This window comes from Podarcis gaigeae, assembly GCF_964106915.1.
Source record: "Podarcis gaigeae genome assembly, chromosome: W".
Lineage (NCBI taxonomy): Eukaryota > Metazoa > Chordata > Lepidosauria > Squamata > Lacertidae > Podarcis > Podarcis gaigeae.
The window spans coordinates 16,682,336-16,826,514 of NC_139695.1; the positions used below are offsets into that span (position 1 = coordinate 16,682,336).

Below are 144,179 nucleotides of genomic sequence, written 5' to 3' on the forward strand. Positions count from 1 at the left end.
ATAGAGGGGAGAAGATTTAACTGGCTGCCTTCTGCTGAAATGGGAGGTTGGGTACTACGTGAGAATGATGAGGAGGGTGTTTATCGGTAAGTAGTGCAAGCAAATGTGTGTCTACTCACAAGCAAGCCACACTGAATTCAATGGGGCTTACTTCCAGGAAAGTCTAAGTACATTTAGTTGAACTCAGTGGGGCTTATGCATGCACAGATTCCACTTAGACCTCTGAGTGGGGAAGCAGATGCAACTTGACTAGTAAATCACTTGATCTATTCTTAAATTAGTTGATAATATATTAAATATATTATATGGAAATTTATTTAATATTTTAATTAAATCTACTACTTCCTTACATTTTAAAGCCCTCCACCACCACGGGAAGGCGCAGCAAAGACTGCCGTCACCCCTGGGAAGCACAGTGCACCCTCCACCACTGTGACAAGGCCCTCCCCCACCGTGGGAATGCCTGGCAAGACCCTCCATTGCCAGGGATAGGCGAGGTGAGGCCCTCCACCACTACAGGAAGGCATGGTGGGACCTTCTGTCACCACGGGGAGGAACAGTGGGGCCTTCTTCCTCCACAGAGATTCCCGGTGATGCCCTCCACTGTCGCAGATTGGTGCACAAGGCCCTCTGCCACCGCAGGGATGCTCCGTGAGGCCCTCTTCTGCCATGGAGATGCCTGGCAAGACACTCTGCTGCTGCAAGGAAGTGTGATGGGGCACTCAGCTGCCACGGATATATATTGTGATATATCAAGATATTGTGATGTTTAGCTGGTGATATATTGTGATCTTGAAAAGCAGATATTGCCCAGCCCTACTGCAGACAGGGAGCCACCACTGAAAAGGTCCCATTATCCTGCTTGTAAAAGTAAAATAATTATAATAATTTTAATTATCCCTGAGCAGAGTGCCCAGTTCAAACAAACAGGAGCGCCTGAGCACCTCTGCTCCTTTAGTCTTTAAGAGAGGGGAGACACAGGATGTGATGGGAACCCAGAGAATTATCTAGTACAATCTCCTGCAATGCAGGAACCACAGCAAAATAATCGCTGAGTTCACAGCGAAAGTGCATCACCTTCTGAAGGAGACTGCTCCACTGTCAATTGGCTCTTACCCATACAAAATTCTTCTGAAAGTTTAGTTTGAATCACCTTTCTTGCCATTTAAATAAATTGAAACACAGACTCATAGAATTGTTAGCTTTCCATACTGCGCTCTGTAGATTTTCTTCATGAACGGATTTTCTCTTTTTTCTGTGCATGCAGAAGAAGCACCAATACTAAGTTCATAGTTATGTCTTATGTGTCTTTGAATCGTAGAATTGTAGAGTTGAAAGGGAGCATGAAGCCCAACCCCCTGCAATGCAAAAAATCACAGCTAAAGAACCTCTAACAGGTGGCTGTCCAACGTCTGTTAAAAACCTCCAAGGAAGGAGAGTTTACCACCTTCCGAGGGAGAACGTTCCACTCGAAAGACGGCGACCGTAGAGAGGCGTCCAGGCAAGGCAGCAGTAGCAGCGCGACACCTCCTTGGCCGAGGGCTGCCCGGAGCTGTCCTTTCAGCACCACTGCGGGTACCTCCGTAAGCAGAGCTCATGCACCAGTCGCCGCCCCGGCTCAATTCCGCAAGGTATTCTCAGAAGAAGGTGAGCAACGGGGACAGTGGCAGACCTTGTGACCTCAAATTTTAGCGGCGCAAATTCGGCAGCTATCCCCACCTCCAATTCTACATAATATTTGTACAATTGACCGGTGCACCAAACCGGTCGCGTTCCCCTAAATCCGCCTCTGGCGGAGTGTGGGGAGAGTGAGCGAACGAGCAATGAGCAAGCTGCGCCCCACCCTGCGCCAGGCTCCCGCGCCGCTGCGCGGCTGGCCGGGAAAGAAGCCAGCGAAGGCGGAGTGGTCGATTGGGAGCGAGTTGGCCGGCCAGTCCCCGCATAGGCTTAGCGGAGATGGGGAGGTGGTGGAGGAGGAGAGCCGAGCGGTGACAGACGAAGATGAAGAAGAGGACTGCTGCCAGGTGGCTGGCTAGGGGATGCCGACGCCCCGGTGCCGGCCATGGTGAAGGGTTTCCCGGCGCTGGCAACACAGCATCATGCACTGCTCGGTGGGAGCCCATAGCAGCAGCAGCCCAGCGGCAGCAGCAGCAGGGAGAGGCTGGGGGCACCATCGGGGCGGGGATCGGCGGTGGACAGGGGGCGCCGCTGCCGCGCGTCTCCTTGTGCCCGAAGATGCTTCTGCCGCCGCCGCCCGTCGTCGCCGAGCCACCATGCTGCTGCGGAGGAGGAGGCCGGTGACATTGCCGGGAGGGGGCGCGAAGAGGAGTCAGGAGGAGGAGGAGCCCCTCCCTCGCCCCCCCTTCCAAAAATATGACCGGCGGCACCGCCTTCCAGAGCCGTCGCCCCCGTGCCTCCTCCAGCCCGCCCGACAAGCCTTGCGCCGACTCTGAGCGGGCCCAGAAATGGCGCCTGTTGCTGGCCTTGTTCCTTTTTTTCACCGTCCTTCTTTCTGACAGCCTCTGGCTCTGCGCCGTCGCCGCTGGGGCCCAGCTCGGAGCCCAATATAGGAGCGTCTCCTGGCCAGAAGTCGCGGTAATGGGCAGCGACGATGGTCAGGCCCGGACGGCTCGGCCCTGTCTGGACTTGAGTTCGGCCTGCAGCCCACGGCACCTCCTGCAAGGACCGCCCGGGGTCGCCTTCCCGGCAGCGCGTGTGGAGGCCTCACCGTCGCAGCTGGCCTTTCTGGAGAGGCACTTCCGGGTCCTGCGGCTCCAGTTCTGCGAGGCCTACACCGTCTGGGACCTGCTTCTGGGCATGGACGACCCGGAGAGCCTGGACTGCAGTCTCCGGAGCCTGCTGGCTGACGTGGCGGCGGGCGGCACGCGGCGCGGGGAGGCCTGCAGCGGCTGCCTCGAGGCCTACCAGAGGCTGGACCAACACGCTCAGGAAAAATACTATGAGTTCGAAGAGCTGCTGGAGAAGTACCTGCAGGCTAAGGACTACTCTGTGTGCTCCTGCCTAAGGGACTGTAAGGTATGGTTATTATCACTATCACTACTATTAATTGCCATTATATCCCACCTTTCTTCCAAGGAGCTCAATGTGGTGTACATACTTCTCATTTAATTCTTACAACAGTCCTCTTAGGTAGGCTAGGCTGAGAGGGTGTAATGACTGACCATCCAAGGTTACAAGCAGTGAGCTTCATGGCCAAGTGGGGATTCAAATCCAGGTCTCCTTAGTCTGCCACTCTTAACCATTACACTACACAAGTGACTTGTTTTCCCTCGTGTTTGCTTGCTCACACCTGCACACCTTGCTCATTTAGAGTACCACGTGGTACTCATTTGGAGTAAACTGCTCTGTAACATAGCTGAAATCTAGGTATAGAATCATAGAACTGTAAAGTTGCAAGTGTCACCTAGTCCAGTCCTCTGCAATGCAGGTGGAAGCACAGCAGGAAAATTGGTTTTATAAAAGGAGGGAAAGCAGAGGACAGCCTCATATCTCCCCACCCTGAACAGGCAATGAATTGTTGGGCAGGGTGGGTGGGGAGTTGCCATGGAGCCTATGATGGAGAAAGGCTACTAGCCACGATGGCTATGCTCTGCCTCCACAGTTGGATGAAGTGATGCTTCTGCATACTAGTTGCTGGAAACTAGCTCTCAAAGTTCACTTGTCCTCTGGAGCACATTGTTACACTGTGGAACTTACTCCCACAGGAGGCAATGATGGCCACCAACTTGGATGGCTTTAAAAAGCAGATTAGACAAATTCATGGAAGAGAGGGCTATGGACCATTGGCCTGATTCTGCAACCTGTTGGATGAGGTGTGTGACTCATAATCAGAATAGCCCTGCTGGATCACTCCTCTTTTAAATTTCCTATTATAGGTTTCAAAATTCTGTTACTTACAAAAACTGATGCCTGTTGCACTCATATCATGTAGCTTGGTGGGAATTTGTCTACTTCATGAGGTCTAGGAACCTGCTAAATTTCAAACCAACCTGATAAAAACTGAGATAAGTACAGCAAGTTGGAAAGTGCTCCCCTTTGTCTTTGTTGGAAGATTCAAACAGTGTTAGAAACTCAGATATTTATTTATTTATTTCCATTTTTTAAAAATTCATTTTATAACACAAATAAACAAAACAAACAGGAAAACAAACAATACAAACAATACAGATTCTTGTCTTATCCTTATTTTTTCTAAACATCATAATTTCTAACCATTTTTTTATCACACTTGCTTTAACCATAAAAATCTTCACATTTTATCACTTGCAAATAATACTATTTTAAAATACACTATCTTCTACTTCTAACCCTACAGCTTAAATCCACTTCCAAAGCTATTCTGAGATTTAAATATTAACATGTTTTTTCAAATATTCCTTAAACCTCTTCCAATCTGCTTCCACTGTCTCTTCTCTCTGGTCTCGGAGTCTCCCAGTCAGTTTGGCAAGTTCCATATAGTCCATCATCTTCATCTGCCATTCTTCTATAGTTGGTAAGTCTTGTTTCTTCCAATTCTTCGCTAGCAATATTCTCGCAGCTGTTGTGGCATACAGAAAAAAGTAACATCCTTTTTTTTATTTTCAATGCAGAATCATAACAAAAATTACAAACATTGAATCCAAAATAGTACTATACAGACAAAAATCCCCGGCACATATAAAAAAAACAAAGAAAACAAAAAAAAAAAAAGAAAAGAAAAAAGGGGGGGCAAAGGAAACAAAACTAAACTAGACAAAAATGAAAAAACACACTTCTACAGAGCAAAACCATATCATTACATACATAAACACAAATTGACTTCCTTCCTTTGTTCTAAGACCTCCAAAAAATTTACTCTTACTGTATTGTTGTGTCTAATTAGATTACTTCCATCTTTGTGCTTTTTTACATCATTTTTCTTGTTCTTTAACCCTGTAAAGCATCATTCATTACATACCAATATACTAACTCCAGAACAATGTTTTTTCATATACTCTTTAGCACAACCCCATTCTTTTAATAATTTCTGGTCCGATTGTCCCCTTATGTAAGCTGTGAGTCTTGCCAGATTTATGTATTCACAAAATTTAATTTGCCAATCAATTCAATTCGATTTTATTGCATTAGCCATGTGGCCATAGCATAATATACATAGAAATAACAACATAAAATGGGGGTGGGGAGATAAAAGTGGATGTCGTCCTGGGCGAATACTTTGAAAAAATGGGGATAACAAAAGTAACGGGATTTAAAACATCGAGTGACAGAGAATACAAAAACAGGTTCGATTGTGCGATGTATCGACTACATCTGTGGTATTAAAGAAGTTGGTGCCGCTTTCCTCTTCATCACACTAAGCAGGAAGTTAGCTGTCATCTCGGTAATCCAACAGTCAGAATCCTGCAGAAGAAGGGACACTATCCAAGGCTGGATTGGGAGATGAAGCTTGTTCACGAGAGGAGTTAGAAACCGAGATCTTTCATCTGTCCAGTTGGGACAGAAGAGCATTACATGTTCCATAGTCTCCAGAGCCGTGTCATTGCAGGTGCATGTTCTATTTGCGATGGAAACTCTGGAGTAACGACCCGACAGAACTGCTGTAGGAAAACAGTTGAGACGGGCACGGGTAAAGGCCCTTCGCTTAGCCTCCGAAGGAATTGTGAGGCAGTATAGAGGGATCCTTTCAGGGGGTGGAATAGCTAGGGCTAAGCCTGAACACGGCCCTCTTGCATGGGAAGCTGTGTTAGAGAAGTCAAGTTGCTGTAGCTTCTTTTTGATTGGAGGTAGGGCCGCCGGGCTAATACACTCTAAGTTAAAAACAGTTTTGCGGTTCAAATTGAGAAGAGAGCGGAATTTGAGATTAATTGTAGTTTTCCAAGGAGAATTATGAATATCTCTTAGGATCAGATTGGAGAAACCACCTCTAATTCGAGCATCCAATGCTAGTAAGTGGGAGCTATAGGAAATGGCTCGACTCCATGCTCGTTTTACAATTGAGGGCTGGGCGAACTCAAGTCGTAGGGCTGCACCTGAGACACATCTCGGGACGCCGGAAAGAGATCTCAGAAACATGTGAAGTGGGCGATCCAAGTTACCTGATATTGCTGTAGTCCATACTTCGCAGCCATATAATAGTTTAGGGACAACTTTGGCATTAAATATTTGAATTGCTGCTGGAAGGTGTTTGCCGCCCTTCTGGTGATAAAATCGGACAATGGCATTAGAGGTCGTGGTTGCAGCAAGAGAGGCAGATTGTAGATGGGTGGTCCAGGAGAGATTATAAGTAAATATTAAGCCTAGATATTTAAAGGCTTTTACCTTTTCTAAGTAGCCACCTGTGATCTTAAGCGGCTCCAGCTTGAGTTTGCGGGAACGAGTGAAGTGGAGGACTTTCGATTTTTTATAATTAATATTAAGAGCTTCCGCCTTACAATAGGCGATAAATGCATTAACTGCATTTGCTAGGTCCGCAGCTGTTCTGGATAAGATGACGGCATCATCTGCATAGAAAACGGAAGCAACGGGGTGGCCTGCTAGGTGAGGAGGATACTTAGTTGCTAGCTTCAAAGGGGAAAGAACATCATGAAGATAAAGATTAAACAGTAAAGGGGCCAAGAGACAACCTTGTCGGACGCCCCTGGCCGTTGGAAATGGGGTGGTAAGGGAGCCATTGGGACCAATTCGGACGCGAGCTGTGGTGTTTGAATAAAGGGAAATAATTAGGGAGAGGAGGTGCGGATCAATTCCCAGATGGGCAAGTTTGGACCATAATCTCTGCCTAGGAATGGAATCAAAGGCGGCCTCCAGGTCCATGAAAGCGGCAAACAGGTGGCCTTGCCTTGGTGCAGTGTATTTACTGGCAAGGTGATAGAGAGTTAGACAGTAGTCCATGGTTGATGCTGACTTCCGGAAGCCAATCTGTTCTGGCGGTAGAATGTTTCTCTCATGGACCCATGAAAGAAGTTCCTCCAGTAAAACAGCGGCAAATATTTTCCCTGGAATAGATAGTAAACTGATGGGGCGATAGTTCCTAGGGATGTTTGGCTGGCCGCCTTTGAAAATCGGAACTATTGTAGCTTCTCTCCAGGAGTCGGGGATGTCTAGGGCGGAGGAGATAGCGGTGAATACAGGAGTCAACTGTTCATTCCACCAAAGAGGATCAGTCAGGAAAAGGTCCAACGGGACCATGTCTGGGCCGGGGGCCTTATTCCTTCGCATGGACATTATGATGTTGAAGATGCGGGTTGAGGTAAAATTTACTGAGGAGGTGGTACTATGAGAACAGGAACAGAGGTCCAACGGGGATTGAAGGTGATCTGTAAGATGATTTGGAGACGAAGGTAGCAGCCTAGTTAACCTCGTCTGCTTTCAGATTAAGTTCTAAGTAGTTTTAAGTTTTAAGTTCTAAGTAGTTTTAAGTAGTTTTTCAAACCCCTTGGGGCTTTATCTCTTAATTCTAATGATTTAGTGGCTGCATTATCTCCTCAACACTGCCTTCGCTTTCCTTAGCGTTTTATTGTTTTATTGTTTTATTGTTTTATCACCGGACTCGAGCTTCAGCCTTGCTGCCTTGCCGCACCCCCCGCCGTGCATTTGGTGCTGCGGAGCTGAGTAATCTCCCGAAACGAGTGAAAGGGGAAGGAAAGAGGCCTGGCCTGACTCCCCTGTCGTGAAGGGACCCCCGTCACTGGGAAAGGAAAAACTCAAGGTGGGTGACCGGAAACACCGAAAAAATGGGGTTGAAGCAAGTCCCCTTCGAGTCCCGCCGGTGTGAGTAAGAGCATCTTCAGCAAAGCAGGCTGATAAGAGGCGCAGCTTGGAAAAACCCCCAGCTTCTATCAGCAAAAGGACACTGGGAGCCGACGGAAGAACTCTCAAACCTTCCTCCTTTCCTCCCTTTTCCAGCTCCACCAAAGCTGCCTTAATAGCTCACGGATAGCATACCCTCTTGGGGCTGATAGTTCCTCTCCCTCGAAGCTCCGGAGCAACACGCGCAAATGACCTGCGTGAAGGTGGCTGCTGGACACTGGAACAGATCCTGAGACCCAAGCACCTTATTGCAACCTATACCCTACAACAGAAGAGCCATTTCTTTCCCCTCTTTTTCTTCTTTGTTCAGCAAGGCAGCTCTTAATTTAGCACTTTTACTGCACTAGCGCTTTAGCGTTTTCATTGCTTTTTACCTTCTGGTACCTTTTTACCTTCTGGTACCTATATTTAAGCAGAGAAACATATTGAGACTCAGTGCTCGCTGACGAGCTAAGCAGGAGAAAGCTGCAGATACACCCCTACTCATCCATCGGCCCTGTAAATTAGGAAGAAACACTTGGGGACAACTGGCTTTCTAATTGGAAGACAACTACCCAACTACCCAACATGGTCCTCACCAGAAAGATATGTAAGGAGTTGGGTATCTTGCCAGATTCGCCACTCAACCCCCCGGGACCTGGAAAGAGACAAAGTAAAATTATAAATTATTTCCCTAAGAGGGAGGAGTGCATGAGTGAACAAATTGAACTAATTACTGATGAAGTCACTCCTCCCCCCCTTACTCATCTTGACTGGTCACATTACTCCAAAGAGCTTCAACAAAACTCTGGAAATACAAACTCTCCAAGAAGCTTGGCGCAAGAACTAGCTCTAGCGGAGAAACCTGAGGAAAATATTTCTGTCATCAATAATCAGCGGCCTCTGGCAGAATTAACAACATTCCATCAAGACCAGACACCCACTTCTAAGTATACTCAAACTGAACTGAGTGATGGCCTCTTTCAGGCCCACCTCCAAGACATAAATATAGACCTTTCCAACATAAAAAACTATTTGACAATAACAAATGGGTTATTGCTGACCCTTGTGGAAAACCTTATTCCCCAACCAAAAGAGACAACAGCAACCGATGCACCCCAAGTGCATAAACCAGATGAACCTGTGAAGATGAGACAAGCAGTAACAACCAAGAAATTGCAAAAAAATAGATCAAAAGCCAGAGAAAAGAAAACCAAGAACATTAAAACAACAAGGAAAATAAAGATAAGTCGACATAAACAATGGCAGAAATTATTTAAACTACTTCCATCGGACTCAAACAAATCTGCTGCACGAGATAAAAAAGAGAAAGGTAGGAAGGGGAAAAAGAAGTCATCGCCACAGCTAATGGCTAAGGAGATATCTCCGAACCGGAGCTTAGAACTAAATGGGAGGATGGAAGCAACGTCCCAGAGCCCTGGTAATAGGTCACTCAGTGAACTTGATACTGGGGGAGAAGCGGTCCCTAACAATGAAGGCAGCAAACCGCTTAGCAAATTGAGAAATGGGGACAATGCAATGCCCAATCGCGATGACAACATTATACAAGATGGGCAAGCCTTTACTCAGGCAAGATGTTGGAACCTGATCTTAAATCCCCCAAAATTGGTATTTACAAACTTCCCAAAATCAAAGGGTTTTCTTACAGGGAAAGATCGAAGAATGAGCTCCTTGAACATTCTGAATGATATATTGCCAGAAGCAGTAAAACCAAATGATATTACTTCTGTAGATTATTTGCATCATGATGACTGTTCTATGAGAGCAATGATCACATTTAGAGACCAGAACCTGGCCAAGTTTATTTACAGATCAAGATATATATTCTTAAAGGCCCAGATAAAAATTCTCAGATTTTTTGAAAACAAGGCACCACTGAATCCCCTTCTGGAAGCTAAGCACGCAAACCCTAGTAAGGAGAAAGAACCTCCCAAAACCCGGCCTGGTCTCCAGGAACAAGTGCCTCAAAAACTAAAAAGGAAAGATGCTCACCTGCAAGACCCGCAATTTCAAGCGAACGAAGATGAGGACCTCTTCTCCGTGGAAGAAAATACCTTAATCAGGCAATTTTGCCAATTTCCATCTCTAATACAATCTGAAATATTAGAAAGATTAGATATGCTAAGAATTAAGCTGGCTGGGAGAGACATAAATAAGGAAATCAATGTGGACGCCCATAAAAAGGACCAGACTTCCTTTAATTTGAACCTTATACAAGAACAAAACCCGGCGGCCTGTCGGCCACGTTACCTTCAGACAATGGCTGAGATTAATCTACCTTCAATCAAGGAAGCCCAGCACACCGAAGAGAACACTACACCACCTCCAATAAGGAGAACCATCCCCAAGGTGAACTCACCAGGCTCTTGGGACAAGCTGAGGTACCTAGACGAGGCAGAATTAGGCCACAATCAGGTACCGGAAGAACACCTACGGAAAGAGATAACACACTTCAAAGGCCCGGTGACCACTAATGTCAGTACTCAACATTTACCAGCCGAAACTATAGAACATTTGACCAGTTTGCCATGCATGGAGAACAATGGGCCGGCTCATAAAAGAGTAATCCCTAAAAGTTCCTTGGGAAATAATTGACAAAGATCAGACCTGAGGCAAACACCAGCCGGCTCCCTATCTCCACGGAAATTCGACACCATTAGAAATAAACAGGCTCAATCCTTACCCACAAATCAAGCAAAAGTAGTTCTTTCCCTGAAAGGCGCATCCAACCCACCCCAGAGCCTTAAAATTGTCTCCTGGAATGTTAACAGCTGGGCGACAAAGCAAATGGATCCTGAGGCAATAAACTTCATCTCTTCTTTTGACATTGTGTGCCTCCAAGAGACCTGGTCCCAACAAAGTATCGCTCTCCCAAATTATTGTTCCTTTAGCTCCTGTGCTCGCAAACTAGCTAACAGGGGTCGCCCTCAAGTTGGCCTCGCCTGTCTTATTTCAACCAGCTTATCCCTCACTATCTGCGAGGAACTTAAATCTTCCCCTTACTTTCTCACTATAAAGATCCACCTTCCAAAGACCAAAAGCCCATGGTTGATAACTACAGTATATCTGCCCCCAGCAATTAATTATTCCGACCGTAATGAAAGGTGGTCTGAACTTTCGTCTTGGCTCCATGATCTTCAAACAACTAACCCAGGACTTCCTCAAATCCTCTTAGGCGACTTTAACGCAAGAATAGGTCCCAACGACGATGCTATATTATCTCCCGCAGCACTCCTGGACAATCCCCTGCAGCCCCCCTGGGGAAACAGATGCTCTCTTGATCCCATAACAAATGCGTCGGGGAGGCTGATGGCCCAATTGGCCATCGAAAACTATCTTTGCATTGCAAATGGCAACGTTACCCCCTTGTCCTCGCAGCAGTTAACGTGCATCTCTTCCCGGGGAACCAGTGTTGTTGACTACATTCTATTGACGCCGGAGCTATTCTCAATCTCTACAAAAATGGAAGTGGCTGAATATTTTGGTGGTGACCACCTTCCATTGACTCTATTGTTAAACCTAATAGAGCCATTCTCAGTCCCCTCAAACTATAGTTCCACGGCACAAAGCTACCCTGTATACAAAACAAAGAAATGGACAAGCCTCAGCTCCTCTCTTGCCCTGGACATACAAAAATCATTTGATATGCCTGCAGTTCTTTCTGACTCAATTCTGCCCGCTGACCAATACCGGAAATTAATTTGCCAATCTTTCACTGATGGAATTTTTCTGCCTTTCCAGTTTTTAGCTATAAGCATCCTGGCAGCTGTTGTTGCATAAAGGAATACTTTCCTTTGATTTTCGGGGATATCATTTGTAATTAAACCTAAAAGGAATGCCTCCAGTTTTTTACTAAAAGATATTTTAAACATCTTTTTGAGTTCTTCATAGATTTCATTCCAGAATTGTTTAATAGGTCGGCATTCCCACCACATGTGGAACATTGTTCCTATTTCTTTTTTACATCTCCAACAGGTATTCGATTTTAATTTGTAAATTTTAGCCAATTTTACTGGAGTTAAGTACCATTGGTACACCATTTTCATAAAATTTTCTCTTATTGTATAACATGCCGTGAATTTGATGTCATATTTCCATAATTTCTCCCATTGGTCCAGCCGAATTACATATCCTATATCACATGCCCATTTGATCATAGCTTCTTTTACTTCTTCATCCTTTAATTCCCATTCTAATAATAAATTATACATTCTGGATATATATTTTTTTGAGTTTTGTAATAATACTTGTTGTAATTTTGATTCTTCTTTTTCAAATCCTATTAACATCCTTTTTTGGGATTTCACCCCCCACTATACCAAGTAAAAAGTCTTCTGGTTTTTTAATAAATGTGTTTTTCAACATTTTCTTCAGTTCATTATAAATCCTTTCCCAGAAGTCTTTTACCTTGGGGCGCGTCCACCACATGTGGTAAAAGGTTCCTTCTTTTTCTTTACATTTCCAGCATTTATTATGATGAGTATGATACATTTTTGCTAACTTCACTGGTGTTTTTTTTTATAATAATATTTTATTAGGTTTTCACAATAAAAGAAATTCCAAGCCAGCGAACAGAAAAAAGAAAAAACACAAGAAAAATATATGAACATAAAAGCACAAAAGTACAAAATTACAAAATACAAAAATACAAACATTAAACATAAAAAGGAAAAAGAAAAAAGCACATAAAAAAGAACAAAAATCCCTCTTTTTTGATTTCTCATCTTTAGTTAACTTATTTTCCTGACTTCCTCACGCCTCCCTTTTTTGTATCCCTTTTAATAATTGGTTCAGCAAATTCATATCCTATTAATTTATCTATTATCAATCCAATCTTACATTTTACCTTGTTGCTAGAACCCCTTCAATTCATTTCAATGTCATCAACTTTCAGATATTTTACAATGTTTCTGTAAATAAGTTTTAAACTTCCTCCAGTCTTCTTCCACCGACTCTTCTCCCTGGTCACTGGTGTTAAATACCATCTATACATCATTTTCATCAAATTTTCTCTTAATACATTACAAGCTGTAAATTTAATTCCTCTTTTCCACAAATTCACCAAATCCACCTTCATGATATTGTGCCCCACATCCCTGGCCCATTCAATCATTACAGATTTCACTTGTTCATCTTTCATATGCCATCCCAGCAATAAATTGTACATCTTAGATAGGTTTTTTGTTTTTATATCTAATAATTCCATTTCCAGTTTGGATTTCTCTGTTTGAAAACCAATTTACTTATCCATTTTAAAGACTTCACTTATCTTGATGTATTGGAACCGATCATCTAATTTATCTTTTCAATCTTTCATAGGATTTTAATCTAAATTGGTCCCCTACTTCCATCAGAATATCATTATACTTCAACCACATATCTTTCATATTCAACCTTTTATGGGTCTTAGCTTTCAATTGTGATATCCACCTGGGTGTTTTCCTTTTTAGCAAATCCCTATATTTTATCCAAACATTGTACAAAGATTTTCTAATTATATGATTTTTAAATCCTTTGTGAGCTTTTATCTTCTCATACCATAAATATGCATGCCAACCAAATACATTATCAAAACCTGCCAAGTCCAAAATGTCTGTATCTTCCAGTAAAAACCATTATTTCAGTCAGCAAAAGGCTGCAGCTTCAAAGTAAATCCTTAAATCTGGCAGGGAGAAACCCCCTCTCTCTTTCACATCTGTTAATAATTTAAACTTGATTCTGGGTTCCCCCCCCCCTGCCAGATAAATTTAGATAATACCTTTTGACATTTCTTAAAACAATTCAACTTATAAATGATAGGAAGTACTTAGAACAAAAATAACAACTTAGGCAATACATTCATCTTTATTGCAGAAATTAGGCCCAACAAAGATAATTTAAACCTTGTCCATATATCCAAATCTCTTTTGATATCTTTCCATAACTTTTCGTAGTTGTCTTTGTAGAAATTCAGTTTTTTTGCAGTCATACTTACACCCAGATATTTCACCTTTTTCACAAACTTCAGCCCTGTGGTTTCCTCTAAATTAAGTTTTTCATGTATTGTCAATTTTTTTCTAAAACTTTGGTTTTATTCTTATTCAATTTGAAACCTGCAACTTGTCCGAACTCTTGAATCATCTTCAGCGCTTTAATTGCACTGATCTCGGGGTCCTGTAAAGTCAATACCAAATCATCAGCAAAGGCTTTTAACTTACATTGTTTAGTTCCAACTACAGTGGTGCCTCGCAAGACAAAATTAATTCGTTCCGCAAGTCTTTTCGTCTTGCGAGTTTTTCGTCTTGCGAAGCACGGTTTCCCATAGGAATGCATTAAAAATCAATTAATGCGTTCCTATGGAAACCGCCTTCAGACCAGGTCCGGGGACAGTCTGTCCCCCGACCTCTTCTGAAGGCCGGTGGGGGGCGAAAGTCTTTGCTCCCCCCCCCCCGCCTGCCTTCCCGGGACAGCGGAGACTTCTCCGCTGTCCCGGGGCGGTCTTAAAATGCTGGCGGGCGGCAGCGAAGCCTTCGCTGCCGTCCCCCAGCATTTTAAAAGCCCCTGGGACAGCGGAGACTTCTCCGCTCCTGGGGCGATTTTAAAATGCTGGCGGGCGGCAGCGCTGCTGCCCGCGAAGCCTTCACTGCCGCCCACCAGCATTTTAAAAACCCCGGGACAGCGGAGGACTTCTCCGCTGTCTGGGGTGATCTTAAAATGCTGGCGGGCGGCAGCGCTGCTGCCCGCCAGCATTTTAAAATCGCCCCGGGACAGTGGAGGAATTATCCGCTGTCCCAGGGCGATTTAAAAGCCCCCGGGAAGGCAGGCAGGGGGGACAAAGACTTTCGCCCCCCACCGGCCTTCAGAAGAGGTCCTGGACCTCTTCTGAAGGCGGGGGGCAAAAGTCTTTGTCCCCCCTGCCTGCCTTCCCGGGAGAGCGGAGAAACGCGTTTCTCCGCTCTCCCGGAAGGCAGGCAGGGGGGAGCAAAGACTTTTGCCCCCCGCCCGCCTTCAGAAGAGGTCCAGGACCTCTTCTGAAGGCCGGTGGGGGGCGAAAGTCTTTGCTCCCCCCCCCGCCGCCTGCCTTCAAAAGCCATCCGGGATAGCGGGAAGCGCTTCCCTTCTATCCCGGACTGCTTTTAAAATGCTGGCGGTGGGGAGCAAAGCCTTTCGGCCCCCGCCGGCCTTCCTGGACCTCTTCTGAAGGCCGGAGGGGGGGGAAAGGCTTTGCTCCCCACCGCTAGCATTTAAAAGAGGTCCCCGGAGATTTCCCTATGGGCTTTCTTCTTGCGAAGCAAGCCCATAGGGAAATTCGTTTTGCGAAGCGCCTCCAAAACGGAAAACCCTTTCGTCTAGCGGGTTTTTCGTCTTGCGAGGCCTTCGTCTTGCGGGGCACCACTGTACTATACCTTTAACTTCCTCATCTTTCCTTATCATATTCAGCAGCACCTCTAGGGCAGAAATAAAAAGCAGTGGGGAGAGTGGGCACCCTTGCCTGGTTCCCTTCTCAGAAACTCAGATATTTAAGCTACTCGCCAAATGACTCCTTAATCCTGAGTTATTGGTACAACAACGGAATGTCTAGTCTCTGTTTTTATTTTATTTTTTGCAAGATTTGTTGTTGTTTAGTCGTTTAGTCGTGTCGGACTCTTCGTGACCCCATGGACCAGAGCACGCCAGGCACGCCTGTCTTCCACTGCCTCCCGCAGTTTGGTCAAACTCATGTTTGTAGCTTCAAGAACACTGTCCAACCATCTCGTCCTCTGTCGTCCCCTTCTCCTTGTGCCCTCCACCTTTCCCAACATCAGGGTCTTTTCCAGGGAGTCTTCTCTTCTCATGAGGTGGCCAAAGTATTGGAGCCTCAGCCTCACGATCTGTCCTTCCAGTGAGCACTCAGGGCTGATTTCCTTCAGAATGGATAGGTTTGATCTTCTTGCAGTCCATGGGACTCTCCTCCAGCACCATAATTCAAAAGCATCAATTCTTCAGCGATCAGCCTTCTTTATGGTCCAGCTCTCACTTCCATACATCACTACTGGATTAAACCATAGCTTTAACTATACGGACCTTTGTTGGCAAGGTGATGTCTCTGCTTTTTAAGATTCTGTCTAGGTTTGTCATTGCTTTTCTCCCAAGAAGCAGGCGTCTTTTAATTTGTGACTGCTGTCACCATCTGCAGTGATCACGGAGCCCAAGAAAGTAAAATCTCTCACTGCCTCCATTTCTTCCCCTTCTATTTGCCAGGAGGTGATGGGCCCAGTGGCCATGATCTTTGTTTTATTGATGTTGAGCTTCAGACCATATTTTGTGCTCTCCTCTTTCATCCTCATTAAAAGGTTCTTTAATTCCTCCTCACTTTCTGCCATCAAGGTTGTGTCATCTGCATATCTGAGGTTGTTGATATTTCTTCCAGCGATCTTAATTCCGGCTTGGGATTCATCCAGCCCAGCCTTTCGCGTGATGAATTCTGCATATAAGTTAAATAAGCAGGGAGACAATATACAGCCTTGTTGTACTCCTTTCCCAATTTTGAACCAATCTGTTGTTCCATATCCAGTTCTAACTGTAGCTTCTTGTCCCAAATAGAGATTTCTCAGGAGACAGATGAGGTGATCAGGCATTCCCATTTCTTTAAGAACCTGCCATAGTTTGCTGTGGTAAACAGTGTCAAAGGCTTTTGCATATTCAATGAAGCAGAAGTAGATCTCTTTCTGGAACTCTCTAGCTTTCTCCATAATCCAGCGCATGTTTGCAATTTGGTCTCTGGTTCCTCTGCCCCTTCGAAATCCAGCTTGCACTTCTGGGAGTTCTCAGTCCACATACTGCTTAAGGCTTCCTTGTAGAATTTTAAGCATAACCTTGCTAGCATGTGAAATGGGTGCAATTGTGCAGTAGTTGGAGCATTCTTTGGCACTGCCCTTCTTTGGGATTGGGATGTAGACTGATCTTCTCCAATCCTCTGGCCACTGCTGAGTTTTCAAATTTGCTGGCATATTGAGTGTAGCACCTTAACAGCATCATCTTTTAAAATTTTAAATAGTTCAGCTGGAATATCATCACTTCCACTGGCCTTGTTATTAGCAGTGCTTTCTAAGGCCCATTTGACTTCACTCTCCAGGATGTCTGGCTCAAGGTCAGAAACCACACTACCTGGGGTGTATGAGACATCTGTATGTTTCTGGTATAATTCCTCTGTGTATTCTTGCCACCTCTTCTTGATGTCTTCTGCTTCTGTTAGGTCCTTTCCACTTTTGTTCTTTATTATGGTAATCTTTGTATGAAATGTTCCTTTCATATCTCCAATTTTCTTGAACAGATCTCTGGTTTTCCCAATTCTATTGTTTTCCTCTATTTCTTTGCATTGCTCGTTTAAGAAGGCCCTCTTGTCTCTCCTTGCTATTTTTTGGAAATCTGCATTCAGTTTCCTGTATCTTTCACTATCTCCCTCGCATTTTGCTTGCCTTCTCTCCCCCGCTATTTGTAAGGCCTCGTTGGACAGCCACTTTGCTTTCTTGCATTTCCTTTTCATTGGGATGGTTTTTGTTGCTGCCTTCTGTATAATGTTACGAGCCTCCATCCATAGTTCTTCAGGCACTCTGTCCACCAAATCTAAATCCTTAAACCTGTTCCTCACTTCCACTGTGTATTCATAAGGGATTTGACTTAGATTGTATCTTACCGGCCCAGTAGTTTTTCCTACTTTCTTCAGTTTAAGCTTGAATTTTGCTATAAGAAGCTGATGATCTGAGCCACAGTCAGCTCCGGGTCTTCTTTTTGCTGACTGTATAGAGCTTCTCCATCTTTGGCTGCAGAGAATATAATCAATCTGGTGATGTCCATGCGTAGAGTCATCTTTCGTGTTGTTGGAAAAGCGTGTTTGTGATGACCAGCTTGTTCTCTTGGCAGAACTCTATTAGCCTTTGCCCTGCTTTGTTTTGAACACCAAGGCCAAACTTGCCAGTTGTTCCTTTTATCTCTTGATTCCCTACTTTAGCATTCCAATCCCCTATAATGAGAAGAACATCCTTCTTTGGTGTCATTTCTAGAAGGTGCTGTAAGTCTTCATAGAATTGGTCAATTTCAGTTTCTTCAGCACCACTAGTTGGTGCATAAACTTGGATTACTGTGATGTTAAAAGGTCTGCCTTGGATTCGTATCAAGATCATTCTATCATTTTTGAGATTGCATCCCAGTACACCTTTCGCCACTCTTTTGTTGACTATGAGGGCCACTCCATTTCTTTTACGGGATTCTTGCTCACAGTAGTAGATATGATGGTCATCTGAACTGAATTCGCCCATTCCCATCCATTTTAGTTCACTTCACTGATGCCCAGGATGTCAATATTTAATCTTGCCATCTCATTTTTGACCACATCCAACTTACCAAGGTTCATGGTTCTTACATTCCAGGTTCCTATGCAATATTTTTCTTTACAGCATTGGACTTTCCTTTCACTTCCAGGCATACCCGCAACTGAGCGACCTTTCGGCTTTGGCCCAGCCGCTTCATCAGCTCTGAATCTACTTGTACTTGTCCTCCGCTCTTCCTCAGTAGCATGTTGGACACCTTCCGACCTGAGGGGCTCATCTTCCAACGTCATAAGTTTTATGTGCCTGTTGTCTTTGTCCGTGGAGTTTTCTTGGGAGGGATACTGGAATGGCTTGCCGGTTCCTGCTCCAGGTGGATCACGTTTGGTCAAAACTCTCCACTATGACCTGTCCATCTTGGGTGGCCCTGCACGGCATAACTCATAGCTTCTCTGAGTTATTCAAGCCCCTTCGCCACGGCAAGGCAGTGATCCATGAAGGGGTTTGCAAGATTACAAAGCCAAAAGAAGTGTATATTGTCACAATTTACAATTCAGTCACACATTTTACCAATCACAGTAACCTTTTTAAAAAAATGAACTAATACACAATTCACATCAGTGACACATTTTTAATATCACATTTTAAATAGCAATTGTTAATTGGACACCAAAAACATAAATGGGGCTCAGCCTTAGCAATAGCGGCCATCATAAGCATTGTTATAGACTAGGGGGACCCCCTAAACCTTAGAAATTAATAAATGCTAGAATTTTGATTATTTGGGATGTGAAGGGAGAAATATAAGCTGCAGAGGAATTCCTGGGCTAGCTTATGCAAAAAGACCTGACTAAGCTAGGGCCATGAATGAACAATAAAGGGTCATTGAGGGACATTAGCAGTGTAAAAGAACTATCCTTCCTCCTTGCCCTGAGGTGTGAACAGAGACTGGGTTTGGAAGGTTGCTGGGTAACTGGGTGTGAGGTGACAGGAAAACAGAGGTTTGCCTTTCTCTTTCTTTTTTTTAATGGCTGTTTTGCTGAATTAGGAAGCCTCTCATTACCGCTTTACTCGCGTCCCACACAGTATCCAAACTAGTTTCTTTATGTAAGTTCCAGTCAAAATATTCCTTTACTGTCTCTCTCGCTTTCTCTACTATTTTTGGGTTATCAAGCAATGTATCATTCATCCTGCATCTAAAAGAGGATTGATCTTTACCTTTTAATTCCAAATAGATTGGAATCTATTTGGAAAACAGAGGTTTGAACAAGGGTTGCTGGAAGGAGGAAGGTCTGGGATTCATCTTTGGACAGGCTGACTACAGAGCTGGCTTGGAGATATGCTTTTGACTCTAGGGCTGCACTGCTGTGGGGAACAAGCCCTTCTTGAAATGACCATGCTGTAAAATCTCGCTACTCTTCCAAACATATGATCATCATCATTTCTTCATACTGCCACATCATTTCTTATTTAGAGTCCAGTTGACATCCTTCACTTGCTGTTAAACCATTCTTCCAGCTGGCCTCTTTTTCCATCTTACAAACAGCACCTCTGTTACATCTTATAAATAAGTAATCCATTTCACGTTTGTAGTCCTTCATATACATTGTTGTTCTGGTCCTGGTGTGCTGGGAGAGTTCATTACTATCTTCCATTGTTCAGTTTTTTGAAGTGTTTATTTGGATGGTACAAGGTCACATTCCATTCCTCCCGCTGTTTACCAACTAGCGTACGAGCTGCGGCCATAAACAACTCACAGAATGCATATCCAATCTCCACCATTAAAATTCTGCTTTGGAGTTCTTCCTCAGCACACAGTTAAAAACAATATATTTTCTCAAATTCAGCCTTTTTGCCAGATCTGTTCAGCAGCAGTTAATTCTTTTTTCATTGCACCAACAGCACTCCTAGTCCAGTCCAGGAATAATTTTAAATAAAGTCCATTCAGCCTCGGTCAAGGAGGGAGGGCATAGTAAAACTTTGTTAAATTCCTTGTTGAGCATAAATCAAAACCCTCCTCCCTCTTCTGAAGTAACAAACAGAATAACGTAGCAGCGGCCACACACGTCTCTTACATTTTGCAGGGGATGACAAGAAGAATGGAGATCATTTGAAAACCATATGAAAGCACAAAGCACCATGTCCTCCCCCTTCCTTTCCCGGCTGTTGTAAGGATTTTCTCTTTTTTATGTAATATTTTTAATTGGTTTTTACATATATTTCCATACATATCATAGTATACGAAAGTAAATAAAACATTTGGCTCCCCAAGCCTGTGACTCCCCCCCTTCCTGATTGATAGCTTTCAAACCTATTCTCTGGATACTGCATTTTCCTATATTTCTTATTACTATTAAATCATAATCTTGTGTAAATACTAAATTAACTATAATGAATAGTAACTGATAGTTTTAACCTTACAAAACTTCTTGTAACCCTACTAGCGATGTTCATTGTTTACAATTGTCTTTCAAGTATAACAAAAAATTGTTCCAGTCTTTCAGAAAAGTCTGATCCTGCTGGTTCTGGATTTTTCCCGTCAGTTTTCCCAATTTGGCATAGTCCAATAATTTCATCTGCCACTCTTCTTTCGTTGGTAAATCTTCTTGTGATGGCCTGGGAATCTGATTCAGAGGCTGAACCCGAGGAATCCCAGTCTGCACAGGAGTCCCCGCCCCCAGGGCCGGCTGAACTGGGGCAGGGCCTTGGATCTGAAGCGCCTGCACCTGTGCCGGATCCTCAGGAGCAGGCACCAGGTGATTCCACTCTAGCTCCAGAGGTGATTAAGGACACAGTGCCTACAGGTGCGCCTCTCCCGGCCCTGCCAGAGGAAGGTGAGTCTCCCCCTGAGTCCAGTAACTCCCCAGCCTATCCTGAACTGCAGAGGCTTAGGGCATAGAGGTGGAGGGAACTGGTTTCTCCCAGGAGGAGTGCTCGCCTTAAGGCCAAGAGAGGCGGGTCTCCTGGGGGCCGGGACCGCCCCTGGCCTCAGAGAAGATAAAGGCCAGTCAGCCCGGTCCCAGGTTGTGGGAGCAACGTCGTTGAGTATCTGCTCCTGCCCTGACCCAGACCTGACCCTCCAGTGTTCCTGTCCCCGCCCGGCTTCCTGCTTCGGACATCGCCCCGCTCCTTGTGAACTGTTTCCAGGCTAGTGACCCAGGACCGGAGTTTGACTACGCCAACGGTAACCTTCCCCCCGGGACCAGCACACTTCTTGTTTCCATCTTTGGACTAGTAACATTCTCACTGCAGTTGTTGGATATAGAAACAAAGTTTTATCCTGTTTATGTATTTCTCTACCTACTATACCTAGCAGGAAGGCTTCTGTTTTTTTGTAAACGTATATTTCAACATTTTAAAAAGTTCATTATATATCATTTCCCTGAAGACCTTCACTTCATTACAAACTCACCGCATACTGTATGGTAAGTGGTACCTTCTTTTTCTTTACATTTCCAAAATCTATTTGTTCAATACATTTTTGCTAATTTCACTGGTGTTAAATACCATCTATAAATCATTTTCATTATACAGTGATACCTCAGGTTAAGTACTTAATTCATTCCGGAGGTCCGTACTTAACCTGAAATTGTTCTTAACCTGAAGCACCACTTTTGCTAATGGGGCCTCCTGCTGCCGCTGCGCCGGCGGAGTACGATTTCTGTTCTCATCCTGAAACAAAGTTCTTAACCTGAAGCACTATTTCTGGGTTAGCGGAGTCTGTTACCTGAAGCGTATGTAACCTGAGGTACCACTGTATTTTCTTTAAGCGAACTGCATGTGGTAAAGTTTATTCCATCTTTCCACATTCTTACCCAATCTTCTAACTGTATATTATAACCAATTTCCTTTGCCCAATGTATCATTATAGATTTTACTACTTCAATTTTCGTATGCCATTCCAAAAGTAACTTATACATTTTTGACAATATTTTAACCTTGTTGCTTAATAGATTTATTTCAAACCTGGATCTTATAAATTCAAATCCATTTTTCTTTTTATCTTATTTAAATACTTCATTTATTTGACGGTAATGTAACCAATCATTTACCAACTCTTTTATTTCCTTTCTTTTTTTCACAATAATTTTTATTAGTTTTCAATTACAATAATCCAATGGTAGCCTCATTAACAATGTCAAATTATAATAAAATTACTAATCCCAATCATTCAAATGCCAAATTATATAATTTAGGCGGCCTCCTGTATGCTAGAATTGATGCTTTGATGCGTTACTTTGTTTCTGCGTTTCAAAATTTTATTCATCTCAAGTACATTCCAGTCAAAATAGTTATCCCTTATACAACTGCAATATTAATGACAACCATTTATCTTGACACATTAAATGATTTATAAACACAAAGGTGAAGCATTCCTTATTCTTCCTGTGTGTGACAATTATTCTGTCTGTGGTGTTCCTTCCTGTCCTTGTAAAATGTTATGTCTGTCTATTCCCAGCCGTTGCTGCTCTCCATCATGACTTGGGTGGAGCTAATATCCCATTATTGTTTCAGAAGTTCTTCATTGCTCCGTCCCATTCATTGTTTTACAACTTCAACAGCAATTGCAAAAATCACACTGTTCCAATAGATATCCTGTTTTCACCATTGTTTTTTCTCAGCTTGGGAAGGAGAGTGATTAAACACACTTCAAATAAGCTCAGTAATAAACCTTCCTTGGCAAGCATGCAGATTCCTTTCATCCCTCCGTTCAGCCGATATATTTCCAATTAAGTTAAATTCCAAGTCATTTTAGCATTATTCAATTCAGTCCACTAATGATAGAGAATAGAGAAGAGTCAGCTCTAAGTTTCCCTCTTGCAAAATAGAGCTTTCCTCCCTCTTTCCTCCCCCCACAATTTTTACACACACAGTTCCATTTGGTGTTATTTTCCATAGCTACTATCCAGCTTCACCTATACATAATTTAAACTAACATTTCAAGGAGAGTTACCAAATTATAACTCTAGAGAAATATATATATATATCAAAAAGCTGTAGGCTCCCCCCCCCCATATTTAACACCGAATGAAGTCTTTCAAGTTGAAACCTTAACAGCCTTTCAGTTGATTAAGTTCCACAGTTTATGATCTCATCTCTTCTAGCGCATGCCTGTAAATTAGTCCAAATTAAACTCTAATTAACAGGAGAACCTCTGCTTCTTAATGGTGGTGTAGGAGGGTTATCAGCAGGCAAAGTGCTTTTGCATTCAGTGCCTCCCAGCCTCCCGCATTCCATGCCAGAGTGAGAGCCAGGTACCTACAGTAGATGAACTGCTTCAGCCTATTCCCCCCCCCCCCTCCTTGGGGGAAACTTGTAAGGATAATTACCCTCAATCATCCTTGTTTATCCTTCACTAACAATCTCCTGCTGTCATGGGAGCTGCATCCATTAAGGCAGACTAGAACTGGAAGCCTGTTGTAAGGATTCTCAAGCTTCAAAGAAAACATTCAGATACCCTCAAAGAGACAAGCCCAGTCCTTTCGGCAGCTGATTGATTGCAGCCCATTTATTGCAGTCTATTAGCATATGTCGGTCCAGGAGCACCTCTTGATTAATGCCAATTGTCCAAATTATGGAGGAACTAACCACAAATCATGCTGGAGACAGAGACTAGTCCATGGCAAGGACACGCTCCCAGGTCGCACCCACTCTGTCTTTCAAGTTGGCAGACACGGACTTGAGTGGCACAGCGGAATGCAGTGAGCTCCTCAGAACCCACTGGGGAACATTGCCAGGATTTTTGCCTCATAAATCCTAGCTTTCCCCTGTCTGAACCTTGGGCAGTGAGGAACAACCATCATTGACTTGTGACGTAGCCAGAAACCCACCTTGCATAAATTATTGAGGGGGCACAACATAATGTACATGACCTCACGCTGCATCAGGCAGCTCAGTTTGGAGCGAGGGGAAGGGAGACGCAGGCAGGTCTCCACCACAAAATGGCTGTCCGTGGTGGTGGCAACTCCATCTGCTGCAAACCACACACTTCACACAAAGCACACATGCAAAGCCAGTTCGTTGCCCCATGTACTGCGGCACTGGAGCCCCTTTCTGCTTCTCGGTGGGCAGGGCAGGCAGCAGACGCTTTTATTCTGGAGGCTTGTTCTCCCTCCAGCTCTTCACAAATACAATTGTAGCTGCAGCTGCAGCTCCTCCTCTCCTTTCCTTTCCTCCTTTTCTTTTTTTTTTCTTCAGTTTGTCCTGTCCTGTTTGTGGCTGGAGCAATCAAGCAGCTGCCACTTCCTGCCCTTGGGTCATATCTTTACAGTCAGAGAAAAGGAGCAAATTGGTTAGTTTACTCTCTCCCCCTTTAAGGAAAGGTCCCCCCTTTAAAAATTTCACCTCACTTTACCCTAACCCTATACTGGTCCTTAGTATTGTGATAGGAATTTTATGGTCTTAGATATATGGCAACGTTCATAACCACACGTACATAGATCAGCACAGGAAAGCCAACCTGGAACCATTTTGATTACTAAACTGAGCAAATGTTTCTCTGCATGGTCAAAATGGAAAAGTCTCCCCATTGTCTCTTTCCTCACAAATCCTGTCTTAAGGACACATTTAAGATACAAGGTGTGAGCCTGTAACCTGGCTCAGGAAATAAGTATTTTACCACTACAAAAGAATGGCCAGGCTCCCCAGGAAATCCAATCAAGTAACCTGCCAGACAGGAGATAAACAAGGACAAGAGAAAAACAACATTTAAATTTCTGTGATGTAGGTGGGATGTATCTGAGGGGTGGTCTTAGGTTACACCCCTTCTGTGATGTATGCATAATGTTTCTGGGGTTGGTCTTGATCTACATGGTGGCAATTTCAATAGTCTTTATAAGGCCTTGCAGGCCATTGTTCTGGGTCCTCTTCCTCTCCTGCGTGTGAGGGGAGCACCCTGTTGCAACAGATCAATAAAGATCAAGCTTACTAGCTGCTTTGCTTCTCAATATTCTCTGGTTGGCCTCTGTTATTTTCTCCTACCAATAGGGAACCTATGTAAGGACTCTATATGGGCTCTTGGATACCCCATAAGGGAAAAGGGCATATTTTTATTTACAACAGATGGCGACCACGAAGGGACTTTTGGTTACCCGGATTCTGGAAGCGAGGAAGGACTGGTTATCCAGCGCGCACCAGGCAGTTTGCCAGGAGGAATAACCAGTCTTCCATCGATCCCAGGGTCTGGAAATAACTGGAGGTTCAGCGGGGCTAACCAGAGGAAGCAACGCTTGATCAGGCCGGCCTTAAACAACCAGTCAAGAGAACGTGGGATCACCAGGAACAGCGCATGCGGAAGTGAGTATTAAGTAGGAAACACGGGTAGTGGGTTGGGTTCTCTAAACCACAGCAACCAAAATTCTTTAATTTTTCCTTTTTCCTTCAAATCTAAAATTTCTACTTTTTTCCTCATCTAAAAATTGCCTTCTCCTCCTTTCTGTCCCTTTTGATCTCAACACCAGCCCTAGCCCTTCGGAGTATGCCCAGGCAAAAGTTGTGTGTGACTTCTTTCATTTCCCTTCTACAGTCTATATGCTGACCTATTCCTTCGGAGTTTTGCCCAGAAAAAAGGTCGTGCTTTTTCTTCTGTACTGAAAACTATAACTCCCAGGTGCAGCCGCACCTCTGCCATGGCGATCTTTGTTAGAGATGACCTGTGAGCAGAGAAAGCAAGGGCACCTGATTCCTTTCATTCTTTGTCATTTCTGAGTCCCAATCTGGCATTGCGCTACGCAAGCGTCCAGTAGGAAACTCTCAGGTTAGATTGTAAGAGGCAGGAGGTTGCTGTGGGCTCCCTGGCTGAGTAATGACCAAAGGGGGGGTTTGAGATTGCTGACCGCACTGTTAGCTTAGTAGCCAGGAAAGGCCAACAGCTGTACCAGCCTAGTAAGTCAGGCCAGACGAACGGCGGTGTGTCACAGTACTAATTCTCGGAGTTGTCCAAATTGAGTCTACTGTGGGTTATTTATTGTGTTTCCTGAAAAGTGGGGATAAAACCCCGGCTGCAGTATAAAAGTAAAAGCTAGCGCTATTAAAATTCTTAAAATGGGTGCACCTCAATCAAAAGAAATGAACCTGCAGACTCCTGATGGGAAAGAAGCCCAGTTGGTGCTTATTTCTGGCCTGGACTCTGACAGTCCCCTTCAATTTGTGTTTAAGAAAAGTTTTTCCTGTGTTTAAATTGTACTTAGGTAATGCAAGCTTGCTTCAAAAATTTTAAATCTAAGGAAGCCATGTTGGGCCTTATCAATCTTAAACAGGACAAAAAAATTGAGAATGAAGTGTGCAAATGTTTATTTGAGAGAGGCTCCAAGGAGTCTTCCTCCAAGTAGCTTGAGTGAGGAGTATGATTTTAAGTTGATGGTAGATGTTATGTTGCAACGTTTGAGTTTGAGTTTATATCCGTGTTCCAGTATTTTTTTTCCAGTATTTTGAAATGTGCTGTGAAGAAACTAATGTTTCTGCTGCAAAAGCCTAGTAGAGCCAACTGCTCTCTCAAGCTAAAATGCAGTGTATGTATTTCATTAAGCGTCCGCCTATGAAAATGTGTTCTTTCTAAGAAAAATTGGTATTAAAATTGGTATTAAATGTAGAGGCTTCCATAGCCAGCAAAATTGTCTATCTGAGTCCAGTCCTGATATCAGTCTTCCTGGCCTCTTTTCTTAAAAAATGCCCCTTTGTTTCATTCTGTCTCTTTCAGGTTTTTTTTTCTTCTTACTTATGTGCCAGGTAAATTTACTCCCGAGTAAGCTTCCTTTAAAGGAAACTGCAGAAGGGGGGGGGGGCATAGATTAGGTTTACTATTCCTCTGCAAATTCAGGAAAAATTGTTCACTTGTGTATTCCTTTTAAAATCAAATCTATGGCTGTTTTAACTATGCTTTATAAGAGATCCTCTCCCTATCTTAGGAAAAAATGTTCACTTCAATCTTTAAAGATCATTTGTCAAGGAACTTGCACGTCTAAGGAAGTAAACTCAAACTAATCTCAAGATCTGCTAAAAGGGTGCTGTATAAAGTTGGGTACTTTTATTTTCCTCTTCCTTAGTACATGATAGGCGCATGGCTTGTGGTCTCTTCCCCAGTTGTGTCTGTGTACATAAGTATGTGTGTGTTTCTGGTAGTACAAATCTTGCTATGAACCCTGTATTTTAGGGTTGGACTAGATGACCCCAGGTCCCTTTCAACTTTCCCAATTTGTGGCTGATGAGTTGAAATTCAGCCCAGATTTGCTCTTTGTTTTTTAAAGGTGAGAGGTGAAAGCGTGATGTTTTAAGGGCGTGGCAGATTGTTCCGCGAATGGCCAGAGGAATATTAGCCCTTTCCTGTACATAAAGGAAGGAGTCCCTTTGTTTGGGCTGCAATTGCTAGCTTTGGTGAATACTTGAATTGCTGAGTTTCTCTTTTTTGTTTTAAAAATCTAACCCTATTTTTAAAATCTACTCCATACCCTTCCCTTCCCTTATTCAAATGGTAATTTAGCCAAAGGATTCAACATTTTCAATAGTATATAAGGTTTGCTGAGACATGAACTCTGCACATGCACAGAGGCTAGATCAGCAGAGAGAGAGAGAGAGAGAGAGAGAGAGAGGAAGGAGGGGGGAAAGAAGGGGGGAGAGGAGGTTTGCAGAGCTTGTGCTTGCAGGGAGAAACCTATCCAAATTTCCTTATGTAAAACTTGGAACCATTGAGGGAAATCACCCTTAATGTGTCTTTTGCTCCAAGGGCTACTTAATCAAGAGGTTGTCAAGTTTCAAATCTAACATGCCAAATTCTTTTCACAGGTAAATATCAAAGCACTCCCACTGTGAGTTCATCTCTTGAGTAGTTTGCCACCCCAATGGGATTTAAATATTATAACAGTTTTCGTTGTTTTTTTTGGTATGTGTGTGTATGCTTATACATTTTAGGAACAGCATTTCCTGACAGACCTCTCACATGAAATAATTTCCCCTTTTAACAGAGTGTCCTTTCTTTTCTTCCACAGCACGAATGATAATGAGGGGATGCAAACAGTGATTTAAATACTCTATAAAAAGTAATTGCATTTGTATTTCTTTTTGTCTTTCTTCCCTTAAAGCCAAACAGTCACTCTCTTTCTGTTCAGCAAAACAAGTCTGAATCCCTGCTATATTAGTTGATTTCCCTCTATCTCTTTGTGGCTTTGACATTTTTTTAGGTTACAAATAATCTGTTTTTCATTTATTAATCAGTTTTTCATTGGGTTGTTAGAATGCCAAAAACAGATTACAGTACTTCAGGTTACTTCAGGTTTCTTTAAAAATTGTGTGTCTTAGCATTTATTTATTTTTGGTTCCTCATAGGTCATTTCGTGTGTGTGTGTGTGTGTGTGTGTGTGTGTGTGTTTTACTTTGGGAACATGTCCATCACATGTTGAAAGTCATTTTCATCAAGTTCTACTTATCAGATAGCACATGCTGAATTTTAAGCCTTTTTCCATTATTTTCCCATTTTTTTAGTTCAGTAGTAATCTGTGTGGTTTTGATAATATCTTTGTATTATTTAATAATAATTATTTTCTGAATCTGATGTCTTTGTGTCAAGTCTGTTTTCATCTGAATGGTAATCTAATTTTTTGCTTTCTTTTTTATTTTTTAACCTTTGTTGTATTTTTTACAGTTCTCTTTCTTCTATGTGGAGTAATTTTTATTTAATAACATGAAAAAAAACAACAACAAAAACTAAGTGAAGGAAAACAAACAAACTTAGCAGATAATAACAGTAATTATATGAAAATGTGATAATAATATTAAATTGAGTAAAATGCTTAACATGCTAAGATTTTATTATTTGCAGCTAATAACTCAAGGAGATTTACTTGGGGAGGGGGCTTTTGATCCTTCCTTTTGTCTTTTAAGTCCCCCCAAAACCCTGCCCCTTACAGGATATCACTTCTACAGATGTGCAATGATGAAAAAGCAGCAACAACCCCTCAACTCAGTTCTTCACCATCACAAGACCTGCAACAACAGACACCAGTTTTCAAAATGCCCACAGCTATCTCTTTCAAAGGATATAGACTGACGGGGGAGTGGGGCTGACAAAGGGGGGAGGAGTTGAATTGCAAGGACATCTTCTCACTTTTGAACCCCAAGACTGCTTCAGGATTCAAAAGATACATACATAAAATATCACAATTGACTCAAGATATGCAACTGATATTTAGTTGTTTTGTATTATGTGTTGTTACGTAGGAATGTCGAAATGTGTCTGACAGTGTGTTATTTCCACAAAAGGGGGGGGGCTATTTTTGTGTGTAATTGTTTTTATGTTTAATGTCTTATTCCTTACACCCCAAGTTTTTTCATGGAGGATTCTCATATATTACATGCTTTTCGATAGATCAGGCTATATTTAGATTAAGTCAACTGATCACATTTGCTTGTCTGATTTGTTTTTTTTTTTTTTATACACGAAGTTCTCAGAAAGAAATTGTGTTTTTACTCTTTTTTTCCTTTCTTTGCAGTCACTTTCTTAATATTCCAGAAAACTATTTTGAATCCCTTCTATGACTTCTCTGTATCCCTTGCAGATTCAGTACTGTCTTTAAGTAGCAAATTGTTCTGTATTTATTTATTAATCTTGGATTTCCCGTATAGCTGTGAAATTAATCTAACCACAACCAAGTATTATTCTTGGAACCATATTTTATCAGGTAGTTTTGAAGCAACACTCTTTATTATTATTTAGGATGTTTTGATTGGAATGCCAAATGGAAATGGGTGTAGATCATGTCTCAAATTTTATTTATTTGAGGACACGTCCACCATACGTGGAATTAGGTTCCTTCACTTTGTTTATATCTCCAACACATTATTTATTTTATTTTATTTTGCTAACATCTGCATATCATTTTCATATAGTTTTTCCCCCAGATTGCACACAGTGAATCTTAAGGTTTTTTCCCCATAATTGCTCTCATTTTTTTCATCTCAATTGGACAACCAAATTGTGTGCTTACTCTTCTCTACCAAATTTTTATTTTACCAAGGAGAAGCTTCTAAGATACATGAATGTGGATATGCTTTGGTTTAGCAGGAATGATCCCTTATAGAGTTAAATTGACTTACTTGGACAAGTGCCCTTTTAAGAATGGTTTTCTTTTAACAGATTGGTTTGAAAAGTTGAGAACCATGGAGCAAGATAAATTCAAATTGGACTCAGTTTGAATTGGGCAAGTGTATCCAGGCTGCAAGTAGCTTTTTGGTCCTTAAAGTGCAAGTGAGCAACTTCCCATGACTGCAAGACCATAGCCAGTAATAATAAAATCCCATAGAATGGCCAGGCAAGGACATTTCTCTCCTGACGTGCCCAAACCTGTGCCAGCTGGGGTGAGTGCCAGGCAACATGGTTAATATGAAAGCCCTAAGTGGATTCACCAGGGATTGCTACTACTGTTACACCAGGCCGGTGTGAGACCACAGAAGAACTACTTTGACACCTGAGAACACAAAAATGGTGGGGGGCAAGGCAAACTGCATTTTTCAGTCATTAGTGGACCTTCCTGCTAAATGTAAAGCATAGCCACTATTGAGAAAATGTTTCTCCCAAGAGCTAGAATGCCACAAGTAATTTAGTAACAAAATGCAACATATGTTATTTTTATATGATATATTTATACAAAGGCATCCATTTACAACATACGATGTTATTATTTGTGGGGCAAAAATTTTTAAGAAAAATTCTAGCCCCAAAGGGGGGATAATGTGATAGGAATTTTATGGTCTTAGATATATGGCAACGTTCATAACCACACGTACATAGATCAGCACAGGAAAGCCAACCTGGAACCATTTTGATTACTAAACTGAGCAAATGTTTCTCTGCATGGTCAAAATGGAAAAGTCTCCCCATTGTCTCTTTCCTCACAAATCCTGTCTTAAGGACACATTTAAGATACAAGGTGTGAGCCTGTAACCTGGCTCAGGAAATAAGTATTTTACCACTACAAAAGAATGGCCAGGCTCCCCAGGAAATCCAATCAAGTAACCTGCCAGACAGGAGATAAACAAGGACAAGAGAAAAACAACATTTAAATTTCTGTGATGTAGGTGGGATGTATCTGAGGGGTGGTCTTAGGTTACACCCCTTCTGTGATGTATGCATAATGTTTCTGGGGTTGGTCTTGATCTACATGGTGGCAATTTCAATAGTCTTTATAAGGCCTTGCAGGCCATTGTTCTGGGTCCTCTTCCTCTCCTGCGTGTGAGGGGAGCACCCTGTTGCAACAGATCAATAAAGATCAAGCTTACTAGCTGCTTTGCTTCTCAATATTCTCTGGTTGGCCTCTGTTATTTTCTCCTACCAATAGGGAACCTATGTAAGGACTCTATATGGGCTCTTGGATACCCCATAAGGGAAAAGGGCATATTTTTATTTACAACAGTATCTGCATTTCTGTAAAAAAAGCCAAACCTGGCTAGGCGAGGTAAAAAAAAAAGGAGAAATGCTGGTGAAGTTTACTGTTTTAGGATTAATTCAGTGGCAGTAAAATAGCAAGACTGAGGTGACCATTCTAATACCATTTCCCTAGGAATGGGCCTTCCAGCCTTTGCCTTCTCAAAACCAGACAGGCTCCCAAAGCCATCCCTCCTTCGGAAAGCAGTGCCAGGGCTCCCTTAGCATCCAGGAGCTGTAGCACCGGCTTGCTTCCTCAAAACCAGACAGGCTTTGGGAAGGTGGCAAAGGTGTTTGCACAGAAGGGGCCCAGAGCAAGGCTTGGATGGCTTAAGGTGGTTCTGGGGATTGTGCAACAACCCATATGTATCTCTTTCCTTATCTAGGCATGCTAACTCATGAAAGAGCGAGAGAGTGAGTTACCCCATTGCATCATATGTTAGACTTGGGGTAGCGCAGGAGGTGGTTATCTTTCTTTGTACAGATCAGCACTTTATTTAAGTATTAACTGTAGATTACAATTTTTTTAAAGCTAATGAGTTTGGCAGAACTGCCATACTATTTACATTTATTTTTTATTTGTTTAGTTGTACTGTATTTATATTGTAAATAACAACCCCTATTTGCATAAAATAGAAAATATACATTTAAATTATCATTAAGAAGCCAGAAGGTAAAATCAAATAGAACTAAAAGTATCAAAATATTAATAATCAGCTGTTAAAACATACATATTTAAGAAACACATATTAAATACATTGAGGCCTGCATAGCAAGGGGTTGGACTAGATGGCCCTTAGGGTCTCTTCCAACCAAAATGCAAAACTGCACATGCTCCATGTATTTGAAGAGAGAGGAGAGCTTTATGGCAGAGTTCTGCCTTGCATGCAGAAGGTTCCAGGTAGGTTTGATTCATGGCACCATATTGGTCTCCTTTTTGTGCTATTTTAAAGTTTGTGACAAACACTGGAGCATTGCAACTTCCTATGCTCCTGTGTTCACATCCATTAAACATCTATACTGGAACCACCATCTCATTCATAAAATTGATGTTCTATATCTTGCTTGAACTCCAAAGAGCTCAGGGTGGCCTCTGTAGTTTCCCTCTGTCCTGTTATCCTCCCAACAACCCTGTGAAGTAGGTTCGTCTGAGAGTGAGTGAGTGAGTGGCCCAAGATCTCTTTGGAAGCTCTATGGTTGAGTGAGGATTTGGTTTCTGGTTTCCCTGATTGCTGCAGAACTGCAGTTCTTTGTGCATTTCAGGGGGCTGAACTAGATGACCGCTAGAGCCCCTTCCAACTGTACAGTTCTATGATTCTACATTTTCTGGGTCTCTAAAAGACTGGCCTTTGATGGGGATGTTACAATGTGGAAAGAGGGGTGTTCTTTTTTAAAAGCAAAAATCTTGAAAGGAGGTATGCAGAGCCACCCAACCAAGACATCAGAGGGATGAAAGATATTAAGATGTGTAGTCTTCTCACTCTATTGAATAATAGAAGATAGTCATGTTTCTTTTGAAATGTATTGTACATATCATTGATGAGAAAACATTGCAGGGAATTGTTTCCATCATGTGAAAACATACAGCAGTTTCTCCACCTGTGTTTGCTTATTACAGATAGCTATCATGGTGGTTGTGTAATGGTTAGATAGTGTGTTGGACTAGGACCTGGGAAAGCAGGGTTCAAATCCCCACTCAGACATGAAGCTCACTGGGTGACCTTGGGGCCAGTCACCATCTCTTAGCCTAACCTACCTCACAGGGTTGTTGTGAGGATGAAATGGGGAGGAAGACATGGGTGTGGCCGGGGGGGGGGGGGAGCCGGGGAGCAGCTGCCCCAAAATCAAGAAAAATCAATAAAAATACTTAACTGAGGTTTTGCCCTCCCCCCCACAACATACCGTATTTTTTGCTCCATAGGACGCACTTTTTCCCTCCTAAAAAGTAAGGGAAAATGTCTGTGCATCTTATGGAGCGAATGTGTGGTCCCTGGAGCCAACTCGCTGTTGCCCTGCGCTCCTGGGGTGCTCTTTGGGGGTGGGGGGAGGAGCCACGGTGCTCTGCCGGCAGCCTCTGCTTTCCCCTGAAGCCCCGACAAGGTTTGCAAGCAGCGGGAAGGCTGTGCACCTTTGCCCCGCGCTGGGTGGGGAGCAGCAAATTGCTGTCTCTCTGTTATGTACTGAATTGAATAGGATCCAAAAGGCAGCAGTCTGATTGGTCCTAGAACAATGCAGCAATATGATTGGTTGGCAGGAACCACCCAATCATGCTCCAGATAGAAGTGAATCCACAACCTGATTGGCTTACAGTAGAATTCCGGAATTAGCCAATCATGTGCAGCCCATTGTGTAAATAATGTATATAAAGCAGATTCTTTGAGGGGACTTTCATTCATTCCTCCTCACCACTATGAGCTGAATAAAGAGCATGAAATCACTTTGCGACTCTGAGTATATTTCACTGGCGACGAAGGTGGGATCCCGCTGAGCTGACTGCCACACACAGCACCGCAGCACCGCCACCTGCCGCACCGCTGCCTCGCACCGTGTATCCAGGCTTCAGCTCCGGGACCCAAGGAACTCAGAATGGCAACCGACAGCAGCTTCTCGCCGTTCAACCCACCATCTGGAGACTGGGAAGCGTACGCCTCCCGTTTCACCTTCCTCCTAGAAGCCAAAGGGATCACCGATGAAGAAGACGCCAAGAAGAGGGCAATATTCTTCAGCGTCTGCGGAGAGGAGACGTTTGAAATCGCCCGGGCTCTCCTTGCACCTGAAGACGTCGCTACTGTCCCATACAAAACAATAATGGAACAGCTGAAGGGGCACTTTTCGCCACAGCCCTCAGTGGTGGCTCGTCGAAATGCCTTCTACGCAAAGCGGCAAGCCCCTGGGGAAACCATAACTGGGTTTGTGACCTCTCTCCACCAAGCTGCCCGGTTCTGCAACTTCTCAGAGCTGGAGAACATGCTTCGTGACCGCCTCGTCGGTGGCCTGAAGGATGAGAAGCTGCAACGACGCCTCTACGCTAAGAAGAATCTAACGTTCCAGGTCGCTCTGGAGGAGGCCCTGGCAACGGAAGCGGCCGAGAGGTCGACGCAAGAGGCACGGCCGAGCCAGCCGTCCCAACCGAGGGTCCACCACGAAGGCCTCACCAACGACTCAGGATCCGACAGGGAGGAGGTGCACCGAGTACAGCAGCGCACTCAAGCAGCCCACATACCACAGCTGCCTCGACGAGAAGGAGGGAACTGCGCAAGCTGTGGAGAAAGTCACGAGAGGAGGACCTGCCGTTTCCGCAACGCAGAGTGCAGGCAGTGCAGAAAATTGGGACACATCGCCCGGGTGTGTCGGGCTCGGCCCACCCGACACCAGGCATCAGATGACCAATTCAAGAGCCCCAGGTCCCGGGGCCCAACGCACCAAGGCAACTCAACGGAGCTCACGGACTTCCAGGTATACCAGTTGCCCCACCCCAACGTAGAGAAAATTTATGTAGAGGTACGGATAGAGGGGGCCCCATGCCGCATGGAGCTTGACACGGGTTCAACTCTATCCATAATCTCGGCAAGGACCTTAAGGAAACTGTGCCCTACTGGGGGTCCCAAACTCAGGCCGGCCCCATTCACCCTCCGGGACTTCCAGAAACGTAAGGTCCCCACAATGGGGGTGGGGACCTTCAGGGTGCAATACAGAGGGCGGACGCGGCACCTGGACTTGCTTGTGGTCAAGGGCCCCTACATTAGCTTACTGGGATTGGCATGGTTTGGACCACTGGGGCTAGCCATCACCAGGGTGAACCACATGAGCTTACAAGTGGACGTGGACGCCATATGCAAGGAATTTCCGGGGGTTTTCGATGGGAAATTGGGACAGTATACGGCCCCCCCCATTGCTCTACAGCTTGACCCTGCAGTACGACCGGTCAGGCTCAAGGCCCGCCGGGTCCCGTTCGCCCTGAAACCTTGTATAGATGAGGAATTGGACCGACTCGTGGAGCAAAGAGTGCTGGAGCCGGTGCCTAATGCCCCCTGGGAAACCCCAATCGTCACACCCGTCAAGCCTAATGGTTCAGTCCGCATCTGCGCAGACTACAAATGTACCATAAACAAGGCCCTCACTGCCCATGCATACCCAGTGCCAGTGGTCAGCCATGTCCTTGCCACCCTGGCTGGGTCGAAAATTTTTGGCAAGCTGGACTTGGCCCAAGCATATCAACAGCTGCCAGTAGATGAGGCGACAGCAGAGGCACAGACGATTGTGACGCACAGAGGAGCGTTCAGGGTAAAGCGGCTGCAATTCGGGGTCAGCGTGGCACCAGGCATATTCCAGAATCTAATGGACTCTCTCCTTAAAGGGATTCCTGGTGTCACCCCCTTCTTCGATGATGTGTTGATTGCCGGGCCCACACCCGAGGAGTTTGAGGACCGCCTCTGCACCGTTCTGCACCGTTTCCAGACAGCGTGTCTCAAGGTGAAGCGGGAAAAATGTCTACTAGGAGTGCCTCAGGTGGACTTTCTGGGATTTATGGTGGATGCAGAAGGGGTCCACCCAACTGGGGACAAGGTACGGGCCATTTGTGATGTCCCAGCGCCCAAGAACAAGACTGAACTTCAGGCCTTCTTGGGACTATTGAACTTTTACCATTCCTTCCTTCCCCACAAGGCGGCGGTAGTGGAGCCCCTACACAGACTCCTGGACAAGCGGGCTCCTTGGGTGTGGGGCCAGCGTCAGGAGGCCGCATTCCAGGCAGTCAAGGACTTGCTTGTCTCAAACTCGGTCTTGGCACACTTTGACGAGAGGCTGCCAGTTGTGCTAGCATGTGACGCCTTACCCTATGGCATTGGCGCTGTCCTGGGACACCAACTCCCGGATGGAAGAGAGGTACCGGTGGCATACTTTTCCCAGACACTCAACGAAACCGAGCGGAACTACTCGCAAATCGACAAGGAGGGTCTGGCAATCGTGAAGGGAGTAAAAAAATTCCATGATTTCTTGTACGGGCGGCCCTTCACTGTGGTGACTGACCACAAGCCGTTGCTGGGCTTGTTTGCCCCCAAAAAGCAGACCCCCCAAGTGCTGTCTCCTCGCGTTCTCAGGTGGTCAATTTTCCTTGCCAGCTACCAGTATGCACTGATTCACCGCCCTGGGAAGGCGATGGGCCATGCGGACGCCCTCAGCAGGCTACCACTACCGGAAACAGGCCCCGACCCAGCACCTGCACAAGAGGTTATGAGCCTGGAGCTGCTTCCCGACCGCCCCATTCAGGCACAAGAAGTTGCACACCATTCCAAGAAAGATAGGGTCATCTCCCGGGTCCTGGACTGGGTGTGGAGGGGATGGCCCAGCAGCAGCCCCGGGCCAGAATTCGCCGGCTACACAACCCGCAAACATGAACTGTCAGCCCACAAGGGGTGCCTGTTATGGGGAAGCAGGGTCGTTGTTCCCCAGCCCCTCCACAAAAGGGTCCTCACAGCCCTACATGAGGCACACCCAGGGGTAGTAAGAATGAAAGCCCTTGCCAGGAGTTATGTGTGGTGGCCGGGGATCGACCGAGAGATAGAGGCCTGGGTCAAACACTGCCAGGCCTGCCAAGAATCCCGCCCAGATCCCCCAAGGGCCCCAGTCCAGTCCTGGGAGTCCGCCCGAGCACCATGGTCACGCCTGCATGTGGACTTCGCTGGCCCCTTTCAGGGGAAAACATTCTTCATAGTGGTGGACTCCTACACTAAATGGCTGGAAGTCGCACTGGTACCGTCCACTTCTACGTCCGCAGCCATCCGGGTACTACGCAGGCTGTTTGCAACCCACGGGCTCCCTGACACTCTCGTCTCAGACAACGGGACTGCATTTACGTCAGGAGAATTCCAAACCTTCACAGCGCAGAACGCCATCCGCCACATCCGTTCGGCGCCATTCCACCCAGCCACCAATGGCCAAGCAGAACGCATGGTGCGGACCACCAAGGACACCCTTCGCCGCATGACGCAAGGGGATTGGGAGTACCACCTTGCCACATTCCTTCTAGCACAGCACAGCACCCCCAGCTCAACGACTGGCCGGAGCCCCGCTGAACTACTAATGGGTCGGCACCTTGCAATCAGATTGGACCGCCTTCACCCCGATAGAGCTCAGGATGAGGTAGGGGTGGGGGAAGGCAGGAACCCCTGGACCTTCGAGGCCCAGGACCCAGTGTACGCAAAGAATTTTGGGGCAGGCCCTGCATGGGTACCCGCCACAGTCACCAGGGTCACTGGCCCCGTGTCGTACCAGGTGCTAACAGATGGGGGGTAATGCTGGCGCCGCCACTGCGACCAGATACGGCGACGATTCCCGGGAGAAAACCAGGAGGAGGAGGACAGGTCAGAGGAGTCCCAAGGGAACAGTGGGGCAGTGAGGCCCGTAGAGCAGCAGGGGCAAGCAGGAGAGGCAGAATCAGTAAATACAGAGAGGACCCGTGAGGCCGAAAGGACACCAGAACCAGAACTACGACTGAGCGAGCAGGTTGCACCAGACCAAACAGCCCCATCACAGCCAGCATCCTTGGAACACGAGCCAGAACCTGAACCCCGGACCAGGGAACACCACAGGCCGCAACGCACACGTAGGCCGCCGGCGTACCTTGAGGACTATGAATGCGACCTCCCGGGCAGGACTGGAACTTAGAGGGGAGGGGTGTTATGTACTGAGTTGAATAGGATCCAAACTGCAACAGTCTGATTGGTCCTAGAACAATAGGATTCAGAATGCAGCAGTCTGATTGGTCCTAGAACAATGCAGCAATATGATTGGTTGGCAGGAACGACCCAATCATGCTCCAGATAGAAGTGAATCCACAACCTGATTGGCTTACAGTAGAATTCCGGAATTAGCCAATCATGTGCAGCCCATTGTGTAAATAATGTATATAAAGCAGATTCTTTGAGGGGACTTTCATTCATTCCTCCTCACCGCTATGAGCTGAATAAAGAGCATGAAATCACTTTGCGACTCTGAGTATATTTCACTCTCAGTGCCTCCTAATTCAACTGCAAAGGCTTGATTGCCTAACTGGATTCTGATCTCCATTTGAAGTATAAAAATATTAAGTTTGGGGATTTCTTCAAGTAGCAGTTTTGCGGAAATAGTCATAAATACATGCAAAGCATCTCCGCAAACCAGTAACAGTGAGCTCAGCTAAAATGGAGCAGTCATCTGGCTCAGGGATAGTTTAAACTGCACAACTATAACCAGACATCCTGTATGTTTGTGTGTGGACCATGTTCCTAGCAGCTAATCTTTATTGCTGAAAAGAGGCACTGATATTCCACTCCAAATCTATAATTCATTATACAAATTCTTACAAGTTCAGTCCACCTATACCAAACCAAAAACATTGTGTTCTCTTGTTATTGAATGGAAGCTATTTATCTGCCCTCTTTTCCTCCTCTGTTCTTTGCTCAGTCACTCCATTTTGAATTTTCCTTTCAAAACAACCATGCCTGTTTTGAGAAAACTTCACAGATTTAGGAACTGGAGCACAATCATTTGATCTCTTTGCTGTTCCTCCATACTCCAAGCACTTCTCATTTGCACAGCCCTGGTTTCTCTCCCTGACTATTAATATTCTTGATTAATAACAGTAAAATGCTCAAATTTTAGTTTTTGTGACTGCTGCCAATACTGACTTCCCAGTGATAATGAAAACAGCTACATTATAATGGAATGTCTGTCCTTTTCCCATTCTCTTCATTATATACCGTGGCTCGCTTTAAAGCAGCAAAGTGGACAGGAGCCACCCACTTTGCTGTTTTAAATAGTTTAGTACAACATTTGAGTCAGAATTCCCCCCCCCCCCTTGTTTTCCTGCTCTAATAACTTGATGTTTCTTTTGGTCAGGTGCGTCCTATGAAGCGAAAAATACGGTAAATCATTGCTATTCCCATTGAGGAGGAGAACCTTTAAGCAGATGTTGGATGGCTAGCTGCCATGGATGCTTTAGTTGAGATTCCTGCATTGCAGAGGGTTGGAGTAGATGACCCTTGGGGGTCCTCTCCAATGCTATGATTCTATGTATACAACCTTGAGATTCCTGGAAGATAAAAGTGATATATAAATGTAATAAAAAAATAATGGCCCCAACTTGGTGGAACGCTCTGTCACAAGAGACTAGGGCCCTGCGGGACTTGATATCTTTCCGCAGGGCCTGCAAGACAGAGCTGTTCCGCCTGGCCTTTGGTTTGGACTCAGTCTGACCCTTATGTTTCCCTCCCCTTATGGTCTTGATCTATCGGCTACTTTTAAAATGAGGCTGCATTTAAAATTGCATTTTAGCCTGTATTTTAAATTGGTCCCCCCCCCAATTATGTTTTTACTGTGATTTTATTGGTGTTAGCCGCCCTGAGCCCGGCTCTGGCCGGGGAGGGCAGTGTATAAATAATTTATTATTATTATTATTAATAATAATAATAATAATAATAATAATAATAATAATAATAATAATAATAATAATAATAATATTACAGAGGGACTAAAGTGCTTGGGGAAGGGAAATTTCATCTTTTGAACCACAAATCATTTGGAAGGATACAGTCAGACAGCCTACCTGGGTGGGGTGGGTCAGAGCCTGAAGGAGGGGAGCTGCTGAGGACCATATGGGCATGTTTACAACAGCCACATGTGACAGAGCCTGTCAGCCAGTGTGCATAGCACCCTCAGCCTCAGCCCTTCCCCAGTTGCCTCCCAAGCCTATGGTAGCCTACTTAGCAGACATTTTCATGTACTTGAACACTCTCAACACAAGCCTTCAAGGTAGTGATTTTACACTGAAGATAAGACTCAGGCAGTGATTTAAAAATTATGCTTCTGGCAAGCTGAGTAGAAGGTGGTAGCCTCACTAACATCTCAACACTGGAGACATTTCTGGAGGCCATTGACAAAGCTTTGATACCAGAAGTAAAACATTACATCACTGAGCACCTGTGTGATTTAACAACTAGCTTCAGAGATTACATCCCTGCAACAAATCCTGAAAACTCATGTATAAGGAATCCTTTTGAATGTGGTGATTTACAACTAACAACTATCTGCGGAAGAGCAAGATGCGCTTGTTGACGTGACTTGTGATGGTTCATTGAAATCATTTTTCAAAGAATGTAGACTGTACCAATTCTGGTTGAAGGTTTTTGCTGATTATAAGTTAGGTGAAAAAGCTTTGAAACATGTAGTTCCTTTGTTTTCCACATATATTTGTGAACAAATGTTTTCAACATCTTGTTATATCAACATCTTGCCCAGAGTGGTTGGGAAAACCCAGCCAGACAGGTGGGGTGTGTATGTATATATACATGTTGCTGCTGCTGCTGCTGTTGTTAGTAGTATTACTAATGAGGTTTAGTAGCTGCTAGACACGTCATAATTTGCTCACTTGTAGTATACATTAATTTAATTAAATTTTTGTCCACTGCAACTAAATCTTTATTTTTGCATGTTAATATCACAAAATTTATGGTCTGCTTTTTTTAGTACGTATACGTAAAATCCTTTGCTTATTAGTGTTGGCTATTTGCAGTTTAGTAGTGCTGCAGAGAGCGTACTGGGGAGACCATGCATTAAGAAGGGACTCAAAAGTAACTTAAACAAGGTTTTAATAACAAAAACAAAAACTCCTTATACACTAAATACACCAACAACAAACCAGACCCAACCACCAACCCATCCCCCAGGGTAATGGGAGAGCTAGGTGCTGCTCCTTATATACTTACTATACCCAATTGCTGACACAACTTGATTAACACAACTCAGCAGCACCTGCTATGTTTCACAGCTGTAAGACTGGGTCTGGTTATTTGCCCTGGCCCTGGCCCTTAAAGATATACACAACTTGTGAAGCAATAATGAACCTTCACATTTTAAAGTGACCATTCAACATTTAGGGGCTACCCCACATTTTCTTCAAAAAAATGTTTTGTACAGCTAACTGCCATAGAATTATCAAAATTTTTGAAAGTAGGGGGTGGCTTGGCTTTTGAAAAATAGTGGTTGTCCTCCTAGCAAGTAGTTGTCTTGGCTAGTAGCAACCACTAGGCAAGGGGAAAGACTTTGCTTATTAGGGATGCAGCACATAGTGGATCTCAGTGGATGGAAGACTGACAACCTATTGAGTGAAGTGTTAAGGAAAATTCTGTGTGCGAGGATGCTCTGCAGCCCAGCTCATCAGGGTGCAAGCCCCCGTGGGTCTATGTGGTCAGCAAAGAAGGAAGTACCAGCCAAGAAATGGAGCAAATCAGCAGTCAGTAGACCTCAATCTTTATTGTTGCGCAGGTTCCCCCCCACACAGGGTAAGAACCTTCCTTCCCTTCCCATAATACCTTTCCAGAAGCATCATCGATACATCATTGATAAATCACCAACATGTCACAGGGAGGGAGGGGATATTGTTGTGGGATGTGAAACACAAGAGCAGTCAAGTACAACATCCTAGAGTGGACATAAAAGGGGGTGTCTGGACCAGCCAGCCAGAACTCCCTGTTTCTCCTAGGCTGGGACAGACTTCCTCTGCATATGACTAGAGGTGGGCATGACCTCACCTGCCCAGGTAACAAAAGAGCAGGACTGCTCAGCCATCTCTCTCTCTCTGACCACATTTGTCAAAGAAGCAACATCTGCTTACCCTAAGATGCTCTCTTGGCTTGTAGCCAAGAGAGGACAAAGAAGCTGTCTCCTTATGGGATAGATTCCAGGTGTATATTACTTTTGTAACTTAAGTCTGTTAGGGTGTGAAACCTAAGACGCTGGCAAGTTAGCAATGTCATGTGACTTTAAGTAGTCAAGCTCGTTAAGTTGCTCAGTATATAAAGAGTGTTTGTTTTCTCTGCCTGCGGGGCGTGAAGCAAAAATGTCTGAAAGCTCCGGAGGTGTTTCTGTTATCTTTCTGCAATAAACCTGTCTTTGGAAAGACAGGCTTCCCTGTGTCGTTATTTCTTTGCTGCTGAGACTCTGAAGCTTGTACTGCAACAAGAATCTCTGCACTGGACTTAATTAATGCTCTGCAAAGAGAACTGTTTCTGGTTGCACAGCGGAAGCGTTTACTGGACCAGTATACAGACTCTCTTAGGTTATGGATCCTTCTACGTTTCTACAGCTGTATTGTGTGCAGAGAAAGTGAAAGCAGCTTTCGGATGAGAGAAGACCGGCTTGGTCGTAAATCCAGCTCTTAAAGGAACTGAGAGGCTGCAGAAAGTTGAGAGAGCTGCGTAAGTGAAGATTTACAGCTTCATTAGCTGCAAAAGGCTAGCTTGACCTCCCGTTGTGTTTTTGTTTTGTTAATAAAAACAGAGGACGGTGGTAGGTTGCTAGTGAAGAGACGGAGGGAAAAAAGTTTAAAAGGCTTCAGAGGAGGCTGGAGGCGTCTGAAAAGTGAGTAAAACAAATCCCAAGGGGAAAGAGAAGCAAGGGCACACAGAGGGAGTAGCAGCAGACCCCAAGAATGGCAGTGGAAAATTTCCAGGTTCCCTTTACAAAGTTGAACTCTGCTAATTACGTGCAGTGGTCTAAGAGGGCTCAAGTCTGGTTGGAAGCCAAAGAAGTGTGGGCTGACTATGTCCAGAGGCGAAAGCCGTTTGTGGCTGTTGCAGCAGATGCCACAGCAGAGCAACAGGCTGTTGCACACGCTCAGAACAGGGAACATGATAAAATGGACACTAAAGCTAGATGCATGTTGATGGTATCGATAGACGATTCCCAATTACCTCATGTGGAAAATTTAAGGTCTGCATTTGAAATTTGGGAAGCTCTTAGGCGAATTCACCATAGAGCCACGCCCGGAGAGAAGGTGAACATTATATGTGCTTTGTATGAGTTGAAACTGAAGCCAGGGGATAGTGTGGTTGAACACACGTCACTGATGACTGAGTATTTCAACCGACTGTCATCTCTAGGTGTGAATTTTCCTGAAAATATTAAAGTTTATACTCTGCTTAGCAGCCTGCATGCAGGGTTTGAAAACTTAGTACTAACTTTACAAGTTTTGCCAGAGGACCAGCTGAATATGAATTATGTGACTGGTAGATTGTGTGAGCAAGAATATCAACATCATCAAAAACGGATTGATAATTCAAATACCCCAAGGGTTGGATGTTCAGATAATTCCCAGCATGGGGGAACTAGCAGGCAGAGCTGTAAGGAAGCCTCACAAGTGTCTGCTATGGCCAGCAAGTCATGTTTTCGATGTGGCAGCAGGTTTCATTTGATAGCAAAGTGTCCAGAAAAGCAACAGGAATTTCAACAGTCCAAGGCCAGTTTCCGGAGCTACAGGGGAAGACGACGTGAGAACTACAAGAATCAACGATCCAGAGGGGGAGCAGGTGCTGATAAGGGACTATCTGCAATGGCAGCACAACAGAGTCCTAAAAGGAGCCAACAAACCTTGAAGTGGATAATTGACAGTGGAGCAAGTCACAGTTTAGTTCCAGCGACATCTAGTGGCAGCTTGATGAACTGCAAGACATTGCCAGTTGCAAAAACTGTGACTATAGCAGACAATAGTAAACGAGAAATGAAGCTTAAAGGCACAATTTATGTTAATTGTTTGCAAACTAACTTTCCTGTTTTCGTTCTTCCAGGAATGAAGAATGGACTTTTGAGTGTGTCATGCCTGGTAAAAAGTGGTTTTAAGGTTGAGTTTGAAAATGATGTGTGCACCATTTCGAAACAGGGGAAGGAGCTAGTTAAAATTCCCTGTGAGGATGGGCTTTTTGTTTTGGATGAAGAGCAGTTAGCAGCAGGTAGATGTTCAACAGGTGAAGCGCAAGCTAAGTGTGTAAATAAGGCTCCTCATACAGGTTGTGCACATCTACTACACAGAAGGTTAGCTCATATATACTTTAAGTATGTAAGCAAGATGCCAGATTTAGCTGAGGAGTGTAACATTAAACCCTGTCCAAATTTTCTGGATTGTTGTGCTTCTAAACATGCTAAGGTTAAGACATGTAACTATCCTAGATCTGATAGAGTAAGCAAGAAACCCTTTGAACTTGTGCACACAGACGTGTGTGGCCCTATGCCAGTCAAATCGCTTGGAGGTGCGAGATTTATGCAAATTTTGGTGGATGATTTTTCAAGGGCTAGTTGGGTTTTCTTTCTGAAAGAAAAATCACAAGCAGCTTCCATCCTGATGGATTGGATTGAAGAAGTCGAATGTAAATTTGACACCAGGGTGTGTAAAATACAATCAGATCATGGTGGGGAATATGTGAACCACACGCTGGAGACGTGGTTAAAAAGGAAAGGTATAGTTCATAGACTTACCAATCCCTATTCACCACAGGAGAATGCAGTTGCCGAAAGAAAATTTCGAACATTACAGGAAGCCATCGCTGCTTTGCTGTTTGATTCTGGACTTCCACAGCGTTTTTGGGCTGAAGCTGCACTGTATGCGAATTATACTTTTAACAGAGTGTACAATAGCACAGTAGGCAACACTCCTTACTTTATGCTATTTGGGAAAAAACCAGAAATTGATCATCTAAGAGTTTTTGGATGTCGTGCTTATGTGCTGGTGCCTAGGGCACAACGTAGGAAAGGCGATCCTAGATCTAAAGAAATGTTTTTCTGTGGTTATCAAGCAAACACAAAAGGTTGGAGATTTGTGAATGTAGAAGGCAATCAAACAAAAATCACAATCAGCAGAAGTGCGGAATTTTGTGAACAGGATGGTTGGAATAAAATTCATGGAAATCCTGACATACTATTTGATGTGGTGAACAGTAACAATGAAACTCAGGCCCCAGGGCAGGTATTAGTTCCAGAACAGGCTGAGGAATTTGAGTCTGAGGACGAGGGTCAGAAATCGTTTAGTTCACCCAAGTCTGTAAAGTCAGAATCTTCTAGCTCTAAAAGTTCACCTGTACAGCAAGAGAGACGTGTAAAGTCAGAATCAGAAAGTTCTTCAACTACTAGTGACAAACAGGTGACGACTAGTGATTCTGGGTCAGAGGGGGAAACTGAAGGAACATCACAGGAACTGTTAAGGCGTTCCAAGCGTACCAACAAAGGTAAACCTCCTGAAAGGTACCAAGCTATTAGTGTTTGGGCTGGTTTGGCAAATTGCGAACCTGAAGGTTTTGAGGAGGTTGAGCAATTACCCCAGGAGGAGGCCAGTAGGTGGCGTGAGGCCATGCAAAAAGAGTTGAATTCTATGAAAGAACTGGGTGTGTTTTCCATCACCAAACTGCCAGAAGGTACCAAGGCAGTAAGTTGTAGGTGGGTGTACAGGATAAAGACAACAGCGATGGGGAAACCAGAGTACAAAGCAAGGCTTGTAGCTCGAGGTTTTACGCAAAGAAAGGGGTTACATTATTCCGAAGTCTATGCACCCACTTCAAGGAGTGAAACCCTACGGGCACTATTAGCAGTTGCTGCTCAGAAAGGGTTCAAAGTGAATCAATTTGATGTCTCTACAGCTTATATTCATTCAGACTTGGCTGAAGAGCTCTATATGGAGCTACCGCCAGGATTGAAAGTTGGTAAATCAAATCAGGTATGGAAACTACATAAATCTATTTATGAACTCAAGCAATCTGCTCATAATTGGAATGAGTGTTTGAATGACGTTTTGGCAGGCATTGGTTTTAGCAGGAGCAAGGCTGACAATTGCTTATATTTCAGAGGTTCAGGAGATGCTCAAGAATCTTTGCTTGTTTATGTAGATGACCTGATTTATACTTCAAAGACACAAGAACAAGTAAAAAAAAACTAGCCAAAGAGTTAAATAAACACTTCAAAGTTAAGAATCTTGGTGATGTGAAGGTCTATCTTGGTGTTCAGATAGATAGGACCAAAAATGGCAGTTTTCTACTGAATCAAAAAGGCAAGATATTGCAAATGTTGAAAAAGTTTGGCATGACGGAGTGTGCAGGTGTTAAAACACCAATGGAAATGGGTTTTGTAAAAGACAATGAGTTCAAGGATAGTGCTGAATTCAAGCGTGCTGAAATCTTTCAGTCAGCACTGGGAAGCTTACTTCATCTTTCGCAATGGAGTAGACCAGACATTGCTTACGCTGTTAACTTACTCAGCAGAGAAGCTTCAAAACCTAGTGTAAATGCATGGAAAGGAATTCAAAGAGTGTTAAGATATTTACAATACACCAAAGATTTTTGCCTTGAATTATCTTCTGAAGGACAAGCACAGATTACTTGTGGGATGTGATTGTTGTGGGATGTGAAACACAAGAGCAGTCAAGTACAACATCCTAGAGTGGACATAAAAGGGGGTGTCTGGACCAGCCAGCCAGAACTTCCTGTTTCTCCTAGGCTGCGACAGACTTCCTCTGCATGTGACTAGAGGTGGGCATGACCTCACCTGCCCAGGTAACAAAAGAGCAGGACTGGTCAGCCATCTCTCTCTCTCTCTCTGACCACATTTGTCGAAGAAGCAACATCTGCTTACCCTAAGATGCTCTCTTGGCTTGTAGCCAAGAGAGGACAAAGAAGCTGTCTCCTTATGGGATAGATTCCAGGTGTATATTACTTTTGTAACTTAAGTCTGCCTTCTGGGATCCATTTGTGAACAGAATGTATGAGTAAACTCTTTTTATACTTTTATAGAAGATTGTGTCGTGTCTATCTTTTTATGAGGGACTAAAGGGGAAATTACCAACAAAACTTTAGCGAGCCTGAGCAAATGCATCCGCTGTGCAAGCTTTTAAAAAAGGGAATGTTACTCTGCTAAATTGTAGAACTTGTTAACACAAGTTGGAAAGGATATAATCAAACAATATATCCTCTCCTGCATCCCTAAACATTCCCACAATTGTGAGGTTGCATGAGTTCCTCAACTTGCCTGTTATCAGATTCAGTTCCAGACACCTCTTAAGTACCCATCACCCATAGAACAATAAAGCTATCTATACATATCCTTGCCCTTCGGGGCTTCTCGAGAATGGGCCTTGTGAACATCTTGTTGTCCATTGTTACTCTCTTTCCACCTCCCTGGGGAGGGTGTTGTATATGTGCCTCGGGGATTATGGTGGGAGGGGGCATCCAGGTTGTGTTCGTGACCTCGCGCTTGGAGGATTATAGAGGAAAGTGATGTCCAAGTCCGCCATTCTCGTAGGAGTAAAATGCTGTTGGAATGGGGAGAATCGGTTATGCCATTGATTTTATATAGTTTTCCAAAGGTTAGCACTCTTCCAGTCAGCGCTGTCAAGTCCAAAAGGATACATTTTTGACACTTCTTGTTACAATGTAACACTTTAAGGCAATTGAAACTAGGATGGATACATTTGATAGACTTGCCCCATTATCTGCACAGCAGGAGGGTGTTCAGTCAACCCTGCAAAGACTGAGCGGAGGGTTTTGCAGCAATTCCCTGCTGGTTACCTACTTTGCACAATTGAGGTCACTGTTTGATAATACCCGATTGGCTAGCTGTCAAATTTTAAAGCTCCCTATTGATTGATATTTAGGTGATTCACAAATACAGAGTTCATTCATAAAACAGTAATATTGTCTCTTCATTTATACACATGGAGTTTGTATTTCAACGGTTGATTCTTGTAAACATACAATTTTATTGCTATGGTGTAGTGTAGTGCTTCAATCAATCAATCAAAACTTTATTAGCAAAGCCAACAGGCCACAGCTATACAAGAATTAAAAATAGAAATAAGGATAAAAGGGAGAAAAGAACAAGCAAAAGGAGGTCCGTCAGATGAACAAGTCTGTCATTCAGATGGTGGCCCTCAATTTCATAGCTCTTTCGATGTACCTCGCGACCTTCTCTGTTATCTGACTATCCGTATCAGATAAGAGGAAATACAGTGTGATGTCTGGTGAACGGCCGGGGTTGGAGAGAATGAGTGGAGTAATAATCTCATTCCTTAGGTCTTTGTAAAGGGGGCAGGATAGGAAGACGTGGGACACTGTTTCCGTGTTACCATCTCCACATGGGCAGAGTCGTTTTTCAAATGGGGTCTTTTGGTAGCGACCTTCGAGTACGGCCGAAGGGAGAACATCCCATCTAGCCAATGTAAAGGCACGTCTGTATTTTGGGATGGTTAATTTAAACAAATATGAAGCTGGAGAGTCAAAATGAGAAGGGGGAAAGTAGGTATACCATGGGCACAGTTTCTTTAAGATAGTCAGGTTGTTTTGCCGTTCAATGTCTTTCAGGCGCTGGCCTATTAGACTCTTTGCTTTAATGAGGCCCATTGATAGTAGGAGTGTAGTGCTTATGCGACTGTGAGCGAAGGTAGTTGGGCTTATCCCTGGTTTTGAGGAGGAAGGGGAAAACTGTTTCCGTGTAGTGGCCCCCACCTTCATTTCCGTAACAGAAGAAAGCCTTTATTTTTTTGCTCTATAGGACGTATTTTTCGCTCTATAGGACGCACCCGGCCATAGGACGCACCTTGTTTTAGAGGGGGAGAACAAGAAAAAAAAAAATCCCCCCTCTCTGCTCAGCGCCCCTTCAGCGAAGCAGCAGGAGAAACAGAGCCCCTTCCATTTCTCCTCCCGCTTCGCTGAAGGGGCGCTGCACAGCTCTCCCTCTCTGCTGAAGCCAGGAGAGTCTTGCTCTCCCAGCTTCAGCAAAAGGAAACCGAAGCCTCCAGAGCACAGCAGGACCTCCCGCTGTGCTCCGGAGGCTTCAGGTGGCTATCCCTTGTATAAATTGTATAGATGGTATAAATGGTATAAATGGTTTGCTGTGTTGTGATGTTAACATAGGGAATGGTGGAAAGGTTGGAGAGACATGTGATGCTATGTCTGATAACCATTTTTTCATGCAGGGTGTATACATGGATCTTCCAGATTGCTGATGTCTGACATGAAGATGATCAGGTGTACCAAAGATGTTTAGGACAAAGCAAAAGGGGAAGGCAATATGGGTATCTTACAGAAGCACCCTATTGGTGATGATGAATCTGAAACAGATTCAGTATCAGATGAAGGTTCTGATAGGGACAGTGCCAAGGAACCAACGGATGGGTCTGACATGTGGGTGGAGACGTCACAAGACAGGAAGCATAGATTCTTCCTGGGGTATGGAAAAGGCTTGTACAGATGTCTGATACCAAGGTGAGTTCCACTGACACAGCTGGTACAGATTTGGCTGTAGCTAGTAGCTCGACGCAGGTCTTGGAACCCGAAGTCTTGAAAGGGGTACAAGGTTTGTCCTCAAAGGACGGGAAACCATGTCCAGAGGCTGTAAGGGTAGACGCTGTTTCCTCAGAGAGGAACAGAGCTAGAGCTCTAGTCCCATGGAAGGAGGGTAACCAAATGTTCTAGATGTTAAGGCCCAAGGCTAGTCCAGTTGCAGGTAGTTCCAAGGGTGGAACGGGTGATACAGGGGTATACTATGTGTATGACATCTGTATGTTTGTTGCAGTTACACTGATGACTACAACACGGTACACAAATCGGGGGAGGATGTTAGGATTCATTCCCTGTCTTGCAGTCATGGGATTGTTTTTATCACATGACAGTGTATGTTTTCATTCCACATTGTGGGAAGTGATGGAGACAGAATGTTTTTATTACTGTGTTTCCGTGATGTAGGATTTTTGTCCTTTTGTTCTTTCTCTTTGCTGTCTGATGCTGAAGAGGCAGGAGCTGAGTCAAGTGTGTATATGTAAATAAACGTAGTATAGCCAAAAGCTGCACTGCTGAGTCTGTCACACTAACTGCTAACACTTTTGAATCTCCCAAACAGCAGACCAGGAGGGAGAGAACATGCCAGTCGGGCATGTGTCTCTGTCGGACCCCTACTCATGTGTAGGACCTCCTGACAGCGGTCACTTTTTGGCTCCCCTAGCCACAGGTGAGACGATAGTGCAGTTCTCCTTGATCCACTTCAGAACAGCTGGCTCGGCATACAGGTTATAATAATAACAATAATTTATTATTTATATCCCGCCCATATGGCTGGGTTTCCCCAGCCACTCTGGGCAGCTCCCAATCGAATATTAAAAACACAATACAGCATTGAACATTAAAAACTTCCCTATACAGGGCTGCCTTCAGATGTCTTTTAAAAGTAGGATAGTTGCTTATTTCCTAGACATCTGATGGGAAGGCATTCCACAGGAAGGAAGGCGTGGCGTAGCTAATTGGTTTACGACCCCAATTAGCAGCAGCTTTAAGTGATCTCAGCAGTTTCCTTATAGCTGTGCCTTCTGCTGTTCCGATCCCTCCTTCGCCACGAAGTGCAGAGTAAACACAGCGAAGCTGTTGCCTCCCGGTGTATAATATCCAAACACACCCAGGCTTTAGTGTGTTTATTTAACAGTGTTTATTCAGGCAGTAAAACAATAAAATAACACTTCAGACTTTCCCTGGACTTCTAGCGCTCATGGCTGCTACCGTCGCCTTCGGAAACAGAGACAGACAGAGAGACAGTGAGGAACAACTCCTCCCTCCTTCTAAGTCACGCGTCCAGAATGGACAGACGTCATCCAGAACTCCTTAACCCTGTGAGTTCTGAAACCACTAACATTCCCCAGCCACTCTGGGCAGCTCCCAATCGAATATTAAAAACACAATACAGCATTGAACATTAAAAACTTCCCTATACAGGGCTGCCTTCAGATGTCTTTTAAAAGTAGGATAGTTGCTTATTTCCTAGACATCTGATGGGAAGGCATTCCACAGGGCAGGTGCCACTACCGAGAAGGCCCTCTGTCTGGTTCCCTGTAGCTTTGCTTCTCGCAGTGAGGAAACCGCCAGAAGGCCCTTGGCGTTGGATCTCAGTGTTCGGGCTGAACAGTGGGGGTAGAGACGCTCCTTCAGGTATACTGGGCCAAGGCCGTTTAGGGCTATAAAGGTCAGCACCAACACTTTGAATTGTGCTTGGTTGGAAATGTACTGGGAGCCAATGCAGGTCTCTCAGGACCTGTGTTAAATGGTCCCGGTGGCCACTCCCAGTCACCAGTCTAGCTGCTGCATTCTGGATTAATTGCAGTTTCCAAGTCACCTTCAAAGGTGACCATGTAGAGCACATTGCAGTAGTCCAAACGGGAGATAACTAGAGCATGCACCACTCTGGCGATACAGTCAGCAGGCAGGTAGGGTCTCAGCCTGCATACCAGATGGAGCTGGTAGACAGCTGCCCTGGACACAGAATTGACTTGCACCTCCATGGACAGCTGTGAGTCCAAAATCATTCCCATCCTGCACACCTGGTCCTTCAGGGGCACAGTTACCCCATTCAGGACCAGGGAGTCCTCCACAAGAGCCCACCCTCCTGTCCCCCAAGAACAGTACTTCTGTCTTGAGGATTCAACCTCAATCCCTTAGCCGCCATCCATCCTCCAACCACCTCCAGACACTCACACAGGACCTTCACTGCCCTTACTGGTTCTGATTTAAGAACAAGGTAGATCTGAGTACCATCCACATATTGATGAACACCCAGCCCAAACCCTCTGATGATATCTCCCAGTGGCTTCTTGTAGAAGCATGGGGAGAGGACGGAACCTTGAGTTACCCCACAAGTGAGAGCCCAGGGGTCTAAATCCTCATCCCCGAACACCACTTTCTGGACACGGCCCAGGAGAAAGGAGTGGAAGCACTGTATAACAGTGCCCCCAGCTCCCAGCCCCTCTAGGCGGTCCAGAAGGATCTTATGGTCAGTGGTATCAAAGGCCGCTGAGAGATCCAGCAGAACTAGGAAACAGGTCTCACCTTTGTCCGTAGCCCGCCGGAGATCATCGACCAGAGGGACACATTCACCACCCCGCAGAGCCCATCGCCCAGCCCTTTCCGGCTTGCTTTTATTAGCCAGGATAATGTCAAGGAGACAGGTGGTTGGTTTCACTCGTCCAAGCAGCCTGTCCACATTCTTGGAGGTAACAGGACTCCCGCACTCTCCCGCCCCAGCTCTGCTCCCATGGTGGAGTCTCCCTCCTTCTGAATCTGAACGACTTTATCTGCAAAAAACTTTGCAAAAGCATTGCAGGAGAACTTGGGGTCCCTACCATGCCCCGGTGATGAAGGTGGTTCCAGTAGATTGCAAACCACCTGAAAGAGTCTCCTGCTGCTGTTTTCTGCAGATTCAATAGAGGCGGTGAAGAAGGTCCTCTTCGCCATCGCCACTTGGTAGGCTCGACATTGAGCCCCTACCCATGTCCAGTCTGATTCAGAATGAGTTTTCCGGCACCGGTGCTCTAGCCATCTCAACAATTGTTTCATTGCCAACAGCTCCAGGGAAAACCACGGGGCTGTCCGGGCTCCATGCAATCAGAGAGGGCACTTCGGAGCCAGACAGTCAATAGCCCTGGTTAACCCCACATTCCAACGCGACACCAGAGAATCAGCTGAAAGGCCACCAACATGGGATAAAACATCCCCTACCACTCTCTGGAAACCATCTGAATTGGTCCCACCTCCCTGCAGAGGGGAAGGGTCGCAGAGAAGTCCAGTTGCACCAGGAAGTGATCTGACCACGGCACTTCTTTTGTTTCACTTTTACTTAGTGTCAGATCACCAGCATCCATAGAGGTGAACACCAGGTCTAAGGCATGTCCGCGATTATGAGTTGGGCCAAACTTATTCAGGGACAGCCCCATGGAGGCCATGCTTTCCACAAAGTCCCAAGCAGCCCCTTGTAAGGTCGTGTCGGCATGGATGTTAAAAACCCCCCAGGACAACCAAACTAGGTGTCTCCAGGAGCATATCCGCCACAACCTGAAGCAGCTCGGGCAGGGAATCCTTGGTGCAGCGGGGAGGTCGGTTATCAAGAATCCAGCCTCCAGCTCGACCACACAGGGAGCGTAGTTCAGTAGAAAGGATGATTTATTGACCAAGTACACAGATAACGCAGGACGGCATTAACACAGCTGCCACCCTCATGAATTATGATGACTCTTCTGCCGAGTCCCTCCCCTTCCCCCAATTTAAATGGAACTTCTGACCCTTACGTTTCTGCTTCCGCATCCTATCACACACACTCCCCCAGCGGTGACTCTGGGGGCTCATTGGATCCCCTCCAATTTCTTCCTGAGAAGACAGGCTGTCAATCTTCTCTTACTCACCTTTCTCTTCCTGCCTACTTCCCTCTCTGAAAGGTGGCTAGGCTGGCTCATTCATGACATTGGTACACCAAAAGGAATCCTGTGCTACCCTTATTGCCCAACTTCCAGAACATTCACTCAGAAAACTGGGTCTTCCCAACGGGACACCTGGTGCAAACTAATGACTTCCTAGAAATCACTGCAACCCTCCTCCCCGCCCACATGACCTGGGTTGCTGTATGTAAGAGAAACCTGGTGGACAAGCAGCAGCAAGGACAGGCCCATCTGCTTCATCCAACCAGGTCTCTGTCACACATGCCAGGTCAAAGCTTCCATCCACAATCAGGTCGTGGATGGCCGTGGTTTTATTCATCATTGACCTGGCATTGCACAGCAACACTTTCAGGTCATGTGGGTTTCCCTTGCTGATTCTAGTATCCATCCGGTCAGGACCAGACCTGGAGGCAGGGATAGTCCTCAAACAACGACTAAGCCTGCCTCCTCGGTAATGACATGGTCTGATCTTAGCGTAGCTCCTCCTCCTGCCCGTGATCACTGAGATTGGGTGTCCTGGTGTTTCTGCCCCTGTGGAACCTGCCCCAGCCATTCTGTTGGCTGAGACCCACTCCCAGGCAGCCCTGATCCCGCCCCTTAAAAAGCAAAATACAAACTATACAATAACCTAACAAAGCAAGTAAAAGTAAAAACAAAGCAAGAAACAATTATGCTAAAATTAAACTAATCCCCACCCCAACTAAACATTTGTCCCACCCCAAACAGAAAGAAAATAATAAAATAAAATAAATAATAAAAAGCCGCCATTTGAGGCGCAACAAATTAACGCTTTTAAAACACTTAAAAACATTTTCGCCACTTGCTGCAGAGAGCTGCTCAGCGTACGTGTGGGCCCTGCCCCCTAGGCCCGATGGAATTGGCTTGCAGGAGGGAGACGTCTTCCTAAACACTCAAAGCAGTCGAAGCAGCAGCAGTTGTTGACGGGGATGTCAAAGAAGCCCTGGGCCAGGAATAATAATAATAATCATAATAATAATTAATTTATTATGGGGGTTTCCCCAGCCACTTTGGGCAGTTCCCTATTATTATTATTATTATTATTATTATTATTATTATTATTAGGCATCTGATAAAAGCAGTTGAAAAACGTCAAAAAAAGCAGACCAACAGACAGCCCCATAATAACATAGTCAACGTAATAATACCATATTGACCCAAATACAAGCCTCACTTTTTCCCCAAATTCCGATCGTGGAAAGTTAAAGTGCAGCTTATTTTCAGGCCAATACGGTAGTATATCTGAAGAAGTGTGCATGCACACGAAGGCTCAATCAATAACAAACTTGATTGATTGATTGATCTTTAGAAAGATTTTTCCTCCAAAAGCATTTATTTTTAATTTTTTTAAAAAGCCCTATTTAAATCAAAAGAGAAAAAAAAAACCACACACATATAAATAATTGATTTTTATCCACCCTGGTATGATGGGATTTGTAATCGTATCAGCTGGCAATGATGGGAGTTAGAGTTCTGGCAGCTAGACATGAGGCAAGTTGGAGTCCGACCAGCTGGGCATGATAGGAGTTGTAGTCCTGCCAGTTTGGCATGATGGGGTTTGTGATCGTATCAGCTAGGTATGAGAGGTGGTATAGTCTGGCTGCCTAGGCATGATGGAAGTTGGAGTCCTTCTGGATAGACATGCTTGGATTTGAGATCCTATCAGCACAGAATGATGGGAAGTGTAGTGCGGGCAGAGAGTCCTGATGGGAGTTGCAGTCCTTCCTACTCAGAATGATGGGAGTTGGAGTCCTGCTGGCTATGCAGGATGGGAGTTCTGCTTTCGGCTAGGCACGCTGGGAGTTGTAGCATGGCGTCTGATTCAACGGCCCCCTTTCCATTGCAGATTTTGCTCTGGGTGCTGTCTGATTTCATATCAGACTGGAGAAATCTAAGCCAACTTCTGCACTGTTTGCATTCTTGGTCGAACCAAGTTTGATTCTTCCAGGTTAGAATCGCACGGGGAGGTTTCGTGAGTGAAGGAAGGAAGCAAGTAGGCTAGAATTTGCTGGAAAGTTGAGAAATGATTCACATTCATTGTTAACAGCTGAGCTTTCAAGGCTAGGATCTCAGGGGAATTTAGGAGGACTTTTATGTCTTGCTCCAGGTAGGTATCCCACTTCTTACGTCCGGGGGCTAAGATCAGAGGGTCCTGGAGGTGGAGTGAGCTGGGAAGCCCCAGCTGTGTGTGGAGGAAGGAGATGGCGATTGGAAGGTGGTCACTTTCGGTTCTGTTGAACACATTGAAACAATATGCCTTATCATTAAGTGCCGAGGAGGACCAGATGTAGTCTATAACGCTTGCCCCTCTCGATCCTAGAAACGTATAGAATCCCCCGGACCAGTCTTTGGGTGTGCCATGCAAGCTGTGCAGCCCGCAGTTTATGGTAAACTCCATTAGTATGATGCCAGCCCTATTGATGGTCTTATCATATGAATTCCACGTAGGAAACCACTCCTCTTCTATGAATAATTGCGACTTATGGGTGAAAGAGCTTAAATCTGCTCCGATTCTGGCATTAAAGTCCCCCATTATAAGGATCTCTGACTTTGGAAATTCAGCCACAGATTTATCGAGGATAAATCTTAAATCCTCCCAAAGCTGATTTGAATGAGAAGGGGAGGAGGTAGATGGATTATACAAGTTTACACATATGAAGTCCCCAACCGGGCTGTTAGTGATGTGTAAAGTTTGAATGGAATTACTCTCTAACCAAAAGAGAGGAGAGATATTAAGTTGAAGCTCCTGCGAAACAAATGTTACCAGGCCACCACTAGGGCGCCCATACAAATGTGTTTTGGTCGCAGGAATCACGAAGGCGTCATAGCCCAGTAGGGATGGGGGGGGGGTGACGATTCTAGGCACCAGGTCTCTTGTATACCCATAATCTGGAATTTCGCTAAAAACTCTTTCATATCCCCGCCATCCTGTTTGGACGTCCATCCCGCCACATTCCAGGATAGGACATTAAAGCAGTTTGAAGAGCGACTATGTCCTAGTCAGTTACTCTGGTTGCTGGTGGGAGAGGCATTGCCAAGGGTCTGAGACAGCGCCAGGCGTGATATTGCCGAAGGTATCGAAGGGGTGGTAATTTGATTGATGTGGCCAGCAGGGTCCTCAATAAGACCTGAGCTGTCTCTTTGCACAGTGGGTTCCTTAACGTTTATGTATTGGCTTGAAGAGGTTGCGGGTAAATAAGGTTCTACCAAAAGAGGTTGACTGGCAGAGGACGAGGATGTACAGTCATCTGACTGGGCCGCACTGATTGAAGACTCCAGGTCAGGCATAGAAGAATAGGACAATGACAGATTTCCAAGATGAGGGGCGTTTGGCGCATTGCTCTTTAAGACGGAGGGCGAGGTAGTTGATTGCAGATCTATTAGGAGAGGTGAAGGGGGACTGCATTGCGATGGTGTATGAGGAGCTTCCGCCAGGCAGACTGCCATATCATCCGTTATTGGAGTCCCAGTATTTGGGAGGGATTTCTGGGGTGTTAGCCCCTTCATGACTGCGTTACTTTGATTTAGTAGGTTACTATGACCAGATTTTGAAGAATTTTTTTCTTGAAGTACATGTGTAAGTTGCTGCTTGAGTATATCGATGGTTTACAAGCTATAAGGAACACCATTTCAGATAAAACCACAGCGGACTTTGCCACCAAACTCTGCCAATTTGTCCTTACCCACAACAACTTCAAATTCGGTGATGACCTGTTCCTTCAGATCAGCGGCACAGCAATGGGCACCCGCATGGCCCCACAATATGCCAACATCTTCATGGCAGATTTAGAACAACGTTTCCTAAACTTCTACCCACTCAAACCTCTCTTGTACCTGTGATACAATGACAATATTTTTATCATCTGGACACATGGTCAACAGACCCTGGACACCTTCCACCAGAAATTCAATGATTTTCACCCCACAATCAACCTAACAATGAATCAATCTATGCAAGAAATACATTTTTTGGACACTACTATAAAAATACAGGATGGGCGCATAGACACCACCTTATACTGTAAACCAACTGACCGACAAACATATCTACATGCCTCTAGCTACCATCCCAAACATACCAAACAGTCCATTGTATATAGCCAGGCACTACGTTACAGCCGCATCTGTTCCAATTCTACAGACAGAGACTCTCACCTAAGAGATCTACAGCAAACCTTTTTAGAACTAAAATACCCAGCAGATGAAGTTAGACAACAGATCAACAGAGCCAGACTGATACCCAGAGAGAACTTGCTGCAAGACAGACCCAAAAAAGAAAATAACAGAACACCTCTAGTCATCACATACAGCTCCCAAGTTAAAACAGTACAACGCATCATCAGAGATCTACAACCTCTCCTGGACAATGACAGTTCTCTTTCTCAAGCTCTGGGAGGAAGACCTTTCATTGCCTACAGACAGCCACCCAATCTTAAACAACTCCTAACCCACAATAATACTACAACCAGACCTAACACGGACACTGGCACCAGAGCCTGCAATAAACCCAGATGCCAACTTTGCTGCCACATACACCCGGACAACACCATTACTGGCCCCAACAACATCACACATACCATCTCAGGACTATTTAATTGCTCATCATCTAACATTGTGTATGCCATCAAATGCCAACAGTGTCCTTCAGCTCTCTATATTGGACAAACAGGCCAGACCTTACGCCAAAGAATAAACAGACATAAATCGGACATCAGGAATCACAAGACAGAGAAACCAGTAGGAGAACACTTCAATCTCCCAGGACATTCTATACAAGATCTCAAAGTAGCTGTTTTACTACAAAGGAATTTCAGAAATAGACTGGAAAGAGAAGCTGCTGAATTGCAACTTATCACCAAACTTAAAAGCATGGAGAGACCTGGTCTGAACAAAGACATTGGATTCTTATCTCATTATACATGACAAAGCCATTTTTCACCTTCTCACCCCTTGCTTTTTCCTGTAAGACCCATTGCAGTCGTTAAGAGTCGTCAACAGGCTCATCACAGCTATCTGCCAATCACCCATTCCCACCACCCTTCTGAGTAATACCCCTCCCCACCTTCTCACTATATAGAAGGGTCTGGAAACTTCTGTTTCAGTGTATCTGAAGAAGTGTGCATGCACACGAAAGCTCATACCAAGAACTAACTTAGTTGGTCTTTAAGGTGCTACTGGAAGGAATTTTTTTTGTTTTGACTATGGCAGACCAACACGGCTACCTATCTGTAAAAGGAAAGGGAGTTCATGATGGCTGGGAGTTTGTTAAGAGGGAGATAGTAAAAGCACAACTTCAGGCAATACCAATGAGACGGAAACATGGAAGGTGCCTAAAGAAGCCAGGGTGGCTATCTAAAGAACTTTTAACTGAGTTAAGATTAAAAAAGGATGTGTACAAAAAATGGAAAAGGGGGGAAACCACCAAAGAGGAATTCAAACAAATAGCCAGCACGTGTAGACACAAAGTCAGAAAAGCTAAAGCACAGAATGAACTCAGGCTTGCTAGAGAGGTTAAAAGCAACAAAAAAGGCTTTTATGGGTATGTTTGTAGCAAAAGGAAGAACAAAGAAACAGTGGGGTCACTCAGAGGAGAAGATGGTGAAATGCAAACAGGGGACACAGAAAGGGCTGAACTCCTCAATGCCTTCTTTGCCTCAGTCTTCTCCGATAAAGAAAACAATGCCCGACCTGAAGAATTTGGAGCAAATGATTCAGCAGAGGAAACACAGCCCAGAATAATTAAGGAGATAGTACAAGAATACTTGGCTAGTCTAGATGTATTCAAGTCTCCAGGGCCAGATGAACTGCATCCAAGAGTATTAAAAGAACTGGCAGATGTGATCTCAGAACCACTGGCAGTCATCTTTGAGAATTCCTGGAGAACAGGCGAAAGTCCTGGCAGACTGGAGGAGGGCAAATGTTGTCCCTATTTTCAAAAAGGGGAAAAGAGAGGACCCAAATAATTACCGCCCAGTCAGTCTGACATCAATACCAGGGAAGATTCTGGAGCAGATCATTAAGCAAACAGTCTGTGAGCACCTAGAAAGGAATGCTGTGATCACCAATAGTCAGCATGGATTTCTGAAAAATAAGTCATGTCAGACTAACCTGATCTCGTTTTTTGACAGAATTACAAGCCTGGTAGATGAAGGGAACACAGTGGATGTAGCCTACCTTGATTTCAGCAAGGCATTTGACAAGGTGCCCCATGATATTCTTGTAAAGAAGCTGGTAAAATGCGGTCTTGACTATGCTACCACTCAGTGGATTTGTAACTGGCTGACTGACCGAACCCAAAGGGTGCTCATCAATGGTTCCTCTTCATCCTGGAGAAGAGTGACTAGTGGGGTGTCTTGGGCCCAACGACTTGGATGATGGACTCAAGGGCATCCTGATCAAATTTGCAGATGACACCAAACTGGGAGGGGTGGCTAACACCCCAGAGGACAGGATCACACTTCAAAACGACCTTGACAGATTAGAGAACTGGGCCAAAACAAACAAGATGAATTTTAACAGGGAGAAATGTAAAGTATTGCACTTGGGCAAAAAAAATGAGAGGCACAAATACAAGATGGGTGACACCTGGCTTGAGAGCAGTACACGTGAAAAGGATCTAGGAGTCTTGGTTGACCACAAACTTGACATGAGCCAACAGTGTGACGTGGCAGCTAAAACAGCCAATGCAATTCTGGGCTGCATCAATAGGAGTATAGCATCTAGATCAAGGGAAGTAATAGTGCCACTGTATTCTGCTCTGGTCAGACCCTCACCTGGAGTACTGTGTCCAGTTCTGGGCACCACAGTTCAAGAAGGACACTGACAAACTGGAACGTGTCCAGAGGAGGGCAACCAAAATGGTCAAAGATTGCCGCATTGTGAAACGCGCTGCTTATGGACAATGTAATTTTTGACAGCTAACTCTGCAAGAGAGATACATTGTTTTTGTCTGGTTTCTCCTGATTTTAAGGTAACTGAAACTAACTGAAATTGAAACTGTTGCTTATTTTGTTAAATGGGGGACTAGAAAGAGTTATTTTAATGCAACAAGTATTGACTGTTACTGTGTCCCCCTAGAGGAAGTTTGAAATTGTTACAACTGGCCAGGGGAATTTTCCACTTCAAAACAAACTCTGGCCGTGGGATTGACCTTGGGCTCCAGTTAAAGTGTTATGGCAGATGGAAAAGAAAAAATAGACTTGCTTCAAGAAAAAACAACAAGGTCTGGTAAATCGTGGCAGCAGCGAAGAGCATCAGCATCTGGCCCTTCTGCACCACCAGGGGCAGCATCTGTTCAACTTAAGTCAAAAGGAATGGTATCTGAAGATGTTTTAGCTCTGGCATTAGGCAAAATCAATGAATCTTTGGAAAAATTAAGTAAACAAGTAGCTGAAGCATCAACTAAAATTGATCAAAACACTACAAGCATTAATAATTTGGGACAGAAGGTGAATACTAATACAGAAACTATTGAGAAATTGCTACAGGAATCTACTTTGACCCGAAAGACAGCTGAAGAAGCAAAGGAAAAAGCAGAAGATACCACCGATATGTAGGCAACTCGAGGACCATAGGTCAATGTTGTCTATGATTGAATTGAAGGAAAAACAAACAAACTTGAGGATCAGGGCCGTACCTGAACTTGAGAAAGACAACCTAAGTGACTTTCTTATGCAGGAATTTGCAGACTTTTGGAACCTAGATTCAGAGAATCAAGACTTTTAGATAGTAAGTGCTTTTAGGCTTGGAAGGGGGGGGGAGAACAGGGTGAGAGACTGTTTGATCACCCTCCGAACAAAAGAGGAGAGAGATAAAATCTTGAGTCTGCATTTTCAGAAGACCTTGGAAATACATCAATCAAGAGTGGAGATATTTAAAGACATCCCGAAATACCTTCTGGATCTTAGGTCCAACTACGGAGATCTGGTTGCCCTGCTGAGAAGTAATAGAATTGTCTTCAGGTGGGAATTTCCCCAAGGCCTATCCTTTAGCTTTAAAGGAAGAAAGATAAAAATAAGATCAGTGGACGATAAAGAAAGATTTTTGAAAGATCACGGAGAAGACCTGCAGAAAGAATCTGGAGAAGAGCCAAGAGCACTAAAAACAGGAATACTAGACATAGCAACACTACCTTTTGGATTGGACAACTCAGAGAAAGTGATACCACCGACAGAACAAGAACAAACACTGGGTGCAGTTGGAGGAAAAGCAAAGTAACTACATCATGGCTCTGCAACTATTAAGTTGGAACATTAATGGTTTTAACTCCCCACAGAAAAGGAAAAAAAGTCTTTCATTTATTAAAAAAGGAACAATTGGACTTGATTTGTTTACAGGAAACACATGTGATAAGGCTACACAGAAAAGTATTGATTAATAAAAGATTGGGTCAAGAGTTTATCTCATCGGACAAAGTTAAAAAAAGAGTAGTGATTTATGCAAAAGAGAGCCTATCACCGAAATTTATCTTCAAAGATGATCAAGGAAGATTTGTGGCAATTGAAATTCAAACACAAGGAGAGAAATTTTTGATAGTAGGAGTTTATGCACCAAATGAGGGGAAATCTGAATTCTTTAAAAAGTTGCATGAGACCTTGTTGGACTATCTGGACTATAATATCATCATGATGGGAGATATGAATGGAGTGGTATCTACAAATATGGACAAGGCACAGAGACAGGTAGTTACCAAGGACGGCAGACTACCAAAAACCGTTTTTGAGATGACTGACAATATGGACTTAGTTGACATTTGGAGAACAAAGAACCCCTTGGGTAGAGAGGGAACTTTCTTCTCTGAAGCCAAAATGACATGGACAAGAATTGACCAAATTTGGATAACTAGAGGACTGGCTCCAAAGACTAGAAAAGTGGAAATTTGTTAATTTCTTGCCACACCTTGTTATAATTGTCTTCCACTAAATTTATATTTTTCGGGGATATCCAAATTCCCAGGTATTTTACCTTATTCACGACCTTAATACCTATTTTTTGCTCCAGCTGAATTTTAACATGCTCATCCAGGTTCTTTATTAAAATTTTAGTTTTTTTCCTATTTAGTTTAAATCCTGACAGTTTACCAAATTCCTCTAGAAGTTCTATTACACTACTGGCACTATCCACTGGGTTCTCTAAAGATAAGACCAAATCATCAGCATAAGCCTTTAATTTATACTCTTTTTCTCCGATTCTTATCCTCCTTACATTTGATGTTTCCCTTATTTTATTTGCTATTACTTCCAAAACCATGATAAATAACAGGGGTGACAATGGACATCCCTGTCTTGTACCTTTCATAATCATAAAGGACTTGGAGAGATTGTTATTAATAATCAACCTGGCCCGTTGCCCTGAGTATATTGCCTTTATGCCTTCCATATAAGGACCTTCTATTCCTACCGTTTTCATACATTGTAGTAGAAATTTCCAAGAAACATTATCGAAGGCCTTTTCGGCATCAATAAAAATCAAGGCTGCCGGGATGTCTGTCCTCATGTCTAAATATTCAATAATGTCTAAAATGTGCCGGACGTTATCTTTCTGTTGCCTATTAGGGAGGAATCCCGCTTGGTCTTTATGGATATAGTTCTTTAAATACTTCTTAAGTCTATTTGCCAAAATATCTGCAAAGATCTTATAATCGCTATTAAGTAGAGAGATTGGCCTATAGTTTCTTATATCTGTTTTTTCAATTTCCGTTTTTGGTATTAAGGTGATATATGCCTCTTTCCAAGAATCAGGGGTCCTCCCTCCTTGGAAGATATTGTTAATAACTTCCGTGAGCACCGGAGCTAGGTATTCCCCTAACGTTTTATAATATTTAGAGGACAGACCGTCCGGTCCGGGGGCCTTTCCGGGCTTCATCCTCTTAATAGCCTCCTTGATCTCATCTACTGTAATCTTCTTATTTAATTGTGCACTATCCTCTTCTGTTAGGTATTTCCCTCCACATTGATCCAGGTAATTTCCTATTTCTACACTGTCTTCTTCTCCTTTTTCGTACAGCTTCTCAAAGAATTGGATAAACCTTTTTTCTATTTCATCTGGGTCTTCTATAGTCTTATCCTCCATTATTAATTTATTAATCACATTTTGTTTATTCCTTTTTCTTAACTGCCATGCAAGTAGCTTCCCCGTTTTATTTGCTGACTCAAAGTATTTCTGCTTCATAAATTTAATTCTCCATTCTACCTCTTGGTTTAATAAGGCTGAATATTGTGACTGCAGCATTTTAGAGGTTTGGTTAATCCTTTCGTCTCCCGGGTTTATAGTCAGTTTCCTCTCACAATCTTTTAACTGGGAAAGGATGTCCTCTTTCTTTTGTTCCGTTAGTTTCCTTCTATGACTATTTTGTTGTATTAAAAAGCCCCTTAGGACTGCCTTGCCGGCGTCCCATACTATATCTATGGGGGTATCCCTATTCAGATTTAAATCAAAGTAATTTTTCAGAATACTTTTGGCCTTTTCAGTCACCTCTTCGATTTCGAATAGGTGTTCATTCATCCTCCACCTATATTGTCCCTTTGCTTCATTTTTTATTTCCAAAACTAAAGGGCAGTGATCAGAGAGGATCCTGGGTAACTAGAGGACTTTGGATAACTAGAGGACTGGCTCCAAAGACTAGAAAAGTGGAAATTTGTCCTAAAACGTGCTCCGACCATAATGCTGTGAAAATGGAGATGAAACTAACACCAACTGGCTCCTTCAGATGGAGGATGAATGACACCTTGTTTAGAGACGAAGAGGTTACCAAGAAGGCCCAAAAAACTTCGAGAGGTTATTTTGAGATAAATATGAATACTACCGTTGAAAAAAGAGTAATCTGGGACGCAAGTAAAGAGGTTATGAGGGGGTTTCTTATTCAACAGAATGCAATAAAGAGGAGAACTCAAAATGAGAAAAAAGATAAAATTTTGGAGAAAATAAAAGGTGAGAAGAAACTGAGAGCGAAACCAAAATCACAAGAGATTCTGAGAGAAATAAAGCTACATCAAGTTCAATATATGAAAATGATGAATCAGGAAATAGAGTGGAAAATTAAACAGATGAGACAAAAGACATTTGAATCGGCTAATAAATGAGGGAAATTGTTAGCCTGGCAAATGAAAAATAGACAAAAACTTAATACCATTACAAATTTGGAAGTGGAAGGAAAGAATATACAGAATCCAGTGGAGATTAGAAAATGTTTCCAGAGATACTTTAAACAATTATATACACAAGGGCCACAGAAAGAGATTGATATAGATCAATTTTTAAAAACAAATGGACTACAAAAAATCTCTCAAGAAAATAAGTTAATGTTGAACTAGAAAATAATGGAACAGGAGGTAGAAGGTGCTATCCAGAATATGCAACTGGGTAAATCTCCATGGCCGGACGGTTTAACTTCAAGATATTATAGATCTTTGAAAGAGTGGATAATTCAACCACTAAAGGAAGTTTGTAATGGAATTTTGGAGGGGGAAAAAGCACCAGAGTCGTGGAAGAAAGCTTACATTACACTTATATCGAAAATTGAGTCTGAGAAGACACAACTTAAGAACTACCGCCCCATATCTCTGCTTAATGTGGATTACATCCTACGTCGGTCCTGTCCGAGGAGAGCCAGAGAGGCCGGGCAGGATGTCTCCAAGGTCACTTCCCATGGCAGTCAGCCAAGTCCTCGTGGCAGCCAGGCAGGTTTCCATGGCAGCCAGTCTAGGAGAGGAGGCCAGTGTGGGAATGCGAAGGGAGGACGTGACAGAGGAAGTGAGAAGGACGGTTCTTCTTATCACCTAGCTGCCTCTATGGCAACGCTAAGGGACAACTCCAGTGAGGGCAGCATGCTGCGTTGGGTCATCGACTCAGGAGCCAGCCATCACCTGATGCCTTCGCCACCTAGTGGTGAAATGTGGAACTGCAGGGCTGTTTCAATTGGGAAAACAGTCACTCTTCCTGATGGCTCACAGAGACAATTAACCACTGCTGGCAATGTGTTTGTTTCTTTTTTACAGGCAGAGATGGAGGTCTACGTTGTGCCAGAAATGCATTGTTGTCTTTTATCTGTATCTGCTCTTGTAAAGGAGGGTTATAAGGTTTGCTTTGCAAATGATGTCTGTTCTATTTCCAGGGGTGGGAAACAACTGGTCAAAGTTGCATGTCAGAACAACCTCTTTGTTCTGGAGACACCTCTGGAGGGTAAGGGGGATGCTGAGACAGCACAGGCGAAGTGTGCTAACGTTCCCACACATGATTCGTGTGCTCACTTGTGGCACAGGAGAATGTCGCATAGCTGTTGGAAATATATCCAGAAGTTGCCCGAATGCACTGAAGGTTGCAAAATGAAAGCATGTGATAAATTCCTGGATTGTAGGGCATGCAAAAGAGCAAAGGTAAAAAGGTGCAGTTATCCCAGATCGGAAAGGGTAACCACAAGGCCTTTTGAGGTTGTGCATACAGACCTTTGTGGTCCCATGCCAGTGCCGAGTCTGGGCGAGGCCAGGTTTGTGCTTACGCTGACAGATGATTTTTCTAGGACCGGCTGGGTTTTCTCGCTGAAACGGAAAAGCGAGGCGGCACAACTGATCAAAGACTGGGTTGCGGAGGTGGAACTACAGTTTTCCACCAAGGTGCAGAGTTTTCAGAGTGACCGAGGCGGAGAGTTCACCGGGTCTGCTCTGCAGAATTTCTTCCGCCAGAAGGGAATACGTCACAGGTTGACGGTTGCTTCTTCTCCTCAGGAGAATGGTGTAGCAGAGCGCAGGAACAGAACGCTAGCTGAGGCAGCTGACGCTCTACTGTTTGACTCTGGTTTGCCTCAGAGCTTTTGGGCTGAAGCTTGGAAGGTGGCCAACTTCACTTTGAACAGGTCCTATAGCTCTGTTGTAGGAGACACACCCTATTTTCTACTGCACCGGAAGAAGCCTAAGGTGCATTTCTTCTGTGTGTTTGGTTGCGAAGCTTGGGTGCTTGTGCCAAAGGCTCAATGAAAGAAAGGTGACCCGAGGTCCCGGAAAATGTTCTTTTGTGGGTACGAGCCTGCGACAAAAGGGTGGAGGTTTGCCTATCCAGAAGGTGATCAGTCCAGGATTCTAGTCAGCAGAAGTGCTGAGTTCTATGAACAGAGTGGTTGGTCAAGGATCCATCCGAATCCTGACGTTCTCTCAGAGTGTCTGTTTGACTCTGATGAGGAGGGAGAGTTAGAAGCTGAACCTGTTGATGAGGACCAGGTCTCTGACCAGGGTCAAGAACAGGGAGGGGCATCTCCACAGGTTGTTAAAAGAGAGCCCAAGAGTGAGCCTTCGTCTCCCATTAGAAAAGTGCAAAAGGCCCGAAGACGCAGTAAGTCAGAGGGGGAGTCTTTTGAGGTCAAGGACACACTTGCTGGCCCCAGTGGGTCAGAGGGAGCACCTGAGACAGTGCTCAGACATTCCGCACACACCACAAAGGGGGTACCACCTGAGAGATTTGAGGTCACCAGTGTGTGGGTTGGTTTATCGCAGTGCGAACCTGAGAGTTTTGAGGAGGTTCAACAGTTGCCTGAAGCAGATGCCAGGAAGTGGCAAGATGCAATGGGAAAGGAATTGAACTCAATGAGGTCTGTAGATGTGTGCTCGACCACGAAGCTGCCAGAGGGCAAGCAGGCCGGTGCACAGACAGATAGACAGGTGCAAGGTTTTGCCAAAGAGCTTGGTAAGAAGTTTAAGCTCAAAAACCTTGGTCCCGTTCAGGTTAATCTAGGCGGTAGGATAGACAGGTCTGAGAACGGAAGTTTCTTGCTCCGTCAGAAAGGCAAGATTGAGCAGTTGCTTGAGAAGTTCTGGATGTCTGACTGTGCAGGGGTCAGAACGCCCATGGAGACCAACTTCGTGAAGGACAGTCAGCTTGGGGAGCGTTCTGAGTTCCAAAACCCTGGGGTGTTTCAGTCAGCGCTAGGGAGTCTGTTGTATCTCTCTCAGTGGAGCAGACCAGACATAGCGTTTGCTGTGAATCTGCTCAGCAGGGAGGCTACAAAGCCCAGTGTGAATGCCTGGCAAGGCATCAAGAGAGTGTTGAGGTATTTGCAGGATACCAAAGAGTTTTGCCTCACGTTGTCAGCTGAAGGTGACGCACGGCTTACGTGCTGGAGTGACAGCGATTCGGCATCTCTTGGAGACAGGAAGTCTGTGTCTGGGCTGGTGGTAAAGTTCGGGGAATCCCTGGTTGGGTGGAAGTCCCGGAAGCAAAGTCTTATTGCACTTTCTTCCACTGAGGCTGAGTTCAGTGCGTTGTCAGATTTGTGCAGAGAGTTGGAGTTCTACCGGTGATTGATCCAAGAGATATGTGGGGATTGTTACTTGCCCATAACTATTTGGGGTGAGTTGTACTCACAGTTCCCCTCAGGATGCGAGACGAGAGGGGGTGTGAGGAGAATCAGAACTTACAGGGTTAAACAGTTCTGTGTGACGTCTCACATTCTGAGGCGTGGTTATGTTCACATACGGGAATCTTCCTTTGTGTGAGTTTCCCTTTCGTTTTTGGCTGAGAGACGAAAAGGATGTCTGCTCTCTCGCCGGGCTGATTTATGATGTTTTTCTTCTCATTAAAAGACTGTTGGAGATTAGCAAGAAGCTGTGTCCAGTCTGATTTATTATCCACACACAAAGGCAACAGTTTCTCCTGCTGCAAACTCTGCTAAACGACTTTGCAAAGAGAGCTGAGGGGAGCTCAAGTTTTTCTATCGGTACAGACGTCCGATCGGCGCAGCAGAAGCGTGCCGGACGCCATCTTATCTTCACAGATTTGCCCTGCCAGACCTTAAACTTTATTATGAATCAGCAGCATTTTGCTGGCTGAAAGAATGGCTGCTTCTTGAGAACACAGACATTTTGGATTTAGAAGGTTTCAATAATGTATTTGGGTGGCATGCATATTTGTGGTATGACAAGGTCAAAGCACATAAAGCATTTAAAAACCATATTGTCAGGAAAGCATTGTTCAATGTCTGGATAAGATATAAAGACTTACTTGAAAATAAAACCCCAAGGTGGCTATCACCGATGGAAGCGAAGGCTCAGAAAAAGCTCAATATGGAGGCCAAATGGCCGAAATATTGGGAGATTTTGGAACAAGAAGGAGATAAATTGAAATTGCAGAGCTTTGAGAAACTAAAAGATAAAGTGCGAGATTGGCTTCATTATTATCAAATAAGGGAGGCTTATAATCTAGACAAGAAAATTGGCTTCCAGGTGGAAAAATCAAAATTGGAAACAGAACTAGATCCCAAAACTAAGCTATTATCAAGAATGTATAACTTGCTGTTGAAATGGAATACTCAGGATGAAACGGTTAAATCTGCTATGATAAAATGGGCACAAGATGTTGGACATAACATTATGTTGGCTGACTGGGAACAGTTATGGACCACAGGTATGAAATTTACGGCATGTAATGCCTTAAGAGAGAATATTATGAAAATGACCTCTTCTGAAAGCCGGCGGGGGGCAAAAGTCTTTGTCCCCCCTGCCTGCCTTCCCGAGAGAGCGGAGAAACGGGAGAGCGGAGAAAAAAGGACCTCTTCTGAAAGCGGACGGGGGGCAAAAGTCTTTGCTCCCCCCCCGCCTGCCTTCAAAAGCCGTCCGGGAGCATTTTAAAATCGCCCCGGGACAGCGGAGGAATTCTCCGCTGTCCCGGGGTGATTTAAAAGCCCCCGGGAAGGCAGGCAGGGGGGACAAAGACTTTTGCCCCCCGCCCGCCTTCAGAAGAGGTCCTGGAGAATTCCTCCGCTGTCCCGGGGCGATTTTAAAATGCTCCCGGACGGCTTTTGAAGGCAGGCGGGGGGGGGAGCAAAGGCTTTTGCCCCCCGCCCGCCTTCAGAAGAGGTCCAGTCTTTGCTCCCCCCCGCCTGCCTTCAAAAGCCATCCGGGATAGCGGGAAGCGCTTCCCTGCTATCCCGGACTGCTTTTAAAATGCTGGCGGTGGGGAGCAAAGCCTTTCGGCCCCCGCCGGCCTTCCTGGACCTCTTCTGAAGGCCGGAGGGGGGGAAAAGGCTTTGCTCCGCACCGCTAGCATTTAAAAGAGGTCCCCGGAGATTTCCCTATGGGCTTTCTTCTTGCGAAGCAAGCCCATAGGGAAATTCATTTTGCGAAGCGCCTCCAAAACGGAAAACCCTTTCGTCTAGCGGGTTTTTCGTCTTGCGAGGCGTTCGTCTTGCGGGGCACCACTGTAACATCTTTGGCAACACGCTCATCTTTACCGTGGATATTCTTCCCCAAAATGATAATTTCATTCTGCCCCACACCTCCAGGTCCTTTTTTATTCCCTTCCAAACCGGAATAGAATTATTTTGATACAAATCAATATTCTTGGATGATAACCAAATTCCCAAGTATTTTACCTTTTTCACCACCTCTATCTCCGTTTGTTGCTGCATTGTTTCAAACTTAGTTTGTTCCATATTTTTCACAATCATTTTGGTCTTTCTCTTATTCAGTCTAAATCCAGCTACCTTTCCAAATTGTTCCATCTCCTCCAATACCTCTTTTACACTTTCTATTGGTTCTTCCATAGTCATTACCAAATCATCGGCAAAAGCTTTAACTTTATACTCATTTTGACCAACTGTCACCCCTTTTATTTGTTTGTTTTGTCTAATTGCATTTAAAAAGACTTCCAGAACCGTTATAAATTTATAACAATGGCGAAAGTGGGCAACCTTGTCTTGTTCCTTTAGATATTTTTATATCTTCGGTAATAACATTGTTAACTATCAATTTAGCTCTCTGTTCTGTGTAGATTGCCTTTATACCATTGAAAAACTCTTTCCCCACCTCCATATATTCTAAATTTTTCAACATAAACTCCCATATAATATTGTCAAAGGCCTTTTCAGCGTCCACAAACATTAAAATTGCTTGTTTATCATTCCTAGCAGTCAGATATTCTAAGACATTAATTATATTTCTTATATTATCTTTCATTTGTCTGCCTGGTAGGAAACCTGCTTGATCCTTATGTATAAGTCTTGTTAGTATCCTTTTCAATCTCTTCTCTAAAATTCTCGCAAATATCTTGTAGTCCGTATTCAATAGTGAAATAGGCCTATAGTTTTTAATTTGAGTTAAATCCGAATCCTGTTTGGGGATCAGTGTAATATATGCTTCTTTCCACGTATCTGAAATGTCTCTTTCTTTTAAAATGTTATTCATGACTTCCATCAAAGGGATCATCAACACGTCTTTCATTTCTTTATAATAACTTGATGTAAATCCATCAGGTCCCGGAGCTTTCCCTCTCTTCAACTCTTTTATCACCTCTTTTATTTCCTCTTTTTCTATTGGGGCATTCAGCTGGTCTTTTTGGTCTGTCGGGATCTTCTGCACCATTTTGTCTCTTAAATATCTTTCTATTTTCTTCATATTATTCCTTTCTTTATTTCTATATAGTTGCCTATAAAAGTCCTAGAATTCTTTCCTAATTTCTTTCAGATTAGCTGTCTCTTCACCATTTATCCTAATTTTATTGATTGTGCTCTGCTCCTTTCTCTTTTTAAGTTGCCACGCAAGCCATTTTCCTGATTTGTTTGCGAACTCAAAGTTTTTCTGCCTTAACCTTTTAATATTCCATTCGACTTCTTTATTTATTATCATTGCAAATTGAGTTTGGAGAATCTTGATTTCCTGCTTGATCTTCAAATTGTTTGGCTTCTTAATCAGTTTTTGCTCATTGTCCATAATCTGCCTTAGAATTTATTTTTTCCTTTTTTCCTTGTTTTTATTCTTCAATGAGTTCTGCTGGATAAAAATCTGAGATTACTTTGGCTTGTATTTCGATTTGTTGGATTCTTGGAGTCAATTCGTTCGATACCCATTCTTGACATTGACTGATTTGGTTCTGAATAGTACGTAAATTGTTTCTCCAATGGGTGTCTAAGTCTCCAAATATCAATCAGATTACAATTCTTTGTCATCGTGAAAAATGTCTTAGGCAGTTTCCCTTCTTTATTCTTTACGTCCCTTAGTCTGTCCATTTCCAATGATACCACGCCATTCATGTCTCCCATTATTATAATTTTCTGATCCATATGTTCAAATAGTTTTTCCTCCAATACTTTATAAAAATCAGTCTTATTTCCATTTGGTGCATAGATCCCGACAATTATTAATTTTTCGCCTTGCCATTTGATTTGAACTGCTATGATTCTTCCTTCCTCCTCTTTAAATATTTGGTGAGATTCAATTTTGTTTTTGATATATAAGACAACTCCCCTTTTTTTTCTCTTTATCCGAAGATATAAATTCATTCCCAAGTCTTTTGTTGATCAGAATTTTCCTGTGTCTTTTTGCCACATGAGTTTCTTGCAAACATATAATGTCCAGATTTTCCTTTTTTTAAAAAAGTTCAATTTTATTCCGTTTCCTCTTATCATTCATTCCATTAATATTCCAATTCCATAATTTTAACGCCATGATACCTTCCAATTAAATAAATTTAGTTTATTTCCTTATAATCTGTCTACCTCTTCTTCCTCGTCCTCTACTTCTTCTTCCGATTTCTTTCCATTCTGTTCATCTTCCTCTCCTGATTCAGACTCCTCCTTGGATCCTGCTCCTCCCTCTGCTCCCTTGGTCTCTTCTTCTCCCACCTGTAATTCCTTGTATCTTCTCGTAAATTTCCCTATTTCCTCTGGGCTTGTCAATCTTCTTTTCTTGCCTTTATAGAAGAACGAGACTCCCTCCGGAAATTCCCATCTGAAGTCAATCTTATTTTTCTTGAGGATCTGCACCAATGGTTTATATGGGTCTCTTCGTTTCAACAGCCTTATTGGTATATCTTTAAAGATGATTATGTAATTCCCGTCTATATATAACCTTTTCTCTCTATTTCTCTGTAAAATCAAATTTCTCATCTCTCTGTCCTTGAAAGTAATCAAACAGTCTCCAGGAAATTTCTTTGCTTTACTTGTCCTTACTTTCATTCTGAATGCATTCTGTACTGTTTTGGCTCTTCTTCCTCTGGCATCTCCAACCACTGTGCAATTTCCGTTGTCAGTCTCTCTCCTATATTCTCATTCTGTGCTTCCGGCACTGATCTCAGCCTCAAGTTCACTTCCCTCTGTCTCAGTTCATTCATAGCAATCAAGTCTTTTATTTCTTCCTGTGTTTTGTTTATTTCCACCATCTCACTCTTCATCCTTTCTTCCTCCTGTTTCATCTCTCTCATTTCTGATTTTGTCCTCTTCAACCCCTCATCCACTCTTTTAGATACCTCTTTTATCTGCCCTTTCAGTTCATTAACTGTCTCATCAATTTTTCTGTCCAATTTTGTCTCCAGATTTTTCTCACTTTGTTTTATCTCTGCAAACATTTTCAATATTTCCGTTCTAAATTCCGTTTCTTGCTTTGAAGTTCTCCTATCTGTTGACGTCCCCCCCTCTGCCCCTTTTTTCGGCAGGTGTGACATTTCTTTCCCAAAATATCCCAATATATCCAATCAAAACAATAACAAACAAATTTCTCCTATTAATTATTTGGTTCAAAGTTAACAAATATTGCTTAAACAATTTCACAATATAACATCCTAAAAAGACAAAATACAGTTTCTTAATGTTGATCCAAAGTTTTTAGGGCAATGTGGAGGGATTAATAAAAGTAATGATTTTTGTAAAAGAAAATACTTCCACAGCTGAACGTTGTAGAATAACCAATGTTCTGTGCCAAAGTTTAATTAGCTCCTAGACTTCTTGCCCCCACTCGGGCTAATCCTCAAATAAGACAAGAAAAAGGAGAACCAAAAATAGCTTGCATAGAGAACTTGAATTGTAATCCAAATTGTAATCCAGATAATTGAGTTGTAATCCAAATTGTAATCCAGATTGTAATCCAAATTGTAATCCAAGAAACTCAAATTATAATCCGACTGTACTTTCCAACCATGGTTATTTCCTGAAAGAGGCAGAAAAAATAATTTAAAAAAAATAAAAATAAAAAAATACCAAAATGGCAAGAGTATTTAAACTGTATAAATTCTATTTAATAATCCAAGAGGTTTTATAGAGGAATATAATTGTCAGAGAGGATGAGGTGTTATGATTTATAATTCCGAACAGGACATTCCATAGGAAATAATGCGAAAGAAACAATTCAGGGAGAAGGAGGCCCAGCAGGAAGCAGATATTCCTCCAGTCCAAAATTATACCAATAACAAAGGGAAATTCTGAAAAACAAGTTGTAATGTCTCATTCCATCCACTAGGAAACTCCAATCCACTTTAATAACTTTTTAATAAGGAATTGCCAAATAACCAAAGTTAATTTAAAATTAGCTTTTCCAATATAAAAAACCAAAAAAAGAAAAAAAAGAATATGACCAAAATCCACACACAAAAAAAGATGTGGGGAAATAGATTAGTTCTTCTTTCTCTGCCACTATACCCTTTTCGTTGAGTTAAAATGGAGTCGGAAGCTCTTCTTCTGGCGTAACAGTTTAATCTTGAAAGTACAAGTGGGAAGACAGTTCAGTCCTTGTATATCCTCAGTTACATCTAAGACCTCTATTTTGTCTCAATAGTTACCTTCTGTTCCCCCTTGACGTTTCACCTCTTCTCAAAAGTAGTTACGTTTAAACTTTTAACTTAGTTTCAAACAGTCTCTAATAGTTAGGGAGAAACGGAAACAATAGCCGCTAGCGGCACTCACTTTCGTTTTCTGGCTCTGCTTACGGTGCTGCGTCTGTGCTGATTTCAGATGACAGCTGAACTCGAAATCTTCTCCTTTTTTAATTCGGAACTTCCCTTAATACTTTTCAATCCAATTTTAGAGGTTTCAAGTCCGAATTTCTTAGTTTCAAGAGCGGAGCGCTGTTCCTTTCAAGCTCAGGGCTTCGCTATTCAGCCGTAGCAATGGCTTCCCGATAGCCTGCTATCCCGTTCCGCCGCACTCTTCACCTCTTTTTCAGAGGCTACCTGACGGCCGGATGGGCAGCTTTTAGGCACTGCCAGGAACCTGAACCTCTGGATACCCACCAGAGGCTTAACAGGGGGGGGGGGTTCGCCCTAAAACCCCCCTTTTGCGGCCGAAATAGCCAGGGTTTCTCTCCCAGAGAGATCCCTCACTTGTATCGGGCTCGCGCTCCACCGGATGTCCCCCTTACTGTCCATTCCATCTAGTCCATCAACCTGGTAATCTTATGTCCGAGGCTCTTAAGTCTTTTCCATGTCCCTTCTGCAGATCTTCTTGTTTGTACTTGCACTTTACCTTGTCTTTTGTTGATCTCTTTCTTAATTTATTTCCTTTCTCATTGAGGAGTAGGTCTCGGGGATGTTCCAACTCGAAAATATCTCCATCTCTCCTCAGCAGATCGGCCCATTCCCCACAGTCCCATTCCCCACAGTCAACAGTGTAATCCAGAAGATATTTAAAGGCATGTTTCAAAGCCCCTCCAAACTTAAGGGCCCCCACAACCCCAGACCCCCCCTGGCCCACTCCAAATTCAGCCTTCAACAACAACGGCTTATGCTCCTGTAGGGCCTCGGGCCTCTCCATTTCTGTTACTTGAAGTTCAACAGCAGCCTCCTCCATTATCATCTGCGTTTGCACTTGCTCTGTCAAAACAGGTTCCTGGGTTGGCTCCTGGATGGTTTCTGTATAAATATTCGCTGTTTGTCCAAAGTTTTTGACTGCAACAGTAATCAAATCCAACTTCTCATGCATCTGCTCCAACAAAGCGCTTGTCTTGCAAAAAGCAAGCACCAAAACTTCTTCCAAACACATTTTTATTCAAGGTCACAGTCTGGTCCCACGATCCTAATCTCCACAGCTGTAAAGTCCCCAGATCGACTCCAGCAACAATTTAACAAGCTCCCTCTAGAGCAGTGTTTCCCAACCTTGTGCCTCCAGATGTTTTTGGCCTACAACTCCCATCATCCCTAGCTAGCAAGACCAGTGGTCAGGGATGATGGGAGTTGTAGGCCAAAAACATCTGGAGGCACAAGGTTGGGAAACACTGCTCTAGAGGAGACAATTTCTATTTGTATCCATCTTTTGAAAACAGGTCCAACAAAAGAAAATTACTTTCATTTTTCAGATTTTTTGTTTCTTTTAAATGCAAAAGGCAACATTGGAATCAATTTGTTTCTCTTCTTTAACTATCTGTCAAAAGATGTTCCATTCACGGTCAGTGAACTTCACCAAAAATCTCTGTCTCTGACACCCCGTTCCCAGGTTTGAGACAGTGGAAATTTATCTTTCTTTACTCTCTCTCCTGCAGGCTTGAACAGTCAAAATTCCCCCTCTTTACTCCTGCTTCCAAGAGGGGTTTAGATGGTTAAAACAGGAGGAATTTTAAACCTTTATGTACAACTTTCCAGACTTTAGCTTGCACAATTTTTGCTTCAGACTATTTACAAAAGCGGAAGGCGGACTTCCTGTTTAGGACCTTCCCGCTTGAGTGCCAAATTAAAATGTTTCTTAGCCCAATTTTCCGTTCTACTCACAGGTACTTGTTTAGAGTCCAATTGTCCACAGGAAAAAGTCAGCGCTCTCCGGCAACGGCTGTGCGGCTTCACTCCGTAAAAATAGCGGTCGATTCAAAACACCGCGCCGCTCACCCCGCGTCGCTTCGGATCCCCGAAAAAGGGGTTTCCTTGCGTGTAGGGGGGCGCTCCTGGTGTCAGCCGAATCCCACGTTCCCAGACTTCCTCCGCCTGGGATTTTTAAAGGGTCTCCGCCTTTGCCGCGGCAGCAAGACCCGATTTTCGCGGAGCGGGTTCCTCTGGATCAGAGGAATTCCGCCATTGCCGATGGCGCAGACCCGGAAGTCCTGGAATGGAGTTTTTCCAAGCCTCTGAAGCTGCTGAGTGCCCAAAGTTAAATCGGCAAAATTATGAGACTTGGGCAAGTTGCTGTGAGAGCTTGCTGCGACAGTTTGGAGTGTGGCATACTGTGCGTGAAGCCCCTCCAGTTCCTCTGACAGATAGATGGAGGGCCCAACATTCAAGGGCCATAGACCTAATAGTCTTATCTGTCTCTCTGGAGGATATTGCCACGCTGGCTGGCAACAAGACAGCACGTCAGATGTGGAATGCTTTGAAAGTTGCCCATCTGCCGGTCATCCCAGCCCAGAGTTTGACTGCATCAGAGGTCCTGGCTGTTTCCCAGAATGAGAGTGTTTGCAGGGATGCTGAGGGCACCGGTTGCAAGCTGCAGGGGGAGCTGACTGTGATGTCATCGCAGGCAGCATTCCAGCCTCCAGGGGGAGCCAAGGAGTCGGCAGCTGAGAGCTCTGTTTCTCATGGGAGCCAAGGTCATCCTCACAGATACCGGAAGGCCAGAGGTAAACAGAGACAGATGCCTGCAGATGGCCCAAAGCAGGGGGGGGGGTGGAAAGCCCAAGCCAGTGAAAAACAAGGCTTTGAGATTTCCTTCAAGAGGAGCGTCTGTGTCATCAGGAAAGGCAAAGAGGACATTTTGCATGCAAAGTTTATAGATGGTTTATTCTATAACTTATGATGACAATGCTATTATGTCTAATGTTGATTCTTGTTGTGTTGCACAAACTAACAAAGTTCTTCATGCAGGGTGCATTCATGAAGCACATCGAAGATTTTGTCACATGTCTTGGCAGGCGCTGGCCAAGATGCCTGAGTTGGTTGAGTGTTTGAACATCAAACCCTGTAAGTTTCACATGAAATGTGTATCTTGTGCAGAGAACAAGGTGAAGGTTGCTCCAAAAGGCAAGGAGTCTAGCAGGCAGGCTTCCAAACCCTACCAGCTAGTCCATGCAGACCTGGTTGGTCCACTTGTGCCCTCTTTGGATGGAGCAAGGTACTTCATGGTTTTAATTGATTCTTTTTCCAGGTACATTCATGTGTTTATGCTCGAGCAGAAATCGCAAGCGTTTCCTAGGTTCAAGGCATTCTGTGCTTGGTTGGAGAATGTTCACGGTAAACGTATCGGCCGTCTCTTTACTGATCGGGGCAGGGAATTCACTTCTCAGCAGTTTGAAGCTTTCCTGACTGAGAAGGGAATCCAGCATGACTTGTCAACGCCTAGATCGCCATGGATGAATGGACTTGCTGAGAAAGCAAACCAAACTTTGCTTCAAGGCCTAAAAACCTTGTTGCATGATGCCAATCTCCCTGAGAAGTTTTGGGGGGAGGCTCTGTCAACATTTGTTTATACCTTTAATCGCAGACTGTCATCACCTATTGGTTGTACTCCCTATGAGAAGATGTTTGGTAAGAAACCTAACGTCAATCACATGAGAATCTTTGGTTCTGACATGTGGGTACACACCCCACAGAGCAACAAGCTTGGGAAGCGTGGGGCACATGGTTTGTTCATGGGGTACGAAAAAGGTGCATACAGGGTATGGATGACTGACTCTAAGTCCATTAAGTTCACAAAGAGTGTTGAGTACAATCCTAAGTGGGGGGGGGGGGGATATGGGAATTTTCCAGAGTTACCCAGAGGAGGATGAAGGTGATGTGAAAAAGGCAGATGGTGTTGAGGCAAAAGAGGAAGCTGAGGATGAGGATGATGATGATGATCAGAGTTCAGATTCCAGTTGAGTGGGCGGCGCTGCTGCTGGTGTCAGCGACAGTGATGACACAGCAGACTACAAGAGCGCAAAGACCTCAGTCAGACCATCTGATGCGTCTGACAATGAACTGGAAGAACCACTGTTCACCATTGGTCACTTTTCTCCTAAGAAGGAGGAGATGAGTCCAGAAGACTTGCGTCTAGTACGCAGATCTGAAAGGGCGACGAAAGGCAGACCTCCAAAGAGATTTGCTGATGAGTTTGTTAAGACGGCAACTGCTGTTCTTAGTAGCTCAGAGAAGGTGTGGGAACCTTCAAGCTTCAAAGAGGTTCAGGAGTTAACCTCTAAAGATGCTGAGCCTTGGCTTAATGCCATGAAGGCTGAAGTTGATTCCTTGAACAGGAACAAATCTTGGGAGCTGGTACCGGTAGTCCCAGGAATGAGACTGGTTGGCAGCAAATGGGTCTTCAAGGCCAAGACAGACCAGAATGGCAAGGTTGTCAGACACAAAGCCAGATTGGTTGCCAGAGGGTTTTCACAGGTACCAGGACAGGATTACCACGAGACCTACTCTCCCACCATCAAGTATGAGAGCATTTGGCTGATGCTCAAGATTGCTGCAGAGGAGAAACTGCATGTTTCCCATCATGACATTAATACAGCTTTTTTGTATGGGGTTTTGGGGGAGGAGCTGTTTATGCTTCCACCTGACAGGATGCAGATACAGAAGGGAATGGTCTGTAAACTGCGGAAATCCTTATATGAGCTCAAGCAGAGTGTCAGGTGTTGGAACACAAAACTCACTGAGACATTGCTTTCTCTAGGTTTTCACCAGCGCAAAGCTGATCCATGTGTGTTTGTCAAGGAGGAGGGGCAAAACAAACTGTATTGTTTATGTTTTGTTGTTGATCTTCTGATGTTTTGGAAGAATCAGGCTTTTTACCAAAGCACCCTAGCTCAACTGACGGAGCACTATGACATGAAGGATCTTGGTGAGGTATCCAACTATCTTTCTCTGCAGGTGGAGAGGGACCAAGCAGGTAATTTTCTGGTACACCAAACACAGAAAACTGCTGACGTATTAACCAGGTTGAATTTGGTTGATGCAAACCCAGCAGACACACCGATGGTGACAGGTTACCAGGTAGATAGTACTGCTGAAGCGTTTTCTGACACTACGCTGTACAGATGCATTCTAGGCAAGCTGAATTTCATTGCTAGATGCTCAAGACCTGACATAGCTGTAATCACTAACCTGCTTAGCAGACATGCTAACAATCCTACTGTTCAGGATTGGAAAGCTCTGAAGCGCATAGCCCGCTATTTGAAAGGGACTATGCACTACAGGCTGAGGTTCACCAGTCAGAAGGCTGGAGGTCTTGAAATCTTTGCAGATGCTAGTTTTGGAAGTGACACCGCGGATGGTACAAGCACTTCTGGAGTATGCTACATGTACAACCACTGTCTGTTTGACTGGCTGTGCAAGAAGCAGACGACAGTAAACCTAAGTTCCTGTGAAGCAGAACTCAATGCTCTGTCATTTTCACTCATGGATTGTGAATGGTTGATGCAACTGTTTAAGGACATCGGGGTTTCTGTGAAATGTCCTATACAAGTGTATCAAGACAATAGATCCTGTTTGGCTTTGCTGAACTCAGAGAGTTGCAAGCAAAGAACCAAGTACTTGCAGATTAAGCTACATCATGCAAGAGAGTGTATTCAGAAAGGACTCATTCAGGTGTCCTATATGGCAGGAAGTGAAATCCCTGCTGACCTGTTGTCTAAGGTTGTTAACGGAGAACAACTTAAGGCTTACGTACAGAAGTTGCAATTGGGTTGAACCACAGGTACTACAGGTTACACGGAAAGGGGGAGGATGTTAGGATATTTCCGTTCCACCTTAAAAGGGAGCAGGCTTTGTGAGTCACAGAGTCTGCGTATTTCCTGTTCACAGGAAGTTTATGTTTTCTATTGCTTTCGTTTTTCTCTCTCTGTGCCTGAACACGCAAGCAGACAGTCATGTTCTTTCCTTTGTTCTGACCAACGCTGAATAAACTTCTAAATAATGCTCTCCTGCGTGCATCTTTCGCTGTACGAATTCTGCTGATAGAGTGTGCATCAGCTCTGGAATGTTACAAGCTATTTTCTGGAGCTCGTGTCGCTAATTGCTGATACTGTATCTACGGGAGATCGATGGATCGTCTGGAGGCGACATGGGGGCCATGATGGCTGATATCTCCCTGGCAGTATTCCAACACTTACAACAAAAAACAACAGTGGGAATACAGTCTCAGGAATGCTGAAAAAACAAAATTATAGCTGCATCCCCCAATTTAGTCTTTGCAAAGCTGTAGGGAACTAAGGAGGGGAGCCCAGGTGGTTCAACAGGCAAGGAAAAGCAGCCCCAGAGTTGACAGCTGGTTCCCAGGCACCCTAGTGCCAGAGAGACCTTGAGGAAAACAGGGAAGGGCCCCTGTTAGTGTGGATGGCCAGGGAGAGCTAAGTGAGGAAACAAGTGCAAAAAAGAAATAGCAGGGGCGGTGGAGGAGGGTGTCTGCAATGTGGCAGAGGAAAGGGGGCATTGGTTCAATAGGCAGATGCAACAGGACTGGTGCTTCCAGGGCACCATTGAAAAAGACAAAAAGCTTGATGTTGCATAATGGCTCTTCAGGGGGGAGTCATGTGGGTTAGTGGCGGGTTCATGGCTGCTGTGGCTTCTACTGCCTGCTGGTAGAAGGGAGGGAGGAGAAGGAAGTGAAGGGAAAGGAGAGGGAGCAGGCAGCGGCACACTTATTGTTGAGAAACAGGCACCACTCACACCACCTGCCTGCCAGCTTGCTTACTCTTCTGAGCTGCTCGCTGGGCAAGCAGGAGAGAGGAGGGGAGGCCAGGGCTGCCCGCGGCTCTCCTGACAATCCTTCAAGACTCTCCAAGGAGCCACTGCTCACCAGTTGAAAATCACTGTTGTACAGCATTTCTCTCTATTCCTACCTTGACAGCATGCAAGTCTGTTCCCTGTTGAGTTCACATGGATCCCTGTTACCTGACACCCTCTCCTTCCTCCTCCCTTCTTGCAGGCTGTCTACAAGGCTTGGCTGTGCTCTGAGTACTTCAATGTGACCCAACTGCAGTGCCAGCACCGGATCCCATGCAAGCAATACTGCCTGGAGGTACAAACAAAGTGTCCCTTCGTCTTGCCTGACAACGACGAACTGATCTATGGAGGACTGCCTGGCTTCATCTGCACAGGTAAGGCTTAGAATTGTAGAGTTGGAAGAGACACCCAAGGGTCATCTAGTCCAACCCACTGCAGGAATCTCAACTAAAGCATCCATCCAAAGTCTGTTTAAAAACCTCCAATGATGGAGAGTCTACCACCTTCTGAGGTGGTATGTACCCCAAAAGCAGAGGCGTAGGAAGGTCAGGTGGTACACGGTGCGGAAAATTTCTTGTCACCCCCCCCCATTTTTATTTTTTTTTGCCTGCAAAAATGGTTTTACATTATTTCATATTTTCTTACAAAGGAATGTGGATTCTGGGCCTCAGATAATAAGTAGGCAACTATGGGCAGATACTTAAATCTACAGGATGGATTGTGTTTTGGCTTGTGTTATTTAATTTATATTTATTGTTTATTTATTTAATAAAATCTATTTTAAAAAACCTGCAAAGTGGTTTACCAAAACAAAAAACAAAAAAAACCACAGCAGTAAAATCAAGAAAAATTGGCTGCATGCAGGGGGCGAGGCAAAGGTAAGGCAAGGCCTAATCTACTGGGCCTAGTCTCATTTTCTTCACATAGGCTGACTTTCCATGACCCGGGAAGCCCAGCGGAGGGTAGGGCAGTAGGGTGGTTCATAAAAACCTTTTTTTTAAAAAAAAAAATCTGCTTCAAAGGTCTTATTTTACTAAACTAGGGATTATATAGCTATATCTGAAATTTCATGCATATCAGTTAATATCTTGACCCTGCTCCACTGAATTGAAATTTCAGGCTTCACGACATAGGAAAACGTCAAGTAAACAGCTCTTTTCATGGAGGAGGGTCAAGATATTAACTGATATGCATGAAATTTTATAAATTAGCTATATAATCCCCCCCACGCCCCTGCCCAAGAGACAACCCAAAATGTTTTATTAACATAATTAACAACCCAAAAGTGCTATAGCAGGGTATTAAATTGTCTCATATCCAGAGGAATCAAACAATAAATACTGTAAATTGTAAGAGGAAGAAATGGTGAGACACAGCAATATAAGTCAAGACATCCGGGAAAGGTCATAGAACAAATACTTCAGCAGTTGGTCTGTGAGCACTTAGGAAAGGAAGCTCTGATTTCTAAGACCCGGCTGTTTGACAGTGGAACAGTCTCCCTCGAGAGGTTGTGGACTCTCCTTCCTTGGAGGTTTTTAAGCAGAGGTTGGATGGCCATCTGTCATGAATGCTTTAGCTGAGTTTCCTGCATTGCAGGGGGTTGGACTAGATGACCCTTGGATCCCTTCCAACTCTATGATTCTATGATACAGCCAAATGCAGATTTTTAAAGGTTTCCATTGCTGGGCTCTTGAAATCCTAGCAGTGTAAGGAGTCAGACTAGATGACCCTTGGAGTCCCTTAGAATTTTACAGTTCTCTGTTTCTATTATTCTAGCTGCAGCTAACAACAGTGTCAAAAGCTCTGGAGTGACAGGTTTTCGTGTTGTTCATCCACATATTCAATAATTATAGTTGTGGGGAAGCCTGAACAGGTGATTTACTTATTTTAGGTATTCCTTGATATACTTGGGATCAGAATTAATGAAATGCGAGGACATTTCCACCAAAGATGGAGGAATGTCCCTTGAAACCCACAGTCCCACCAGCAGTCATGTGCTGACTGATGTAATATGGGACATCTTCATAGGTGTGTTATGCCATCTATGCAGATCTTTGAGGGAATGTTCTCTCACATAAGATGGAATCAATTTATATGGCTTATATGACCACAGTGATTTCCTTTCAGATTTCTCTATTTGAACATTTATCTCCTTCTCCCAATAACATTTAAGGCCCACAAATAGACCAGTGGCAAACTCCAAAAACTGTGTAAATAATGGAGACCAGTTATTTGCCTCGGTGTCCATGATTCAGTTCAGTAGGTTCAACTAGGCCTGCCTAGTTGAAGGTCCTCTGCCCCATAACAGCATGCCCTTAGAAGGGGTGGGGAAGCTATTTGTGTGTATCCAGCACCTCCTAGTGTTCTGGTACATGCCAACCCTTTTCTGGTCTGTCTCTTGATTTTCAGAATATGAGGAAACCACGTCAGCCAACCCTGGGTTTTGCTGCTGCTGCTGCTGGTAGCTAGTGCCAGGTTGGTCCAAAATAAGTCATCTGTTCTCTGTGATTTGATCACAGAGGTGGACTCTCGTTCCTTGGAGGTTTTTCAACAGAAGTTGAATGACCACCTTTCAGGGATTTCTTAGCTGTGATTTGTGCATTGTAGGGGGTTTGACTAAATGATCCAGAGGACCTTCCAACTCTACAATTTTGATTAAGAGTGCAAGTTCATCTTGTTGATTTCCCATGTTCTGTGCATTAGTATAGAAACAACAGAAGCCACCAATCATTCCCTCTGGTTGCTTCCTTCTTCCTTTTCCCTGCCCATTAGCGAATTCCTCTAATTCTACCCTGGTTTCATGTACATCAGTGAACTCTCCTGAAGGTAGCACTTAGCAGATCTGACACCACTTCTCCCCCCCCCCACCTCCTCCTTTCTTGTTGTCCTTTTGCCAGGGTTGCTGGAGAGCAATCTGCCTGAACAGGAAGCCAAGTGCTGCGACATGCTGTGGGACTCATGCAACCACCACCCAGACGACAGCTGCAATACATCAGCCAAATCCATCGAGTCAGAGTCATTCCATGACCAACTCCGTGACATCCCCCATCACCACCACCACGTTCACCAGCAGCGGCAGCAGCACTACAACCTCTACTACCACCACACCCAGTACCAGCACCAGCACCATCCATCCCTGCTGCCTGTGTCTGCGGGCTCCCACCTCAGCAGCGGCAAGATCCGGTTTTGCGTCCTGGTTCTAATGATCCTCCACACCATGGTGTCCTTCTCAAGCGTGCCCAGCAGCACGGGGCTGAGCCTGGGGGCCCTCCCTGCCATGGACGAGACCCTCACAAGGGACGGGGGACCCTCATTTGCAATGCAGGGAAAAAGCAACTGCCAGCTCTTTTTCACCAGTGGGGGGAAAGGGGCTGGGTGCATAAATGCTCTTCCTCCAGTGGCAGGAGGTGACACAGGATTGGGGGTGATGCACACAGACCCACCCCCATGCAGACCCCCCTCCCACCCCCCAGAGCACCTCATCACAGGGACTGCCCTGCTATGAGAGAGTCTCTGAAGCATGTGAGGCTGTGGGAACAGCTTCTGGGGAAGGAATATTTCAACAGCATGCTTCAGGCTGGGTCTCTGAAGAAAAAGTTTAAATCAGCATCAGGCTTCAGTTAAAAATGGTTCAGTCACCAGCAGGCCTCAGGCTCTAAGGCTCTGGTGAAGGCTTCAGTTGGCAGCAGGCCTCTGGCCGGGCCTCTTGAGAAAATGGTTCGGTTAGCAGCAGGCCTCAGCCTGATGGCCTTTGGCCTCAAAACAGCTCAGAGGCAGAGGGAAAGCCCACAGGAGCAGCTCTAAGAGAAGTGTCTTCTGAGGAAAGGCAAACACAAACACCCCAGCTCCATTGAGGGCTGCTTCTTCCCCCCCCCCATGTGCCTTGTTTATAGGGCCACAGGGGTCTCTTCTCCATACCAGGTTACGTACACTAGAGGCAACAGAAATAGCTTGATAGAGATCTGTTACGGATTCCCCGCCCCCCTATCATCTTCTCAGCCCAGCCCAAAACTATAATCATGATGGTGTGATGACCTCCTTCCGCCGCCCACCCACCCAAGTTCAAGGCTCCTCCATCAGTCACTAACTCCTGAGCAGCCTTTGTGTGCTCTTGGTTGAACATCTGTCATTGGTTGGTCCTTCAGCATTGCAGAGTGTTGGGCTACATGACCCTTTGGGTCCTTTCCAACTCTACAATTTATGATTTTGCAAGTTGTATTCTCTTGCTCCTTGAAGGGCTTAAGCTGAGAACACACCTGCATCATCCTTGTCCTCTGGCACATGCCACAAACAGCAGGTCCACTCCTGCTCCTCCCTCTTCCCTGCCCCACCCCGAGGTCCTGTCCCTGGTTAACACTCCAATATTTTGAATTGCTTTGGCCATAATTGGGAATTTCCTCATAATTCAGCTTCAAAAGAAGAGTTTCATTGGCAGAGCTGCAGCTGGGGGGGGGGGGGGGGGCGGACCATTAGTGTCTGGTCTTGTTCAGTCCAGAAAGAGACGTACTTACCTTTCTGAACCTGGAGTTTCTCCTTGTTATTTGAATTTCCCCATTTTTAAAATATATATTTATTAGCACTGGTCCCCTAAACCAGAGGTTTTCAACCTCTCTGAGTTCACGACTCCCTTGACCAACTGCATACTTTCTGTGGCACCCCTGTGGGGCTCAGGAGCCCATCTATGTCACCCCTTGCCTGCAGAACTGGCAGCCTCTCACCCTTTTTGAAACACCCTCCCCTGGGGGATGTTACCTCAGCCTCCTCTCCTCCCCCGTCTCCTTGGGAGTCCTCCAGGCTGCTGCTGCCACTGCCCTGGTCTCTGAGCTGCCCCCTCTGCCCCAAAGAGAGATTCCTACTCACACTGCTGTAATGGTTATAGGGGTTGCGTAAGTTGCCGCCTCTCCTGGCTAGGTGGCCTGGTTAAACCTTTTCTGTCTGGACAGCCCTTCACTTCGTGGCTGTTTCAGTCGCTAGCAGAATCCGTCAGTGGGCGTTTCTTGAATCTCTTCCAGCAAAGAAGTTCTTTGACACCAAGTCTCCGCCTACTCTCCCTGCGCGGAAGTCTTCTGCACAGGGTGGGTGTGGGCAGCGGAGGACCCGTGCTCTCCCCGCTGGTCTCCGGCGAGGAGTCCTGGAGCCCCTCGCTGATTCCCCCATCTGCCCCCCTTTATCCCTGGTGTTACGCTGATTTCCTTCCCCAGCCGATGAGCTGCCTCTCTTCCTGCTGGGCCCTTCTCCAGCATCGCTTGGGAGCCTTGCCTCCGCCTCTGGCTCCGATGGCAGTTCCCTGACATCCACCTCCCCCCCAGGACCCCCTCCACCCCCGGCCCGACCTTTTGATCCAACTTCGTCCCTTTCCTCGGCCGACGATGCGGGGAATCCCCGGAAGGAGCTGTCACCATCCTCTGAGGATTCAAAACCCGCTTCCCACCCGCTCCGATCTCTTCCCGCGGGGTGGGCCTCCCAGTCTGATTCTTCTCCCTCTGACCCCTCTCCTCCCTCCTCTTCGGAGGCAGGAAAACCCATAAAATCCTCTTCATCGTCTGTGGTTCCAAATTGCTCCTCCCAGAATCTCGCTAGTGGTTTTGGTTTATCTGGGAACAGGCTGTGGAACTCCTCCACAAGATACCCGTCATTGATTGCCTCCGCGGGAACCCACGTGTTTTCTGACCTGGGTTCTCCCTCCCAAGCTACCAAGTACTCCACCTGGCGCCCTCACCACCTGGAATCGAGTATTTCCGTGGCTTGGTTGTGGTGTTCCCTCTCCTCTACCTGCGGGTGTGTGATGACTTCTCCCTCCCGCCCCGGGAATTCCCGCCCCTCCCTGTACGGTGAGAGTAGGGACCTATGGAACACCGGGTGTATCTTCATGCTGTCAGGCAACTTGAGTTTGAATGCCACGGGGTTCACCTGCTGTGTTACATCAAAAGGTCCCAGCCGCCTTGGCTGCAACTTCTTGCACCCTCCCTTAAAGGGTAACCCTTGGGTTGACAACCACACCCGGTCTCCCACCCGTATGGTCTCCCCTTCCCGACGGTGCTTGTTTGCCTGCCTCTTGTAAATTTCCTTGGCCCGTTCCAAGTTCATCTTAAGTTGCTGGTGCAAGGCCTCCATTTCTTCCACAAACTGCTCTGCCGCAGGTACGCCCCACTCTTCCTCCCCACTCCCCAGGAAGGCCCTGGGGTGACACCCATAATTGGCCAAGAACGGGCTCATTCCCGTGGACACATGTTCAGCGTTATTGTACGCAAATTCAGCCAGCGCTAGTTTCTCTACCCAATCGTTCTGTCTCCTGCTGACGTAGCAGCGTAGGTATTGCTGGAGTATACTGTTCGCTCTTTCTGCTTGCCCGTTGGTTTCCGGGTGTCTCACCGTCGAGAAGCCCACCTTGACCTGCAGCAAGCTCATGAGCTTCCTCCAGAACCGGGAAGTAAATTGTTTCCCGTGATCTGAGATGACCCTTGAGGGAGCCCCATGCAGCCTGAAAATGTGATCCACAAACAACCTGGCTGTTTCCTCTGCCGTCACCGCATGTGAGCAAGCTATGAAATGGCACATTTTTGTCAGTAGATCGACTACTACCATGTCTGCTGTCTTCCCCCTTGACTTGGGCAAATCTGTCATAAAATCGATGGACACCACCTCCCAGGGTCTTCCCGGCGTGGGTAAGGGTTCCAGTAACCCTACGGGGGCAGCCCTCTCCCCCTTTGCCCTCTGGCAGCGGTCGCACCCCCGTACATCTTCCCTTACCCTTGGCCACCAGAACTGCCTGGTGACAAGCAACATGGTTTTGTGTTGACCAAAGTGCCCCGCTGTTGGGTTGTCGTGGAGTTGTTTGAGTACCCTTCCCCTCAAGGTCTCCCCTGGTACGTACAGCGCCCCCTTATAGTACAGTAGCCCTTCCTTTTCCTCAAACCCTCCATGGTTTCCCCTTCCGTCCCGGAGTTCCCTGATTTTAGTTTGAGCGAATTTGTCGTTTCTAGTAAGCCCGGCCAGTTCTCGTTTCCCAACCAACACTCCCCCACACACCCATCGGTTCTCAGGGAACACATGTCTGACTTCCGGCGGTCCCTCTCCTTCCATGTACTTCCGGGAGAGAGCATCTGCTCTTACGTTTTCCTCTCCCGGCACGTACCAGATCTTGAAGGAAAACTTGGAGAACTCCTGTGCCCATCGAATCTGTCTCTGGTTGAGTACTCGCGCAGTCCTCCAGTATTCCAAGTTCTTGTGATCCGTACACACCTGGATCTTGTGCTGCGCCCCTATTAGCAGATATCTCCATTGTTGAAATGCTGCATAAATTGCAAGCAGTTCGCGGTCATACACCGTGTAGTTTTGCTCCGACTTGCTCAGCTTCCTCGAGAAAAAGGCGCACGGCCACCAGCTCTGCTGGGCCCCTGGCTGCAACAGTACCGCTCCGATGGCTCGGTCTGATGCGTCGGTCTCCAGCCTCATGGGCTTCTGCAGATCCACGTGCAGGAGCTGCTCTTCCGAAGCGAACGCCTTCTTCAGTCTTTCAAAGGATTGCTGGGCCCTTTCTGTCCAGACGAACTTCTTTTTGCTACTGAGACAATCTGTGATAGGCGCTGTCAAGTGGGCGAAGTTCTTGATGAACTTCCTGTAGAAGTTGCTGAACCCTAGGAACCTCTGCACGACCTTCCGGGTTTTGGGGGCCTTCCATTCCAGCACTGCCTGCACATTGCTGGGGTCCATAGCTAGGCCCTTCTCTGACAACTTGTACCCCAGAAACTCAACCTCTCTTGCGTGAAATTGGCATTTTTCCAGCTTGACCCACAACTGGTGCTTCTGCAGTCTCTTTAGCACTTCCCTGACGTCTCTGACATGTTGCTTCTCATTGTCAGAATAGATTAAGACGTCATCCAAAAAGGCTACGCAGTTCTTGTACAGCAAGGACCCCAACATGTGGTGCATGAATGCTTGAAAGCAGGTGGAGCCCGACTGTAATCCAAATGGCATAACTAAGTACTCAAAGGGCCCCAGGGGGGTGAACATGGTGGTTTTCCATTCGTCCCCCTCCCTCATCCTAATCAAATTGTACACCCCCGGAGGTCCAGCTTAGTAAAGATTTTCCCCTGCCTTACTCGTGTTAAAATGTCGTCAATCCTGGGCATTGGGAAGGTCATGGGTTCTGATACAAGGTTCAAGGCCCTGAAATCTACGACTAATCTAGGCTGATTAGTATCCGTTTTGTCCACAAAGAACACCGGACTGCCCCCACCGCCTTTGATTCTCTTATGAAACCTCTTTTCAGGTTCTTGTCAATAAATTCCCGCAACTCCTGCATTTCCCGGTCAGACATGGCATACAGCTTACCCACCGGCAGCTGAGCCCCTGGGAGTAAGTTGATTTGGCAGTCAAAGGGCCTATGGGGGGGTAGTCTATCCGCCTCCTTCTCGCTGAAGACCTCCTGCAGGTCAGCATATTGTGGTGGCACCTCCCCTTTTGGCTCCACAGCCATCCCAGCCACCCTGGCCACGGTCATTCTTGGGTCGTCCCCCCCCCCCCCAGACAGTGTTCCAAGCAGTAAGCTGACCCAAAGGTGACCGACCGCTGATGCCATGCCACTACTGGATCATGTAGTGCCAGCCAGCTCATCCCTAATATTATTGGGGGTCCTGCCAGTGTGGCTACGTGAAAGGCAATGGTCTCCTTGTGCCTGGAAACCCTCATTCTCATTGGTGGGGTCTGGTGCGTCACTCCCCTCCCAGAAGTTCCCTGCCATCGATGGTGGTCACTTGCAAGGGGAAATCTAGGGGCAGCAGGTGGAGTTGGTGCTCTAGAGCAAAGTCCTTGCTGAAGAAATTGCAGGAGCTGCCTGAATCCAGCAGCCCCTCCACCTTGACTGGGTGCCCATTCGGGAGTTCTAGCACCACTTCTATGGCTATAGCTGCCTTGGGAGTGTCTGGCTGGGGCACTTCTATTGGTTGCTGGCTTGGCTGCTGTCCCCGCTAATTGGCAGCCAAGTGTTGGCGTTTCCCTGTGCCTGCCCCTTTCCCCCCTCCTCCTCACAGCTAGCAGCTCCCACCATCCCTTGCCATGCCTTTCTTTGAGGGCAGACCCTGGCAAAATGTCCTGGCCGTTGGCAGAGGAAACACTTCTTGGTGGTTTTCCAATCCTTTCCCTCCCTCTTGCAACCTTCACTGGAGTTTGAAACCTCGTGCGCGCCATCTATTTCCATTGGCTCAGCCGTCTGGGAAGGCTGCCTCGGTATTTCAGGAATGCGGTAGTCATGGCAACGTTCCCCTCTCCCTTCGCGCTTCTCCTGAGCCCGCGCTTCCTGGCGTACTCCTATCGCAAGCACAGCCTTGGTCAGCTGATCCATCGACTGCGGGCGGGGCGCGCGGGAAAGCTCATCCTTCACCGTTGGGGACAACCCCTCCTCAAACAACATTTGAATGGTTACAGATAGGTAGCCGTGTTGGTCTGCCATGGTCAAAACAAAAAAAATTCCTTCCAGTAGCACCTTAGAGACCAACTAAGTTAGTTCTTGGTATGAGGTTTCGTGTGCATGCACACTTCTTTAGAAGAAGTGTGCATGCACACGAAAGCTCATACCAAGAACTAACTTAGTTGGTCTCTAAGGTGCTACTGGAAGGAATTTTTTTTGTTTTGAACATTTGAATGGGTTCAGAGTCCGGATCCCACCCGAGCTGGTGGATCAACATCGCAAAGCGCGACCAGTAGTCTCTAACTGATTGGCTCCCCTGCTTGCACCCCATCAATTCCCGTCGAGTCACATTTTGCTCCACTTTACTGGAATACATTGCATCCATCGCCTGATAGAATTTCCTAAGGTCCTTCAAGGCAGCATTTTGCGTCGCCATTAGGGGCCTGATCCATTCCCGGGCCCCATCCTGTAGATGCCCGACAATTTAGGCCACCCTTTCCCCATCATCAGCAAAGTCATTATGCTGCAGTTCCAAAGCGTACTCTATTTCCGTTCGGAACGTGTTAAGTCCTGGGGCTTCCCCCCAAACTTGTGTACCAGTCCCGGTACCTTCCTTGCGACGGGGGTGGGTCTGACCTGTGCATCCTGAGCCCGTCTTTCGTCCAGCCGCGCCGTCAGGCGAGCCACATGCTGTTCCAAATCTCGGTTCCTCTCCACCAGATTTTGCACTCCAGCTGCTTGCTCCGTTCCTCCGGCTTATCCGGTTTGGCTCATTATGCCGCCTGCCTGTCGCTGCGCACAAGCAACGTCAGTGACTGATGGATTGCTGTAATGGTTATAGGGGTTGCTCGTGCGTAAGTTGCCGCCGCTCCTGGCTAGGTTACCTGGTTAAACCCTTTCTGTCTGGACAGCCCTTCACTTCGTGGCTGTTTCAGTCACTGGCAGAATCCGTCAGTGGGCGTTTCTTGAACCTCTTCCAGCAAAGAAGTTCTTTGACGCCAAGTCTCCGCCTACTCTCCCTGCGCGGAAGTCTTCTGCGCAGGGTGGGTGTGGGCAGCGGAGGACCCGTGCTCTCCCCGCTGGTCTCCGGCGAGGAGTCCTGGAGCCCCCTCGCTGATTCCCCCATCTGCCCCCCCTTTATCCCTGTTGTTACGCTGATTTCCTTCCCCAGCCGATGAGCTGCCTCTCTTCCTGCTGGGCCCTTCTCCAGCATCGCTTGGGAGCCTTGCCACCGCCTCTGGCTCCGATGGCAGTTCCCTGACAACTGCCTCACAGGGGCCTGGGAAGAGGATGCCCCCAGTCTTAGTGGCCTAGTGGAGACTGGCAAAAGTGAATGTGAGACAAGCACCTTACCTTGGGAGGCAGCAGTGACAGCAGTGGGCACTGCCAGGCCTGCATGGTGAAAAGGCTCCCCTTCAGCACTGGACACTAAGCTCCCAGGCAGATCTTGCACACATCAAGCACAAGGAAGGCCAGTGCAGCACCTGCCTGCCTGGCCTCCCACTTGTCTGTTCATTCACAACAACAAGTGCTGGCAAACTGGCTGGCTGGGCTTCCTCACCTGCTTGCTTGCTTACTCTGAGGCCACCTCAGCTCCTGGTACCCAGCACCCCCTGGCCAGCCCCAGAGGCACCATTTGCCTGCGGAGCTTGTAGCCAGAGCTGTTGCAGCAAATAGCTGCGAAAGACTTTGGGAGGCAGAGATGCGAGAGGGCATCAGAGAAGGGAAGGAAGGAAAGAGAGATGGAGGCCAGTGTTGCCCACAGCCCCCCTGACCATCATTCAAGGCACCCCATAGTGCCATGGCACACTGGTTGAAAACCACTGCCCTAAACAGTTTCCTTTCCTTGCCCATGTCAGTTTATAAGATTGCATAGCCGTCCTAATTTTCTCCCTAGCCCACTGGGGATATTCCAAAGGCCCTCTTTTATGTATATCACCTGAGTGTTGCTGGAAGACACAGATGAATCTTAGAAATCATAGAACTGTAGAGTTGGAAGTGACTCCCAAGGTCTGACCCCCTGCAATGCAGGAATCACAGCTAAATAATCATTGACAGACAACTGTTTGGTCTCTTTTTAAAAACCTGCAATAAATGAGAGTCCAACACCTTCCAAGGGAGTCCATTCCACTGCTGAACAGCTCTTACTATGCGAAACCTTTTCCTAATATCTCCTTTCTTGCAATTTGAATCCATTGAGGCGGGTCCTCTCCTCTGGAGCAGCAGAAGACAAGCTTGCTCAAACTTCCATAGGACACCCCTTCAGATATTTGAAGATGGCTACGATATCACCTCTCAGCCTCCTCTTCTCCATTCTAAACATCCCAAACTCCCTCAACTGTTCCTCATAAGGCTTGGTTTCCAGACCCCTCATCATCTTGGTCTCTCTCCTCGGCACACGTTCCAGCTTGTCAGTAGCCTTAAATTATGACACCCAGAACTGGACACAGTACTCTAGGTGTGGTCTCACCAAGACAGAATAGTGCAGGACTATTCTGAACACTAGACATCTGTTGATGCAGCCTAGGATTGCATTAGGCTTTTTTGCTGCTGCATCACACTGTTGCCTCACGTTAACTTTGCAGTCTACTAAGACACCTGGATCCTTTCCACATGTACACAGTTCATGTTTCTTTTAAGGAACTCGTCTGACTCACAGATAATCCCTCAGCCCCAGGAGGAGGAAGGTGATCATTGTGGTCTTGTAGAGACACGATGAGCCTCTTTGTCCATCCAGCCCAGAATTGACCATGCTGATGGGCAGAAACTTTCCAGGGACCCAAGAGAAAGAAAGCTTTCCCCAGCCCTGATTATTATTTGTTTGTTGGTTTATTTATCTATACCTCACCTTTTTCTCAGGTTGGGACTCAAGGTGTCTTACACAGATCAAAATCACACAGATAAAATTAAGCTAAAAACATATAAAAGATAATTGTTAAAAAGTAGTTCAACTTGAATAAAATTAAAACAATATGTTAAACGCCACAAATCTATTAAAATACAGATAAAAACAGCACAGTAGTATTGAAAGCCCTTTCCTTTAAAAAAAACAAAAAAACTAGTCCGTCCCCAAATGCCTGTTGGAATATATCAGTCTTTACCTGCTGACAGAAGGACAGTAAAGAGGGGAGCCAATCTGGTTTCTTTGGGAAGGGAGTTCTAATGTTGCCTGGGAGCAGCCACCACCCTGTCCCATGTCCCCACCAAGCAAGACTTTGAGGATGCTGGAGTAGAGGGAACAGCCTCCCCAGAAGATCTCAGATAGGGTTGTCATATGTCCGGAATTTCCTGGACATATCCGGAATACCACAGTCAGAAGCACTTTCCAGGCAGAAATCGGCCATCCCCAGTGGTTCACCTCTCGCAGGGCATCCTGTCAACAGCCCGGCCCTTCATGCTTAGCAGCCGAGAAGGCCCAAGAGGCAGAGGTTTGGTTCCAGGCTGAATGGTGGCAGCCTTAAGTAGACAGGAGGGATTTCAGACTAGGGTTGCCATACATCCCAAAAAACAGCTCCACAACTTACGTGTCCAGATTTTCACCTTCTGAAATATGGCAACCTAATCTCAGAGCCCGGGCAGGCTCATATGGGAGGATAGAGTCCTTCAGATAGCTTGGTCCTATGTCTGATCTGAGATGCTGAGGTTAGACCCCTGGGGCTCTCTGGATGCAAAAGTAGGTTTTTCATTACCGCTCCCCTAAAGGGGCATCAGTAAGCAATAGAAGGAAGATTGTGGACTTTAAGAAGTGATGGTGCCTACAGGAGTCCCACAACACTTTAGGCCAGTTTGCCACAGGCTTCCCCAAAAGAAGATCCAAGAACTGAAGTTCTGTGAGATGAGAGGGAATCCTCTGTGGTAGCTCCCAGAGTTTGAGGTCCTCCTGGGGAGGATATCAAGCACCTCCACCCACATGTGCCTGCCTCATAGTCTCATGAAGATGGCAGGGATATCATATCCCAAGGCTCAGGCACAGTGCAAAAAAAAGATTTCTCCCCATAAATATTTTGGAGATATTTTTTGTCTTTTACACCAAGCTGTGAGGTTAGGGGTGCAATTGGCCATCTTTTGGCTGCTTTAACTATGATTCCTGCATTGCATTTGTGGAATGCTCTCCCCAGGGAGGTTCTCCTGGTGCCTTCATTACATATCTTTAGGTGCCAAGTGAAAACATTCCTTCCAGGCCTTTGGCTAATTAAAACAATCCATGGCCTTTTAACTGGAGTGATTTATTGTTTTGTTTGTTATGACTTATGTCTTTTTCTGTTTTTATACTGTAAACTGCCCTGTGATTTTCCGATGGAGGACAGTATATATATTTTTTAAAAAAATCCACAGGTTTAGATTAGATGGCCCTTGGAGTCCCTTTCAACTCTATAATTCTATGAAACCCAACTTTCTATTAAACCTGCTTATTCAATACCAAAACACCTTTAAACCCCCATCTGTTTTGGCCTCCAGAAGTTGTGCCTGTTCATTTGATGGTTGGAAACACAAAGCCAGAATGATTTTGCCTTCCAAGAAGGATGAGGCCATGCCCCCAAGTCCAGGCTGGCTTTACTCCAGTACCCTTCAATCCAAAAACACCGCACTACCACCCCAACAGCGCTGGCAGTACTCTACAGTGGTGCCTCGCAAGACGAAATTAATTCGTTCCGCAAGTCTTTTCGTCTTGCGAGTTTTTCGTCTTGCGAAGCACGGTTTCCCATAGGAATGCATTGAAAATCAATCAATGCGTTCCTATGGAAACCGCCTTCAGACCAGGTCCGGGGACAGTCTGTCCCCCGACCTCTTCTGAAGGCCGGCGGGGGGGCGAAAGTCTTTGCTTCCCCCCGCCTGCCTTCCCAGGACAGCGGAGACTTCTCCGCTGTCCCGGGGCGATCTTAAAATGCTGGCAGGCGGCAGCGAAGGCTCCGCTGTCCCGGGGCGATTTAAAAGCCCCCGGGAAGGCAGGTCCTGGACCTCTTCTGAAGGCCGGCGGGGGGCAAAAGTCTTTGTCCCCCCGCCTGCCTTCCCGGGGGCTTTTAAATCGCCCTGGGACAGCGGAGAATTCATCCGCTGTCCCGGGGCAATTTTAAAATGCTCCTGGACGGCTTTTGAAGGCAGGCGGGGGGAGCAAAGACTTTTGCCCCCCGCCCGCCTTCAGAAGAGGTCCAGAGGGCTCTCCAAGCTGCGGATAGCAGCCTGCTGCCCCGCGTGAGGGGCGCTCTGCTTAAGAGCGCCCCTCGCGCGGGGCAGCAGGCTGCTATCTGCAGCCTAGGCGGGAACTCTTCTGAAGGCTGGCGGGGGAGAAGGGCTTTTCTTCCCACCGCCAGCCTTCAGAACAGCCTTCTGAATGTTGGCGGTGGGGAGGAAAACCTTCCTCCCACCGCAAGTCTTCAAGACAGGTCCGGGAACAGAGGAGAAGCGCTGCGCACCTTCCCCTCTGTTCCCGGACCTGTCCTGAAGGCTTGCGGTGGGAGGAGGGCTTTCCTCCCCACCGCCAACATTCAGAATGCTGTTCTGAATGTTGGCGGTGGGGAGGAAAAACCCTCCTCCCACCGCAAGCCCCGGGAACAGAGGAGAAGCGCTGCGCACCTTCCCCTCTGTTCCCGGACCTGTTCTGAATGTTGGCGGTGGGGAGGAAAAGCCCTCCTCCCACCGCAAGCCCCGGGAACAGAGGAGAAGCCCTTCGCGCCTTGTCCTATGTTCCCGGACCTCCCACCGCAAGCCTTAGGACAGGTCCGGGAACAGAGGAGAAGGCGCGCTGCGCTTCCCCGCTGTCTCCGGAGATTTCCCTATGGGCTTTCGTCTTGCGAAGCAAGCCCATAGGGAAATTCGTCTTGCGAAGCCGCTAAAAAATCGGAAAACCCTTTCGTCTTGCGGGTTTTTCGTTTAGCGAGGCATTCGTCTTGCGGGGCACCACTGTAATTTAGTCTTTAAAATATTGAATGGATTCATGTTAAATGTTGTTTTACAATGCTGATTTTATTTTTTTTATTTTTTTAATGATTAATTTGAACACACTTTGAGGACCTTTGTGGTAGACAGGTGCCCCCAGCATATTGAAAAACTGCCTGCCTCTTTTTGTGGCTCCACCAAGTGAGATCCAGTGAGGTCAGGGAGCTTGTGGAGGTGGGCAGGGCTTTTTCCAGCTGGAACTCAATGGAATTGAGTTCCGGCACCTCTCGGATGGGCACCATTGTCATTAGAAGAAAACAAGGGAGGCGTTCATGGTGAGTTCTGGCATTTCTTTTTCTAGAAAAATAGCACTGGCAGTGGGGATGCTGTGATTTGGAGACCCAGGCCTGGTTGCTGAACCCTTCCCAAGTGCTTGTGGACACCAAGACCAGGCCTGCTGTGAAAAAAGTCAATATTATTATTATTATTATTACTACTACTACTACTACTACTACTACAATACATGGTGTTGAGGTTTAAAAGCTAAAAGTCTTGTTGCTGAAGTCAACTTTTAAAAACCTTTCTGCTCCCACTGCCTCATTTCTGTTTCAGTTCCTTCTCTCTCTGAGCTTCTTCACACTTTTGCTCACCCCATGTTTTGATTATATCGTGTGCCAGTTTTGATCGTACCATGTGCCAATTGGATTTTCACAAAGTACAGGCACAGAACAATGAGAAAAGTTCTTGGACCCAAGGGAATTTATCAGGATGCAATACAATCAACATACTGATTGAGGAAAAGTGTGGATGAGCCCTTAAGCAAAATTGCACTCCAGGTTTTCTGCACGGATGATAAGATCCAGTATGGCGTGTTGGATCGGATTTCCACAAGGTGCAGCCATGGAAGAACAAGAAAAGTCAGACCCAAGAAGAATCAATCGATACACGATACAGTCAAAATATGGGTTGAAGGAGATTGCAGATGAGCTCACTGTCATAATAAAGTGGCTTGTGTCTTCGGAAGCAGGCGTTGGTTTTCTTATGCCACTTGACACACTGTGCTTCACCTTTAGAACTTTTTTGCACTAGTTCTTATTACATTTATTTTCCAAAAATGGTTTGGGAGTTGGCAGGGTGGGGTGGGATGGGGAGGTGAGGAAAGGAGAGATTGGGAAGGGGGGGGGGGGAACCAAACAACAAAATGATGCTATAATTCAGTTGTATTGAAACTATTATATTACTCTGTGTTTTCAATAGTCTCTGTACCTGTAATGCTTTCAGTTCCATTGTATTTGGATCAGGGATTTTCTCTGGTCCTTGTTTAACACAGTACATAAATAAAATGTTAAGAATTGATTATAACTTTTCCTTCCAGTGCAATATTTCAGCTTCACAGATTCCATTTCCGCTACCATAGATCCATCAGATGACAAAGGCAATTAATTTCCAATTTCCTATAAGGCTGATCTTCAACTGGTGGGTTGGGACACAATAGTGAATGACCCTCGAGGTCCCTTCCAACCCTACAATTCTGTGATTCTAAAGACAACCTAGGCAGGGAAACCATCCAAGCCACTCTTCAACCCAGCAGGCTGAGCCAGGTGTACCGCACTGCATTTCTCCAAAAGCTGGGCACTTGGCAATCAGTTGCTCTACTGGAGCAGAGGTGGGGCTGAGTTTGCACAGTAAGGCCCCAGCATGCCTCATGGTGGTGTCTTGGCTGACTTTGTATGCAGACATGCGCCCACCCTCACCTGATCTTTATCATTTCTGTCATCTGATGTTCTGTAGCTGATGTTTAGTTGGTCTGTTCTACTCGACTAATTAGAGTTATCGAGTTGCTGATACTATAAGCAGAACAACTAGGCTGGGAAAGAATAACATCAATTGCCATCAATAGAGGCTAGTATGAGGCTTGGGATTGCTACCGTGGAGGGGCGAGGGAGGTATGGCGGTGGGGGCAGATGTCATTGGCGAAGGGGATCGAGATACGGATATGCTTGTACCCCTTCCAATATGCGCCCCATCCCGAGGGACGAGGGTAGGGTGAGCAAGGATTACTCACCTCTGTCACTGGTGCTGTACAATGCCAGGTCTGTAGGCAACAAAACCGCCACCCTGCAAGATTTCTTTACCTCGCAGGGGGTCGACCTGGCTTGTGTGACGGAGACCTGGGTGCGCGAAGGGGAAACAGTTACCTTACGAGAGATGGCGCCTCTGGGTTTCTCCATCCTCCACCAGTTACGGACTGTGGGCCGGGGGGAGGGGTGGCATTATTAATCCGGGAAGATTGTTCTTTCAGGGTTCTACCATTGCCATCGATCCCCAGCATTGAATGTGTTGGCCTAGTGTGGGGCTCCGAGGAGAGCTTGGCTGTCTGGCTGGTGTACCAGCCACCTAGCGCACCAGCAGCCACCCTGTCAGGCCTGCTGGAGGCGGTGTGGACCTTGGAGTTCCCTAATCTATTGGTATTGGGAGACTTCAACTTCCATGCTGATGCCACTCCCTCCTCACAGGCTCTGGACCTGGTGTCTTCCATGGCAACACTAGGGCTCTCCCAGTTTGTTTTGGGCCCCACACATCAAGCAGGCCACACGATGGATTTGATCCTTGGCGTAGGTATAGATGTGGTCATGTCTCCTTCGATGAAGGTGCCATGATCTGATCACTACGCTCTGAAAGCCAGGATTGACTTTCCACCCCCACCCTGCTTAGGTGGCGAGCCAATTTGGGCTCGCCCGCAGAGGCTGATGGACCCTGATAGATTCCGTCAAGCCTTGCAGGACCTTGCTCCCCCTGGCGACTCATTGACTGAACTTGTTGAGGGCTGGAATATCCAGCTCCTGGCAGCCATCGATGAGACCACACCTAAGCGCCCTCTGCGACCCCGCAGAAACCGGGCTCCCTGGTTTACCGAGGAGCTCCGGAAAATGAAGCGGGACCTCAGACGGCTAGAGCGAGTATGGCGGAGTGCCTGTGACGGAGCCTCAAGAACATCTTATAGGGTTTTTATAAAAACCTACGAGATGGCAGTGAAGGCCTCTAAGAAGCCTCACTTCTCGGCCTCCATTGCATCCGCTAGCTCTTGCCTGGCGCAATTATTTAGTATACTTAGGTCTTTAATGTCCCTTGAGGGACAGCCAAATTTAAACAACAATTTGACACACAGCTGTGAGGCATTTGCGAGCTTTTTTGCGGAGAAGGTCCTGTTGCTCCGCCATGACCTCCCTGCCAATTTGGATACAATAACGGAACTGGAGGCCCCTCGACTGTCCTCAGGTCCAGTATTGGACCACTTTGACCGGGTATCCCCAGCCGATGTGGACAGACTCCTCCGAGCTGGAAAGCCCACCACCTGTCCTCTTTACCCGTGCCTGTCTTGGCTGATTAGAGCGTGTCCAGCCGAGGTGCGGGCCCCCCTAGGGGATATCATCAATTTGTCCCTTGGCACCGGGACATTCCCAGGGGAACTGAAGGAGGCAGTGGTGTGCCCGCTCTTAAAGAAAACATCATTAGATCCTTTAGATCTATCCAATTACCGCCCGGTTTCGAATCTTCCGTTCCTGGGTAAGGTGATTGAGAAAGCGGTTGCTGAACAGCTTGGTGGGTTTCTGGATGAAACATCGGCTCTGGATCCATTCCAGTCCGGCTTCCGCGCTGGTCATGGGACCGAGACGGCTCTGGTCACCCTAACAGATGATCTCCGCAGGCAGCTGGATCGAGGCGGGTCAGGGCTGCTGATTATTCTAGACCTATCAGCGGCCTTCGACATGGTCGATCACGAACTCCTGGACCACCGCCTTGCCGACGTGGGGATCCAGGGCACAGTCCTTCAGTGGCTGCGCTCGTTTCTCTCTGGCCGGGGACAGAAAACGCTTGGGGGGGAATTGTCATCACGTCACTCCTTGGTGTGTGGAGTGCCTCAGGGTGCAATACTCTCCCTGATGCTTTTCAACATCTTTATGCGCCCCTTCGCCCAGCTTGTCCGGAGTTTTGGGCTGGGTTGCCATCAGTATGCTGATGACACCCAACTCTATCTGTTGATGGATGGCCATCCTGACTCGGCCCCAGACACACTGATCAGATGTTTGGAAGCTGTGGCTGGATGGTTACGTGGGAGCCGGTTGTAGTTAAATCCTTCAAAGACAGAGGTCCTTTGGCTGGATTGGGACGATATGGGATTGAGGGGGCAACTCCCATCTCTTGTGGGGGTGCAATTAGTGCCAGCACCATCCGTTAAGAGTTTGGGTGTAATCTTCAACACCTCCCTTTCCATGGAGGCGCAGATTGCAGCTATAACAAAGGCGGCATTTTTTCATCTCTGCCAAGCTAAGCAGTTGGCTCCTTACCTCTCTCGCCCTGACCTAGCCACTGTGATCCATGCGACAGTCCTCTCCAGGATTTGACATCTTTCTGCAGGGCCTGCAAGACAGAGCTGTTCCTCCAGGCCTTTGGTCGGGGTTCAGTCCGATTCTTTTCTTTCTGTATAAGAACAAGCATTAAAGAGGCCTTCTAGCCCGCTCACAGGTCCTTTATAAGACCAGTGGTAACATTTGGCTCTGGAGAATATTAACCACTCTCAATTTTACCCATGGACTGCCATCTGTCCATATTTTAATTTGCTCTGAACTAATTCTAAGATGTATTTTAACTAATTGATTGCCTGTTTTTTGTTCTTATGTTCTTTGTATACTGTCTTAGTTTCATGATGTTAGCCACCCTGAGCCCGGCTCCAGCCGGGGAGGGCAGGGTACAAATAAAAAATTTAAATTTTTATTTTACAAATAAAAATAAAGTGCAAGCTAAGATGAATCAAATTCTAGAGAAAGTGCAAAGTAATGATGAAAAGATAAAGCAACATAATCTGAAAATTGAGCAATGGGAGCTGAGAATGATTGCTATCCAAGACCGGGAGTGCAGGGTTACCATCCGCTTGCATGGCTTTGTGGAAGCATCAGATGAGAACCCCAAAACTCTTCGTGAGAATATTATGAGGTTGCTGAAAGAGATAGTTCCTGAAGCTCAATGGGAAGAAGTGGACATAGAGCGGATTCACAGTCACTTATAAAAGTACCTTGAGATATAGTCATGAGATTTGCAAGTTATTATAAGAAAGTAATTTTTATGAAAGCAACAAGACAGATGTCTGACCAGCTGATGTAAAAATCAGTACCAATTCAAGGATTCAATGACTTATGCCTGGAAATTATAAGGTGGAGAAGGAGCGTGAAGTCCTGCACTGCAATATTGAAAAATGCTGGAATTACTTATAGCTGGGGCTACCCAGTAACTCTGAATTTTCAGTGGGCAAGAAAATGGTACAAAATAACATCTTTGTAGCAGGAGATGGACCTACTGCAGGAAATGAAGCTGGAACCACAAAGAGACGAGAAGCAAGAAGAGGAACCGGGGGTGGCAGGAGACAAAAAAATGAATATCAAAGACTGAAAGCAAAGGGTGAACTAAATTATATCAGAGTGAAGACATAACAAATATAATGGGAGAAGTTCTGCTGTGGCTCCATGATCGGAGGAGCCTCTCTCTCTCTCTCTCTCTCCCCCCCATCTCCTTGAGAGCATTTTTAAATTGTAGATTTCATGTGCCTAATGAATGGAATATCATTCCTTAATACCTATAGGTATTTTAAGTTCTTTTTTGCCATTTGAATTCCGTCCTTTTCCTAGAGAACACCATAATCTTCGTTTTATCATAATTAATTTGTAATGTTTCCTTTTTGCAATAACTCTCCAAAGCTCTCAACAAATGCCTCAAGCCCACGCTTGTCAAAGACAAAAGTACTACATCGTCTGCATATAAGAAAATTTGCAGGGGTTTATTTGACAAACTCCCCTTGGAGATAACAAGATGCATGTTAAAGGATGCATCCCTGCCACAGAAGCTGTGGGGAGATGCAGCAAACACAGCAGCGTATCTCCAGAATAGACTGCCAACCAAGGGAGCTAAACGCACACCTTTTGAACTTTGGCATGGGAGAGTTCCCAACCTGTCACACATAGTGTGCATGGAAGTCTGTGTTACTACCACATCCCCAAAGAACATAGACACAAGCTTGAATTCAGTATTGTTATGTTCTTATCATTTTAACATCATCTTTGTAAATTCTGTATTCGTGTTGTTAATTTTAAGTGTTTACTCAAATCCTGCTAGTGAGTTCATTTCTTTACATTGTTTCTGTAGATGCAACATAAATGGCTCCCAGTCTTTACACCCAGAGTTTGACACTTGTGAGACAGTGTGGTGTAGTGGTTAGGGTGTTAGACTAGGGGCTCAGCTATACAGCTGCAAATAAAACATTTTAAATGTGTTGTAGAGTGCAATATACAAATGTGACACTAGGTGACGATGATGAGCTATGGCAAATTCAATATATTTTTCAAAATGTCTTTTTTAAAACAAAAAAAAAGCATTTTCACAGCATTTCTTATATGTGTGTAGATTCCACCTAGGACCTGAGAGACTAGGGTTCATATCGCTACTCAGCTATGAGCACCCACCCACCAGTGATTGTCCTTTCCTCCTAAGGCAGGTATAGGCAAACACCAGCCCTCCAGATGTTTGGGACTACAATTCCCATCATCCCTAGCTAACAGGACCAGTGGTCAGGGATGATGGGAATTGTAGTACCAAACATCTGGAGGGCCAGAGTTTGCCTATGCCTGTCCTAAGGTTTTGTGAGCAATTTACTGTGTTCTCCATGTGTTGTGCAGTGGTGTTGCACACACAAGCATACACACACAGTGTTAGAGTACTGTTGATGCAAATCAGAAAGCCTTTTCTGCTTTGCAAAGCCCTGAGAGCAACAACAGGCACTCTTAGGCAGAGATGATGTATTTGCGGTCTTCTCAGTCATAACCATAGCTGTCAACCTTCCCTTTTTTTGTGGGAAATTCCCCTATTTCAGTGCCATTTCCAGCTGCTATCCCGGATTGTTAGATATCCCGTAGACTGTCCCTGGAACAGGTGAGGCTGCTGATCCCTTATTTTCAAATCCGAAAGTTAACAGCTATGCTGCTGATCCCTTATTTTCAAATCTGAAAGTTGACAGCTATGGTCATAACACTAGAACTCAGGGACATTCAATGAAGCTGAATGTTGGAAGATTCAGGACAGACAAAAAAATGTACCTTTTCACTGTAGCTTTCCATTAAGAACAAGAGTGCACTGTCCACCAAGCACTAATATTTATCCTCCATGCTTGTGAAGGCCTAAGATCATTCCTCCATTCTTTCAGACAGAGGAAGTCTTCCTTTTTGAGTCTAAAAGTCTAGCTCCTTACTGTGGCTTTACAATGTTTACATTAAGCAATATAAGAGAAAATTTTACTTGCAGTGGGCTGCATGAGAGACTGTAGACATATGAAATATGCAAAAAATAAAATAAAAAATGCAATAGTTTGCAGAATTCACAGAGAACCAAATAATGTACTTCTCTGTCAGTTCTGCAAACTATTGCATATTCCCCCCCTCCCACTATATCAGGGTATCTTTGCCAATTTGAATACAACATCTCATGAATATTGCTAAATAGTTTTATGATAGTGGTGAGCCCTCTGACAGTGATTGGTGAACTGCTGTGATACTATAGAGTGTTTATATATGTTTCAGTTGAAGCTCTCAACAATAGGTTTCCAAAGTTTTCAGCTTCAGGGAGGGAAGTGAATCAGCAATTTGGTGGAGGAGAGGGGGCCCTCACCCAGTCCCACAGCCAGATCCAAGGTATTATTATTTTCCACCTAGTCATTTTCACACTTTGGCAACCTATTTGCAAAAAATAACAATTCCAATATACAGATATACTGCCTTCAGTTGTACATGAGGGTCGGTTTCAAAAAATTCCACTGGAAAAACGGTTATGTCCCTGTGGAGATGGCAGTATTGAGTCAGTGGCTCATGTGCTTCTGGCTTGCACTCTTTATAAAGATTTGAGGAGTGAGGTCATTACCCCTCTATTACTGTCCATGCTGGGTCACTCAACCATTGATACTGTGTCCTTTCTTTTAGTAGAACAAGATGATCAGGTGACAGCAAAAACTGCAAAGTTTTTAGTGGGGGCAATTAGAATAAGATCTGTTATTTGATTATTGATGTAAACCCCCAAAATGTATTTTCTATAGTTAGGTTTTTACCTCTCTCTTCAGAGGTGCTGAAGTGCTGACCTTTAAAGCCCTAAACGGCCTCAGTCCAGTATACCTGAAGGAGCGTCTCCACCCCCATCATTCTGCCCGGACGCTGAGGTCCAGCGCCGAGGGCCTTCTGGCGGTTCCCTCATTGCGAGAAGCAAAGCTACAGGGAACCAGGCAGAGGGCCTTCTCGGTAGTGGCACCCACCCTGTGGAACGCCCTTCCAGCAGATGTCAAAGCGATAAACAACTACCTGACATTCAGAAGAGATCTTAAGGCAGCCCTGTTCAGGGAAGTTTTTAACGTGTGATATTTTATTGTATTTTTGGTTTTTATGGAAGCCGCCCAGAGTGGCTGGGGAGGCCCAGCCAGATGGGCGGGGTATAAATAAATTATTATTATTATTATTATTATTATTATTATTATTATTATTATTATTATTATTATTATAATATTGCTATGGCTAGTGGGTGATGCAAATAAAGATTCTATCATCTATATCTATCTATCTATCTATCTATCTATCTATCTATCTATCATCTATCTATCTATCTATCTATCTATCTATCTATCTATCTATCTATCTCACAGCCAGAAGGGTTTGTGTGGGCTAAATACAAAATTCTTAGCAGGAAAAGATAGCAGGATTTTAAGGAAAATAAGGAGTGCAGAAGTCTGACACGAGGTTGTTGCAGGAAGAGAGAAGGGCAAGCCATGAGCTGAAAAACAGTTTAGGAGTGCAAATAAAGGGATATAGAGGAGCAGAGACAGCAGAGACCCAAAAATACAGTTAAAATGACACCTAGGGCAATTGAAGTTACACAACAACTCTTTCCACCACATTGGTTCACAACTGATTTTATCCAGAAACTTGCACATTAAGAGAGAGCCTGTATGGTAGAAGTAGTTAATGTGTCACACTAGAATTGGGGAGTCTTTGGTTCAAATTCTCACTTAGTCATAAAGCTTGCTGGGTGACCCACAACCAAACACTATCTCTCCTCAGTGGTTTCAAATTTCAGCAGCACTTTCTGTGACGCCAAAATTCAGCATACTCCCCCACTCTGGCTCTCATCTTCCATTCTAAGTCATTGTCGCTGCACCCCCTGCAGCGCCCAGTGTGGGTGACTCAGTTGCACTCCACTGAATCTGCCTCTGCTCCAAGACTTACATATAAGGTTCTTGTGTGAGGATAAAAAGCAGGAGAGCATCTTAGATAGATAGATAGATAGATAGATAGATAGATAGATAGATAGATAGATAGATAGATAAATTTATTGTCATTGTCCATATATACACAGTATACACAACAACGAAAATCAAACACCCGAGACCGGATTCACATACACATTCGCACGTATCTCCAACACTCTCATCCTATGCAAACATAATCTATTAGAACATAACATAATCCAGAATATAACATAACCTATTTGAAGCATAGCATAACCTAAAACCTATCTCATTCCTTACTACTCACTGCTTGCTATTTCTTACAACTGGCCCTGAGATCATTATTTAGTGCAATCAGAGCTCTTGGATAGAAACTATTCAGAAGGCGTGTGGTTCGTGTTTTCATTGTCCTGTATCTTCTGCCCGAAGGCAACAGTTCAAAGAGGTTGTGAGCAGGATGGGTGGGATCTCTCAGGATATTGTGTGACTTCTTCAAGCTGCGAGACGTGAAGATCTCATCCAGGGTTGGTAGTTGGAGCCCAATAACATTCTGGGCAATTTTAATTATTCTCTGTAAAGCTTTTTTATCCATTTCAGAGCTGCTCCCATACCATGATAATATACTATAGGTTAAGACACTCTCAATGGTACTGTGATAATAGGACAGAAGTAGGTGCTGAGATAGATTCAATCCCCTGAGCATTCTCAGGAAATACAACCTCCCCTGCACCTTCCTCACAACCATATTAATATTTGCAGTCCATGAGAGGTCCTCAGAGATGTAAATGCCCAGGTATTTAAAACTACCAACCCTCTCCACCTCCTCGCCATTTATGTGCAATGGTAAAAATACACTTTTCTTTCTCCTAAAATCAATTATGAGTTCTTTGGTTTTTTTGGTGTTAAGCATAAGATTATTTTCTTTACACCATTGAATTAACCCCTGTACTTCTTCTTAGAAGAACAATGGGATAAAATGACAGCCAGACAGTCGATATTGCTTGAGACGGCTTTCCCAAAACATTTTAATTGAAAGGACTGCTCAGCTTTGGCCACTAGAAACCTGTCAGCATTTACATCAGACATGGGGAATTGTTGGCCCTCCAGATGTTGAGGAGCTACAAAGATGGCCAATGGCCAGGGATGATGGGAGAGGTAGATCAGCAACATCTGTAGGGGACAGAGTTTCCCCACAAATGATTTACATATACGGAGCAGGCTTATGGGTGTGATTGCAATCGTTTTTCATGAAATGAATGATTTAGTGGGTGGGAAAATGAATTTTAGGAGCAGTGTGTATTAAGAGAAAAGACCCTTTTCAACCAAGCTGAGCAAGATCATGTGTGTTAGACCTATTTTATTTCACACTTGGAAAGAAATGAGACAATAGTAGTTTAACACTTTCTAAAGTAAAATCATTATAGTATAGTATGTTTTTCAGACTAGAAGATGCAGCCTTAACTCAGCCTTAACAATATGTAAAACTCACCATTAAAAGGTTTCTGCATGGGAGAAGTAACTAAAGGTCTTTGAAAAAGAAATGCATCTGATGCCCTGATTAAAATGAACTGTATTTTTATATGAGCAGTACTCTTTTCACTAGGAATTCAGGACCTGTCTTCTTTAGGGTGTGTATGGGTGCAGAGAGGGGAGAAAACAGGAACTTGGTTCCTGACCGGGCAATTCAACATCATGCTAAGACAAAATGTCAAGGCATATTGGCTTGCCAGGGGGAATGACACACCCGTTACTACCCCACATCCTGTTCCAGGGGTTCTCCCACTTACCTCACAAGCCAATTTTGGGGGTGTGCTGGGGGAGGAGAAAGAGAAAAGCACCATTGCACAAGCATTGCTCAGGGCTTCCGCTGACAGGGCACATTAGCTGAATCCCACCCTCAGTCTTCACGTTCAGGAACCGAGCCAATTTTAGCACCTGCTCGTTAATTGTTTCAGATCAATGAGTGCAGCATTTGTCTCAGGTCAAAGACAAGCAGAAATGGTCAATATAGACAACTCAGTCCCATCTCTGCAGAAAGATGTTAAGTTGGCCTGCATTGGAAGTTCCCCCATGGCCCAGACGGTGGGATCGTGGGTCCAATTCTCTGGAAATCCATCCCAGCTGAGTTCTGAAATGTACTCTCCCTGTTGAACTTCTAGCACTGCTAAAGATTTTTTTAAAAAACGATTATTCCTTTATTTCAGCAGGCATTTTGAGTAAGTTTTCTGATTTCACAGTTTTAGTTTCAGTTTATTCTAACTTTCTAGCCTTACTCCTTTGAGACTACTGCACGAAGTGGTCTATACATTGCTGAAATAAAGTAAGAAAGATCTGTGGCTCTATTAACAGTTCTGAGGCAATAAATGAAAGAAGGATAATACAGCAATTTGCACTGCAAGCAAATTTTCTTTATACACTGGGATCTCAGGATGGAACAACAGTAACCTGTTCCTAACTGCATCCTGTATTATGAACGGAATCTCATCAGTGCTGCCTTTGGTATGAAACATGCACTACAAGTACTGAACATGCATTAGAAGAGATAACAGGGAGAACAGCAAAGAAAGAAAGAAAGAAAGAAAGAAAGAAAGAAAGAAAGAAAGAAAGAGGGAAAAGATGCTAATTTTCGCACTAACCTGATTGACAGGCTGTTTCCCCTTGTTTGGAATTTATTTTATGAAGGCACAGCTGTTCTTTATCTTACTAGCAATTTTCAGGTCATTGTTGAATGTGGGCCAAAACCTGAGTTGCTTGGTAATTTTTGTTGTTGTTGTTAAATTTCTAAGTCACAGTTTAATGTGCATTTATTTCCAACGCAATCAATATGGATGCCATACCAAGTTGGACTCCTTTAGATTTATTTCCTTAGCCTTCCATTGACTCATGCAGATGTGATTTACAGTCCTCAATAAGTTCCTTTCTTTAGTTGGTTCTGAGTGTGCCTCTTTCACTCTCTCTTTTACCAACTGAGAGCAGGGTAAAAACAAAGCAAACAAGCCTGACACTCTGAAAGCAAACTGATGTAACACAGGCTGTAATCCTAAACAAAATTAAGAACACAGGAAGCTGCCCTATACTGAGTCAAACCATTGACAATTTTGTAGTCACTTAATGGTTATGAATTTCCAGAATTTCAGACAGGTGACATCCCCAGTCCTACCTAGAGGTGCCAAGAATTTAACCTGGGATCTTGTGGATAAAAAGCTGGTGCTCTGCCACTGAGCTCCAGCCATTTCCCATGGTTCTTTCTGGTCCAGATGATCTTTCATGGTCACAGAAGACAATGGGACTTTCCGTCAGTTAAACATGCATAGGATGGTGCTAGCATGTGCTAACAATTCAATCCTAACCAATCCCATGACTATTCCGAAGTCCTAATGAATTTGATGAGGCTAGTTCTTAGTACGTGGGGTTATGACTGTAGATGAAGATGCTAAAAGAGATGGGGAGATGTGTGTGTAGAGACTTCTGACTTCTGGATGGCTGAAATGCAACCCACTGTACAAGGTTGTCTCCACTTCTGCCTGGCAGAAGCTCTCCAGGGTTTCAGACAGAGATCTTTTCCAGCCCTGCCTGGAATGAAAACCATGTTGTCTGCCATGGAGCTGTGGCATTTCCTGAATATATTTCAAGCAAAGCTAGCCAGAAGAGCAACTAAAGGCTCACCAAAGCAGGATGGATTTTGCAAGGTGCATAATGTATAGTAATGAAGGGACCTGATGAACAGTCCATGTTTTGACATCCAACTGGAAAAAAACCTCTCTCTGATAATCACCTGCTTGTCTTCAGAAGACAAAGATGAACAGAAAAGGCCCTCTGATAAACATCTGAGTTGACAGGCAGTTGTATAGATATCTCAGCCTGAGGCCATGTAGGGCTTTAAAAAGGTCAAGTCAGCACTATGAACAGAGCTCAGAAACAAACCAGGAGCCAACGAAGACCTTTTAATGCTGGAGTCATGTTCACAGCATTCAGCCGCTTTTTGATGCCTTTGTCCATGTATATGACTGTGCCTCTCTCTAACAAAAAGGATTGCTTCCCCTTGTCTCTCTTAGCTGACCCAACACAGTAAAGCCCAGGAACATGAGCATCCAGGAACATCTATTGGAAGGGATCTTCTGGGAAATTGTTATCCAGCAGTCTACATACCTCTGAGATTACCTCTGCTGCCTTACAGCTATACTTATTTGTGAGAAAGGGCTTCAAGAGTAAACCCCAAGGAAAAGTCTGTACCCAGTGCCTTGAGGGGCATCTTTGGGAGAAGAAAAGGCTAAGGAGTAAACCCTACACAAATCCAGAGTGGAGTCCTTAAGACGGTTCGGTGGCATCCTGTTCGCCTCCTTCCAGCAACTGCTGCAACCAAGCTGGTCCCAGATGTATTGCTCTGCTTTCCTTTGAGCCACATCAGTGAGTCTGAAAGTATTATCATCTGGGTAGCCCAGGACCTCTATACACACTTCTCAGACCTGCGCCCCAGAAAGGTCACTTTGGTGCTGCTAGTGTAGCAAGGACAGTGTGGGTGGCAGCAGTTATGAGTTACTGATTTCTGCAGCCACAGCCGGTGCTGTGATTCTCCAGCGGTTTGACTTCACCTTTGGAGATGCACTCCCTTGTCTCTTGAGAGATGCCAACGACGACTGCCTGCATGGATCCTTGTGACCCTCCCAGCCAGCCACTGAAATATCACAATGAACTTCACATCTACAGAGTTCTGCCTCTGTTCCAAATTGACTCAACTCTTAGGCAAGCTTCCAAGTACAGACAAAGTGCAAAGCAAAAACATGCCAACACAATAAGGAAGGCAAGAACAACCTCCCAAGATAAAACTGTGGAGTAAAAGGCATTTTATCGCAAGGTGCACAGTAAAGTTGGCATTGTGTACTAGAAATGCCTTTAGCAAAACACATCATCACATTTTTATCAACTCCTGTTCAAAGCTGTAGATTGGCCTAAAACAACAACACACACAGAGAGAATATTAATGCTCTGTTATTAAGCATTTCTAATGGTCTTAACTATGGTTCAATTGCCTTGCTGTGAGTGGGTCACCATTAAAGTATCACCATCCAAAGGGTGGCACCAAAGGAGTTTGTCCTTTAGGGTTGACACTTTGGAGGGCATGGAAGGTATGGCTGATGCTCCATTTTTGTTTCCGTTCTACTAACTAGCAGTGGTTAAGGTATGTTAGCTAACAGGTTAAAACACTGTTCCTTTTTTCCAGGTGTGCTGGGGCATATGGTTAATTCTGCAGCACCTGTTCTTATTGGTATGTTGATTCTTAAATTTTGTGACACTTTATCAAACGATTGTTTGAATATTATGAATTATAACCTGTTTTGGGAACCTTATAATCCAGGGGAAAATACTTTAAATATCTAAATATTCAGCAACACTCACCTTCTGATTACTATTTCCTCCCCATATATCTTCTTTGGTAAAGGTGATACAAAAGCAATTTCTTCAACATAACTCTTCTGTACTTTGTCTATAGCCATCTATGAACAAAGATGTTTACGAACTAAAACAGAATAATAGCTCACTAGGGTTAAATCATTAGATCAAAGAGACACGAATAGTTTCCCAAGAATTTCATCCAAATACTTTTAAATATCAACTGCAAGGACAATCTTATTACATTTCTATGCCCAAAATTTGTCTATCTATCTATATGCATAAATCCCTGTCTGCTATTCATATTTCAACTGTATTTGCATATGGAAAATAAGGTTTGTTTAATCTTTTGCCAAATACTTAATCTTTGAAAATTCTTTGCTGAGTCTATTTGAATATTGAGAGCACCTGTCTACCATGGTAAAGCTGATGAGCCCCAAGCAAAATATCTACATGTTGAAAAATGTGTGCACGAACTCCACTATGCTAGTGGAAGTTGAGATAAACAGCTGGCATGAAAAAATATACCAGCAGAACTGCCCAGATATGCTAGCAGAATACTCTGCCAGTTCAGCTGTTTTGCCAGCCAAGATGTATCTTGTCAGAATTATATTGCACAAACACCCTTTTCCTCTACCCCTGCAGTGAGGAAAAGCATCTCCCATACAGGTGATATGCTCAATCCTTTCTGCAGATAAGTCCCACTTTGCCCCCATAGAGCCACTTCCGAACTAGAGAGGAGGTGGGGTTGCGGGCTTCACGCCCTCTCCACGTGCATGGGGGCTGGACCTCAGCCTCCATGTGATTGAGGGAATTCCCCGGCCGCGTCATCCCCTGGCCAGCCAATCGGCTGGCTTAGGGGGAGTGGCCTGGGGCTATTTAGCCCCAGCATGGACGGGGATCTCCCTCTTTGGCTACTTCAGCTTCGCTGGTTTAGGATCATCGTCAACCCCTTCTGTTTGTTCCTTCCTCTCTCGCTATGCCGTGCTGCTACCCTGAGCTGGAATCATTTGTGGGACCTCGGTCTTGGGTCAGAGCTGAAATCACTAGGTTGCTTTTTGCCTGCGGAGACGCTGGGTCTTTCAGCGGCAAGGGGCTGGGGAGCGCACGTCTGTAGCCTTTGTTGTGGCATTTGGAGGAGTTTAGCTGGATCTTGGAGCGTGAAGAAGAACAGCGGGCACGTTGTGGGGAGAAATCACTCTTTCCAGCCTCAGCTTGGAAATCTTGGCCGTGGTGGGCGAAAACCGTCGGGTGCAGAAGGAAGCAGATCGCAATGAGGGGCGGAGAGCCAACGAGTCCTCACCTTTGTGGATCCCCCTAGGTGGCTGGTAATGTAACCAGGTTCGTGGGTGTTGGGTACTCAAGGGCCGCAACAAGTTTCGGAGAGCACCTTATAAAGTTCGCTATTCAGTGGGTAGGGGAGTTTTGCCTTCCCTTTCCTTAAACCCACTGCACACACGCCTTCCCTCCCCCCTTCTTTTATGTGCCTGTAATCGGTATCCTAGGCAGCTGTCGCCATCTTGGGGGTGCACCACGTGGCAAAGCTCCTGCAGCCATTTTAAGTGAGGCATGCTGATAGGGTTCTTTTCAAGCTTAAGCAGTGGATGATTAACAGTGCAAATTATTTGACAGTTAATCAAAGCGCGATCATTCGATTGAACTGACAACTTTGGTTGAGTCAATATTATTCGCAGCAAGTCAATACATTCGTTTAAATTAAAGCAGGATCATAACGAGCTCAGGGGCTGGAATTCATAGTGCTTAGGGGCTGGAGTTTGAAGGCCACTGTGGCTAAAATTTAAAGGGCTTGGTTGGAATTTAAATTGTTTCTGGCGAATTAAAAAGTGTTTGGCAGCTGGAATTAAAGTGCTGAGTGGCCGGAATTTAAAGTGCCTCTTGGCTTGAATTCAAAGTGCGGGGTAGCTTCTGTGGAGTTTGGAACTAACAGGGTTAAAACTCCGTGGTGTCCTGTATCTGGGAGGAGCTTGACGCAGGAAAATGCGTCACAGTGTGTGTCTGAATTCAGATCTGGTTTCGCTTCTGGCTGACACACAGCACCAGCAGCAGAAGCTGCGAGAGAGAGAGTGCTTTTGGAAAGCACAGAGAATGGCGGAGGTTTCTGATGGTTTTACTGCTCTGTAAATAAAGCTACTAGAGATAAGAATGAACTGTCTCTGGACGTGATTTATCCCTATTCTCACACCGACGTAGGACCGTTGCTGCTACTCTGCTATCCTGCCAGGTCAGCATTCCCAGCAAAGTTTGCGCAGGGAAGAGTGACTGGACGGCAATTTAAATTTACCCGAAGGTAAATTAATTTTCACCCGAAGAGGTTATGGGGGTTCCGCGTCTCCTGACAAGTGTGAGAAGGGAGGAAGGCTGCCAGCTTTGAGTTGCTGTGATCTCCTGCCAGGAAGGGCAGTGAGGAATGCTGGTGATCGGAGCCAAGAGCCAAGAGAGGCGGCTGCTTCGGAGGACCAGTTTGCTGGCAGAGTGAGTACACTTTAAGCCCCGGTGGGTGGAAGATGGCTGCTCAGGCACAGCAGGGCCATGAGAGTTTCAATATCCCCTTCGAAAGACTGAATGGGGCCAATTGGGAAGATTGGAATAAGCGCATGTATTATTGGCTGGAAGGAAAGCAGCTGTGGGAATGCACGTAGGCCGATCCAGTCGTGGCCAGGCCCAATGCAGCAGCCGCAGATGTGGAGAGGGCCACAGCAGCAGCAAAGAAAGACAAGAAGGCCATGTCCCATGTAGTGATGGCGATCGAAGCGTCGCAGCTCCCTCATATTGATGGCTTACGTACCTGTCATCAGATTTGGTCCGCTCTGACTAGGATACATCAGAGGACCACAGCTGGGGCAAAGATCCATGTGATATGTTCTCTGTTTGAGAAGAGGCTGTCCCCAGGGGAACCGATAAGGGATCGCATTGCTCAGATGCTGACTATCTTCAGTAAGCTGCGTCAGCTCAATGTGCCCTTCCCAGACGAACGTAAGGCTTATACGCTTTTAAGCTCTTTGGACAGGAGTTATGAGAACTTGGTTCTAACGATGGAAACGATGCCGCCGCAAGATCTTACGATTGATTAAATTAGTGGACACTTGATTGACGAAGAATCAAAGCGGCAGAGAGCTGTGAAAGAGGGCACAGGCGGCACCCCAAGAAGGGGCGGGGGGCAGCAGCCAGGAGTAGTGAGGACTGTGTGAGAGCCTTTGTTTCCAAGAGATGCTATAGGTGTGGTAGCAACACACATCTGGTCCACAATTGTCCGCTAGAGGCGCAGGATGGCGGCAAGGAGGCCAGCCGGCGTGGAATGTCAACAAAGCAGTTTCCCAAGGCTGGTTCTCAGCAGCGACGTGGGAAAGCGGCAGGCCAGGAGAAAAACAAAGACAAGGCGTCTTATCACCTCACAGCTGCGACGGCGTCTCTGGGAAAAGGCAAAAGCCTTGGTCGGGGGGAGGCTGTGTCCATGGCAACTGGTGGGGGTGCGAGCAGCGCCATGGCAGCTTTGGAAAACAGCCAGAGAGACACTTTATCTCTTATTATCGACTCTGGAGCTTCTCACAGTCTAGTGACATCTAGAGAGTTCCTGAGGAACTGCAAGACAGTTAAAACTGAACACTATGTCAAATTAGCAGATGGGTCTCAAAGACCATTGACTGAATCTGGGTTTCTTTATTGTTCTTTTATAGATCATTGGGTGCAGGTTTATGTGGTTCCAGAGCTTGCCCACTCTCTTTTAAGTGTGCCAGCACTAAATGATGATGGGTTCGATGTTCTGTTCTCTAACAATTTGTGCTCTTTTTACAGGGATGGGAAGAAGATCTACAGTGTTGAGAGAAAAGACAGGCTCTTTCTGGTGCTGATGCCTGTTGAGAATGGGGCTGGTGGAAAAATGGGACTGGTGGAAAAATGGGGCTGGTGGAAAATGGGGCTAGTGGAGAGTCCATTGAAGATGCCCATGTGCAGTGTGCAAACGTCCCACCACACAATGATTGTATTCACTTGTGGCACCGAAAATTTGGGCACGCTGGGTGGTCGCTTGTGCAAAAAGCTGCCGAAAACACCATTGGTTGTAGGTTCAAGGCTTGTGGCAAATACCTAGATTGTCAAGCCTGTAAGCAGTCGAAGGTCACAACATGCTCATACCCCAGGTCAGAGAGGAGAACCAGCAAACCCTTTGAACTTGTGCATGCAGATTTGTCAGGTCCCATGCCAACACCTTCTTTAGCTGGGTCAAAATGGATTCTGGTTCTGAATGACGATTTTTCAAAATTTTCTTGGGTTTTTGCGCTTAAATGTAAGTCAGAAGCAGCTGCGCTGATCAGGGATTGGATCACAGCGATAGAGCTGCAGTTCTCCACCAGGGTGATTTCCTTTCAATCTGATCGGGGGGGGGGGGGGGAGTTCACAGGTTCTGCGCTGCAATCGTTTTTCAGGCAGAAGGGTATCAATCATCAACTGTCGACCCCCCACTCTCCGCAACAGAATGGGGTTGCAGAGAGAAAGTTTCGCACACTACAGGAATCTGCAAACGCTATGCTGGCAGACTCGGGTTTGCGACAGCGCTTTTGTGCTGAGAGTTATAAGACAGCATGTTTTTTTGCAAAACAGGGTGTACAATTCCAGTGTAGGCAACACACCGTATTTTTTGTTGCATCAGAAAAAGCCTAAAGTGCACTACTTTCACGTCTTTGGTTCTCAGGCTTGGGTTCTCATTCCAAAGGCCATGCGCAAAAAGGGTGAGCCAAGGTCCAGGAAGATGATCTTTGTAGGCTATGAGCCGGGTTCAAAGGCGTGGCGTTTTGCATACCCTACTGGCAACCAGTCTAGGTTGCTTATTAGCGGCAGTGCTGAGTTTTGCGAACAGAGTGGGTGGAAACGTCTTCACGGGAACCCGGATGTTCTGTTAGACTCAGGTGAGGAAGAGGAGGAGGACGAGGCTGAACCTGTTGCTGAGATGCACGGTCCACAGCCACAGAGTCCAGAGCAGGGATCTCCAAGAGGGAGGCTCTGTATCTCTCCAAAAGGGAGTCCCAGGACCCCTCCACAGGTTTCTGTCAAATCTGAGCTAAGGAGTGAACCATCCTCGCCAGCAGAACCAGCTGTACGCCCGAAACGGCGCAGCAGGTCAGAGGGGGATGTTTCAGACACAGAGGATAGTAGGGTTGATCCAGGTGAATCAGGCGCAGTTTCAGAATTCACGCTGAGGAGGTCAGCAAGATCAACCAAGGGAAAGCCACCTGAAAGGTATGAAGCCACTAGTGTCTGGGTTGGTGTGGCTAGATGTGAACCTGAATCCTTTGAGGATGTTCAAAAGTTGCCTCAGGAAGAAGCCAGCAAATGGCGTGAGGCTATGCAGAAGGAGATGAACTCAATGGAGTCTCTTGGTGTGTTCTCACTCACTCAGCTGCCGGCTAACCAAAGAGCTGTTAGTTGCAGGTGGGTTTACCGTTTGAAACCCACAGAAGCAGGAGAACCACAGTATAAAGCAAGATTAGTGGCCCGAGGATTCACACAGGAAAAGGGTGTACACTTCACGGAAGTGTATTCGCCAACCTCAAGAGCGGAGACTCTGAGAATGCTTTTGGCAATAGCAGCACAGAGAGGTTGGAAGGTGAACCATTTTGATGTAGATGTCGCCTACCTGAACTCAGATCTCAAGGAGGAGTTGTACATGCTTCCTCCTCCAGGGTTTGAAGTCAGTGAGCCAGGCGTTGTGTGGCGGTTGCACAAATCCATCTATGGATTACGCCAATCTGCCAGGAATTGGAATATGTGCCTACATGAAGCTTTAGAAGAGCTAGGTTTTAAGAGATCTCTTGCAGACAGTTGTCTTTACATTAAAGATTCAGGCTTGAAACAGCAAGTGGTGCAGGTGTTTGTTGACGACCTCTTGGTCATCGCACAGACAGGTAAACAGGTGGAGAAGTTTGCTAAAGAACTTGGAAAGCGGTTCAAGCTAAAGCAGCTTGGAGATGTCAAGTCCTATTTAGGCGTAGAGATCACAAGAGCAAGTGATGGAAGCTTTTTGCTTCGCCAGAAAGGTAAGATTGAACAGTTGCTTTAGAAGTTCAGAATGTCTGATTGTGCAGGTGCCAGATCACCCATGGAGACTGGATACGTGAAGGAGTGTCAGCAAGTAGAACGCGTGGTGTTCGAAAATACTGAACTCTTTCAGTCAGCTCTGGGTAGTCTGTTGTATCTGTCACAGTGGAGCAGACCAGATATTGCATTTGCTGTCAATCTGCTCAGTAGAGAGGCTTCAAGTCCTAGTGTGCAGGCCTGGAACGGTATAAAGCGGGTGCTACGTTACCTGCAAGATACCAAAGATTTTTGTCTTAGGTTGCCAGCCCAAGGAGAAGTCAAACTGACTTGCTTTGTGGATGCAGATTGGGGTAACTCTGAGGACCGCAAATCAGTGTCGGGCCTAGTGGTGAAGTTTGGGGACTCAGTGATTGGGTGGAGGTCCCGGAATCAAAGTCTCATAGCGCTTTCATCTACTGAAGCTGAGTTCAGTGCGCTATCAGATGCTTGCAGAGAGCTGGAGTTCTATGTGTGTTTGGTCGAGGAAATCTGTGGAGAGAATTGTCTGCCCGTTGTGGTGCATGAAGACAACCGTGCCTTAAATTAGCTGAGACGGGGCAATTCAAGGCGAGGACCAAACATTTGCACATACGTTTCCGGAATGTATGTCAGAGCGTTCATGAGGGGCTAGTTGCTCTGAAATACTGTCCCTCAACAAAGAACCTCGCTGATGGTTTCACAAAACCATTGACCTTCCAGAAGCACGTGGAGTTCTGTGAGGGTCTGTGTATGGGGAAAGCAATGTTGGCTATTGTCCCCAGATGCAGGACAAGAGGGGGTGTGGAGTTTGGAACTAAGAGGGTTAAAACTCTGTGGTGTCCTGTATCTGGGAGGAGCTTGACGCAGGAAAATGCGTCACAGTGTGTGTCTGAGTTCAGATCTGGTTTCGCTTCTGGCTGACACACAGCACCAGCAGCAGAAGCTGCGAGAGAGAGAGTGCTTTTTGGAAAGCACAGAGAATGGCGGAGGTTTCTGATGGTTTTACTGCTCTGTAAATAAAGCTACTAGAGATAAGAACGAACTGTCTCTGGATGTGATTTATCCCTATTCTCACACCGACGCAGGACCGTTGCTGCTACTCTGCTATCCTGCCAGGTCAGCATTCCCAGCAAAGTTCGCGCAGGGAAGAGTGACTGGACGGCAATTTAAATTTACCCGAAGGTAAATTTATTTTCACCCAAAGAGCTTCAATGTAAAGTGTTATAGCTTGAATTTAAAGTGTAAAAAGGGCAGGAAGTAACAGGCTCAGCAACTGGAGGCAAAAGTAAAATTAAAGTATAAGAACTGCGAACAGGCAATTAATTGGTGAACTCATATTTTGGGCATAGTCGTGAATCTATTATAAGGTAATAAATTGATCTGTTATTGGTATCCTTAAGGCATTGTTTCAAGGCGCTATGGCAATACTGAACTAAAATTTCTGTTATCTATTAGGCATTGTTTAAGGGCAGTGTAGACAATACTGAGCTAGGTTGGACAGATCTACAGGGCTTTGCTCAAGGGCAGCGAGGGCAATACTGAACTAGGTATCACGCCCAGATATATCGTGGTTTTCAAGCAGGGGGCTGTGTGTGGTATGGCTTTCAGGGGAAGTCAACAGGCACCCTCTCACAACGGAGGTGGGTCTGGCACGCAAGGCGGGTCTCAAATGCCTGCAATGCCATGCAACCCTCAGGCCTTTGCTCAGTTTTTCTCTGCTTTCGAAACATTCTATCAACAGTGTAGGCCAATGGTCACTGGGTCCCCTGCAGCATTAGCGGGTTCTCAGGATTGCATCCCAGACACCCTCCCCAGCAACCAGGAGCGCCCCAGCACTTCAGCTTCTTACTCTGGTGCTGCACAGCCCGGAAGCAGCACATCTAACTGCCCCCACACACGTTCACAGTCTTCGCATGCCCAAAAGTCCAAATCTGGTTCCGCGGGTGGCAAGGCTCCTTCTGGTAGGCCTAACAGTTCTAATTCACAGCAGGTCGTAGATGTTCCTAGTATATTCCAGGAGCCACTACTTCAGCCTACACCCACAGAAGGTGGATCAGGAACCTCTTCAGAGGAGGAGGTGCAGGTACAACAAGGAACGCCCACAGCCGCCAACCAGATCCCGGCCACCAGTGATGGACGGGGGGAAAGCGAAAGGCGAAGAAGAAGCACACATTAAAGAAGAATAAGAAAAGTAAGCCTTCCAACACCGAGGATGAATCAGGTACTTCATCAGATTTGGATAGCGACACCCCTTTGGATGGGTACTGGGGCTTTGGGAAGAAAAGTTCCAGGCTTCCATTATGGGTACATAAGAGGAGGGCCAATTCCCATCGTAAGACTTTTAATGGGTCTCTGGAATGGAAAGGGTGTTTGTTAGTTGAAGACGTGAAAACATTCACTAATGTATCCACTGATTTCATCTTGGGAAATCACCTTTCCCAAAGAAAAAGAGCAAAGATTCTTAATGGGGATTATGGGGATATTTTCACCCTGCTGCCACCAGCAAAGATCTCATGAAAGGGAGAAAAGAAGCGTTCCTATGGAATCGGAGGTATAGGACACCGCGGGCTGAGCGCACTTTTGAAAATTGGCTGGATGCGTTCCAGGTCTTCATGGGAGTGGTTTGCGCTGCTTACTCCAAATGCGCCATGCACTTAATAGCTTATATGTCTCATGTGAGAAGGGCATTTGTGCTGGCCGGGGAGTCTGCCACATTAATGTATGATGAAGATTTTCGTAGAAATGCTTCCTTGCTGCCCACCACCCGCTGGGACCTGAGGGACCAGAATTATTGGATGGAGCATGTGGGTCCCTACGTGGAAAAGAAGCCGCAGGACCCCTATAAGTTTGGAAAGGTCGAGTCAAAAAGTTGGAGGCAGTGCTGGGAATACAACAGGGGGGCTTGTATAAGGCCAAACTGTAAGTACTTACATGAATGCCTAGGCAACCACCCGACCTCATCACGCTTCAAAGGTAAACAGCTCTTTCAGGGTGGCAGGGGGCACTTCCACCAGCGAACACGGGGTGCCCCCGGACCCTCCCAGGGTGCTGCCGGAAACCACTATTAATATGACCCTCAGCATGGCCATCTCACCTGTTAAGTTGCAGCCTCTAAAAACCCTTCTTGACTTATACCCAAACAGACAAGCCACAAAGTACCTTTGAGAAGGGTTTCCCCTCGGTTTTAGGATCCCGGTTTCTTTCCCACCTAACTCAGGGGACTCCCCTAACCAAAAATCGGTTAAGGAAAGGCCAGATATTGCTAAAAAGAAAATACAGAAAGAAATCATGGCCGGAAGGGTGGCGGGCCCATTCAAAGAACCCCTATTGTGGATCTACATATTTCACCATTAGGTATCGTCCCTAAGAAGGCCCCTGGTGAGTATCATGTGATACACAACCTTTCCTACCCGAGAGGGAGTTCTGTCAATGACGCGATACCTCAGGAGCTTTCTTCCATGAAATATGCCTCCTTCGACCAAGCGGTGAAGCTTATTCGTAGATGTGGCAAGGGAGCACTTCTGGCAAAGTGCGACATTTAGTCGGCCTTCCGCCTCTTACCTGTGCATCCGGAGGACTTCCGTTGGCTGGGTTTCAGATTTGAAGGAGCATATTTCATAGACAAAGCCATGCCTATGGGTTGCTCAGTAGCATGCGTGGCCTTTGAGTCATTTAGCACCTTTTGTTACTGGACCCTTCATTTTAAAACTGGTTCTGAGGGGGTAGTCCATTACCTTTATTCTGGTGGCAAGTAATAGGCCCGATTGCGCAGCTCTATTAAAAGCATTCCCCTTCATGGATCACTGCCTTGCCGTGGCGAAGGGGCTTGAATAACTCAGAGAAGCTATAAGCTATGCCGTGCAGGGCCACCCAAGATGGACAGGTCATAGTGGAGAGTCTTGACCAAACGTGATCCACCTGGAGCAGGAACCGGCAAGCCACTCCAGTATCCCTGCCAAGAAAACTCCATGGACAAAGGCAACAGGCATATAAAAGTTATGACGCTGGAAGATGAGCCCCTCAGGTCGGAAGGCGTCCAACATGCTACTGGAGAAGAGCGGAGGGCAAGTACAAGTAGATCCAGAGCTGATGAAGCGGCTGGGCCAAAGCCGAAAGGTCGCTCATTTGCGGATATGCCTGGAAGCGAAAGGAAAGTCCAATGCAGTAAAGAAAAATATTGCATAGGAACCTGGAATGTAAGAACCATGAACCTGGGTAAGTTGGATGTGGTCAAAAATGAGATGGCAAGAATAAATATTGACATCCTGGGCATCAGTGAACTAAAATGGACGGGAATGGGCAAATTCAGTTTGGATGACCATCACATCTACTACTGTGGGCAAGAATCCCGTAAAAGAAATGGAGTGGCCCTCATAGTCAACAAAAGAGTGGCGAAAGCTGTACTGGGATGCAATCTCAAAAATGATAGAATGATCTCGATACGAATCCAAGGCAGACCTTTTAACATCACAGTAATCCAAGTTTATGCACCAACCACTGGTGCTGAAGAAACTGAAATTGACCAATTCTATGAAGACTTACAACACCTTATAGAAATGACACCAAAGAAGGATGTTCTTCTCATTATAGGGGATTGGAATGCTAAAGTAGGGAGTCAAGAGATAAAAGGAACAACTGGCAAGTTTGGCCTTGGTGTTCAAAATGAAGCAGGGCAAAGGCAAAGTGAAAGATACAGGAAATTGAATGCAGATTTCCAAAAAATAGCAAGGAGAGACAAGAAGGCCTTCTTAAACGAGCAATGCAAAGAAATAGAGGAAAACAATAGAATGGGAAAAACCAGAGATCTGTTCAAGAAAATTGGAGATATGAAAGGAACATTTCGTACAAAGATTACCATAATAAAAGACAAAAGTGGAAAGGACCTAACAGAAGCAGAAGACATCAAGAGGTGGCAAGAATACACAGAGGAATTATACCAGAAAGACATGGATGTCTCATACAGCCCAGGTAGTGTGGTTGCTGACCTTGAGCCAGACATCCTGGAGAGTGAAGTCAAATGGGCCTTAGAAAGCACTGCTAATAACAAGGCCAGTGGAAGTGATGATATTCCAGCTGAACTATTTAAAATTTTAAACGATGATGCTGTCAAGGTGCTACACTCAATATGCCAGCAAATTTATAAAACTCAGCAGTGGCCAGAGGATTGGAGAAGATCAGTCTACATCCCAATCCCAAAGAAGGGCAGTGCCAAAGAATGCTCCAACTACCGCACAATTGCACTCATTTCACACGCTAGCAAGGTTATGCTTAAAATTCTACAAGGCAGGCTTAAGCAGTATGTGGACCGAGAACTCCCAGAAGTGCAAGCTGGATTTCGAAGGGGCAGAGGAACCAGAGACCAAATTGCAAACATGCGCTGGATTATGAAGAAAGCTAGAGAGTTCCAGAAAGACATCTACTTCTGCTTCATTGACTATGCAAAAGCCTTTGACTGTGTCGACCACAGCAAACTATGGCAAGTTCTTAAAGAAATGGGAGTGCCTGATCACCTCATCTGTCTCCTCAGAAATCTCTATGTGGGACAAGAAGCTACAGTTAGAACTGGATATGGAACAACGGATTGGTTCAAAATTGGGAAAGGAGTACGGCAAGGCTGTATATTGTCTCCCTGGTTATTTAACTTATATGCAGAATACATCATGCGAAAGGCTGGGCTGAAGCTCAACATCAAAAAATGAAGATCATGGCCACTGGTCCCATCACTTCCTGGCAAATAGAAGGGGAAGAAATGGAGGCAGTGAGAGATTTTACTTTTTTGGGCTCCATGATCACTGCAGATGGTGACAGCAGTCACAAAATTAAAAGACGCCTGCTCCTTGGTAGAAAGGCGATGGCAAACCTAGACAACATCTTAAAAAGCAGAGACATCACCTTGCCAACAAAGGTCGTATAGTTAAAGCCATGGTTTTCCCAGTAGTGATGTATGGAAGTGAGAGCTGGACCATCAAGAAGGCTGATCGCCGAAGAATTGATGCTTTTGAATTATGGTGCTGGAGGAGACTCTTGAGAGTCCCATGGACTGCAAGAAGATCAAACGTATCCATTCTTAAGGAAATCAGCCCTGAGTGCTCACTGGAAGGACAGATCGTGAAGTTGAGGCTCCAATACTTTGGCCACCTCATGAGAAGAGAAGACTCCCTGGAAAAGAGCCTGATGTTGGGAAAGATGGAGGGCACAAGGAGAAGGGGACGACAGAGGACGAGATGGTTGGACAGTGTTCTCGAAGCTACTAACATGAGCCTGACCAAACTGCGGGAGTCAGTGGAAGACAGGAGTGCCTGGCGTGCTCTGGTCCATGGGGTCACGAAGAGTCGGACATGACTAAACGACTAAACAACAATTAAAAGCATTCACCTCCCTGGCTGAGGAGCTCGGTGTACCTTTGGCCGCGGACAAAACTGAGGGCCCTGTCACAACCATGACTTATCTGGGCATAGAATTGGACATTATCGCACAGACATCCCACTTACCGAAGGAAAAGTTAACTGCACTTAAGGAACTAATCATACAGCTTCTCCCTCTCAAAAAGGTCACCCTGAGTCAGATTCAGTCGCTTCTGGGTCACCTCAACTTTGCCTGCCGAGTAGTATCCCCTGGCTGCCCATTTTGTGGGCGCTTGGCAAAGTTGTCAGCAGGACTACGAGCGCCGCAACACAGAGTGCGCCTTTCTAAGGCGGTCAAGTCGAATCTAGAGGTGTGGTTAAAATTCCTGGACAAGTACAATGGCATTTCATTGTGGCAGGATCATCTGTTGCTTCATGCAGACTTTCAGGTGCAGTCGGACACGGCCGGTTCCTTGGGGTTTGGCGTTTACTTTAAAGGGCACAGTGGTGTGCTTCGTAGAATTTTCCCCTATCATAGTAGTGGTGCACGTGTGGGCGGAGGAGTTTAGGAACCACCAGGTATGTTTTTGGACAGACAATCAAGCAGTTGTCACCGTCCTGTCACAGCAGTCACCGCGCTCCCCAATTCTGGCTAACCTGCTCTGGTCCTTTGTCCTTTTGTGCCTGGAGAACGAGATGTCATGGAAACGAGATGTCATGAAGGGAGTATTAGCATCGGTGGCCCCGTCCATGCTCAGATCATATAACACGGCCTGGTTGGACTTTATGGAGTTTAGAAATAAGATAAAGAATGTTAGCTTTGACATAGCCACTCCCGACATAAGGAGGGGGGGTTGCGGGCTCAAGCCCCCACCTACATTCTCGTGGGACTCAGGGATTTCCCAGGGTCATTATTATTCATCACCCACAGCGGCCAGCCAATCAGCTGGCAGTAGGGGCGGGCTTACTAGGGGGCACTTAAGGTTGGGGCAGCCCTGGCTCGCCCCTTTCTTCTCAACAGCTGCGGTTTGCTTCGCTGCCTTCCGTCGCTGCGAGTTTGTTTTTTCTTCCATTGTTTGCCGGTTGGCACGTGTTTTCTCCCTTGGAGCTGTATTTCACAGTTGCGTCAGATTTTATCCCTTCCCTTTGCTGGAGCGCGAAAAACCGCCTTTAGAGTGGTGCCGTAGCGCGTCCAGCCGTCTCCCCCCCCCCCCCCGTTTGCTTTTCTCTTGCGTCGTTTCGTGGACTTTGAACGCAGCGCAGGAACCCTGCTCATCCAGCTACCGTTGTTAGCCGCGTCGCCCGTTTGGCTGCATCGACACCCTTCGGGACGGCAAGAAGCGGATGACCTCCACAGATCTTGTGCCCCATCCCTGTGCCGGTCGCCCTGCTGTCGTAACGTCTTCGGTTCATCTGCTGGGGCCACGAAGTTGGATTCCAGTCGTGAGCTGCCTCAGCACTCACGAACGTTTTTAGAACCCCTCTTGTGGATCTGTCTGGGAGGAGGGGATAAAATCGCTCGGGTTCTCTGCATGCTAAGTGGATCCCAAGGGGGTAAGGAAGGACGTGCCCTTGTTTTGCTTTACTTTACCATCTTGGAAACCCTTTCGGCACTAGTTTGTTTGCCTGTAGCTTAGCCTTAATTTAGCGTGGAATTATTCTGGTGAGCGCAGGGGTTTGCCACTTCGGGGGGTTCTCTGCGCGCATACTGTGCTTGGTACTGAAGGGTTTTGTGCACTGGGGGAGCCGCTCCGCACGCACGGGGAGCTTTGATTCACCATAATTGCTTCTGGTGGGCCGTACCTTTACTTTGGGGGACTTTTGAACAGCTGGAAGCTGCATTAGCCGAACCCCCCGCGTGTGCGCTTCAAGCTAACAGGGCGTCCGCGGTTGCCCTGACTACGCTCGGGACGCGGTTGCCATTTTGTGCAGACCACGTGGTCAACGGGCAGTGGCCATTTTGGGTGAGGCATCTGCCTGGCTGCAGGCGACCTGCTGCTACTTTCAGCCTTAAGAGTTACTGTATCTTCGCGTAAAGTCTACATTCTAGCTTACTAAATTACTTTTGCAGAGCAGATTACAGTTGCTTTGGGTAGCTAAAGGGCTGCTACATTTAATTCACCGTGCTACCCATTTTATCAATAAGTCACTGATGGTTACTCTTGAAGCCTTGTGGCTGCCAGCTCTTCAATTGAAGCCTCGAGGCTGCCGGCGTTTTACGCTTTATCCGCAATTCATAGCGCTGCCGGATTTATTTAAAATTATTCCCCGGCTGAAATTAATAATTCATTCAGGGTTCTTAGGAAGAACTTGTCCTTGCGTTTTAATTTAAAATAATTCATTGTACCTTGGTATAATTCATTGGAGGTTTTTGGCGTAATTCAGGCTGGTGCATTCATTGCTGGATTTATTGGAAGCCTGCGCTTTTTAATCCTCCTATTGCCCCGGTTTTAACAGTAGTTATTTACAGCAACAAATAAACAGATACGGTCTATTTAGATATTGAAATATTCCGTTACATTATTAACAATTGATAATTATTAATAATAAGGTTAGGATAAATATTAGTAATATAAATAAATAAATAAATAAATTCAATAATAATAATAATAAAATAAAAAATAATAATAATAATAGTTTTATTTTTTTAAGCGATATTTATTAAAGTTTTACAAAAACAAGAATACAAAAATACATGGAAAAAAATAAATAAAATACACCATACAAAAGACAAATTTTTTAAAATAAAAATTTAAAAAATCCGTTTTTCATAACTTTAAACTCATTTGCTTGTTTCTTTGTTTTTTTATAATAATATTTTATTAAGTTTAAGGAATAGTAACAAGCAGAAAAAGGAAAAAACACATTCGCAAAAATATAAAGTTACAAAATACAAAAAATACAGACATTTAACTTATAGAAAAAAAGAAAAGCAGAAAAAACACACTAAAAAGAAAAAACAAAAATCCCTCTTTTAAATTTCTCATCTTTGATTCACTTATTTTCCTGACTTCCTCACGTCTCCCTTTTTTGTATCCCTTTTGAAAATTAATTCAGCAAATTCATATCCAATTAATTTATCTATTATCAATCCAATCTTATTTTTAACCTTGTTGCTAGAACCCCTTCAGTTCATTTCAATGTCATCAACATTCAAAAATTTTACAATGTTTCTGTAGATAAATTTTAAATTTCCTCCAATCTTCTTCCACCAACTCTTCTCCCTGGTCTCGGATTCTGCCAGTCATTTCCGCCATTTCCATGTAGTCCATTACTTGCATCTGCCATTCTTCCAGAGTGGGTAGGTCTTGTGTCTTCCAATGCTTTGCAATAAGTATTCTTGCTGCTGTTGTTGCAAACATAAAGAAAGTTCTATCCTTCTTTGGCACCAATTGGCTGACTATGCCCAGGAGAAAGGCCTCTGGTTTCTTAGGGAAAGTGTATTTAAATACCTTTTCAATTCATCATCTCCCAGAAAACCTTAATCCTTGGGCACGTCCACCAAAGGTGAAAGAATGTACCTTCATTTTCTTTACATTTCCAGCATTTATTATCGGGCAAATGATAAATTTTTGCAAGCTTGACTGGGGTCATGTACCACCTGTACATCATTTTCATAATATTCTCTCTTAGGGCATTACATGCCGTAAATTTAATCCTGGTGGTCCACAACTTCTCCCAGTCAGCAAACATGATATTGTATCCTATATCTTGTGCCCATTTTATCATTGCTGATTTTACCGTTTCTTCCTCAGTGTTCCATTTCAGCAGCAAATTATACATTCTTGATAGAATCTTAGCATTGGGTTCTAGCAATTCTGTCTCTAACTTTGATCTTTCCACCTGGAAACCCACTTTTTTGTCCTGGTTGTACACCTCTCTTATTTGAAAATAGTGTAACCAGTCTCGCACCTTCTCTTTAAGCTTCTCATAACTCTGCAATTTCAATTTGTCACTTTCCTGTTCTAAAATTTCCCAATATTTTGGCCATTTGGCCTCCATATTAAGTTTTTTCAGAGCTTTCGCTTCCATAGGTGAAAGCCACCTTGGGGTTTTACTCTCCAAAAAGTCTTTATATCTAATCCAAACATTGAACAATGCTTTCCTCACAATATGGTTTTTAAATGCCTTATGCGCTTTTACCTTGCCATACCACAGATATGCATGCTACCCAAATACATTGTCATACCCTTCAAGATCTAACACATCCGTATTTTCCAGAAGTAGCCATTCCTTCAGCCAGCAGAAAGCTGCTGATTCATAATAAAGTTTAAGGTCCGGCAATGCAAACCCCCCTCTATCTTTAGAATCTGTAAGTATCTTAAATTTTATTCTGGGCTTTTTGCCCTGCCAGACAAATCTAGATATATCTCTTTGCCACTTCTTGAAACAGTCCATCTTGTCAATAATTTGCAGTGATTGAAATAGAAATAACATTCTCGGCAATACATTCATCTTGATAACAGCAATTCAACCCAGCAAGGAAAGCTTCAAATTCGACCAAGTTTCTAGATCTTTTTTCACTTCTGCCCAACATTTCTCATAATTATCTTTAAATAGGTTCACATTCTTAGCTGTCATGTTCACCCCCAGGTATTTTACCTTCTTTACCAATGTTAAATCTGTCTCCTTCTGAAACCTCTCCCTCTCTATTGGTGTCAAATTTTTCTCCAAAACTTTGCTTGTTTCTTTGACCTCCTCACACCTCCCCTTCTTGTATTCCCACTTACATAATCAAATCAGCAAATCCTTGCCCTCTTTCATTTATCTTAACTTTATGTCTTAACATATTATAACTCTATATTTCCATCCATTATAAATTCATTTTTGCATATTCTTAATAGCTTTGTTGCTAATACCCCTTATTTTCAATCCAACATCATTTTAACATTCATTAATTTTACAGTGTTTCTGCAAATAGTCTTAAAATTTCTTCCAGTCTTCTTCCACCAACTCTTCTCCCAGGTCTCGGATTCTGCCAGTCATTTCCGCCAATTCCATATAGTCCATCACCTTCATCTGCCACTCTTCCAGGGTGGGTAGAGCTTGTGTCTTCCAATACTTTGCAATAAGTATTCTTGCTGCTGTTGTTGCATACATGAAAAAAGCTCTATCCTTCTTTGGCACCAATTGGCCGACTATGCCCAGGAGGAAGGCCTCTGGTTTCTTCAGAAAGGTATATTTAAATACCTTTTTCATTTCATTATAGATCATCTCCCAGAAAGCCTTAATCTTTGGGCACGTCCACCAAAGGTGAAAGAATGTACCTTCATTTTCTTTACATTTCCAACATTTATTGTCGGGCAAATGATATATTTTTGCAAGCTTGACTGGTGTCATGTACCACCTGTATATCATTTTCATAATATTCTCTCTCAAGGCATTACATGCCGTAAATTTCATACCGGTGGTCCACAACTGTTCCCAGTCAGCAAACATAATGTTATGACCAATGTCTTGTGCCCATTTAATCATAGCAGATTTAACCGTTTCATCCTGTGTATTCCATTTTAACAGCAAGTTATACATTCTTGAAAGTATCTTAGTTTTGGGATCTAACAGTTCTGTTTCCAATTTTGATTTTTCCACCTGGAAGCCATTTTTTTTGTCCAAATTATAGGCCTCTCTTATTTGATAATAATGAAGCCAGTCTTGCACTTTATCTTTCAATTTCTCAAAACTCTGCAATTTCAATTTGTCTCCTTCTTGTTCCAATATTTCCCAATATTTCGGCCATTTGGCCTCCATATTGAGCTTTTTCTGAGCCTTTGCTTCCATTGGTGACAACCACCTTGGGGTTTTATTTTCCAGTAAGTCTTTGTATCTTATCCAGACATCAAAACAATGCTTTCCTGACAATATGGTTTTTAAATGCTTTATGTGCTTTAACCTTGTCGTACCACAAATATGCATGCCACCCAAAAACATTGTTGAAACCTTCTAAGTCCAAAATGTCTGTGTTCTCAAGAAGCAGCCAGTCTTTCAACCAGCAAAATGCTGCTGATTCATAGTAAAGTTTAAGGTCTGGCAGGGCAAATCCACCTCTTTCCTTTGCGTCAGTTAGTATTTTAAATTTTATTCTAGGCTTCTTGCCCTGCCAGACAAATCTAGAAATGTCTTTCTGCCACTTCTTGAAACAGTCCATCTTGTCCAAAATTTGCAATGACTGAAACAGAAATAACATTTTTGGCAATACATTCATCTTTATGGCTGCAATTCGACCCAACAAGGAAAGCTTCAAATTTGACCATATTTCCAAATCTAATACTAATAATAGTTTTAATAACAAATTTAAAAAAGCAGAAATCTACAGAAGTGAATAGACAACTACATACATACATACACATTCTTACATTCATACATCCCTGTGCAATAAGGTGTGATACCATGGCAAACAGAGGGAATCCCCAGTCATCCCAGGCGGGTACAGCGCTGGTGCCCGTCGTGCCGTGTAAACCTCAAGCTTTGGCTCAACTCTTCCCTGCAATTCAAACCTTTTATGCTCAGTGCAGTGCTCCGGTGACGGGGTCTGCTTCAATAGTGGAGCTTTCTCAGGATTGCATCCCAGACACCCCTGCCAATGACCAGGAACGGGCAGGCCCTTCTGCAGCTTCATCTAGCAGGGCAGGGCATCAAGGCCTAGGGTCGTCTGATCGGCGGCTGACCCGCTCGCAATCTGCTGCTGCGCAGAAGGCTAAGACTGGAGCACAAAAAAACCAAGCCCAGCGCACAGAAGGACAGGGCCGGTGCACAGAAGTTGAAGTCCAAACCACCACGGTCCACCCGGGCTAATTCAAGTCAGGAGGTAATCGGTATTCCTAGTGTCTTTCAGGATCCTCTGACTCAGCACAGCCTGTCTGAGGGGTCATCCTCTGATGAGGAGTTACCCCCCCCAGCAGGCGGCTACAACTTCCAATGACCCAGCCCCGCAGGACAGCAGTACCCACGGAGGGAAGCATAAAGCGAAGAGGAAGCACGTGTCCAAGAAGAGCAGGAGGAGTGACCCATCTGATTCTGAGGATGAGACAGGTACCTCTTCTTCAGAGGGTGATAGTGATGCTCCCATGGAAACGTACTGGGGGGATGGCGAACAGACTGGTGCTCCCTTGTGGATGCATGAGAGGAGGGCCAATTGTCACCGGAAAACCTTTAACGGTACCCTTGAATGGAAGGATGGGGCCCTAGTGGAAGATGTTAAAGTTTCAACTCACTTGTCTACTGACTTTATCTTGGGTAATCACCTCTCTAAGAGAAAAAGGGATAAGATTCTGAATGGGGATTTCATAGATATGTTCACGTTGCTACCACCGGCACAAATAAAAGGAAAAGGGGAGAAAAAGAGGTATTATGGTAAGAAAAGATATAGGTCCCCGCGAGAACTGGCTCAACGGCTACCAGGTATTCATGGGGATAGTGTTAGGATGTTATCCAAAATGTGGTTTGCACCTTGCATCTTATCTGGCGCACGTGAGAAGGGCTCGTGAATTAGCAGGAGATGAGGCTGCCATCTCGTACGACGAGGATTTTCATAGGAATGCCTCGCTGTTGTCCTCCACGCGCTGGGATCAGAGGGACAATAACTACTGGATGGAGCACGTGGGGCCTTACATCGAAAAGAAAACACACGACCAAGCTAAGTCTGGTAAGGTGGACACAAAACGTCGTAAGCAATGCTGGGATTTCAATAAAGGGGCCTGCCAGCGTACCGCTTGTAAGTACTTGCACGAATGTGATAAGTGTTTAGGCAGCCACCCGGCTATTAACTGCTACAAGGGTAAACAACAGCCCTTTCAAGGCGGCAGGGGTCACCTCCACCAGGGAAACCGGGGTGCCCCCTCTGGTGCTTCAGGAACCACCCAAGGGACAGCAGCGAATTGCTACTAATTTGTCCCTCGTCCTAGCTCACTCTCCGATTAAGCTCCAACCCCTAAGAACGCTGTTAAACCTATATCCTAATAGACAAGCTGCCCTTCTTTTAGGGGAAGGGTTTTCCCAAGGGTTCAGAATTCCAGTTGCTTTCACTCCCAATTCCGGTTGCCCCCCAATCAGAAATCAGTTTTAGAGAGACCTGACATTGCTATGAAAAAGATTCAGAAAGAAATTTTGGCCGGGAGGGTAGCCTTTTGCGGAACCTCCCATTGATCAGCTGCATATTTCACCGCTCGGCATTGTCCCAAAAAAGGCCCCTGGGGAATTCCAGATGATACACAACCTTTCTTATCCCAAAGGGGCCTCAGTTAATGATGCTATCCCACAAGAACTGTGCACGGTGAAGTATGCATCTTTTGATCAAGCAGTGAAGTTGGTCCGGGGATTCGGTAGGGGCGCTTTTCTGGCCAAATGCGACATCGAATCTGCATTTCACCTTCTTCCAGTTCACCCAGAGGACTATCGTTGGTTAGGTTTTAAATTTCAGGGTGCTTATTTCATTGATAAAGCGATGCCTATTGGCTGCTCGATCGCCTGTGCCGCTTTCAAGACTTTTAGCACCTTCCTGGAATGGGCGCTGAAATTTAAAACTGGTTCCGAAGGGGTGGGGCATTACTTGGATGACTTTATTTTGGTCGCAAGTAATGCAAATGACTGCATGGTCTTGCTACAGGCCTTCAAGTCCATGGCTGAGGAGCTGGGTGTCCCTTTAGCAAATGAGAAGACGGAGGGCCCGGTCACCACGATGACTTACTTGGGCACTGAACTCGACACAGTGGCCCAAACTTCTCGCCTACCTACCAAGAGGTTGGTTGCCCTAAAAGAGCTTATCTCACAGATATTGCCCCTAAGGAAGGTTACCCTGAAGCAAATTCAATCACTTTTGGGTCACCTCAACTTTGCGTGCCGTGTAGTGTCCCCAGGTCGCCCCTTTTGTGGTCGGTTGGCAAAGCTGTCAGCACGTTTACGGTTGCCGCATCATAGGGTGCACCTCTCGAAGGCAGTAAAATCGGATCTCCAGGTTTGGCTGCAATTCTTACATGGCTTTAATGGTATTTCTTTTTTGTGTGTGTGAAATACTTTAATGGTATTTCACTTTGGCAAGATAGCATGGCCCTGCAAGTGGATTTCCAGGTGCATTCAGACGCAGACAGTTCCTTGGGATTCGGCGTCTACTTCAGAGGTCAGTGGTGTGCACAACGATGGCCCTCTTCATGGCAGGGAAAACCCATACTACGCGATTTAACATTCTTAGAATTCTTCCCTATTGTAGTTGCAATTCATCTATGGGCTGAGCAATTTAAAGACCACAGGGTCTGCTTCTGGACAGACAACCAAGCGGTGGTGTCGGTCTTAAATAAGCAATCTTCCCATTCCCCCAGAGTAGCGTCGCTTTTACGATATTTTGTCCTTTCCTGCCTCAGGCTAAACTTATATGCCTCAGCCAGATTTGTTCCGGGTATTGATAACAACATTGCGGATGCTCTGTCTCGTTTCCAGATGGATCGCTTTCGCTCATTGGCGCCAGATGCGCAGCAGCTGCCGCAGCCGTTTCCGGAGCACCTCTGGAGTATTGGCAACGAGAAGCGATAAAGGGAGTATTGTCAGCAGTTGCACCCTCAACCCTAAGATCCTATAACAAGGCGTGGTTAGATTTCACATCATTTCGCCTGAAGAAAGGGCTGTTTAAACCAGGCCGGCCCCCGACCAAATCGGAGGTCATTGAATACCTCGTGTACCTCCACGACCTAGGTCGGGCCCCCAAAACCCTCAATATTCATTCTGCTGCAATATCATTCTTCTCCAAAGCTCTGTTCTCAGTCGACCCCTGTGCACACTTCGTGGTGCGGAAGATGCTGGAGGGCTGGCGTAGGTCTCGGCCTCCTAGCTCTGACAGCAGAAAACCTATAACTTATGACATACTCATACAAATACGCAAGAAACTCAAGGCCATCTGCTGGTCTAGGTATGAGGCCAGGTTATTTTCCACAGCCTTTTCATTTGCCTTCTTTGGCGCCTTGCGCATAGGCGAGGTGGTCTGTGAGGAACAACCAGAGAGTAACAACAGGGGACTCCTCTTAGAGGATGTGACCTGGTCATCATCAGAGGTAATCCTAAAAATTCGCAGCTCAAAGACCGATCAGCTTGGCAGAGGGGCACTAATCCGCCTGCAGGCTACTCAGAAGGCGGGCCCCTGCCCAGTAAAAGACTCAAGAAAGTTTTTGTGTTTAAGGCCTAAAACAAGTGGCCCCTTTTTCATACATGCAGATGGCTCTCGCCTGTCTAAGCACCAGTTCACGAGGGTTATGCGCAAGGCGATCGCGGCCATGGGGCTGCCACCTGAGGAGTACGCTGCACACTCTTTCCACATTGGGGCTGCGACCACCGCCGTGCATATGGGTTTACCGGCTGAGAGGATAATGGACATGGGACGTTGGAAGTCGAACACGTACAGGGGTTATATCCGGAAACCGTGCTAACGCCCCCCCTTCCTCATCAGCCCCCCCCCCCCCCGATCCGGCTCTCTTGCTCTTTCATTTTCAGGTGTCGGTGCGGTGCGTCTGTGGATCATTGGCCACAGCATTGTTCACTGGGCGAGGTTGCGAGCAGATACCAGGGGATGGTACGGCGATCTGCAGCTCCCAAACAATGGTGAAGTTTCCTGGATTACACGTCGTGGAATGCGTTGGGAGGAATTCCTCTCAGCAGTATCAAAAAGAATTGCTGTTGATGGCCCACCCGATGCGCTGGTCATCCAACTGGGCGAGAATGACCTGGCTTACAGAAAGGGGGTGGACATAATGTGGAATATTTTCTCTGACCTGGAGGACTTGCTGGCCTCCTGTCCGAATCTAACAATTATATGGTCATCTTTGCTTGAGAGGCGCTGTTGGAGGGAAGCCGCAAATCCCGTGGCTGTCAATAGAGCCAGGAGGATCCTGGAGTGCTCGGTGGCGCGTAGAGTGGTTGCGTTGGGCGGACGGGTCATCGGGCACCCACGCATCCAGTTTAGCATGGAAGCACTCTACCGCGGGGATGGCGTGCATCTATCCGATGCTGGGAATGATATTTGGCTTTCGGACATTTTTCAGGGGATCAGGGATTGGTTACAGGTCTGAGGGTATTGGCGGCGAGCCTGGCTTGCGTGGCGGTTAGGCATTGGCAGGGGTATTGTTATGCAAATGAGTTGGGGGGGAGCGCCATCACCTCCCCCAAGATCTTGAAGGGTAGTTTGTTAAAGGACTCCGGGGGGCGTCGCCTCGTCCGAAACCTATGGAGGCTAGGGCCTAAAGCCCGCTCCCGAGCGGTAACCCCTCGGGGAGCGCCTAGGGATTTGCATCTCGGGGGCTCCCCCTGTTGGTGCTTAACCCTTCCTGGTTTTACTGGATAGTCTGATAGGGCCAATGCCTAAAGCCAATACCACTCTTACCTGTAATCAATAAAGTTGTGGCCATTTACGCCCATTAACCTAAATTCTGGTGTCCAGTGTCTTTATTTCATCTGGAGGAGGGGCGGGAATCGGCACGCAACCCCCCCACAAAGGCCGAAGTGCTGCAATATCTGGTACATTTGAGGGGGTTGGGCCGTGCAGCAAAGACACTTAACATACAATCTGCTGCAATCTCCTTCTTCTGCAAGGCCATTTACTCCATAGACCCTTGTGCGGACTTCCTGGTGAGAATGGCACAGGCTACATCCTCCCTGCAGTCATGGTAGAAGACCCCTAACTTACGATATTCTATGTCAAATTCATAAAAAATTAAGAAGCATTTGCTGGTCGAAGTATGAGGCGCGTCTATTTTCAGCTGCTTATTCCATTGCCTTTTTTGGCGCTTTGCGTATTGGCGAGGTGGTTTGCGAGGGTCAGCCAGATTCTGCGTTCCAAGGAATCCTATTAAATCCTGCTCAGATTTAATTCTGCATGTACGAAGCTCAAAAACTGATCAGTGGGGGAAAGGGGCCCTTATTTGGCTTCAAGCAACACAAAAAAGGGGGGCATGCCCAGTAAAAGACGCCAGGTGTTTTTTTTTGTATTGACCAAACATTGTGGGCCCATTCTTCATACATGCAGATGGCTCCCGACTAACAAGGCATCAGTTCACACAAGTTATGTGTAAGGCAATTGCTGCTTGTGGTCTTCCCCCGGTGGAGTACGCAGCTCACACCTTTCAGATAGGGGCTGCCGCTACTGCAGTGCATTTGGGTCTCTCGGCAGAAAGGACAAGGACTTGGGTCGATGGAAGTCAGATGCCTTTAAGGGGTACATTCGTAAGAACTTATGACTGGTCACAACATACCTGACCTGGGCTTGTTGCGTTCTTTTCCTTTCAGGAGACGCGGTCATGTGCATTTGGCTCATAGGCCACAGTATTGTCCACTGGGCCAGAAACCGTGCCATCAGCTGTGGCTTCGGGTGCAGGCTGGATCTACCACCAAACGTTGACATTTCTTGGATTGCACGGAGGGGAATGCGCTGGGCTGCGTTTATGCCAGCAGTGAAAGCCAGAGCTGCTTTGGAAGGCCCCCCAAATCCATATCGTCTGGGATTAGGGATTGTTGCAGGTCTGAGGGTATTGGTGGCGAGCTTTTGCTCAAGTGGCGGTTAGGCATTGGTATGGGTATTGTTATGTAGATGAAGGGGGGAGGAAGCGCCATCACCTCCTCCGCATACTGAAGGGTAGTCCGATAAAGGATTCCGGGAGGCGTGGCCCTGTCCAAAGCCTATGGAGGTGAGGGCCTAAGGCACGCCCCCAAGCGGTGGCCCCGGGAGAGTTCCTAGTTGATGTGCATCAGCAGGACTCCCTCTACTGGTGGTTAACCCTTCCCGGACTTCAAGAAATGAGGCTGAAATTGGGTAGTCGGTTAGGACCAATGCCTAAGCCAATACTGCTCATCGCCTGTAACCAATAAAGTAGTGGCCATTTTTGCCCATTTTACTATGTTTTTATCACTGAACTTTTGTAATGTGTTTCTAATGTTGTACGCCGCCATGAGATCTTTTGATAAAGGGCAGCATATAAATTGAATAAATAACAATAAAAACAATAACAATAACCAAGGGAAGGGGAAACGCTTGCTGTAAAGTAGAACTAACTGATGATTCTGTACTGTGAGAGGGATTGCACTAGCAGGACGTCGTGCAATAAGTCCTGCTAGTGCAGAAAAGTGTTCCCACTTCTTCTTACCCTGTGCCCCACCCTCAAAAAAAAAAAAAAAGGCTCTAGGGAATTGGGAGAACCCAATAACCCTCAGAACAGTGCAGAGAACATGGAGGTGGGGAGAGATGGGAAATCATTCCATCTGGCAAGCAGAAATGCTTGCATGGGCAGAAAGATCATAATAGCATGAGGTTGAATTCTGCTCAGTGTCTCTTTCCCACCCTCCCATGGACAAGCAAGCTCTGGGGAAACAGCTAGATGAAAAGAAATTGCAGGTAGCCCCTGGTATGTCTCTCTCTCTCTCCTCCAGCTCTCTCTCACACGCACTTCTATATGTGGACAAGAGAAACGGGGTCTGGACCGCTGCTGGCATCCCCTCCTGCTACAAGGAGGCAGGCAGCCACCTGGCAGGGTGGGGGCAGAGGTGGAGTCTACTCAGGAAGGAGCACTGCAGCCATGAACTCCTGAGGAGACAACATTTGTGAGGAGATTTCTGTTAGGATATTTCCGTTCCTTGGGTTTTCCTGAGTGCATCTTTCGCTGTGCTAACTCTGCTGAAAGGGCGTGCACTAGTCTTGGAATGTGGGACAGCTGTTTCTGAGGCTTGTGTCGCTAATTGACTGATACTGCATTTCTGCGGGAGGTTGATGGATCGTCCGGAATTGACGTGGAGGCATGATGGCCTTTGTCTCCCTGGCAGTATCCCAACAACAGGTTTCAGGCCCAGATTCACGGCACTTACAGGAGAGTAAGACTGCGACAGACTGCTGTGAGAGGTATGTGGAGAAAAGTAAGGCTTTTCGTTGCCGCGGCAGAGCCTTTGATGTCCGGCTGGCTAATTAGCCTGGGAGCCACGCCAGAGGTTTCATGATTTATGAGCTGCCGAGATAAGGAGGTTTTGAAGGCATAAAGGCTCACGGCTCAAGTAAAACAGTGGAATTGAGTTTTTACAAGCCTCAGATGATGGCCCTCAGTGCCCAAAGTTGAATGCCCACAATTATGAGAACTGGGCAAGTTGCTGTGAGAGCTTGCTGCGACAGTTTGGAGTGTGGCATACTGTGTCTGAAGCCCCTCCAGTTCCTCTGACAGATAGCTGGAAGGCCGATGATTCAAGGGCCATAGACGTAATAGTCTTATCCGTCTCTGGAGGAAATATCAACACTGGCTGGCAACACGACAGCACATCAGATGTGGAATGCTTTGAAAGTAGCCCATCTGCCGGTCATCCCAGCCCAGAGTTTGACTGCGTCGGAGGTCCTGGCTGTTTCCCAGATCGAGAGTGATTGCAGGGATGACGAGGGCACCGATTGCAAGCTGCAGGGGGAGCTGACTGTGATGTCATCCCAGGCAGCATTCCAGCCTCCGGGGGGAGCCAAGGAGTCGGCAGCTGAGAGCTCTGATTCCCATGAGAGCCAAGGTCATCTTTGCAGAGGCCGGAAGGCCAGAAGTAAACAGAGACAGAACCCTGCAGATGGCCCGAAGCGGAGGGGGGGGGGTGGAAAGCCCACGCCGGTGGAAAACAAGGTTTTGTTTGCTGGCACAGCTTCACCAAAGGCTAAAGGCAAGTTTGATGGCCAGGAGCCAGGGGGGCAAGAAGCAGGAGCCCAAGCCAGTGGAAAACAAGGTTCTGTTAGCTGGTACTGCTGCTCCAAAGGCCAAAGCCAGTTTTATTGTTGACTCTGGAGCTACTCGCCATTTATCAAAGGATCGACACCTATTTATCTCCTTCACACCTCAAGATGGAGAGTTCCACCAGGCTGATGGAAAGACGTCACAGGAGTCAGGAATGTGAGACTGGCAAGTCTGCACACAACCATCAGAGATGTACTTTATGTTCCAGATTCTGCAGACAATTTGCTCAGTGTCCCACAGCTGACTGGGCGTGGCTTTGAGATTTCCTTCAAGAAGAGCGTCTGTGTCATCAGGAAAGGCAAAGAGGACATTTTGCATGCAAAGTTTATGGATGGCTTATTCTGTATAACTTATGTTGTTTTTTTAATGAATATTTATTAGCATTTTCGAAAAAGGACAAAACATATAACAACAAAAACAAAAATAAACAAAAAAAGTACAAAGATCCAAAACTTAAGAAAAAAAAACAATTAAAAACACCTGAAAGTTCAAATACTTTAAAAGGGCAAATAAAGGAAGTGTTTAGGAGAACACAGGTAGCAGAAGAGGGACTGAAAAAGACGAGACTAGAATTGAAGGAGGTAAGACGTGAGGAAGAGAGGATTAAAGTAGAGGTGCTAGAACTAAGTAAAGCGCAAGAAGATCTGAAAGACATAATTGCTATGAATGAATTAAGACAGAGGGAGGTTAACTTAAGACTCAGAGCAGTTCCAGAAACACAAGGAGAAAACATTAAAGAGAATTTGATAGTAGAATTAGCTCAATGGATGGAAATACCAATAGAAGAGATGGCAAAATCAGTACAAACGGCATTTAGATTGAAAGTAAAAACAACCAGAGCTAAAAAATTTGTAGGAGACTGCCTGATTACATTCAAAGAAAGGGAAATGAGAAATATGATTCTGCAAAAAAACAGAGAAAAAAGACTGTGCATTAACGGGAATTACATAATAATTTTCAAAGATATACCAATCAGAATACTGAAACGTAGAGAGCCGTATAAAGCATTGGTACAGACGCTGAAGAAAAATAATATTGAGTTTAAATGGGAGTTCCCGAGGGCATCTCATTTATGTATAGAAGTAAGAGGCATAGATTGACAAGTCCAGAAGAAACTGGTAAATTCTTAAGAAAATATAAAGAACTGAAACTAGAAAAAGAGGAAGATAAAATAGGAGAGGCAGCAGGAGGTGCAGAGGAAGAGACAGAGGAGGAAACAGAAGGGACACGAGGAGAAGAAGAAGAACAGGAGGAAGAAGAAACAGCTGAAATATAAAAAGGGAAGTAAATTAGGTTAAACTTAAGCACCATGGTGTTAAAGATCTGGAGCTGGAATATTAATGGGATAAACGAGAAGAAAAAACGGAATAAAATTGAAGAAATCTTGAAAAAAGAAAGTGTGGACATTATTTGCTTACAGGAGACCCATATAGCAAGAAGACATAAAAGAATTTTGATAAATAAAAGACTGGGAAATGAGTTCATATCATCTGATAAAGTCAAAAAAAGAGGAGTGGTCATTTATGTTAAAAAACAAATTGAGGCTCAGCAAATCTTCAAAGATGAAGAAAGAAGGATAATGATGGTACAAATTAAATGGCATGGACAAAACTTAATTATAGTGGGGTTATATGCCCCAAATGATAATAAATCTGAGTTCTATAAAACCTTGGAAGAAAAACTAGCTGACTATGTAGACCAAAAAATGATTATATTGGGGGATATGAACGGGGTGGTTTCATTAGAAATGGATAGACTTAGAGATGGAGGGGGTAAGGAAGGGAAGCTGCCCAGAACTTTTTCTCATTGGTCAAAAATTGTAACCTAATAGACGCCTGGAGACTTAGACATCCACTGGAAAAGCAATTTACATACTACTCTGAGCCCAATCAGTCATTGTCCTGAATAGATCAGATCTGGGTCTCGAACGAATTAACACCAAGAATCATACGGGTAGAGATCCAGGCTAAAACAATATCTGATCATAATCCAATAAAGATGGAACTGAAAGGCCAGGAAGAAGGTACCTTTAGATGGAGACTGAAGGACTATCTCTTAGATGATCAAGAAATTGTCGAAAAAGCGCAGAAAAGGATGATAGAATTCTTTAAGGATAATATGAACAAAGGCACAAAAACAAAGGTGGTATGGGATGCAGGCAAGGCAGTGATGAGGGGCTTTTTCACCCAGCAGAATGCCATTAAAAATAAAGGAAGGGAAAAAGGGAAAAAAGACATTCTGAAACAGATAATGGACAACGAGGAAAAGCTAGTCAAAAAGCCTAATAATAGGAGAATAAAAGAAAACATTAAAGTCTTGCAAGCCCAGTATGCAATATTAATAAACAGAGAAGTGGAATGGAACATCAAAAAACTAAGACAAAGAACGTTCGAGTTTGCGAATAAGTCAGGGAAACTCCTGGCGTGGCAGACTAAAAAAAGAAAGGAACAAAGTACAATAAATAAAATTGCAGTGGATGGAGAAGAAATAACTAACCCTAAGGAAATAAGGAAAGTTTTTCTGGATTATTATAGAGGATTATATAAAAACAGAGAGAGAAACAACCAGAGGAAAATAGAAAGATTTTTGAAGGATAAGCAGGTGCAGAAGATACCGATAGAGAAAAAAGAGCAACTGAACATCCCAATAGAGATAGAAGAAATAAAACTAGCAATAAAAGAAGTAAAAAGAGGGAAAGCCCCGGGCCCGGATGGTTTCACGGCAAGCTACTATAAAGAAATGGAAACTATATTATCGACACCATTGAGAGAAGTAATGAATAACATCCTGAAAGAAAGAGAAATACTAAATGTTGATTATAAAATCTTTGCAGGAATATTGGCAAGCAGAGTTAAAAATATATGGTTAGAATATATTCATGGAGATCAAGCGGGCTTTCTGCCTGGCAGGCAAATGAAAGACAATATTAGAAACATAATAAATACTATAGAATATCTGTCGGCCAGGTGCGAAAAGCAAGCTACACTGATGTTCGTAGATGCAGAGAAAGCATTTGATAATATAATTTGGGACTTCTTACTAAAACAGTTAGAATACATGGAGGTCGGCCCGAAATTCTTCAATGGAATAAAGGCAATTTACACGGAGCAAAAGGCAAAACTGATTATAAATAACGTGGTGTCAGAAGAAATAATGATAGCGAAAGGAACGAGACAGGGTTGCCCACTTTCTCCGCTGTTGTTTATAATAGTATTGGAAGTACTTCTGAATTCAATAAGACAAAACAAGAAGATAAAAGGGATTACAATTGGTCAAAATGAATATAAAGTCAAGGCGTTCGCAGACGACTTAGTAATAACAACAGAAGATCCGATGAGCTCAATAAAAGAGATATTGGAAGAACTTGAACGATTTGGTAAGGTGGCTGGCTTCAAACTAAATAAAAGAAAGACTAAAATAATGGTGAAGAATATGGATTCGAAGGCAATCGAGGAAATGCAACAACAAACAGAAATAGAGGTGGCCAAAAAGGTGAAATACTTAGGAATATGGATAACCCCAAAAAATATAGATTTATTTAAGAACAACTATGAGCTGGTATGGAAAGAGATAAGGAAGGACCTCGAGAAGTGGGGGAAGTTGAGATTGTCATTCTGGGGTAGGATAGCCTTAATTAAGATGAATGTGCTCCCGAGAATGTTATTTTTGTTCCAGAATATACCGATAATTAAGGGCACTAAGACATTCAAAGAGTGGCAAAGAGAGATCTCAAAATATGTCTGGCAGGGCAAAAAACCAAGAATTAAGTTTAAACTTTTAACAGAAGCTAAAGGAAGGGGGGGGATTTGCCCTGCCAGACCTGAAATTATACTATGAGGCATCGTGTCTTTGCTGGTTGAAAACGTGGATAAAATTGGAAAACAAGGAACTGTTAGATCTGGAGGGATTTGACAACAGAGCAGGATGGCACGCGTATTTATGGCATGAAAAGAGGAAAATCCATAAGGGTTTCGAAACCCACATCTTTAGAGGCCCTCTGATCGAAGTATGGGAGAGGAATAGATTTTTATTAGAACCTAAAGTACCACACTGGCTATCCCCATTAGAAGCTATGAGTGTGAAAAAGGTAAACATGAGAGGTGATTGGATAACCTATGAACAACTGTTAATTAAAGTAGGGGGGACATGGAAAATGAAACCGTATGACCAGGTTAAAGAAAAAGTATTTGATTGGCTACACTACTTCCAAATAAATGAAATGTTTAAGCAAGATATTAAAGAGAGAGGATACGCGGACAAAGATTCTAAATTCCAGACCGAAATAATAAACAATGACTATAAAATCCTATCTAAAATGTATAATCAGCTATTAGAGTGGAATTTGATAGACGAGGAAGTGAAGTCGGTGATGATTCACTGGGCTAGGGACATCGGTCATAACATATATTATGAAGAGTGGGAGAAACTTTGGAAAAAAAACCTTAAATTTACAGCTTGCATAACGTTAAAGGAGAACCTCATGAAGATGTTGTACCGATGGTATATAACCCCTGCAAAATTAGCAAAAATGTATAAAACTTGTAACAAATGCTGGAAATGCAGGGAAAAGAGGGATCTTTCTTCCACATGTGGTGGGAATGCAGAAAGGTTAAGGGTTTTTGGGAAAGCGTATATAATGAAATGAAGAGTATATTAAGATACACCTTTGGAAAAAAAAACGGAGGCTTTCCTGTTAGGACTAGCAGGAAGGGATATAAAGAATAATGACGGTAAATGTTTTCAATATGCAACAACGGCCGCAAGAGTCCTACTAGCTCAAAATTGGAAACAACAGAACATACCGACGGTTGAGGAATGGAGAACAAAATTGTTAGACTACGCGGAGATGGACAGATTGACGGGGAAAATTAGATATATAAAAGACCAAAGGTTCATTGATGACTGGGTGAAATTTGTGGAGTATCTGGATAATATAAGTGAAGGTCAGATAACGCTAGTTGGGTTTTAAAAGGCTCTGTGAAAAAGTAGGAATATTGTCTAAAGAGAAAAGGAAGAAAAGAGATAATAATGTCAATATAAACTAGGATTTGCGTAAATTTTCCAAATAAGGGCATGGATGATTTGTGGAGAAGCTGAAGGAAGTCTTCAAGAAAGAAATTTGTGATAACAAGATGTAAATCTTTTTATTTTTGTTTGTTATGGTGTAAAATCAATAAAAATTATGTTTGAAAAAAAAAAGTTCAAATACTTATTTTCTTTTAACTTGTTTCTCAGACCTCCTCACACCTCCCCTTCTTGTATTCCAATTTAAATTATTGGCTCAGCAAATCCTTAATTTACTTCTCCATTTTAACTTAATTTAATTTATTCTAACATATTATTATTTTACTTTTCTTCTTTCTTCCATTTCCTCAATTTATATTTACAAACCTTATTTTCATTTAATTTAGACCATTTTTAAAAATCAATTTTAACTTGACCAAATTTACACATCAATATTTATACCTCATTATTTTTTCTTAAACACTTTTCCTAAAGTCGACCAAAATTTCCCTTCCACGTCTTTCCCAATTTCCATACCAATAGCAAAGCAAAGTAAAAATAAGACAAACTATATTTATATACCCTTTGGATTCCCAAACTCCACCCACCCTTTTCCCGTTTTCAGTCCTCAACAAAAATCCATCAGTCTCAATATACTGTTTAGCCTGGAGATCTCACGTCCGAGGCTCTCAATTCTCTCTCAGTTCCTCTCTGCCAGTCTTTTGGGTAGTCTTTAATGTTAAACTCCAAATCTCGAAGAAGCTCCGGCCCAACAGGATCCATATTTCTACCGGCCAGACCTCCATTTTTAAAGATAAAGCTTATGGGGTACTTCAAATCTTGTTTTATACTCCTTTCAAGTCCAAATGTCCCCCAAGCTCCAGCTTCCACCTCCAATTCAAGCCAGGCTCTCCACACCAGATTTTTATTTTCCTTTTTTGTCATCATGTCAGGCTTCAAAATGTTGCTCTCCTTTAACTTCTGCAAAGTTTCAGCTCCTCCTTCCTTTTCTTCAGGGACAACATCTGTCACCTGCTCCATATTGTCAAAGCTCTCCGTTTTCTCTATTTGTTCAGTTGGATAGGCTCCTTGTTTCAAATCCTTATCA

General features: G+C 45.1%; 2 long non-coding RNA genes and 1 pseudogene across 3 annotated transcripts; all 3 read left to right on the top strand.

Annotated features, from left to right (window-relative positions):
• Window positions 1-2,337: 2,337 nt before the first annotated feature.
• On the top strand, window positions 2,338-84,449 carry LOC310836045 (NALCN channel auxiliary factor 2 pseudogene; annotated as a pseudogene). The gene is made up of 3 exons (XR_014568647.1): window positions 2,338-3,036; window positions 81,147-81,318; window positions 83,842-84,449. The product of XR_014568647.1 is annotated as an NALCN channel auxiliary factor 2 pseudogene (transcript).
• Window positions 61,107-61,586, top strand: LOC310836023. Its single transcript, XR_014559842.1, has 2 exons — window positions 61,107-61,336; window positions 61,432-61,586. It is a non-coding gene; the product is annotated as an uncharacterized lncRNA (long non-coding RNA).
• Window positions 84,450-85,431: 982 nt separating the features above from the next.
• LOC310836015 lies at window positions 85,432-94,966 on the top strand. The gene is made up of 3 exons (XR_014559834.1): window positions 85,432-85,816; window positions 91,629-93,728; window positions 93,767-94,966. It is a non-coding gene; the product is annotated as an uncharacterized lncRNA (long non-coding RNA).
• Window positions 94,967-144,179: the final 49,213 nt, after the last annotated feature.